Source organism: Ammospiza nelsoni, chromosome 4 (genome assembly GCF_027579445.1).
Source record: "Ammospiza nelsoni isolate bAmmNel1 chromosome 4, bAmmNel1.pri, whole genome shotgun sequence".
Lineage (NCBI taxonomy): Eukaryota > Metazoa > Chordata > Aves > Passeriformes > Passerellidae > Ammospiza > Ammospiza nelsoni.
Genome location: NC_080636.1, coordinates 47,619,853 through 47,763,223, shown reverse-complemented (window position 1 = coordinate 47,763,223; position 143,371 = coordinate 47,619,853). Strand labels below are relative to the sequence as shown.

The window sequence follows — 143,371 nt, the reverse complement described above, 5'->3', positions numbered from 1 at the left end:
GGCTAGAAAGGAGCAGAAGAACTATATAGCATCCTAATGACTGATCAAATCACATTACTGCAGCACTGGGGAAGCATTCCAACTTCAGAACTGAAACAGTGGGGCTTGTTTACATTCCTGCACCAGGTACAGGCTTTGTGCTTACAGTTGCAACAAAGGAAAGCATCGCTCCTCTGAAATATTGTTTGAGAGGAAAATATTGGAAACACAAGTAGAAGGAAAGTTCTAGAACAGATGAACTGAAAAAGGTTCCATTTTGGTGCATTCTTAAAGCACCATCAGTGACCTTCCCATAAAGATGGCCCAAAAAGGAAATATCCTGGATGCTATCATGAGGTTACTGCCCTAAGATGACCATTAAAGAGCCATAAATGTCATATCACTAATCCCTCAGTATGCTGGTAAAAAAAATAGTTGTTTGGAAGGGCTGTCACTTGACTCCAGAGCAACACTGTGATGTTCCAGTCAGCTTTTGAAATTACACCTAACTGAGCACTTGGTCAATTTAATTGGTGGAATAGTCACTCATCACTACCAGCAGAGCTTGCAAACACAAATCTTCCCAACAGACCCATTCAGTGTGTTTAAAAAAGGCCTCTAGCATCAGGGTTTTCACGTACCAGTACAATAAGCACAACCAATTTGGAAATAAGATCTGGCAACAAGTGTCCAAGGCTACAAATTTTAACTGTGGTCCTTGTTAGAGCAGCATAAACAATCTTCCCCAAGTGAGATGCCCAGCAGTCCCTGTAGGATGGCTTTGGGCTGCTGGCACCTCCTGGGGCTGTTTCCCAGGTGTTCTGGCAGCCTCAGAGTGGTCACTGCACATGGCTTTTCTGCTCCAGACATCTCTAAAAATGAAGTAATGGAGCAATGAAGGAATAAGGCTGAACCAATAAAGCATTCCTCATTTAGGCTACTGGAAAGCTCCTTCACTGGCCAAAGCAGGAAAAAGTCCTTGGAGCTACATAGAGCTACAACATCCCTCTCTCCTAACAAAGACTGGTTTTCTCTATTGGACCTTTCTCAGCTTTTCATCCCTACAGGCTCTAAAACAGTCCCAGCAACGAGGGTTCGCTGCTTCCCAGGAATCCACTTACAAAGCCAGTAGTTCTTACCCTTTCATCCTAAATGTTGTACCTGGCTTGATTTCACCCTGCTATTTTGGCTGTAGCCAAACCAATAAATTCTTCATCTATCTTTTGCTCAACGTTTGCAATACATCAGTTCTTTCAATCGGTGTTAAGACTCCACCTTGTTTGCCAAAAGTCTTTGCCTAGATGGGATCTAAAATCCAGTCTTCCGAATCAGCAAGTGTATTAGTAGAATAAGGGTTTGTTCCCTGCTTGGTAACAAGGTTCCTCAGACCAGCCAGAAAGGCTCCTGTTGCAGTTACACAACACAGCAGCTGCCATCTACTCACCCATCTCTAAGTTTCTCTTTGCATTACTTTATTTTCCAAGTATCTGCCTCAGATCTATCATCTCCTCACTTGGATTATTTTCTCCTTTTTATGTGCTAGTTTGCACTTTGCCTAGTTAACTGTAAAGTTTTCTGACCACATAGTGAGATCTCTCTACAAGAGATCTTCTTGCACATAAATTAGCTTTGCAAACTGGCAGTCCTCCTACAGCCAGAAGCATGTACACACTTCTTGTCAGTAAACAGTAAATTAAATAGCCAAAAGTGTTGCATTTTCAATATTAGAAATAAATATTTCTGTATGTCAATCAATCAACCAAATAGACACAATGATTTTTTCCTCATTATTAAAGTCCTTCTTGCTAAGACAAGGTCTTTCATTTCTAAGCTTCTCATGTTTCTCTAACACATTAAATGAGTGAGTCTCAACGTATAAGGAAATGCTGAGTATTTTACATCTCTCTGCAACTAAGCATATATGAATGAATACTAGAGGATTCCCTATCTGCTCCCCAAGTTGTTCCTCAAAACCAAGAGCACACTGACCGTGTGGCATGGCAGTAAACTACTCAGTGGTCTACAAGTACCCAAACAAAATCCCCCCCCATCTGAATACAGAAAACTGCAGGTCCTGAAGATCCTGTATTTATCCACTCTGAAAAACCAGAGATATTTTTCTGAAAATCAGAACAGCTACAGAAGATAAGCTTAATTCTCCCCTTAACTCTGCTATGAAGCTGAGAGCCTGAAGTAATTGCTGAACACCACGAAATTACTTTAGACATACAAAAAGGAAGAGAAAAAGCACCAACCTCCTGCAGTGTGGTAACAGCAGGGACATCAAGTTTCTTTGTACTGCTACCTTTCCTCTGTGTGTCACACAGTTTATTTGTTCTTGGGACACATGGGTTGCTATGCATGGATCCATCAGCCCTTTAACTGCATTCCATTTATTTGGTTTAAGTCACAGAACTAGGTTCCTTTTAAACATCACCCCTAAGCAGCAAAATAAATCATGCTTTGCCCAAGGCCTGGCTAAAGCTGTGGAAGGAACTTCACTCCATAAGGATTAGGCAGATCAGTTTTGGCAGCATCTCTGCAAACACCAGAGAAAGAAGTTTTCAAGACCAGAAAAAATAAAGGCTGGGAAAGAGACTGAAATCCAGTCAGCAGCACAAGCGGAGCCTGGGAAACAGCGGCACTCAGATTCAGGTGTCTGAAGGGCCTCAGTGGGGTTTATCAACTAAAAGTTCTCAGAACAAATGCTGAACCACCACTGTGGTAGGACATAGGGAAGACAGCGGTACAATTCCTCCTCTACTCTGTCTTGCCTGCCCTTGAACTCTTTTAAGCAGGAAAAAAGTCTTCAGTTCTCTGATTTTGAATCTATAAATTTCTTTTCAGTTTGCTTTCATGGAGCAGGTCTTAAGTTCACCTCAAAGGCTCAGGTCTCATCCCACACACAGAAATGCAGCCCTAGAGCATCTCTGGTGTGCCAGCACTGTATCCAGCACAAGAGCCAGCTCCAGGAGTTTTCCCAGTATGGCACAACACAGGCAGGGAGAAAAGCTGTTTGTTCTGCAGCAGCCTGGATCTCAAGGGCTGCACTTCCACTTGAGCCGGAGAGACCCCTCGGCTCTCCCCACAGAGCCTTTCCACCCACATGCTCATCACTGCATATCACTCTCCAAAGGCTGCAGAAAACACTTCCTGCATTTTCCTGTTGTTCTCTTTTGTCATCTTATTGCACAAGTCCCATACCGTCTCAGTGATTTCTCATGGTCAGCTCCTTGCAGCACTGACTCCTTCACAGCACAGCCAACAAACTCCATCTCTCCTCACAGCACAACCAGCAAACCCCAGCTCTCCCATCCTTTTGTAGCACTCGTCTTCTCATTGGGCACAGCTGTGGCCTGTTAAGGGCAGGGCTGTTCCTGACCTTTGGTGATCAGTACAGCTGCAACTCCTCAGGTGTGAGACTACCTTCTGCACTGTCTTCATTTTCTTACATTCTGTCCCTTCACAGTTCTTCACACAGATGGCAGCCCAAAGCTCAAGAGCCAGGATGAAAATCAAACCCCCACTTCAGGAAGCTACACAGGATAACATCTTGCAGCCCAGCTCTCATGTTTTATCAGTGCAGAGCTTTTCTGAAGCTCCCACATTACATCCCAAATGCTGCTGTGTTACACCAACCAGAGTGCCCAGGGTCACCTAATCCCCAGCCACCAGCAGCACTGATCCCTGAGCAGGCTGCCAGAGGAATGGCAAAAGACAGATTAAAGGATTTGTACATCACAACAAAGTAATACACACCACTTGGGCCAGACCAATCAATTCCAGAGCTGACAGCTGTTACAGATGGCATGGCAACAGGTAACCAAGGCCACAATAATGACAAGGTAGTTTAAAGCTGCACAAAAGAGAGAGATGCACATCACAAACCTGTAAAGGTATCTGCATCCCTATTCTGATTGCTTCTGTGCATGACAAAATGTGATGATCCTGTCTCCTGCTTTGTAGGCATGCCTTAAAATAAGATGTGACTGGATATGGCTTTAATGACACATTTGCACTCGGAAATCTCTCCTCTAAGATACACAGACAGGAACTGAGTTTTGGGGTGGGTTTTTGTTTGTTTAGGGTTTGGGTTTTTTTGATTAAGCCTGCATAAAATGGCAACACTGCTTTACACCAAAGGAGTTTTGTTCCTTTATGCAGCACAGCAGATAACTGGAGCCACAGGGCAAGAATAAAAAAATCTGTTTATTATGCAAAATGTCTGCAGCTTAAGAGACACCCAGGGGATGAGCGATTCACACAATCATGAAGATTTTCAATGTTACTGTGACAGATGTTTTGGGGACAATAGCTTTAAAAATCCTGGAAAGATGTTTAAGCAATAAAGTTGATGCCTCATTTTTTTTCCACCTTATAATTGTTTCTTGAAGGCATAAGGACTTACATCTATGAGACTCAAGTCAGGTCTCTAATTCCATGCTTCGCTGCCAGCATCTTTAAAGAGTAATAAACGCAAAATATTCCAGGTTTTCCATTACATTGATATCTCATGAGCCCAAGTTCCATCCTATTTCGCAGAGTTTTATGCTTGGAGTGTTCTCAAACAAGAAGTCTCTAAAGCAACCCTGTGACTTTTTCCTCTTTAGACTACCAATCTCCTAGAGACCTCAGCCAGGATGTGGTCCTCCAAAATGTGTATAATTATATTTTTTTCATCACTCCTGGTCTAAGGGACTTTCTATAAGAGGCTTTCTCTAAGACTTCTATATAACAGGCACACAGTAGCCTCTCAGTTTGCTGAAAACTCAAACTCAGTTCTCAGAGAACTGTTCTAAACCTCTGCAGCACAAAATTTCTGGTACAAATAATTCCTTCATTTTGACTGCTTTCATTCGAACCTTTACTTCTTCCTAATACCTTCAAATACCCTGTATCTCTACAAGAAGTCATTTCCCCAGGCCCCTCAATCCCTGCAAGAGTCAACAGAGCCCATGCAGGCTAACACTGTGATATAGTTACAGCCAGTGGCCCCAAGCACAGATTTGGAGCAAAAAGGCCTTTTTCCAGACATCAGGTATTTCCATGCAGGGAAGCTCACTTTCCTGAAGCCCACCTCAGAGAGCACAGCATGCTGGCAGCATTTATCTCTTCATAAACCAGCAGTCTCCACCTATGAATGTCTGTCTGTTTTCCTTTGCTCTCCTTTAGAGACAAGTATACTCTGAACACCACTGGAGGTAACTGAGCCATGTAAGTCATTTACTGAATTACAGAAAGAGCTCAGGAATGCTCTGATGCAAACTCCAAGGAGCTCTTTTCAAGTGTAGAGCCACTCTCTTTCTCTTCTGCAGTGCTGACAAACCAGTTACCTTGTAATGTTTAATCACAGCGTTCTAAAGGCTCAGAAAATACATCCCCTTTTTTATGTGGCTACTAAATTTATTGCAGTCTTATTTTGAGCCATGTGCAAAACAGAGACCTGCCAGAGATTCAAGAGTCTCTCCTTTCCACATTTGAAAGCAAGACTAGGATACAGAAATCATCTAAATTCGTAAGAAGCTGTTGACTCCACACTGGTCTCCCACTAGCAAGGATGACATTTCCACTAAGTCTGGAACAGAACATGCTCCCCAAAAAACTGCTTCACTTAACCATTTTCCAGATCAGCTTTCTTTCAAGTCATGCACCAGACTTGAAATTCCAGGGAAAACAAGTCCCTTGGCGTTTAAGATTTTGCTGATTAAGAATCAAAGAAACACATCCAGTCAGAGTGCAGGGCTTCAATGTTATCTTTGTGCAGAACTGAAACAGATTCTACACAAAGCCTGTGGCAAGGGAGAGGAGCACAAGGGAAAATCTGCACTTTACACAACAGACACAGGCAAACAGATAACTGGGCAGGCTGCTCATTGCTCTATGAAACACTGGGATTGTGTGACATGCTTTCAGACCAACACCATTAACTCCTGCAGACTCCCCAAGACATTTCTGTGTCCTCATCCCTTTAAGCCTGTTCTATGCCAAGCAGCAAATTCCAAAATGAATTCCCTATGGTGTCTTCCTGAAATGAAACACCAAACCAGCTGCCTTTACATAGAGCCCAAAAGAAACTGATTTCTTTGTCTGGAATTTAATTCTGGGTTATCCATTACAACCTGCCAGGAGTTGCCAGCAGCACAGCAACAAGAAGAGAATTGAGCATTGCATGACACAGAGCTGGGGGGGCACCTACAGAAAGGAAAACCAGTCAGTAACTCCTTGGCAGATATCCTAGGATGTTGCTTGATACAGTCACCTGACTGTTAAAAGGACAGCTCAAGAAATATACCAGATTTTTTTTACAAAAATAAATCCTGATGGTTTGCAATTTATTGTTAGGGTACAGTGTAACTTAGAGCCATATGTTGGTTACTTCCCTTTACCCTCCAAATCAGCAGCCTGCACTACCATCAGTAAGAACTGGCATCATTTGGGATCAGTTTCATTACAGCCATCTGCAGAAATCTGTGACAGTTTATTTAACAAAATTCAAGGGGGGGAATAAAATAAAACCAAATACTATTATTTGCAGTTTGCTTTGGATACACACCAAGCAGAAAGTCACATCTCTCTCTTCTTTAATAATGCTCATCAAAGCTTGGCTTATACCTGCTCAGTCAATATGAGGCAACAGAAACAACTTATTGACATTTTTGAATTTGACATCTTTGCTCACACAAAGAAAAAGAAAGATGCAGCCAGACCCTTTTGAAGACACCAGACACTGATGTGGAGGGAATAAAAGTCTTTTTCCCCTTCCTACAGTGAGACTTTTTCCAGAACATACATGAAACTTCTGACCACCATATTTCTCCCCACCTTCTCTTACTCGGCTGTCACTACAGTATTACTCATTCCTTCACGTGGCATCCATGACAGGCAAGAAGCCCAGGGGTAAACTATTCCATAAAAAGTATGGAGTACTTCGTCTTCCTCTAAGCAGTTGCAAACCCATATATAAAATGCTCACAGCAGCAGTGAGGACATAAGAGAAATTGGACTGATTCCCTTTTCTGTAATGCTTTGTTTTCCCTGTTTCAAGATCCAGAATTTCCTCATCTGACTATTTTGAACTTTTGCCAGAATCCATTCCCTTTCAAAAAGCTTCGAATCAACAAAGCCTTAAAGATAACACAAAGGTATCATTTCAAATGACTTGAAATGTAAATGATATAAAGTCTCTGTCTCATAACCCAACCCAAAGGGCCCAAGATGAGAGCAGGGGAGACAGAGTATGCAAAAACAAGCACAGGGTGATACCTCATGGGTGTCATCCCAGTTTTGCAGCTCCACTTCCTACTTGTGCTGCATGGATTTCTTTTTCCTTACTCAAACTTATGTGCCTACACATTTTCTAAGCAAAATACTTGGATTGCTTCTCTTCTCACAAGAAATAACCTCATTTTTTCATTACATTTGCTCACAGCCAAATGAAATGTCTTTTCATTTGTAACAGTGTAATAAGGAAGCCAAAGCTAGAGTTTGCTCTCCTGCTCCTCAGCTGTCTCTGTGTGCCTGTAATGCAGTCATTGATTTGGGAGTAAAAGAGATTAATACTAATTGGCCCACACTGCTGTGAGGAAAACTTTGACTAGCAATAAGAAAACAAATATTTACAGCAGCAGCAGCTAAGCACTGGAATAGAGTGCTCAGCAATGCTGGAGGGTATTCCTGGACATGTTCAAAACTTGGTTGAAAAAGCCCTGAACAACCAGACCTCACTTTAAAGCTAATCTTGGGTTGGACTACACAACCTCCAAAGCTCCCGTTCAATGTAAATTTAATGCCAGATCAAAGACCAGGTATTCATTGTCAGCTTGTGTGCCTACAAATCTTTGGAGATATATACCCCAAATCAATTTTTTATTGCCAGCCTTGTGGAAATGAGGCATAAGCCCTGCAATTCCATGCTGTTTGTTTGACCATTGTTCCTTGCCAGCTTCTCCCAAACCTGCAACAACTCTGGAAACAACTGAGCCAACATCACATAGATTTGATAGAGAGCTCAGAGCTATTCATATTTCCAAGTGTTTCAAAATAAATATAAACATTGACACACACTGAGCAGTCACACAGCTGGAGGCAACCAGAGCACACCATTAGAGTAGATGGCTTTGTCATTAAAATGGTTTACAACATTGCTCTTGCCTTGCCTAAGGCCTTCATCCTGAATGAAAATACAGCTACAAAGGGACTGGCAGAGCAGGTTGGCTGCATCTCTGAGGCAAGATCTAAAATAGACAGGATAAGAGCATTCCTGAATGCATCAAAGGAGTCCAAGGAAAAATACTGGGCAAGAGAAGACGCATTTAATCCATGTATATATATCCTGATTTATCTCTTCTCATGACAGCTCCCATACGACTTGCTATGTCTTAGTAAGTGCCTAAAATTTTCTAAAATAGGAAAAAAACCCAACAAACACCACTTTATAAAGAATCCTGCTCAGCAGAATAAGAAAAAAACATAGGCACTGCAATACACACAGGATCTGTCAGAAGGACAGGTCCCTCCTTGTCACCAGGAGGGTCACAGCAGCGCTACCTACAGTAGGCAGGTGTACAGCTTCTGCTGATTTTCTTGTGGCCCACACTGGAGACAGAAATGTTATTTTAAACAAGAACCCAAGAGGAAATCTTAGAGGTTTCTGCTCCTTCATGAGAAACTACTTCATTGACAAGGGGGCCACAAGGCAAATCACTGAAAAAGAAATTGAAAAGCTGATCAGAAGCACATTAGAAAAGCAAGAAGCACAGACATGAGGCACTTAGTGTGCCTTTCCTTTACAAGCTTCAAAATCTGAAGTGTTTCTTGTGTCCAAAAGACAATATTTGACACAATAGAGTGGCAAAACACAAAAGCTCTAAGAGCTGTCAGGCCCAGTGTGCCTGCAGGAAGGATCTTGCACTGCAAACAAAGTCTCCTAAATCAAATGGTGAGGATCCATTCCACCACTGTTGAGAAGAGAGGTGCTTTTACACTTCATGAACACAAATCCATCCACACAAACAAGAAACTGAATGAAGGTTTTCCTTCTGCTGCACACAATTTTTAAGCCCTTCAAGGTCATTTGAGTGTGATAGCTTCTTTCAAACGGGGATTTGTCTGGTTTTCAATAATGTAGTAACTGGAGTCCCCACTTGAAAGAGAGGGCTCCAATCCAGGTTTGGCACTTCAGTGCTAAGATGTGGCATAATAAATGTTAAATGCATTTTCTGATAGGTTTTCTGTTTGATTATTCAATTTTCAGCCTTTTGGACCCTTAAGTTGTAGTCTTGAGAACCATTTGGCACTGAATAACTCTGCTAAAAGTCATGAAGTAATTTTGCATTTATGCTGTTACTACAAGCAAGTTGTTACTGTGTCAAAATCATTGCTTCAAACTCTCTTAGATCCTGAGCTCACTCTTCAGTAAGTGTTGACAATTCATTCATTAATCTACATTGGCTTACCATATAGCCAGGTAAAAAAAAAATACCTATGAATTGTCTGTTCAGATATATGCAAGCCAACAAACTCATCTGCTCTGGTCTATTGAGTGCCGAATTTACCAGTGAGATTCTGGCTGAGACCAATTTGAGCCAGCAACAAATACCTCTCAGCATTCTAGTTTTATTTCCATTTTTTTCTCTCATCTAAATTGTGGAAAGAGAAAAACACCACTTGCCAATATACACTCCTCCCCCTCCAAAAAAACTACCACTTTTTTCAGATCTATAAATTAAAACAGATCCTAAAATAATCAACAACAACAAAAAAAGTAGTATATTCTCAAACTTCAGTAGATACAAGAAATTAAACAGCCCAAGGGTATCGTGTTCTGTCTTAACATTATGAAAAAATTTCAGTCCTTCATTTCCAAGGACTTTGTTAATATACACTGGTTCAAAACATATAAGTTTAATCACAGAAAGTCATTTAATCTTACTTCTTTTACCAGCATATTAGCATTTCATTTTCTGAGTATTTGTTTCAGCTGGTTTTATATAACCATCTAGAAAAACCAGCATCTCCTAACATTTTTCTAACACTTCTCATTGAAAACAACATCACATTTTCTATAGTCTGCACTCAAGTCTCCCCTCTCATTTTTCTCTGTACTTATTTATTGAGCCAGGCCTCACAGAGCAGGCTAAATATCTGTCACCCTTTAAATAATTTCTTTTTTCGGAGTTCCAGCAGGCTGTAAGCTAAAGAATATAAGTCCCTTGTGGTACCACCAGACTGCCTTGTGTATTTCATTGGAACTCACAGAGATTGCTCAAGTGGAAAACACATGACATACATCAAAACAAAAAAAAAAAAAAGAGACAATTCTGATTCATTATTCAACCACCATTTTTCAGACTTTGTGTAAATGCATGCATTTTTTTCTACCCTCTGCTCAAAAAACATTTTACCTCTCAAAATAAAGCAGCGGTTCAATGCTGGCATTGGAAAAAACATTTCAAAAGCAGAACAGGCATAAAATAATGTGGGATTGTCACGGCAAGTTCCCTTCTTCCTGCCTTGCTTTCTCAGCTCTCCTCTGGGAAGGCAGAGCTCTTCTCTCCCTGGCACTTCCCTTCCCCAGGCTCCTCACCAGTCTCCCAAGGGGGACACTTTTTTTTGCTTTTGTGACTGTTAACTCCATGGAAAACTGAAGGTGTTCCAGGTTTCCTGCTCCTTCACCACTCTCATGATTTCCCATCTCTTCCCTAATTCCCTTCCCTCTTTCCTTTCTGCAGGTCATGAAAGCAGTTATATATCTGAACAAGAACATTTTGTTACAGCCTCAAATCTCAAACTACAACTTGTGACTGCATATTAGGGGCCATAGGGAAGAGATTGAATTCAACCATCAGCCAGGAAAGGCTTTATTGATTATCTGCACTTACCTTTCACAGAAAGCCACCTCTGTATTTCATGTCATTCTTTAAGTGTGAATTCCCCATGACAGGGTGTTGGAATCCATAAGGTTAGAGGATTTTTAAGAAATGGTTAAAAGAAGTATGTAGGCCTCAGACTGAAGTTTTGTTAGCATTGCAAATACAAGCATAAAAGTTTCCCATGCAAGCAGAAAAGTTTCCCAAGCAGTAGACGTGACAAACTACAATAGGTCTCTGTGGAATTGGCTTTAGGATGGCAACAAGGTTATTTAATGTATATCTTTAGAGGTTAGCATGAATAGAACTCTGTTCTTTGTCTCTTATGAACTAGTCTTTGTTTTAGCTATGATTACGTATGTTTTATAAGATTGGATAGAATGCTTGTCAATATGTGTTTTCTGTGTCTGACTGGCTGAATTCTAGTCTGAGATGATTTTATGTATTGCTGTATGAGCCCTGTTGGGAGAGACATTTTTTGGTGTGGATCAGTGAGCTGTCATGTCTCCATTTTGTATTTTGAGACTGATGTGCTGGAAATAAAAGCAAAAATCTCTTCACTGGTCTGGTTACAATGTTATCCATATTTGGATATTTTGCCGCAGCCTAGTGGGTTCCTGACACAATTGGACTTATACCTGTCCCGTCCCCCGCAACAGGGGTCTCTCAGGCTAAATTTCTGCCATCAGTCACTGTGAGAAAGCCACTGTTCCAGACAGACAGCCACAGACTCAGAGATTTTGAAAGTCATCGTCATATTTGAGATCATTTTGTCTGTAATGACTCAGTAATTCTAAAACACCTTGCAAAAAGGCTTAACTGAAGTGGCCTATTCAAATATGTTAAAAACAACATATTTACCTTACATGATCCCAAGGTTTCAGTAATCTCCATGTCATTAAAAGGCTGCATAATCTTGCTAGATGTGATCTACCACAACCTACACCTGTGTAATACAGTGTTTATATGAGCCACCTGGTACTCTGTTAAGGTCAGATTTCCAGCTATTTAAATCCCCTATATAAGATATTCTGGCAGTTTCTGAAGCCTGAAGATGTTGTCATCCTATTGCAAAGCTCTCATACTTTCTTGGAGACTTCCCATGGGCAGCTATTTTCAGCACTGGCTCTTTCTCCTTCTCAACACAACTAACAAACTCTAACTCTGTTTTCACTTAACTAACCCACTCCTTTGTAGCACTCAGCTTCTTATTGGGCACAGCTGTGGCTTATTAAGGGCAGGGCTGTTCTTAATCTTTTGTGATTAGTACAACTGCAACTCCTCAGGGGTCAGATTATTTTCTTACATTCTATCCCTCCATATGAGGACATTAAGGTGCATGATTTCTTGATGGAGTACATCTGTCTTCATAGCTTCAGAGCTCACCATCAATACCAAGTGCAAGAGATTTTTAACCTCAGTGTAGTGAATCTGCAAAAGTGCAGGTCTCTGGCAGAGGTGGAAAATGAAAGCTCTTCTCTGCCTCTCCGCTATTTTTCCACATTAAGAACAGAGTGACTTCCACAAGGAATTTCCTAAGGAAATGTTATGCCAGGGCCCTGTTTTCAGTACCCCTCTCTGCTGGGAAAAACATGACAAAATGTGAGCATCTACTGAATTCTCTCTTGGAGAATTTATGAGTTTATTCAATACTTAACTAAAACCTTTCCAAATGTACTCAGAGATCCATAAAATAGAATATCCATTTAGCTTTATCAAGTTCTATCAAGTATGTTAGATGGAGGGAACTAAATTACATCTCTTCATAAAGCCAGATGAACTAATAACAAAAGTGAGTCAACAGCTGAAAAGTACCAGTTCAGTATATTTTCCAGCTCAGAAGATATTTTTCTCCTCATCTATGCATAATTCTGATGCCATTAAAATGATGGATTGGATAACAAAACTTTCAATCTCCTGTACATCCAATCAGAGCTCCTAAATGGCATGCCACCATTAGCGCCCCAGCAGTCATCAACTGCCATTACTGCAGCTTTCTAAGCATTTTGTTGATTTGAAAACAGTGATCCCAGCAAAGAGGGAACCGTCTCTGATTGCTGTGTTGAACCTGGACAAATACTTGTGCTTTTGCTTCCATTTCCACTACCCCAAAAAAAGGCAAAATTCAATCTTCATTTGTGAAAAGCTCTCATATGGGTTAAGCAGATGAATAAAGAACATCTTTGTTGCTTACTCCCTTTGGGCTTTGGTGGGAGATAGAGATTTCGGTTCAGAAATTATCCGTCATTCTTTGGCAGACACAGAAAAAACATAAGTACTGCAAACCTACACTGAAGCTGCTCAAACACAATGTCTGATTTGGGGCATGTCCACAAGCGCAACCAATTTTATGGGAGCTCAGTCAGCTCTTCCAAGTGGAATTTGCAGCAAAATCTTCAGTGACATGTTCTGAAGTGGGCAGTCCATCTCTAAAGCAGGTATGACTACAGGTATTAAGAATTCTGTTAACTAAGCACTGAGTTAGAAATAACGTGGTAACAGGCTCAGTGCAAAAGGCTCTGTTTGCTAGGTACTAGACCAAACCAGTACACTACTGAGTAACTGGTGACACAGGATGGATTCTGTTTCTCCTTGCTCTCTTCACGAGTTTCTATAATGTGCTTTGTTACTGTAGCACTTGCTAGAAAAAGGATGGGCTAAAAAATAAGCTTACACAGTCTGGCATCAGAAAGCAATTTTTTCAGGCCAGCCATGGTGTTCTGCAAGGTTTTCATTATGTGAGCATCAAATGAGACCAAAAGGCAATCAAAAGTTGTTCTGAAAGTACCATAAAACCTTGATTTCTTCCTGTTATTCTATTCTCTAGAAACTTGCCCACATTGCAGCTTTCAGTGGTGTGACTTGACACTACTTAACCCTAATCACAGCTCTCTCTCCCTGAAAGCCCTTTGCCACAGTGCTTTCTTTAGGACTGACAGCACATTTATGGAATTAAAACCACCCCGCTCATCTGTCCCATTTCTCTGTGCAAGCCAGCAACAAATGAATGCACTGCTCCTTGGAGCAAAGAGGTGTCAGGGAAGGAATGATATCACCAGGTCAGTGTTTTCCAGGCTAACTTCAGAGTGACATAATATCCCAAAGACCCTAACTGTGGTGATCCAAGGCCAAAATCAAATCATACTTCCAGAATTCAGGGAGGAATAATTCTTTGCTCTATATTGCTCTGTTCATTCCACTTCTCAGTAACAGCGGACTGAGCACTGACAGTATCAGAAATTACATTCTTTTTATAGACAAAACCCCATAATCTTGCAAGAAATTTTAGGGGAAAGAAGAATGCAGCAAAGCACATTCACAAGTCTTTTTATGGACAATGGCCAGTTTTGAACTTGCAGAAAAGGTTTAGACTTCACCAGAGAAGCAGCGAACAAAACTTCTGACCAGCAAAGCAGCAAGGTCACTTCTTTTCCAACTTGCCTCTAGGACCGCTGCTGTGAAAGCCTGTTACACCTGCACTCAGAGAATGCTGAGATTACAGCTCCCAGAGAAAAAATGTCCAGACCTGTCCAAATGGAAAAAATGTGACAATTACAGACTCTGTAGAAGTTGTCAATCCATCGAAAATGCACTCAGCCATGGAGTCCTCAGAGCCCCTCTGGCAGAGCTCTAACCAAAGGTCAAACTTTAATCCCATTTCTTTAATGCATGTGGCAGCCTGACTGCTATTTCCTACATGGGACCTTGTAAAAGCACCTTAAAGCCCAAGCTGCATCCAAGTCTTCCAATAGAGCTCTTGTGTGCTTCAATCCACAAGGACAAGACAGTGTAAGAACAGGTTTTGTTAAAGCTTCTGCACTGTTGCAATCGACACATGCAATATTCTCAGTAATTTTGGATAGCTGATACAAGCCCATGCACCCCCTCCCTGTGTCACCAACCCAAGACACTCAGGCTGGAAGCCCCTTCCTGCCTCTTGCTTGCCAGGGCCATAGGACTGCCAGGAAGTATCAGCCACTGTATTAGAATGGAATCTTTAAAAAGATGGGTTTCTCACCACCCACTGGGAACAGACATGACCTTCAGAACATCTACCAAGAGATATCAGGGCAGTCCCAGTCTGCAGAGCTTTGTTGGTGAAACAGATGTGTTCAAGTGATCATATACAGCAAAGCCCACTGCTCCAGGGAGCAGGTTTTGTACAGCAGCACAAAAGGTTATAGAGCAGAACACTGCAGCAGGAGGGCAATCACTGTCAGAAGCAACAGGGGACTTTCAGTCCAGCAGAGAAAAACTGGGCTCTACAACGTAATCATGCCTCCGTCCTGTCTAACCACTAACTATTTCAGACTGAAAACAGATTGTATGTTCAAAACTGGGGCTATAGAGTGAAAGAAATCAGACTTTGGTGTGGTCAAGTATCAATTTGACTGTATTACACCAATCTGCTTCAATGACAGCTTTTAAGTGTTGCCAATATCATGAAAGATACCCTAAAGCAAATCCAGCCAATGCTCAAATAAGACATTTTTGTCTACACAAGTCTCACATCTATGAGTTTCATGTTCTCATTTTAAAAATAACAAGTCCCTTGCCTCAGGATGCCTGGAAAGCTTTGTGCTATTGACTGTTTGACCTTTCCCTTGCAGTTACTGGGGAGGCTGAGCTGACCAGCTTGAGGAAGGGACTTCAAAACCCAACTGTTCAATTGTCAGGCCTTCAAAAGTAAATTTGTCCTGAGCAAGCAGTGTGTGCAGAAAGAAGGGAATGCAGCTGGAAAGGAGTAGTGGCACCTTTTAGCACGTGTGGACAAACATTAGTGTGGCTGTTCCCACTGGCAGTTATTCAAAGAATTTAGTCTGTTCATTTATAACTGGAGTGGTTGCTACAGGCCAGGTTCAGTGTCCTGCACTGAGAGCTGTGGGAACCCTAAAATATAAAACAAGAAAGACACAGACCTGCTTCTGTTGCCGTCAGATCCTTGCTGTCCATCATTTTGGCATTGCTGCAGGCATGCACAACACCTGGAAAGCAGCGAGGTGGGATACCTCTCCCCCTCCACTGTTTCCAAGACTAGGAAATGGCCAAAGTCTGCTTAAAACTAAACTTGGGCACACAGCCCTACAAACCACTGCAAATATTTACCAGAAAGGTCTCGTACACCTACACACACAACACATATCCTGTGCAAATGAATAAAATTAGAGGGAATTAGGGAGGGACAAATGCATATCCAAAGCTTCCTTTAATTTGTGTTGACTTCAGTTTTGTTTTTCCAGAATGTTTAGGTGAGTCTTCAACCAAAGCAGGTTGAAAAATACTGCCTCATCTTCTCTCCCTAAGGCAGGACCAGCCATCTACAACACTCTTGACAGACTGATCTCCACTGAAAGGTTTCAGCTCATCTTGGCTGAGGTCAAACTCATCAAGGTCAGTCCCAAGAGGCCATTAATTAACAACCTCCTGGTTAAGTTGGCATTTTCTTGTGTAGAGAAAGTCTTCCAGGAAGAGTTTGCAGTTTTAACCTGTGACTCAGTAGGCAGCCATGGGGAAGACAAACTACCTGCTAGCCGGGGAGGTAAGGAGGGGAAATAAACTGGCAACCGGTAGGGGATGGGCAATTTAATCCAATAACTGGCTGCCAGCAGTGAGAATCACGAATCCATCACCAACAGGGCTCCCAGCTGCCTCCCAGGAAAAGCAGCAGGGAACAGTGGGAGCTACACTCTGCATCTGGTTTAAAACTTACCCATGGACCTCTGCATGAACTTGTCTTGTTAGCTTCTAAGAGTAATTTAGAGCCATGGTCTCCTCAGTGCCACGAAACAGCAAATTCTGTAGCTTAATCACGACACAACGCTTTTTTCCTCTCATTTTGTTTCTAAACTGCCTATCTGGCCATATTGCTGGGGTCCCTGTGGTTCTTCTAGTCTGTGGACAGTAAATAATGACTCCTCCTAGTCACTCAGTTTGCAGTCTTCTCTCATCCTTGCTTCCTACCAGTCATTTTCAGACTCTAGGCAATGTATGCAGTCTATAGGTCACCATACCATCAAGGCTCTATGTGCACATGGACTGAAGCAAAGTGTGACAAGTGATCTTTTGTTTCAATTCAGTGTTCACTCAAGCCATGCCTGCTTGGACCTCATCTGCAACACAAGAGCCTGGTAAGGCAGATGAAACAAACAAGGAGGCTCTAAACAAATACACGTGATGATACATCACTGTGGAGTGAAGGTGACACAGTAGGTGCTGAGCCAAGGCAAAACACAACATAAACAGTTTAAATCATTAGGCAATCACTCTGACTTGGTTTTATTTCCTCTAGCCGGGGGATGCCTTTGACAGATCACAGAGTATTTTTACTCAATGTAAATGGCATTAAGAGGTGATTGCTCTGTTATGCCCTGAAGGTTAACAGATGCTTTATACCCAGCTGCATGGGAGAATCACTGTGTATGCTCCTCATGAAGCAGCAAGTCAGATTACCTGCAGATGACAGCCTCTATAAAACGTTTTAACATCTAAGCATAAAGCAGGAAGGAAAAGGGGAGAGGGTAAAGGGGAAAAACCCCCAAAAAACAAAAGTAAAAAACCCCAACCTCATTCTTCCCTTCACAGGTCATGTCAGCCATGCCTGTACCATTGCTAAGGCAAATTTTGGTTGTGTCCATTAGTGAATAACCTCACAGACCATTTCAAGTGAGGTCCACATGTGAGACCGCCCAGGCTGAAAGCAGAGCTGCTCAGACAGTGAATATTATCAAGTGCGAGAAGTGACAAAGCTTCTCAATTTCCTCCAGTTATCCTTATCACCACAAGATTCTTTTCTGAAAGTAAACATAAAATGGCAGAAGGGTGAGCAGAGATAAATAGGTAAAGTAGTTAATGAAGCTATAGAGGCATCCACAGAGTAACTTCCCTGATTTAATATTTCTGCATACAAAGACAAAGCAATCAGTGTCAAAGAACAGAACGTGTGATGAATACTTGGCAACTGATACAGAGCAAGACTTCTAATGACATCTTCACTGGATTTCAGAGATACTACCATGCCTCATTATATGCAACCTGTAGCTTTCTCTTATTGAAGGAGGCTTTGAGAACAGCAAAGGTAAGAGGAAAGCACATTTACTGCAAAGTGTGTGGAAATAATCACCTACACCATTTGGCTTTTCTCTCTATTTCCTTCCTTCTGGTTCTCTTAATGTCATGACACATTTCATAGGTGTGTGTAAGAATAACCAAGACTTTTGTTATACCATTCTGCTACCTATTGAAATAAAGGCTAGAATTAGCCAAAAAGCTAAAGCTACCAGATTATTCTGGGGCTGAAATTCTATTCCCATGTGCTCTAGATCCAGGAAGATTTATGAGCCCATTTCCCACAGATACCAGTGTACAATTACTTTGGCCATTTTCTCTTGTGGTAGCAGACCAGATTTGCGTCTTAAAACATTCTTCCCTTCTCTGCCTTAAGAGTTTGTCATGACATCCTACAAATGCCACATCTGTTACGACAACTGTTTGAAAGTAAAAACAAACCAAAAACCCAAAACGTCATCTTTCCTATCCTTTCCACCCCACACGTTTTTCCTGCTAATTACACTGTTACTTTCTAAAATATCAGATCCAGCACAGCCTTCCAATTTCTTTAGAGAGTGCAGGGCACTTATGTTGGTGCTTGAATGATACAAAGTAACACCCTGGGCTTACTAAAACCCAGCAGTAATTCAGGTAGTGCAGGTTAGAAATCTTTGTGAATCAAATAATACTGCACAGGAAAATCTGTTCCACTAGATTCCCAATTGCAAATGTGTGAGTTGAGCAAAAACATTTTCTCATTTCCCATAATTGGGGAGTTAGAGTGGATATTGTCTATGTTCAGACTGCAGCAGCTAAATGCTTAACTTTAATAATGTCATTTGTATAAACACAGTTTCTATTTCCAATCAAGTATTTGTTCACTGCTCTCTCTCATTTCATAGAGGACACAAGATTACATTCAAAGATGCTGAAAACATTATCAAAAATTCAATTTTCTGACTCATGCTTTAGGTAAAGGAAAACAGATAAAGCAACCTGAAAAAGGTACAACAGAAAAACAACAACAAAAAAAATCAGTAAGGGATTGAAGAGAGAATGAGAGAGCCTGAGCACCACCCCAGCCTGAATGAGATTAGCTGGAACAACAGCACCATCCCCTGCCCACATAGCAAATGGCACAGGCCTGGGGAAAATGACACTCCTGTCCCATTTGGGAAATGGGAATTCAACTTACTGCACCGACACCCAGAGCAACTGGAACTGTGACCAGAGGCACGAAGAGCTGAAACAAGGCTTTCCACTTAGCTCTGTTTGCTGATTATAGCAACACCTCTTGAAGGCACAGCTAGAAAAAGCCTTGTGTGGTTCATGTGCAGCCACTCCATGAAGCTTCAGTGTTTCTGCAGATGCTTTGTTGGGACAGGAAGAAAATAAGCACATGCCAAAAGCTTTGCTGGGACAAAGAGGTGAAGACTTTTCATTTCCATGTCAGAAGTGCCATGTCAGGACCAATTACAGACAGCGGGCAGGTGAGTTTCCCACCAAGTGCTGTTTAGCCACGTTCCATGTACCTATTCCAGATAAGCCATCAAGTGCCATTTCCAGAGGACACCAGAAATACCCCAACACCACCAAAGCTGTGATCCACCACACCTCATTGTAATGACTCACCAATTCTCTGACTTCCAGATGAATTCTACACTAAATCAAAAAGTTATTGCTCAGGCTTTTCATGCAGAACATTGCCTTGTTCGTGAATTACTGCTTTCAGCACATATTTGAGAAACTGGATGCCCACAGCAATTCCAGCTGTCAGGGAGCTGAAGTGAGATCAAGAAACAATATGAATAGCACTTATCAATCTAAACCAAGCAAAGTCATAATTTGATTATGCATGAATAAGAAAACTGAGGGAAAAGAAATCAAGTAAAGAAGCTCCTTTCCCCCCCTCACTGTGTTCAATAATGCAAGACAAACATACTGTGATGAAAGCAAATAAAGAATATCATACCTCTGGCAGTAAAATAGGAGCCTCTTAACACGATCCTGTGGGAGGAAGAGAAAGAAAGCAGGAAGGGACAGCAGCTCTCCAGGGAAAACCAACAATATTGTACTTACTGAAGTTTGACTTTGCAAAGAGATGGATAGGATTTCTCAACACTTCTGAATTGTGGCAAAACGGACACAACACAAATTTTCATTACTCAAAATCAGAAGACGGCGAGAAAAAGCCAAACACACCAATGATTAACTATTGCCACAGAGGTAGTAATTAATTCATTGGCAGCTGTAATTGAAAGCTCTCTTAGGAATGCAATGCACTGAAGATTCCAAATCTGGTATTCCTAGAGGGACTTTACACAGTAAATACTACCAATATTATGATTCAATTAACTTCTTTATATGTTAATTAGACTTCTTAGAGTAAGAAATGTTCTCAGATTTTGTTTTCTCTGTTTAATTTCTTCAAAAGGGAAATTCAAATGCTTTTGTCCATTTGCATCTTAAAACTTTCTGCAGATGACTGATACCACACTGACCCCTAACAACTCCAGGTCAGAGTCACTACTTAAAAATTCTGCAAGTAATTAAGACCACTCAATTTAAATGATAAGCATCAGGTTTTTGACAAGGGTCAGACTCCTCTGGAATAGCTTCACATGTGAACCAAAAATCTACTGAAGAACTAAAAACAGATCACTAAGATCAGATGATGCTTTCCTAAGAATTCTAAAGAAACTGAAGGAAGCTGAAAAATTACATAAAGTCTAATCTCTAAACAAGTAGAAAGCAGTGCCTTAAAGATTTTTGTACATGATTTTGCCTTAGGAAATTTTAAGTCATTTAAAAAAAAAATGAAACCCATAACTACCAAAACCCCCCAAAACCTCCTGCCATCCATCCCAAGGTATTTCCAGGCCAGTGGTCATGCCAAGCTGGCAGTGTGTGCAGCTGGCTACGTCATTCCAGGATGAGGAGCTGTAAATTAATCCTTGCTAACACATCGGTAAAGGTTGCACAAAAAGCAAAACTGACAAACACTGACAATTCATTTTAGCAAAAGGAAGTAAACAACATCTGAACATATATATATCTGAAGATAATTTTTTCTTCTGCATATTCTACACTGAAAACAAAGCACTTAGTAGCAAGAGATCATGACAGTACTAATTCAGAATTAGAATGCAGAAAATTTAAACTTCACATTTATTCAACATGAAAGTTTTAAAGCTCCTAATAACGTATAAAGACTAAGTTTTAGAAGAAGTATTAAAAAGTGCAGTTTCTGCAGCTGGTGTGACTGATTGATAAGCCAAGTTTAGAGCCATGGTGGTCAGGCCTTACCAAGGCACAAAAGAAGCCTCTTCATTCTCCTTCATACATGTCAATTTGATTTTCAGATCCAGTCATAAATGCTGAACCAAAGCAGAGAATTCAAGGCAGCCCACCAAACAGGCTGGTCCTTCGCTCACCCTGCACTCTGCTCCCTGATAACCCTGAGGGGAGGGATGCTGCAGCCATCCTTCTTTCTCACAAGACCCCTGCCATCTCCGCCCAGTGCAGAACCTTGTTATCCCAAACCGATAAATCACAAGTACAAACTCCTCTGCCAAAGCAATAATTGACAAAGAGCTTTTTTATCTGAAGAACAGATGCCATCTCTTCCTCACCTGCTTCCATTCCAGACCTCCTTGACTGGTCCTAGAGTGCAGCACATCTACTCTACGTTGGCCCCGCACAGCAACTCTCCTTCCTTCCCTGCCCCAGCTTTAGAGGAGAAGAAAAACACAAAGCAGCACAAAGTGAGAATGCCATGCCCAAGCAAGCACCAATATTTTGGTTTTCCAACTCTACTGAAAAATGGCATCACCACAGCACCCATATCCTAGGCTAGACATGAGGATGGAGAGCTGCAAAGCACCATAGGTACCACAAAACCTCAATAATGGGAGGAAATATATACCAACAGTCTGAGGCAGTGAAATCATATCAAAGGGAAAATGTATCAAAAACATTAGATTAAGAACCACATACAACTGTGATAAGAGGGGAAAAATTTATTGGTCCTTTAGATTTCCAATGATTGCTTGTAATATGTTCAGCAAATTCATTCCAATATTACATACAAAGGTTACATACAAAGGACTTCCTTGCTTGCCATGTTAGAATTAGCTTAACATCCAGTGGAAATGTAAGGAATAAAAAGCAAAAAGGATACTCTTGAATTTATTGTGAAATACATTATTATTTTTTCCTATTTCAGCAAAACACCTGTAAAGGACTGGGTTCTGTGCTCAGCACCCACCTTCCACAAAGGTGACTCTCGCAGATCACAGAAGGCACTTGAAATTCCTGGAAGTTGGGACGTGGGGAAGAGGAGGGATAGCAATGCGCTCCTTTTTACTAAGTGCAATCCTAGTATAAATTCAAGCAGCCACAAAGCATTTAGATACAAAACCTCAGGCAGACATGCTAATGAAGGGCTGCAAAGCTGGAGGGCAAGGAGAGCTGCGTGTCCCCGCCCGTCAGTCGTCGTCTCCGCCGCAGAGGAGCAGCAGCGCTTTCCTGTAGTCCCCGGACGTGTCTTTCTGTCAAGGCAGCACAGCAGCACCTTGAGTCACCAGGGCAGCTGCCAAGGAGGGCCCCAGCCTGTGACACTCATCCCACCCACAGGAAATCCACATGGATGACTCTCTGCTCAGGAACGACGCAAGGAAATTCTCTGCCTCTGACATGAGAGCTGTATTTACACAGACAGGCTGCCAGAAACAAAAAATCTCCAAAAGCTTTACTAGAAAACAGAGCTGCCTGCTGCACATTTGACACATTTGTCTGCAGGGGAAAGTCCAAAGGAGAAGCCCAAAGCAGCACCAAAAGTAACTCATGGGCAAAGTGCACCTGCCACTGCCTAGAAAGGCACCAGCTCTGCTCCCTGTAATCAATGGGAAGCTCTGATATGAAATCTGTATGGGGCTGGCAGGCATTGCCAAAAAAAACTCCACCCAGGCTAGTTAAGGGAGCATAATGTCAGGAATGACAACAAAAATCATAAAAAAGCAGGACTTTGAGTATAAAACCAGAGGAGAAAAATAAAAGTCTTTTGGTTTAACTTTGCAGCAACAGCTGGCTCCAGATTTCTTGCTGGCTCCTTCCCTTCCTGTTCCTTCCCATCCACTCAAAGGAAATTCTGACTCAGAGTAGTTCCACATTGAAATCCTTTTCATTTGGAAATGTTGCCAAGGGACCCACATCACAAACCCAAGATCTAAACTTCAACCTCATGGTAATTCAGACTCCCAACCCCAGAGTTATCTCTGGGGCCAGCACCCTCTCTGAAGCACTGCACAATAAGGAACCCAGACAAGAACAAGGAAATGATGCAGTAGCTAAATATGGTGTATGAGTAAGTGCAATTTCAGAAAACCACATCATCTGCCCTAGTGAACACTGGAAGGAAACATTTTCCATAGGAAGTGTCCCCCTCTTCAACAATGCCATGTCAAAACTGCAGAGGAAACTCCATCTCAGAGTCCAGGTCACCCAGCTCTACCCACACCCATCCTCTGCCAAGAAAAACAACAGTGAAAACAATGACATCTCAATCACCCCTGCATTCCCTGAGGACAAAACAGTAAATTTACCTGAATCATTTGATACAAGGACTTTGCAAAATTCTTTCTGAATTCTTGTCTAATATCCAGCAGATCAACTTCACTTCTTGAAACCATGACTCTGATCAGGGTGTCATCATCAGTGCCAGCCCCCTAAAGGGAAAAGACCAAATAATTCTCAAATATGAGTCTGCTCTGGACAGATGCTGCAACAAAACACGAAATACAATTAAGTATTGTACAACATGAAAGCAACAAGTGGCATCTCAAACCACTCCTGCATTACGGTTCAGCTCCAAAACAGAATATTTGGGACAGCATCATGAGACATTCACACTGAAATGTAGGGAACAGAGAAGCTCTGATCCCTGGACCTCTATCACGTGCCAGATTCTCAGGCCTCTTATTTCATGTTTCATCTCAGGCTTCAGCTGTGAATGCCCACATAAATGTAAAAGACCCCAGTTCCAAGCTCAGGCAGTAGCACAGCTGCTCACCACAATCAGAACCATGTGTAAACCCCCCTGCAGTGCTCCCTGAGGCTGCAGAACTGCATTCACTTCTGGAACTGGGCACCTCAGTCCCAACGGTGACCAGGACAAAGCAACATCCTACAGCAGGACACAAGCAGAGCAACTCACCCCACCAACTCTCCTGCTGCTCATTATGGGAGCACAGCTTCACAAACCTTTTCCAACCACACAAACATGCCCCACTCTGTCATGCTCAGTGCTTAAAACATTTCACCTTCCTGTGTGGACCAAGGCCCTGACCCCTCTGCTCAGACAAGGCAGACTCCACGCAAGCTGAAGCTGTACAAACTTTGATGTGCTGACCTGCAGATGCACCTCAGGGAAGGACTTGGCAGAGCCCCCACGGTCATCTTCAGCCTAACTTCCAGGGCCACTCAATCCTTCTGGGTGCAATATTCCTGGATTACACCTAAAAATGCCCTGAAGCTGCTCCGAAGTTATGCCATGAGTCCGGTGGTTTCTGAGGAATAAAAGCCAAGCTCTACCCTACCTAATCATGAAAGCCAGTTCTGCCCAGTGCAGAACCTTGTTATGCCAAACCAACAAATTAGAAGTAAAAACTTCCCTGTCAAAGTAATAATTGACAAAAAGCTTTCTTATCTGAAGTGTTGAACAATTTATATTCAAAAAAACCTCAGGGGATCTCACCAGCGCACATTGGTCAGGCTCCTCACAACAGAAGTGTATAAGAATCTAAAACCTACAGGAAAATTGCAGTCTTTAAAAAATAAAAATAAGAGCAAAGTAATCCTCCTCAGACAGCTCATCCTACTGATACAATACTTTCTATTTTTCACCTGAACCTAATTCTGCATTGGTATCCACAGAAGCAGTAAAGGACTTTTAAAAATTAAGCTATCATTTTGTGTCTCATCACTAACTCTCAAGCTGCCACCTCATCTTCTGACAAATGCACTTTCAGGGCTCTCCAGCAAGGGCAAGGGAGGAACTCCTCAAGGAAGCTGATAACTTGCCTGAAAACAATAGAGTACCTGCCTCTGGTTTAATTAATATTACCCACTGGGAGTTAAAAATTACAGCTTTCCTTGCTTATCTCTTCCCATCCAAGAGAAGGTGAAGCCAACAGAAACATGAATGCACTGCTAATATAATTCCCACATGTAATATTTTGCAGCTGTTTAAGCCTTTCCTTTTCTCTGCTGAGTTTCTTTTGCTTCTCCAAACAGGATGGATAGTAACCAAAATGTGTTCCAGAGCTACCCAATGCCCTCAGTCTGTAAACGCTCACATCCAAATCAAAGAGTACTAATTTGCACAATCTACAATTCTTTCCTTCCTCAGTACATCCACCACCTAAAGACACTGGCATTTAATCAGCTGGGAAGTGCCCAGTGGATATTGCCAGATGTTCTCCAGTGTAGCAACAGCAAACCAAAGAACAGCTGATGAGACTAAAAGGTCTGTGGTCTGACAAATCCATAATGAACTCCAAGGAAACCATGAATTATTTGTATCCTCTCCCAGCCCTGCACTCCCTGAACCTTTGGCAGATAGTTAGTGATACTGTCAGCATTTACAGCGGCCGAAGAAATTAAGAACAAGCTAAAGGGAGAGGAATTGTAGCTGGAGAAGATGCAAAGTGACACAGGGAAAACATTTACCTACCTTCATGGAATAATACAGGGTCTCAGCAAAATAGGCAGGCACGCTTCGGATGCATTTCACTGGAAAAGACACATTATTTAATTATTTACTGCTATCAAACACAGGGCAATCTCTTATTGCCAAGACAAGGTGTTTGTCACTGGGTCATTCTCTCCAGAGGTGTCACATGGTCTCTTCCTCTGTAACAACTCTTTGGGTTCTGAGATGTAGAACAAATTTATTTCTGATAGCAGAGTGACTTTATTAGTCAAACTCTCCAACACTGTCCTAGATAAGCTGCCAGGAATGCAGGTAAAGGCAGAGCTCTTCTCAGCTCTGGCAGAGGTGCACATGACCACACAGAAAGCAGTTCACCACCTCTTCTCCAGACATAAAAATAGATGCCAGGTGATTATGTTCCTAAAGGAACCCTGTTTTCCCACCAGCCTCTGTGACACCTGCAATTTCAGGCAGCCTAGGGCCAGACACGCCAGGACTCCATTACCCACTGCCAGGAGCAGCCTCTCCAGATCACCCGAGGTCTCACGGTCAATGGTCTCCTCAATCTGGAAGCCAGAAATGGTCATGTACTTGTCAAACACTGCAAAACAAAAGGTGCTCAGTCAGGGAGCAGCCAACATTGCTGCCAGTGCCCCTCAGGACAATGCCCCCTGTGTGTGAATCTATAGCTCAGGTACTATTGGCCACTCACTGTCTTGTTCTGAGCACCAATTTCCCATCAGATGCCCCCTGTACAACCCCTCCCTGCACCTGGAAAGAACAGCTCCATGTATTCTTCCCAATGACCTAAGCAGATTGGTAAAGGGGACTTCTGGATGGGCAAGGAGCAGGAAAAAAGCTATTGTCCCTCTCTTATCAGCTCAAAGTAGGCACCTCAATATGGGCTGAGGTTTGCCAGGCTGGATTTCAGGCAGAGGTTCTCAGCCCCTCATTAACCACACTACCTACCCCTCCTCAAGTGGGAAACACTGCGGGTTCCCAAGATAGTGATGAACTTTTCTTCATCTGTTCCCCACTTCAGCTCCCCAGCTCTGAACAAAACCTGTTACAAATTCAAAATATCAAAACATCAGCATTTGTTTTGTGTCCACACCTCCTGTTGAAAAGCTCTATTTGTCTCACTCTAAGGAGAATTAAATTTACTAACAAGCCATAGCTGGAAGGAAAAAATGAAATGAAATTGCCAAGTACTGAGTTGATCTTAGAAATAAATGAAAAATATCTGAAATTGACTGTGAAGGCATTTCCATGAGTAATGCAGCTTCAGGCCCTGAAACTGACTGTGCATAGTCCTCTTCATAAGGACTCAAGTTTGCTGAAGCTGTGATAATACAGATAAAATCTATTCCCAGTACTGCCTTTTCTGCCCTTTTAACCCTTTCCTTGTTCAAGTGGCATAAAATTTGTTACATGATTGGCTTCAACAGCAAAACCACACCAACTTGGCCCAGGAGGAAGTTCTCCAAGAAGGAGGGGAAGATGGATCTAGAAGCTCTCACAAAAAGAATTTTCAGGCTGATATATTCTTAGCTGTTTGAAACCAGATTTTAATCATGGTTTTAGCACATCTGTGGCTTTTCAGGCAAGTCTGTATTTGCTGCAAAGACCTGGGTGCATTTTCAGCACCAGGAAAGTAAAGCACTTCAAGAAGCTGGAATGAGCAAGAGCCAGGAGAGAACAAGAAAGAAAAAAGCAATTTGGAAAATGAAACAAGTTCTTTTTCCTGACAGCTGGAAAACTTTGCCCTTTTCCAAACTGTGCTAAGCTTCTCTGTAAGGAGAAAGGTTGTACATACTGTAGTATATATGATCTTTTTAATATTCATGGTACAAAGTGAAAAAAAGGTGGAGAGGAAAAATCTCTCAAGGCATTCACTGCCAGGATATTTATTACAAATAACATATGCTAAGCCCTGCAAATGAATCCAGCACTCTCCATCCAGTAAAAAATGAGAAGTCCCAGTACAGCATTTAGAAAAATAGCAGCAAAAGACAGATTTAGAGATACTACAATTTGCAAATAGAACTTTATGTCAGCTTTAAGTTGGTACCTGCCTTGCCATTGGGCAATACACAAAACATACCTCAACTGTGTAACTTGAAAGAAGTGATATTCACAAAAGCTTTTTCAACAAGACAGATTTTCTCCTTCAGGCATTCTCAGACAAGTCCCACAATTACTTTGAATTAATATTTAGCAATCATAAAAAATTTAAACATCACTACTGAGCAAAAAGTTTGCCTTCTAATGCATCAAGTCCTTTCCAGAATATATGACTCAAAAAAAAACATTGGGAAGCCAAAAATACTCCTACATCTGCAGTCATGTACCCCAGTTCTGACCATCTGTACCTGGCAATAGCAATTACGAAGTGACTGAATCTGTTCCCGCTGTGTGGTGGTGAATGGCAAAGTCCATTGACTCAAGGACCCAGCCCGATTTATATGCATGCAGCAAACCACAGAGACTGTTTGGAGAACCAGGACCTTCTCAAGAGCTGGGTTTTAGTGCCTCCTAAATTTAGCTGCTCATTTAAACCCAATTAAAGAGGCCAAAAGGAATCTACCTGCCTACCAGGGCCAGTGCTTCATACGTTTCCCTCAATTACATAAGCCCAGCTAAAAGCAAGACTGAAAATTTCATGGAACAGTCTAGTGCACGATTCAAACATTTGCCCCTCTAATTTTCCAGCTGTAATTGTCACAGGAAATTAACTTTGATAGCAAAACAACAATGCTTTCTGCATTTAAGTGACAAAGGATAGGCCTGTACCAGTAAAATATATTTTGCCAATCTGTCTCTCCATCTTGCTGTGCTTTCAGAAGAACATTTTATTGATCTAATATTCGGTGTTTACTCTTGTCACCTTGAAACAATCCAATTCCTTTCATCTCAGCAGACAATTTATGAGAGGAAAATGTCTCATGCAGAGTTGTCTGAAATAACTGAGAAGACCCATGTATTAACTGAATTGTAATCAAATCACTGAAATATCAACCATCACTCCAACAAAGCGAATGGCACCAGCTAGAGACAGGCAAGGACAGGGTTAACTGCGGGCATTCCTCTCCATCCAGACACAGGGGCAGGGAGCAGTCATGGACAGGGATTCAATTCAGAGAGAAGTCCAAGTCAGGTATGAAGGAATGAACTGTTAATATCTGAGTTTTCCAGCAGTGGGTGCCTCAGCATCACCAAGCCTCAGCCTCTTCCAATGATCTACTCACTGTTTTATTCAGGCTCTTCATTAAGTAATAAGCAAAACTGAAGTGTGAAAGCGCAACAAATTTTGATCCCAGTATTTCAGGTTTTGACACTTTTGTCCAGAACATACAAGAGCACATGAAAACATATAAGAAAACCAGAGAACCTTAACTGTCACTTTCACATTTGAATTCCAGCTGTTTGCCATCTTTGTGAAACAACTCAAAATACCCCAAGCCCTAAGTAAGTCACCCACCTGAGCATCCTGTTCAACAAGAGCCTCATCAACTCCAACATCAGGATCTCTGTTTCCCTAAACAGAAATTCAGAAGTTGTTAAACTGAAGAATTAGCAGATAAGTCAAAAAGCATTGATCTGTTACATTGATCCTGTAAGTTACTGTAACAAGTCACCCCTAAGGCATCTTGTCCAAAACCTCCTTGTTTTCCCTTTTACTTTCATGTGTCTGGATGAAATAAGGGTCCTCTTCTCCTTTTGCCCTCCAAACCCCACATAGCAGCACCTGCTACACCCATGGGCATCACAGAAGTGTTTTGCTTCAGTGATATGGAAATTACTCAGAAGAGAGCCCAAGGCTGACCCTGCATGTCAGAGCAAGTGCCTCAGCTCCAGAGCCAGCCCTGCCTAGCACAGGCCCATCCAGAACCCAGCTTAGTCAGCAGGAAGGGCTAAGTGCACCCAGCAGTGAAAGTCAGCCCACAACAGCACACCAACCTGCAGCAGCACCACCAGCAGCCTCTGGAAATGGCCTGAGGTTTCCCCTGTGATCTTATCCTCCAGGTCAGCTTCATACTCTGCAAAAGAGCAACATCCGCTCACCACCGTGCAGGGGCCCTCACTATTTAGAGGGCAGAGCAAGGAAAGGCACAAAGTCCCCTTGACAGACAATTTGTAGAATCATCTATCAGAAGCATCTTTCACACTCAGGACATTCTGTTTTCACCTACATAACACTACTCCAAAATGAAAAATAGAGCACCTCACAGCTCATGTCAGGAACAGATTACTCACAATATTTTGAAGTATGAGGTGACATGCATGGATACAGCTCCTTAAGGAACTAAAGAGGATACAGACATGGAGTCATGCTAAAATTCGGCAGTTTCACTGCACAAAAATCATGAGCCCAGACAAGTTTGCTACTAATAAATTTTTGCCCTAGAGACTCTGTGTTTGGGCTCAAAATTTGTTGAAACATGACAATTTCTTGTGTGGCAGGCATCTGCACAGAACTAAAACGAATCTGTTGAATTAAACATTGCCCTGAAAAACAAGCCCACAACCACAGGGTAAAAGCATCTACTCCTGCAGACAGCCAAAAGCTGCACCTGCTTTAGCATAAGTGCACTTGAACACAACACAGAGCAAAAGGCAAAAAAACCACCACATTTGTGGTTTTTTATGTGACTGTTCTCTTGTTTCCAATTACTGAAAATTGCCTTTCAGTGCAAGGGATGAAAATAATGGGTGGAGGAAATAAATGCTTTTGAAAGAATTCTAACTATAAAGCACGAAGCACCACAACCTGCAGTCACAACCCTGAAATAAACTATTTCAATTTACAATTCAAATTCTAGTTTCTTTCAATATGAAGCTTTGCAACACAGCAGAAAGAATTCCCTTGTATTGGACATATCCATCAGTTCAGAGATAGACCTTACTTCAAAGAAGACATAAAATCATATTAAAGAAACTGAACTGAGACCCTTATTTCATACAGAAAATTACCTTGCTGATAAACCTGTTTAATATTCTGCACTTCTGCAGGTGTTCTGGAGGCAAGAATTTCAGTCAACACTTTCTCATTGGTTCCTGCTCCCTGCAGGGGTGCAAGTATGAATCAGTTGATGGAATAACAAAACGAAAACAAGAAATCCCTTTGACAATCAAAACCAAGCATAAACTTATATATTTGAATCAAATAAACAAAAATATTTTCTTCTTTCTGAGACACTGTGGGGATTTTCAAGATAATTTCTCACAGTTTGTCTTGATTGTTTTCAAAGCCAACCCAACAATTTATAAAAGCCCAGCGCTGCAGGATTCAGAGGGGCCCTTCCACACCCAAGCACAGCCAGGTGTGCCTCATGTCACAGCTGAGATAGCCACAATAGAGTGTCACCATACCATTTCAGAAGCTTCAACCCACACAGTAACACCACACCACTCCAGAAGGCTGCAGGCATCTGCCCTTCCTGTCCCTCAGCCCAGCCTTTTATCCCCTCCTGTTGATGCCCTGCACCTGTGTGCCCTCTGCTCCCTTTGGTGGTTGGGCAGTGTCCCTGGGCTCTCGTTACCTTCAATGCTGCTCACCTGCTGCTCACAGCTGTAGCACATTGGGGATGAGGCTCAGCTGCAGCCCCAATCATCACAAACTGTGTGCCTACACCTCAGTTCCTTGCTATTACAATCAAGGACATCAGGAGAAGTGAATGGACTAAGTTTCCATCTTAGCTCTAATTATACAGTGTCTGTCACCAGCCAGGACACAGATAAGCACAGAGCCACCCAGCACAAATCTGCAGCCTGCTGTGAAACAAACTATGTACTGTTAAACAAAACTCTTCTTCCACTGGAAACACTGTACAAGAGAATTGCTAACCCAGATAGCCCCAGCAATTCTGCAGTTCTTAATGACAGCAGCAACAACCACTCTTTCATTTTTACGAGGATAGAACTTAGAAAAGCCAGGCCAATATCTTGTTTCCACAAGTCTAATCCTTTGTTTGCAAGAACAATCCACTGCTCTTTACACACACAAAGGAGTCATTTCACAAAAGCAACACTGAAATGCAATACTGACCATTTTTTGCTTCAACATATGATTTTCAACCTTTCCTCTAAGGAAAACACTGAATACTAAACACATGCAAACATATGCAACTGCACACAAAGCTATCCAGAACACAAACCTGCCAGGTTTCAGGCAATCATTTCCAAAATGCAGACGGTTTCATGAACATGCCTACTCAGCAAGGGAGGCAGGCACAGTTAAACTCACTCTAATCCAAGCAGCAGCAGTGAAAATGGATGGGACAGCCTTTGGCACAGAGCTAGTGCTCTTAGCTGAGTTACCTTGCAGTGAAGTCCCTGCCATCACATCTGCTTTACTGCTACCCCCCTTGGCTGAGCTGCAGCCAGTACTGACATCCTTTCCTGCAAGCAGTCTCTAAAATTCCATGGTGTTGGGTTTAATTTTTTTTCAGTAACAAGAACAAAACCACTCCTGTTTCACTACCTCTACTTTCCCACAGCCATCTCTTTGTCAGTTCCCTGTCAGTCTTTGACTCCTAAATCAATAAGAGGAGCTTGGGAATACAATTTTTTAATAATCAACAAGGCCTTTATCAGTTTCTCTGTCAGGTACCACCATCCCTTCCCCCAATACACACAAAGGCATTACAGAAAATCTCCAGGAATGAAGTTTCTGTTGCCTGAAGGACTATTTGCTGGGACACAGGTGCATGAGCACTTGCTTGCACAGTTGACTAAACCCTACATATTAACCAGCTGCTCATCCAGGATCTTGGGAGTTTGCATAGAAGTGTCATTCCACAAAGCACCACCTCACACTAGAGTCAAGTTCAGTGTCCTCTCTTTTGATCAATACTGTAAATAGTCCAGGGACATCCAATTCCTGCAATTCCATAGATGTGACAGAGACAGAAAAAAGAGCACACGGAAGAGACACTGAAATTTCTACACATCCACATTGTAAATTGGTTGTTTACCTAACCTGCCCAGAAAGGCACTAAATGCATTCACTAAAGAGAAAATTTAGAGGGGGATACTAACAGGCTCATCAATTATTCCCTCTGTGTTACCGAAGGCAGTCTTGTAGAGGTCATTCAATACTACAGACAATACCTGCTCATAATTTTTGTGGACACCAGTTTACACAAGCTCATCAATTTTGGACTTGCACTGCAATCCATCAGGGGTAGCACACTCTGTAGCTTAAATAACAGGAAGAAACAAAGAGCACCACATTTCTGTTAAATGATCTGAACTAATTTTCATACAGCTGCCTAGTTATAAAACCTCAGCTGCTCACAGCAGAAAAATCCAGAGCCCTCTGAACTTCAGCACTGCACTTGAACAGCAAAAAGATGATGAAAGCAACTGCACACCTAGTCATTGTCTTTAACCAGAAGGAACAATTGTTATGCTGTGTAAATTTCTAAATTGCCTCTGACTTATTAGGATGAAAAAATACCCAGGCAAAACCATGGCACTGGCATCAGTCAGCATTTTTTTTTTAAGCCTACTTCTATTAGCACTCCCTTTAGCAATCAAAGTTCATTAAAAAAATCAACCAAAAGCACCAATCCTTTCATGTAACACATGAATTCTCTCTCCTCTTACCTTGATGGCATGCTTCAGTGCATGAGCATCAAAAATATACGCTGGTCTCATCAGAGACACCATCAAGGTTTCAAACTTGCCAGTAAGTTCTGATTTCAGGTCATCCACAAGATCCTAGTGCAGAACAAACAGTGCTGTGATGAACAAGGACTAAGCATTTTAAAAGGATGCACATGAGTCTGCAAGATGAAAGGCTCTGGGGATACAACAAAAAAGACAAGAGAGGAGCACCTCTCTTTCTAAGTATAATTGGTACCTCAGCTGAAGCAAATAAGGCAGGAGAAAAGGATGAACAGACATTTGGAAAACCTGAAACACTTTGTGATTTTTTTAGGATAAGGCAGGGTGGGAGACAGGGGGAGGCAAAAGCAAAAGTAGATATTCTCGCAAGGAATGTTTTACAAGGAATATGGTGAATGTGCCTCATATTTTAAAGTAATCATTGTTAACCAGAACCAGCTCATTTCCAGAGGTATTTCTTCTTACCCTGCCAAATAAGGTTTTAAAGGCAGAAGCTATTTCTTGACGCTGAGCATTGTTTCTAGTGGTGAGGATCGTCAGCACAGTTTCTTCATCAGTCCCTGAAGGTAGAAAGTACAAGTTACAAACACACTTTGAAAAACAAACTGCAGTGGCACAAACTCAAAAGGCAGTGAAAGATTCTTGGACAACAAAAGCCTACTGGCCAACAGCAGAATCATTCAAATAACAAATGTCACTGTACCCCAAGCTGAGCCATCAAGTTTGGTGCAAAAACACGACTGGAGGACTAAACACATTTGTTCTCCATCAGTGCTCTGATCCAGACTCTGCTCCAAGCACCAGCTATAACACTTAGTCAGTCAGTGCTCCACAGAAAGTCTTGCCTTTGGGCTAACCAACAAACAGCCAACTCCCCGCAAAACTCAATCCAGCAAACCCAAACACCTCTGAGGGCAGCAGTGTATGGAAAACAGCAGAGCTATTATCCATTTTATACACAAAGCTTGCAAGGTAGGTCCTCCCAGCCCTACTGAGTTTGCCTCTGGGCTGAGGTGTATCACACATCCCTCCTGCTTCCTTCCAATTCAGAGCAAACAGCACATCAGGGTTTGTTCTCCCAGGAAATTTTGGGGCAGAAAGCTCCAGTGTGGGTTTACTGACCACTTCCTAGTCTGCATTCACGCTGTGTGCTCACATTCCTTGCCCCAGTAACTGCACTGTGCTCACACAATTCCAGGGCCAGGAGGCTGCTGTGGATTTTCCATGCAGAGCTCCTGCCATGCTGCTGTAAATTCTCCACAGCTGTCCCTGTAAATCCAGAGCTACTGCACTGTAAAACTTCAGTGTGCCCAGAACAGCATGCGGAACATCCATTTCCTAATGGGGAATGTGCAAACCCCTTCCCTTTTCCCTCATGCTAACCCAAAAATAAACACCCATGAGAGCTGCACAGCCACAACCAGGACATGCCCAGACCAGTGCAGTCCCAGGGCTGTCATTCCATAGCTTGTAAACACATGCCCTACCCTCATCTACTGAGACAAAAAAGATAAGAAAGGAGGTTTGCAAAGGAGGAAGAGCCTTTTCTTTGCTGTAAAATAAAAATTATCCTTACCCAATCCCTTCATGGCCTTACGAAGGGCTTCTGCATCAGCTCTGGCATCGAAAGGAGCAAAGGCTGTCACGGTGCCTCTCGTGTACTAGAGGGGAAAAAGGGGTCAGGGGGAGAGGGAAAAAGCCATGAAATAGAATTTTGCATCTTTCAGTTCATACATGAGCTTAGGTTAAATTTGAATTCACAATCCAAAAGCTGACTGTCTTTTTCTTGCAATTGTCTGGCTAAAGAGCAGTCTGTGGTGTTTAAACACAGCTCAGTCCAGAGGCACTACTATGGATTCCCTTAGCAGTGCAGCTAAACTTGGGTGTATTTACATACCAATTCTGTGAACTATTCTTATCTCCAACACTGGAACCTGAATGCAAGAAAATTATTATGAATTTATCATTTGCTAAAGTAATTTGAAAAATTAATTGCACAAACCATGTATGCTAGCCCAAATGGCACAAAGACACATATGGAAATAAGAACTTCTCAAGAAAAACCCTATTGGAACTCTCAAGCTGATTTTTTCCACCACCCTGCAACCCACTGAATTCTACAATGTCTTTCACTATTTCATTATAGTGCTTTTGACATGAGCAATTTCTTAAAAAGTGATTCAGCTACATTAGTTTATAACTAAAAAAAATTAAAAAAAAAAAAAAAAAACAACAAAAAACCACCAGTTCAAACATAAGGGTAAGAGATCAGTTTGTCCAAACACAAAAACAATTCTACTAGGTTTCCATGGAACATGGCTCTTGAGGGAATTTCTCTTTGGATTAAACACAACAGGACACTCATCATCTCTGTGGAAAAGTTTTGCCTTTATTTAAATAGGATAGCTCCAGAACCTATATGTTTAGCACAGTAGTTAACTAGGGAAGTGGCCAAGAAGGGAAACAGCTGGGTTTGGGGAACAGGAAGGGGTTTCCAGCAGCTGAAGAGGGGAAATTTCCTGTGAGCACAGCCATAAAAACACAGCAATCAAACAGGCAGGGCATTTTTCCACTCTCAAGAAAGAGCACAATAACAAGTGCCAAGACACCTACTGAGATTGGCACCGGATTACTCCAGAGGCAGCACAGCCTTCTGGCCTTCCCTGGAGTTAGGAATTTCAGCCACTCTGGTCTCCAGTCAATGCACTCAGAGACAGGTCAGCCAGAAGGGCAGGGAGAAAAGAGTAGTAACCAGAAACTGCCCCAGGGCTCCCTCCTGCTCCTGCCAGCAGAGACTCCTCAGGCTCCTACAGCAGCAGCAGCAGCCAGGAGTCAGGTTCACTTCTCACATTCTGACAGATCAGAACAAAAGCGTCACAGTGCTAAATGGCAAGAACAGATTTCTTTGTGGGACATGGTTTCCAATAGCCAGGAGAGCTCAGAGGTGTTACAATCCCACTGGAACACTCTGCTTGTCCCATTATAAGCCATTTTTTCAGGTAGTACTTGGAATGGATTTATCATCATCTTCCTAGCTAATTCCAAGGCTACCATGAAAACAATCTCAAGGATTTGGGACTTACTTTTATGCACTGAATTTAATTTGGTAAAACAGATAAAGACTGAAAAGTCTTTCCTTCCTCCTCCTTTACTACCACTCCAGCCAGAGTGGGGTTATTTATTTTATTTTTGTTCCATATCATCTCAACATAATGAATATTACACAAGTACCACAACTCTCCTTTGGAAATGACCAAAGTCAACAAATCTCAGAGGAAGCAGATACTGATCTTGTGCTTTTGCTTATCTTGTTATAAGCAAGTGGAATTCCCCTCCACAATCCTTAAGTCTTGTGACAACAGCCCAACATTCCCATGTGGCTGTTACAGACAAGGTATGTGTGAAAACTAAATGCCAGATGAAATCTCTCTGCATGGCCCTTCTCATTTTTGTTAACTGACAAAAGCGCTGCATAGAGAGCCTGAACACGCACTAAGCTTGATGAGCAGTTCCTGAAAATCTGGTGCAGCTGAAACCTAAAAGACTTGTCCTGATGTCTGAGCACCGTTTGCATTCCAGGCATTCCCCTGTGGCACACAGCACTCAGTGGATTTTGGCGCCCCATCTGCCACCACCACCCTCCACCAGAACCTGAGTCACCCCTGCCTTTAGGAGCCACATGTGGGCAGATGTGACACTGCCAATAGTTGGCCCAGTACTGGGAAAGGGTGAAGCTATCCCTAACTTCACATCAGAGCACAGCTCAACCTAGTGCTTTTTAGGGCACTGCAGTGTGGCCTGACAACTGGGGTACAGCAAGGATTACTCAGGCATGCTGTGTTCAACAACCACAAACCCATCTAAAACACTCCACTACTCACAAGTGCCCTTTTAGTTACTCCAGTTCAGATTTCTCATTTGTGAAATCAATGGACAAGAGCAGAAAGCTCTGCAGCAGTGAGAGCCTCAGTCCATGGAGGCAAGAGCTGCCTCCCCCTTCCCAAACATGGCACATTTTGGCCACATAAAGAGAGGGCAGCACCTCTTCTGAACCACCACCACAGCCTGACCCAAACCTGCTGTCACAGCAAATCTGAAAAGGAGCTATGAACCAGACAAACTTCATTATTTATTTACCTCTACAAAGAGATAGCTTTAGTACCACTAGAAACATTCCTTGTTTAAGTAAGCAGACACACAGTAACACTACAGCCCCATAGGTCCTTCTTTCTTTGGATAGTAAGCTCCCCATCCAGTAGTACCCAAAGCACATGAATGAAAAAGACAGAGTCTTTGGTATAAATCCTTTTGTAATCTGGAGTTATCATTTACTCAATCATCACACCTTACACCAGGCAGTAAAATAAAAAGATAAGCACAACACAAAAAACCTCAACACAATGTGTATCACAACATTAAAACACTCCAAACCTACGCACATTCTTCTCTGTCTACATTCCCCAATACAGTGATCGTTGTTAAGGAGTCATGTGTACTGCAAATGAAATTTGTGACTACACACTAGAAATAAACAGCACCTTTCATTTTCTCCAGACACTTTCCAATGAGACCAAGGAAGCTCCTAGAAACACAAAATTAGCATGAAAAGGCAGAGGGGAAAAAAATAAAAATACTACAAAGCAAGAGGTAATATTGCTTTAGAATTTATGGACCTCCAAATGAGTAAATTAACATTCTCTGGTTTTTTCTGTCCAATTCTATGCTAGCAAAGGTTTCCAGAAGATGAAACCTCAGGTGAAATGTTTCTAACCAGCACCTCCAAGTCAATGTCTCCCAAAAGACAATTTAGCATCACAAACTAACAGTGCCACATATCCTGGCAACAGTAACAAGAGCCACTTAATGAGGTTCCTTTTCATTTTCCTCACCAAGACACAAAATATTTCCCACCCACAAGCCCCTCTGTTTAGCCACTGCTGAATGCAGAGCATTGATAACAGCAAACAACAGACCATACTTGAACTGCCTGAGACTCCTTCCCCACTACCATGGCTCTGTACCACCTACAGCACCTTCTTCTCAGTCAGAGTTCCACAGATGAAGAGCCACCCCCTTTCTCCACAGCAACAGAAGCAGTGTCTCAAAATTTTGCTGCTGGAAAACCCAGTATTTAGTGTAAAGAAGGTGCTGTGAGACTTTTCTTTTTTTTTAAGCAGCCATTTGTTTACAAGATGGCACAGGAAAACTGTGGAGTGGTAAGATTGGAAATGGAGAATATTTAGCAGCAAAGAGAGAAGGTAAGCTATTTCCAGCAGACTGAGGACAGCCCAGGAGGTCACGTGCTTGAATAATAGACTGCTCTAAGATGTCTTACACAAGACCCATCTTGCAGATAAACACAACACAGTGTTCACTGTTGACCTGAAAGCCTTCAGAGCCATTGGAGTCCACACAGAGATGCCAGTTCGAACTGTGGTCTAAAACCAATGTGACACAAGAAATATGGCATTAATTCCTGACATTTCAAGGGCAGTACAGTGCAAATGGCATTGTGAGTGGATGGATACAGGCACAGAGTGATGCAAATGTAAAACTAAAAAGACCTGTCTACAAAACACCTCTCCAAGTTTAACAGTGCTTCAGACTGTCTCCTTAAACAGGAGGAGTAAGCTCAGGTCAGCAGACTACTCACATCTGCCCCACTAAATTTAAACTCTTGAGAAAAAACAATTACACAACGTCTGTGGTGAACTCTGAGTCAGTACACCACAGAGATATCAAAGATAGGGAGGAGGGATGGAAAAAAAAAGGAAGAGGGGGTGGGAGAGAAGGAGAAGAGCAACCAGCATCCGTGTACGAACCAACACAGAGACATTGAGAAATGTCAGGAGTAACCTCAACAGAGCCAGAGGGGGCTGCTCAGAGCCCAGTTCTGAAGGGCTGTTTGTACTTTGGAACATGAGACAGTTTTCTGGAGCACTATGGAGCTGGCAATACTATCCCTGTGCTCAGACTCACAGGTGCACATTGGCAGAACAGGAACTCCAGATATAGTGCAGAGCAGCCACACCTTCGGCAGCAGCAAGTGATCCTTTCCTGGCAGTTTACATGTGGTCACACCAAATCCTCCCAAAGTTTTATTCAGGAAAAAAATTAGGAGTAGCACACCAAAACAGACCAGTCCACAGCACCTGCTGCTTTCTTTCCAGATTTCTGAGCCAGCAAGCACAGGGCAGCAGCTCAGCCTGTTCACTGAGGAAGAGATGGTGCCCTGTGCATTGCTGCAGTAACAAAGACCACTGCACACACAGCTGGGAGAGAAAGGGCAGCTTGTCAGGGCAGCAGTGCTCCCTCAAAGAAAGCACAAACACAGGCAGACAGACACCAGCCTGTGCAGCACATGCTGTAGTTTTCCTACAAAATGAATGAACCTTTCTATTCTAGACAGTAAACACAAAGTTCCCCAGGCCTTCGAGCAAAGAAAAAAAAAAGCCTTTACAGAAGTGGGCAAGGACAGGTATTTCAGTGACCAAGACTCCAAATATAACTTACCTTATTCAAAGGTTTTATTCTGCAGTGATGCACCTAGGCTAAACTGAACTCCAGTACACTGTGCTGTGCAGCCTTTGTGAACCCTGCAGCTTTAGCTGTACACAAGGAATTTCTGTCAATTAAAAGTCAGCATTTCATGGGCATTTTCACTCTTACCGCCATTTCATAATACAACATATAGAACAGACAGCTGTCATGAGAAGTAGAGCTTCTTCAACTTTGCTTCTTTTATTTTCATAAAATGAGTTACAAGCTACAAGGCTTTAAGACTCCCGGTCTTTTGTGGCTGCCTAACTGCACAGGTAAAGAATACTGCTTACGTGGAAAGCAGCCCTCTGAATGTGGCAACTGGAGAACAAGGCCTCCCTAATAAAAACCCTCATTGTTCCAATGACTTCCATCTACCAACACCCACCACAGATAAAAAAGCCATCCCTCAAGGGTTACCTTAGGCAGTACAAAATTTACTACCTGGAGCCAAGAGTAACTGGCTTGCACTAGTGAAGAATGAAACATTCCTGTTAAGAGCGTGAATTAAAGTTTGTCTCTGTGGGACAGACAAGAGAATATTGTCAATTTCCATGCTTTTACTAAAAGCAAGTTACCCTTAAGCCTATAAGTAATGTGACACACACTGTAATAAAAGGCTTATTGTCCAAGTACATCCCTCTGGCCAGGTGTCCTGCATTGGCATGGGTAAGGGCTCCTGTTCTCCTAACATGCATCCTACAACCCAGGCCTGATGTATAGAGAAAGAAAAACTCCTTCTTTGTCACTCAAAAGAAAACTCCCAAAAAAAAAAAAATCACAATTTCAAGAATTTAGAAAAATACTATTAAAAACTTTTTTCTTTGAAAGAAGTTCTCTTTCTTTTATAACAAAATTCAGACATAATATAAGTAAATATTCACAAGGGTATTAAACCTAGTAATCACTCCACTCATTAAGTGCAATTATTCTGACCTTTGTGAAAGCCCTAACAGACCTTGATTGCTTTCACTTTCCACAGCAGTACAAACCCCATAAAGCCATTACGAACCCCTACAAAGAAGCCATTAAACTCCTATTTTACTTTTCAGAGTGTATGCATTTGGCACAATTATAGAAACAAAGGCTGAAGTCTGCCCCATTTTCCACACCTTCATCCAGGCTCAAACCACAGCAACCAACGGGCTGCAAAACAAAGTCCCCCCCAAACTAAGAACTGCACAATAGCTCCCAGAAAAACTCATGTTAGCTGTGGGAAAACTGGGAATAGAAATACCGAGTCCCCACTAGGCACTGCCACGGCGATATTTTTTTTTCTCCTTCCTTTCAGTGGAAGGAGCCTCCACCCATGCGCAACATAAACACAGGGTACCGAAAACTTGGCCAAATTAGTGGAAACTGGTGGAAAAAAAAGAAAAAAAGAAAACAAGTTGTGCCTGACGTGTCCCTCACATGACCCCCGTTCCCCTACCGTCCGCCTGGGCTTGTGGATGGGCTGGTTGAGGGGAGCCCGAAAAGAAATGGGTGAGGAGTGAAAGTAAGGAGAGGGATAATACGAGGACGTCCCCGGGAGCGGCCGGGCACGGGCTGTGAGGCCGTGTCCTCCCGGAGCCGCCGCCTTCCTCACCTTCGCCATCTCTGGGATCCTCCGGGTGGGGCCGAGTCCGAGTCTGCAAAGAGAGATGCGACAGTGAGGGACAGCGGGGAGCAGAAAGCGACAGCACCCGCCCGCCCGGGCTGCCCGCGCCCCTCACCTCCCGCCGCGCCGCCCTGAACCACCGGGAGCACCGAGCGAGGCAGCGAGCGAGGCAGGAGCGAAGAGGGAGGAGGTCCCGCTGCGGCCCCGCCGCTCTTGCCTCACCCGGGGGCCGGGCCAGCCCCACCCGGGGCGGGCAGCGAGCCCCGGCCGCCTCCCGGCGCTGCCTGCGGGCCGGGCCGCGTCCCAGCTTTCCCCTCCATCCCTGCCCTGCCCTGGGACGGTGGCATTAGTGCTTTGTTTCTTAGCGATCGTGAACCTTTTAAAAGTTACATTTGCCGATAGACAGCCCCCAGCAGGTGCTCAAGCGCCCTCCGGATGAAGTCTGTATAAAATCGGTTCCCGTTAAACTGAAGGGGATCCTATCCCAGCACTAAAGGGCAAGTCTGAACGGAATTCGGTAAAAAGCAGACATTTCATCAGCTGACCTAGCCTGGCTTCCAAGTAAGCCCGGTTAGCACAACAAGCACAGTGTTGAACAGAATGTTAGGGCTGTAGTTCAGAAACTGCAAGCATTTCAGGTGGCAACATTTATTTACTTCATGTTCTCCAGCAGGACCACTTCCCTAGCCCAGGAATAAGGAAAATATGTCCAGTTTAGGAGAGCAAAGAGGATGCAGTCTGCAGGGCTAGTCAAAGAGCTGCTCCATCGAAGCTGCAGACAGACTCACTGCCTCACCACACAGCCTTGAGTCAGAAGGAGGAAAAGTGACTGCAATGCAAATGGAATTCACTGTCTCTGCCAAAATAAAACATGAACATAATCCCGCTGTGTGAGCATTTAAACATGCAACAGTCACTTCTGTCTGAAAGTAAGTTGCATTTACCTCACAGGCAGCAAGAGAAACATAGATTATGATGTAAATTTAAATATTTTGTCCAGCATTTCTTGTTGCCCCAGCAGTGCACATACACTCCAGCAAAAACATGGGATCCACCCATCTGGCTTCCTCTGCAGGAACCAAGGAACAAACTGTTTGCTAAAATGCCCTGATTTACTCTGATTTCAATCTAATCCACTGAGGTGGCATTGCACACGTGCCCAAAGATGCACAAAGGGAATTGAGAGCTGCTCATAGCATGCATGTGGATTAGATGTAGAACCACAATATTAAAGATAACATTATCGATTATTGTTTTTTAAAAGTGCAGTTGATACTCAAATGGGTTACTTTTTATTTAAGCACAACCTTGCTTAGACATCCAGCCCTTTCTGCAAAATTAAGTCTTTTTCTCCTTACACATCATACCCAGAGGAGACACAGGCCACACTAGATCATGTTTCAAGCTGTACCATTTAGAGTGCAGACATACAGAAATGCAGTGGGAGCTAAAGCCACCACTCTGTTTAACACACTCCAAAATTCTGTCCATCAGAAAGAGGTACACGAGCACTGCAGCAAAGGCTCCTCAGGTGCCACACAGAAGCCAAACCTCATTAGTGAATCAGATGTGTGATAAAGAAAACATTGGGTGAGGCAGAAATTTGAAAAAAGCTGTATCAGTATCATGTGAACAATTAATGAGACTCTAGGAACTAAGAAATCTGTAATCATCATTACCGTGAAATATGTTAATAGAATCTCTACTATAGTAAATATCACAAAGGTAAGTTACTTTCCTTGACACAAAAATATCTACTAAACTTCACAAATAAAACACATCCTTGCATAACTTGGAAAAATGTGTCTGTTTATCTGAGAAATTATTTAGCATGGGAGCACCTGGAATGCATCTGCTCTACCTCCCTCTCCTTGCTGCAGCAAGTCTATCCCAGCTCCCAGCACTGCAACCCAAGGTTTGAATCCTTGGCTCCCTGAAATGCTGGGCATAGTTCAACAGTGACACACAGGCACCATTGCTGCTATCCTAAAACATCTGTTCCAAGTGTGTCATGTGTATAATAGCACATAAAGAGGCAAGGGGGAGAGAGCTTGGCTTTTTACCTTTCAATTTAGGAAAATGGATTTTTCTGGATTATAGGATTTTTGTTTCCTATGCCTTATTTGGTATACTTATTACTTTATGGCAACTCTCAGACTCAAAGAAATGATCCAACATATGTATTGAATTCCATTTTGCCCTTTAAACTTTGTGTTGGGGGCTGTGGATTTGGAATCAAATTAACATTTGCCTTTTATTCTGCAGTAAATGTCTTTGTGTACACTTGGCTTCTCATTTCCAGAGGCAAAAGTCTATTCCATTAAAAACCAAAATACTCCATTCAAAATCTCTTCCAATCAAAATCAAAATACCATCAACCAGCTCATTATTCTGTTCTTTGTGAACAAACATGAGGTAACATTCAGTCAATGGGAGGCTACCATTGGACTTCTAATCAGTGAATAACAAAGAAAAGAATCTTGGGAGTGAGAACACAGAATATTTTTCTGCTCTGGAAAGGGTCTGTAATGCATGATTCAAGATGAATTGCAGTGGTAGGAAAAGGTTAAACAGAAGAGAAAGATCTTCTTGCCAACAGACACTGGAAGTAAAACCTACTCCAGTCAATCTGAAATGTTATCAATGTGTGTTTAAGCAAAGGAATATTTACATAACTTCATTAAGCAAAGAGGCCTAGGGGAGCAGGGGGAAATGTTAGAGTAAAACCATGGGAAAGATTCATGAACACGTGCCTGGAGAGAAATGCATTTTGCACTGATTGCCTTCAGCAGAAACAATTCAAGTGAGGCTAAAACAGTTGGAGATGGTGACTCACAAGCACAAGCTGCAGGACCTTCATGGCCACCCTGGGCAGGTATTTCACCTGACAGCAGCTCTAGCAGTCAATAGTGCTCACCCACAAGTCACAAATAAACCTTCCAGACTTAGTATAATTCTTGTTCTCGTTTTTTTAAAAATTAAGACAAATTTTCACACAGGTTAAAAAAACCACATGAGATCATAGCAGTCCTTTCATCTCCCAAGCACCTCCCTGCTCTTTGCATCTCCAATCACTAGTAAAATCATACCAGGATGTAACAGTCTGCTTCCCAGGGCTGCTGCTGGCACAGTGCACTTCCAGTTCTTCCTTAACACAGAGTTGCAAACACCTGGAACAAAAACCAGCAGTAAAATATCAGAAAAAGAGTGGCATTGCCTTAATGGTATATTTAGCTCTGGCACACATTGAGACTTGGCAAGCAGGGCCCTGTCAGCTCCCAATCCATTTCAAGGCACAAGACTTGTCCACACAGAGAGAAATCCTGGGGTTGTAGCTGCACAGGAAAGCAAGAGGGAATGCAAGAATTATCAGATATGTGAAATAATTAATTTGATATGGGGTTTCTAATAAGGGGCTTGAAAGAGTTTTCAGAGTCTGGTTGCAGCACTAAAACACATCAGTGTGCTTTTCTGGAAACAATGGAAAAGTCCAGGGGGAAGAAAAGTTAGCACAAAAGCAGTTCAATTCAGAAGCACAGCCCCTTGAAGTTGCTTTTAGGAGTTTGTAAACAATAAATTAGTAGGAAGATGGATTGTTTGCTGTATCAAGGCAGTCTCCCAGCAGGTCCTCACCTCCTGCCCAAAAGCATTGTGCCTCATTTTGCTATTAATGCTATCCCTGAGCTGTTATGTGGTCCTATGTAACTACCTTTAAATGCACCACAGAAGAGAATAAAAGAGCAAGGCCCTCCTTAAAGCAGAGTTTGCTCTGCTATGTATCCAGAAGCTGCAGAAAATGGAAAGTTCCTTCAATTTATCAAACAGAGTTGGAGCACACAAATCACATTAAAGCACTTCTCACACAGGACAGAAAAGCCAAGGCCTGTTATTGTCCTAGTTAAAATATTTCCTCCTAAAAATAAAGTCCCATTGCAAAATATTTTAAAAGCCTACTGCAGAGGTATTGAGGGGGCAACAGGCTTACCAAGGGAGATTTTCAGGCTTTGGAAATTTGATGGAGCAGACCATTTCCTTATGGAATTATAAATTAAAATCAGCCCTTAATGCTTTTCCATACTTTAATGTCCCTATGGAAGTGAAAGAGTCCAAAATCCTTGATGAATCACTGTCAGAAGAAAGGTGAGGCTGGGAAAAAATAGGGCAGTTTCAAGTTCATGATTTGATTAAGACTGACAGAGAGCAATCTGTTTTGTTCCAGACTTGGTGCCAGAGGATAGAAATTTCCCAGTGCCTCCTTTCCCTGAGCTCCTACTCAAGGACAGCTCAGCACAATTGGAGAGAGCTTTGTGCTGCACTCCAGCACCTCGTGGGTGGAAGGTGTGAGGCAAACACTAAGCAGCAACACCATTAAAATAAGGGACAAGAGGAGAGTTTTACTGGTTTACAGGCAGGGGGAAACAACTTCAAAGTTGAACACTGACAGAAAGTTTATAAAATTTGTTCCCTGCTGCATTTGCTGGCATCAGGGGGCTGCTGAAGGACAGGCTAAGAGTACAAAGTACAAGACTTAGTCTCCAAAGCAACTTCAGTGCTTTAAAAAAAAACCAAAATGTTTTATATTCCAGCAAAGACAACTTCCTCTAAGTGATTCATTACTTCTAATGCACAACCCATTACAGAGCAGCACTCTGACAGATTCCTGATTTCTCTGGGGACACCAGTATAATGTGAAGAGATTAATGGGAGGTACAGGCATTCATACCAATTACAGCAGCAGCAGCTGAATTTCTCTTACTGGAACACAATGTCATTTTCATTTACTTAGAGGAGGTGCAGGTTTCTTTGAAATGGTCTTTAGAGTAAGACATTTTACAAGGTTGCCATCAATGCAATAATCTCAATTCAAGCAAAGACCCATCACTTAAACCAGATTCTATGTAACTGTTGGTTACTTGGACAGCTCTACTGCCCTGTACTAAGGCATTGATTTCCAGGCTAATTCTTCCTGAGGAACACAGTTTACATCCTTCATTACTCGTGATAAGGACTCCTCCTCTGGGCAAAGGAGGGAGAAAAGGAGCCAGGTGCTCAGGCTGTATTCCTGCATTTCCAGTTGTTCCAAGCTTCAGCTTATCATGAGCAGATCACTTGGGCTTTGTGCTCTGCACTTCCACACACAAATGGTGTATGAGGGCACAGCTCATCTATAATAGCAAACACTTGTCTCCCATGCAGGAACTTTGGGATAGCACTAACTATCCAGGGCAACTGATTCAAGTTCAGAAAGGAATTTCCCTTAGTCATTAAAGCCATTAGTTCTACTTAGGAGACAGGAGCAGAGAGAAAAAGAATTGAGTTCTGTTAGCTTAATGGAAATTCAAAAAATCTGAGGCACAAAAATAAAAACCACCCATGAGTGGTTGTTTTCTCTGTGGAGAAGATAAATAAGTTTAGCTGAAATGAACAGGCATAAGGTCACTAAACAAGTGTGGGCTCTGCATTTACTGTTCTCTAAAACACTTCTAAGTGAGGTCTTGTAACAAGACCTCTTTCTCACCATGGGGACTCCCATTAGAAGCCACACAAGAGTCCTGGGATACAGGAACAGTATTATCTTCATTTTCAAATGGACAAAGGCAAGCTGAGGCTCAGTAGTGTCCCCAAGGTCACTGCTGGGGACTGATAACTGAGCCCAGGTTTCAAGTCACAAGCTACTGACTTTGCTTTGTTCTCTCTTTACTTTGCCAAAGGCCCTCTGTGTCACTGAGAACTGCCTCCTTCATTCACCTATTGACTCATGAAGAAGAATCCATAAATTATTCTGAAGGTGCCAGGATAAGAAGCACCCTCCCATCTCCATGTGGCTGTTCTCACCAGACACAGCAAAAGCCTTGGCTCCCATAAGGAAGAGCAGAACCAGGCCCACAGATTTCTGCTTTGATTATGAGAAAGTAAGCCTGGAGACAAAACCAAAGCCTACATTAACTTCTTTTCAGCCTCTCATTAAGTTTCTAAAACAGGCTGATCTCAACCTTCCAAGTGGCTATTCACCAAAACCCTAACAGTCTGATTTCATTTCCAACTGCATGGAGTCTACATCAAACCCAAATAACCCAACAGTTTTATCAGGAGGCATTTGTGTCCCACAGAACTTTAATGATTCTTTGGAACTTAATTTCATTCTGTCTATAATTTTCCATATAATCCTCAACACTTTGTTTAGTACTCAAAGACACAAGAAATATTTTTAGCACTTAGCCTAAGACTTCTGAAGCCACTTTCCAGGTTTCTACAATACATTTTGATACCTGAACTAAGACAAACCTGCCTAAACTGCCAGCACATAAGTAAAGAGCACTTAAGAGCATTTTAGTTGTTGTGTGTGTTCCAACACACACCCAGACACAAACACTCTAGAGCAAAATGCTCCATTTCTTAATTTTTAAGCTTTAAAAGGCAAGTAGGCCACTCAAGGGTTTATGCATGAACAACACCATTTAAACATGGAGCTTTGGGCATAACCATGGATAGGACAAAATTCCATAAACCTTCTCTTGCTCACTGTCATACACAACAGAAACACAACATTCTGAGTTGGAAGGGACCCACCAAGATCAATGCCAAAGGGCCTGTCACTGTATAAACCCCAACCTTCACCTCAAGAAGAACATTCAAAGACAATTTATAATAGCATTTCTTAGCATTCTACTAATCCCATCCTGATAATTGCCAGGCACAAGGGTTGTTTTCTTCCTTCATGGATTACTGACCCTACTGTTAAAAAAGGTATGCTATCAGTAGTTTAAATTTCTCACCTCCATCATATTTTTAAAGAGTTGCCTGTATGACAATACTTTTATTATCCCTAAACTAGCTGTTTGCCTGGGAATCAACTATAAGTTCAGGAGACATGTTCACAGTATAATTCCTCTAAAAAACCTCAGTGACTCTGCAACTCCTTTTTTGGTGGAGTTTTTGTTATTTTAATTCATATTTTCAAGGTTAAAACAATTAATATTGGACGCCAACAACTTCCACTGTTAATGACAGCAGAGCTGTAGGTAAACCAGAGCCAGGTTAAGGTCCAGATTAGGAACAAATAACATCCTGATGCAAACTGCAGCTCTGTTTACTGAAAGGTGTTCCCCCTCCCACCCCAGCAATAACTTTTATGTAATTATTATTCAGGCATTCACAAAGGAAAACTTGGTTTTCTTGATTCTATTGGTAGTATTTCTAATGCAATTTTTTTCAGATTAAAGGATGAATTCAAAGTCAGGGTCTGCAAGTCTTCTCAAGATCCACTAGGCTCCTCTGAAACCTCAAACCTCTTTTTCCAGGAATGGTATGCTTAAAACTGTATTTATTCTTAATAAAAGTGCCTTGATGCAAATCTCTACCCAAGAATTAGTAGCAATCACTAAACCCTAAACTACAGATTGGAATTGGTTTTGATGTGTTCATGTCACTCCAGCCACATATCCTGACCCCTCACCAGACCAAGGACCAGAGTGGGTTTTTGGCATTCTGATGCTACAGGATAATCCCATTTGCAAGGGGAACCACAGATGCCTGATGTTAAATGTCATTCCCTGCCTCCTCCTCTGTCCTGAGCCCCTCATTTTGTTCTATTTTCAGTCAGTGGTTTAGCTGACTCCTCATGAGCTGCCTGCAACACCACCTGCTTGACCACACCCCAGGTAATCAAAACCCTGAAAAGGAAATTGCTAATCCATTCCATGCCTGGAAGCATTGCTCAAAAACACAAATGCCCAGATCCAAGAGTGGAGTTCAGAAGGAAAGATGTCATAACTGAGCCAGTCAAATCATCTTCCCAGACTGAGAAAAGAGAAGTATCCAGACCTTGTTATCCCCTGGCATGGGTAAAACTGAGGTTAGACAACATGAAAGTTTTGTCACACAAATTTTCCAAACACAGCAAATCTTGTTCCTCTCTAACTGCTCAAGTCCTAACTCTGGACTGCTAAGAGGGAAGAAAAGGGGAGAAATTCCTGCCCTGATCCCTCCAACACCTCTAAAGCCCTTAGACAGTGCAGGACTTGCAGCAATAGGCTGTGAGCTGCAGGAAAAGGTGGTGCAATCCCATCTGTGCCGTGGCACCTGGGAAACCAGCCTGTTTCACCTTTGCATCCAAACCACCAAGCAGGAGCAGATGCATTTTATTCCTTTAATGACTCACCTATTTCCTTCCTGGGGTGCTATTATTTGCTGAAGACAGCTGTGGACTTAAACTACCTTTTTGCCTTCAGCCAAAATAAATAAATATTTATGGCTAATTAGGACTTGCCTCTCAGGGTTGGGAGGTGCACCTGACTGAACAAGAGGCAGTGCCATAGGTCCTAGGAACAGGGAGCAGCTGCTGTGCCTCTAAGCAGAGGGAGAAACCAGGAAACACCAACTTCACAGCAGCCCCAGCCTCCATCTGCACCAGGATCTATATCACTGCTGTACAGCAGCTCAACACCAACTGACTACAAGTTACTCTGCTGAACACAGCAGCAGGCAAGGAGGGATGCCTGCTTTTTGTCAGGCTCCCCGTCTCAGTCACTGTAGGGACTTCAGTTAAACCACGCTCAGTAGCAATTTTTTCGAAAATAGGCATGGTAAAACTCAAAGAGGAAGTGAAGAGATGAATAATGCAAACGCTGACTTGCTGCAATCCCTTCCAAAACATCCAATAGTCCCAGGGATTTTGAAGGAGGGCTGAACCTCGCAGAAAGTGCGCCATCTCGTGGCACTGCTCGGGAATTGCGGCACTACAGGGGAAAAGAGGAAGGGATTTTTTACCGCACACCCTAATGTTCGATCCCTGAATATTTCTGCTTACTAAGCATTCCCAGCTGCTCTAGGCAGGTCCCCCACCAGCTCTGCTTTCTCTAGTATCAAACTGAGCAGGTTTCTGTAAGCCAAATTTCCATAGGAATAGATCATCTCATTCCAAGAGTTTGTCTTTAACACAGGAAAACGCTACTGAGCTCAAAATGAATCCAATACAGATGTAGTAGGATCAACAGGGGAAAAAATAAAACCCTGGTTTGTGCTTTTAAAATTTTTTGTCATCAAGCCTTTTAAGACTTGGCATTTCGGGTTATATGTTACACACTGAGGAAACAGTTAATGCCCAAAAGACTGCAAATTAACCCAACAGTTGTGATGAACAAAGGAGAAAACAGTAAAACCTGTCAATTAGTCAGCTTACTTCAGTGGAGACTGCAACCAAAATAATCACAATTCACAAAAGCATTTCATGCCTTCCTCTGTACTAGCACTGAATGGTATTTCAGTGCTTCCCAGTGTTCAAATAATTCCCCTCAAAGGAAAGCTGAAAGGGGAAAGATTTTACAACAGTGAGAAGTCTCTACACTCTAGGCAGATTTTGGCCAAGCAAACTATTTTTTTTGACACTCATAAATGACATCAAGCAAACAGCTTTCAAATAGTGACTAAGAAATCCAGCCATGCCTTGACTATGCTCAAAAGACCAGACTAAAGTAGAGGAACACGATTAAAAAAAAACAACACCACTTTTTCATTTAATTTCTGTTTACATTAATATTGCACAGTTCCATGACTACGCATTTCCTTTCCAAGTTACTACAGAAACTCCCAGGTGATACTTGGTTTTTCAGAGCTGCAGGCTAAGACAAGCAGACAAATGAGTTTGTTACAGGTCACACATCTCTGCCCTGTCACAAGCATTTGCTGATTCTTGAGGTCTTTTATTCCTAAAATGTTATCAAACCTTCACGTTTTCCATGGAGCCTGCTGTTACTTACAAGAACTGGTGGCAGAAACAGAAGGTTGAAAAGGAAATTTGTTTGGGGGCTTTGGGCCACAAGTAAAGGCCACCAAGCTGCTATCACAGGGTGGAGGGGACCTTTGTGGGTTCATTAAATAAGTTTGCTCACTGCACTCCCAGTAACCAGCCACCCACAGCACAAAACAAACTCTTTCCTAAAGCAGATTCACCTGGCCTTGATACCACAACCGACCAGAGGGAAATGCTCTTTTCCCTGAGCTGAAGGCCAAATTGCAAGCTTCCTTAGCTGGGATTGTAACACACTCTCCAGCAGTCTTCTGGCTTTCTGACCTGCATTAAAGTGGCAGGTAACAGAGACCATAGGAGCAGCTCTGAATCAATTGTATTCTGCTCCAGGAACCCAAACCTTTGGCTTCAGCCACCAGGGGCCTTGAGGCAGGAATGTCACTGCCCACACTCAGGTTTTGAGAGGCACACAAACTCAGGTGATTCCCACCAGAGCCTTGCACTGTGTCCCTGCTCAGAACCACTTCATGCCTCTGTTTCCCCCCCCAAGGAATCAGGGTAACCAGCAGCCAGGAGAGGACAAGCAGGGCACACATTTCCCTCCCAGTTTTTTTGAGCCATGGATAAAGTGATTGAATTCAGGCAGGTTTGAATGAGGTATGCGAATACAGGGCTGGGGCAGAGCAGCAATGAACCTCTTTTCCTCCATGCTTATTCTTTGCACAACAACATATTGCAGACCTCTAATTCCTCTGCCAAACATCCATAATTTTCTGACAGCTGATGAGTCTCCAGGCATTTATATGTGAATCAGGGCAACGGACAAAGACAAGTCCATTAAAGTAGACTTCAATAAAGCAGAAATATAAAATTTATAGACTTCTACTTCAACCAAACTGTGCATTTTAACAAAGGAAAAAGTTTATATCACTCCAATTACTGTCAGTCTTAACAAAATTATTTCATTAGGGGCTTATGAAAAGACCATGAAGATATACTGTCTAATTTCCATAATTTTAAAGCAAAGGAGAGCACATCGACCCAACACATGGTACCCCTCTGGCTAGGAAAAGGGTGCTAAGCTGTTTTCACAGGACAGACAGAAAAACCTCTATGCAGACACCAAAACTGCTATGGAACTGCTGGGGAGACTTGGCAAAGCAGGAGAGGCCTCATCATCACCGGCTTTGCAAGAGCTCACTGTTCTCCTGGAGAAGACAAAAAAGCCTCACATATACATTTCCCTTCACCTCTAAGGAGAGCCACGCCCTGCTCTTTCCTACACAATAACTCAAGCAAAGTGAAATACATAAACATGTCACCTGCTGTTCCTGGATCTCCTCTGCCCCAGGCCCCTCCATCCTCACTGGCTTCTCTAGACAGACAGACAGCCACCAAGCTGCTCCAGAAGGCATCACTACTGCCCAGGCAGCAGCCAAGGCCCGGGACAGCACTTCCCAGCCCTCCTCTCTCTCCAGAGGACAGACAGGCGCCTGTCCCAGCGCTTTTAACCTCTCTGTGCCCACCCTCAGCTGCAAGTGATCGAGCTGATCCCCCCTCTCTATTGGCCGCACCTGTGTTTTGTGCCGCTCCTCCTCCCCCTCCCGGCAATCCTCACTGGCCCACGGCTCCCGCGGCCATCAGAATCCCGCAGGGCTCATAGACACAGCCCTGGGCTGTCCCTGTCCCAAGGAGTCAGCGACGCTGTCGTGACCTCAAGTTCCGGGAATTTTTGGGAGGCTTTTCTCATTTTCAGGACGGGAATATCAAGGTTTCATGCCACGTCTGATGTTACCTGGCATTAACGCCCTGTAGAAATGACTGGCTTGAGTACATCAATCACCCCAAAGGAAGAGAAAACAACGCAGGGAAAGTATACACCAGTGATCCTTTCTCCAAGCAGCGCAGTTCAACTTGTCTGCAGCTATCAATCACAGCTCCTGCAAAACCTGTTCTACCAAAGACAGGTGATCTTTTGCGAAAGACCAGATTCCTCTGAAAACTTCATTACCACGCGTGAGCCTCTTGACAGGCTCCTTAATGCGGCATAAATTTTAATAAGCCAGCACACAGCACTTCCCAGGTGTTAAATAGGTGTGAGCGTGCCCTGGTGAGCACAGCAGACGTGCAGTGAACTCAGCTTTTAAAGATATTAAATCTCGAAAAAGCAGAAGAGCCATTTGCTAACAGAGAGATTAAGTAAAGCCTTGTGCACAAAGGCTAGAATGAAAATTAATTTGTTTTTCTCTACCAACTGCTTTCTTCAGCAAGCAGGGACTTGTCTTTTAACCATTTTTTCAGAGTGTCATTTCTGTCAACACAGATTCAGAAAAAGTACAAAATTAAATTTAAGAAAACCCCACCCATAAAGACAGAAATAATAAACTAAGCAGACTGAGGATGTACATTTTATCCATGATTATTTTAAAAAAATTATCCAGGAAATGCAAAATATTATTTGAATACCGTTGCTATTGACAAGATCTGTTCTGAAGAGGATAATTTTTCTGGAAAAAAAATTGGATATGCATTTTCAGAGAGAAGTCACCTGAAGCACATGCCGCTGAATTTCACTGACAGTCACACTGAAAACATGTAACATTTGGATTTGTCAGACTTTCCATAAAATTCCTCCAATAATTATACAGCTTTCTCACAGAACTGATTAATACTGCAATTTTTGTAACTACATGAAGCAATATATTCCCCATTCTCTAAAACTTGCAGTCATTACTATGTGGTAAAATATCAAAGTAGCAACAGTAGTAATAATAATAATAAATATATTCTGTAAGTCCAAATAAGATGGAACATCATATTCTGTATTGAAAGTTTTGTCAGCTCAGATGTGCCCATACACCTGAACAGAAAACCTGCTTTGGCTGAAGTCCCCCCAAGGCACTTTGAAACAGATCTTAAATGACTGTCAGAATTTTGACAGCCGTTCACAGAGGTGGACTTTCAAAGTAGAATTCGAGAGATGTAACAACGTTTGAAGCGAAGCAACACAGTAGAGAATTTCTCAGGAATGCAAAAAAATGAAAGATACTGAGCAGGCCTTGCACAGCTGTGGCTGTGAGTGGAGCTGTGCCACTACCTGTCACTGTGAAAATGCACCAGATCAATCATCAGAAAAAGAAACAGATTGCTGTGTTTGCTTTAGACTATTTGGAAATACCCAAATCAGGACATTTCTGACATAATTCTTCAGGCCTCACTGGGAACTGTTCTGGTCCAATGAGCCTTTGTGTCTTTAATCTACAGATGGGAAAAGAGGTGACAACATAATTAGTGCCTCTTCATAAGAGCACAGCATTATTCCCTCTAGTGACAGTCTAATTTTCAAGGGGCAAACATCGAGCTTTGTGTGTCTTCCCTGCGAGATCATTTATTGAGTTTACACACCTTGTTGTCAAGTACTTCCTCCTGCCTTTAGTGTTAGTAGTCCCCATCTGTACTCCCTTATGCCCTGTTACAGATCTTGTTAAATAAATTATCTTCTTCCTCAGAGTTTGTATATTTCAAATACTTGCAGATGATTTATTTGCCCTATAGCTGCCAGCTAACAAAAGCATACATATTTAACTGTTTTACTCTTTCCTTCTGGATTCCTCAAGGGCTTTTCACGGCTCTTATCTGCCTTCCCTCTGGTGTTGCCGGCAATGGCCCAGTAGAGAGGCGTCCCAAAACCTCGGTGCTGAACAGAAGGAAAACCGTGCCCCCTCCCAGGACAGGGTATCTGTGCCTGTGCACTTCAACCACACGCAGCGCTCGGGAGTAATTTCCTACTAACGATTCCATCTTGTATTTCTCTCACCCTGCAACTTGTTTACATCTTCCCTCGATGATTCATCGGGCTAATCTTTTAGAGCCTTTGGCTTACTTCTGCCTCTCATCACTGATTGAACAAAAGGGTGTACACCTTCTGTTGAGAGGTTGGACACTGGGAATTTAGAAACTTCCTAGAAGATCTCTGGATCTTTGCACAAGGGGCAGCCTGCCCTCCTTCCTGAGCAAAAGGGTCAATCAAAGGATTGGCAGCATCAATCTTTGGGAAAACAAATCACCCATAACACCAGCACTGAAGAGCTGTATAACCATCCACCTTCCACCAGCAGAGGGGAAAGTGTTGCCTCCACGGCTGTGCCCTAAAACACAAATCAAGAAATGGAAAATTGTTTGAATGGAGCAGATGTTTGATGCCACTTGGGTGTATGATGCCAAACAACTCCCTTGCTTGTCCTTCCAAATTACACTGCAGATGACAGCACTGGAACATGGAGCTTACTTAAAAGCAGCACTCATCTTGTGAATTGGAGGTATTTATTGCTGCACAGCAGGTGAACACATTTGTGAAATGACAGCATTTGAGATGCAGTACTAGTACCAAAACAAGACAAAGCAAAGAGATTATAATCCTCTGACCTGCAAGTGTTTCACTGAGTAGCCCCCATAAACTTTTCTCCTGCACTGTTGGTGTAAAATGCTTACATGTCAGAAAAATCATGTACTACTTTTCATTTTCCAGAGAAAGATAACTGTGCCCTGTCAGTCATGCTTGTATAGAGTCATTACAAAAATCAGAATCTCTCTGCTCCGTGCAATACAGTAAGTATGAAGGGCTTCTGCAACGCAAGTTATTAGAAGTGCCCCAACCATTGTCAAGATTTTAAACACTTCACTTATCTGTGAAGTCACATTCTGAAGGTAATCTCCTGGTGCTCATGCAGAATATGTGTTGCAGTTTTATGGCTACTCATATTAATTGAGCAAAACCACTAGTCACCTTCTTTTTAATCACTGATGTGAGGCCAAAAATCATTCCCACCATTTTCACAGAGGAAGGACAAGAAAACCATAGAGATACGAGGCTGATGAGTCACTGGCAGGGAAACCTACACTGGATTATTCTCTCATCACTTTCCCATGACTGAAAAAAACCAGCCAAGAGTGGAGAAGGGCAGCTGGGGCACCAGGCACTAGGAGGGGCTACAGACAGCAAATCCTCATGGCCCGAGGTGTGTGAGCAGCATGGCATCAGCTCCAGGACGAGTGCCCCAAAGAGCATGTCCTTGCAAAGCCCCTGCCAAGCAGAACTGCACGTTGGGACAGTCTGCATAAGAGATGATGGATCTGTAATGATGCAAATAAAAGATCTGTTCTAAATCCCAGAGTGTGCAACAATTTTAAAAGCTTGAAATACAAAGCCATAGTGAGCCAGCTGAAAGAAGGGCCAGAGCAATCCCTCTGGAGGAGGGCCTCTCCAACTTGATTGTAACTACCCCTGCACCATTAGCAGACTTCCCCCATGCCAAGTCACCCAGCAGCGAGCAGGAGGAGAGCTCAGATCACTGCAGCAAGGGCTGGAGAGCTGGAATATCCTGTGTTCCCTCCAACAGCGTCCTCGTGCTCGCAGCACGCTGCCTTGTAACAGAGCAATGCACAGCAGGAGTGGAGCAGGCACATCGTGCACTGAGAGGCACTTGTTGAATTAGCAGCAACCTGCCCTGTAAAAACACACCCCACAGCAACGCTGGACACCTGGCTGCCTGCAGCCACACCGCCACAACAGCTGCCTTCTAAATGTGGCTTAAAGAAGAACCCCTAAACCCCACACTTTTAAACAAGAACACCAGCTCTACAGCACTGAAATAATTTCTTTTTGCCAATCTCATTGCACACCTGATAGCACCTATTCTTAGCTTCTCCACAGGCCCTTCCTGTAGGGACAAACGGTGTCTGTCCATCTTTTGCCATGGTGCAGAAACTCACCAGAGTGAGCACAGGTTCACTTAAGCTCACACTCTGAAAAGCACCCTGGTTCCAGAGAGCTAAGAAAAAAACGTGCTGTGAAAGGTCTGCAGCCAAAGGTCTGCACAAATTTCCTAAAGGCCTCAAACACAAATTTCCTAAAGGCCCAGCAGCTGAGTTGCTTCGTGGTTGGTGCCACCCCTGATGCCTTGCACAGGATGGGGGCAGTCAGCAGGAGGTGGCTGCTCAGCCACACTGCATCGACACCAGCCCCAGGCATTACCTGGGGAGCAGCAGCTGCTGTGCTGGGGCCAGAGTGGTGCTTGAGGGACATCAGAGATGGGGTAGGGTCAGCCATGGGCTGTTGTCAGGTCTGCTCCCACTCGACAGGGAGTGAAGCTTGGCATTTTAGCTAAATGATGGAATACTTGGAATTTTAGCTACATGATGGAATAGCTCCTGTTGAGTAATAGGAGGAAAACTGAATTAGATGTGGTTGAAGCAGGGGGTGGGGGGGCAGAAGTTCTTTTAAAAGGTGTCTCCTGCACTGGAAAACTCACATTTAAAAATTCTGTAGTCAGGTCAAATTCGGATGTCTGTATGCCAAAGGAAAGCCAACATAACCTCCTCTGCAAAGAAAGCCGGAGGGGAGTTTTATAATACTTTCTTACAGAGTAAAAGCTGCAGGGTGGGCGCACCTTCAGATTTCCCCTGAATTTTCCATGGCAGACGTAGCTGCTCTAGAGAGAGCGCGGGCTCGTTGGGCGGCCGAGGACAGGGATGCTGCACCGGCGGAGGAGCGCTCAGCCCGTGTCTCCCCGGGGGACGCGGAGAGGCGGAGGCGCCCTCCCTGCGTGTCGCGGACTCACCTGGGGGCGGCCCGAGGCGGCGGCGGCGGGCGGCTCCCTGCTCCCGGCTGCCGGCGCTCAGCCCAGGGCTGCCGGGGCGGCGGGAGGCGGCGCGGGGCTGCTCCCGCCGAGCCCCGCAGCTGCCGGAGGAGCAGGCACAGCAGGAGCAGCAGCAGCAGCAGCAGCAGCAAGAACAGCGCCAGGTAGAGGAGCAGGTTGAGCTCCCACTCCATGCCGCCCGCGGCGCGGCGCGGCTCGGCTCGGCTCGGCTCCCCGCGGACCGCTCGGTGCCGGTGGCGGCGGAGCCTCCTCCCCTGCGGCAGGAGAGGGGCACCGGGCGGAGGGGCCGCGGAGCCCGTCCTGCCTTCACCCCCCGCCTCTGCGGCCCCTCCCGGCGGGGCAGCCCCGGCGGCAGGAGGGCACCGGGGCAGGGGCGGTCGGTGCGGGGGCACCGGGGCTCCACCGTGCTGGCGCTCCGAGCCTGGCGCGTGTTGTCCCCGTTCCCTGGGCACAGGTCCCCTGTCACACAAATGATGTCACACAAACGACCACCTGTCACCGGCAGGAGAAGCTCCTGGGATGGCACACTTCGAGTCGGAGCCTTCCGTCCAGACTGAAATGCCCACATGTGCACCCATCCTCGCTGCCTCCCCAGCCCGAGCCCCCTTACACCGCACAGGCCAAACAGCTCCGAACGCCAGCGGCACCAGGAAATGTCTCTCCCCTTGAAGATATTTGAGAACCCTGCCCGTGGCCCGAAGCAAAAACACTCGTCAGGTATTGCCGTGGCAGTAGGAAAGTTATTCCGAGTTTTGGCCACTCGACTCAGATTTTGGTGAACGATATGATTGTGATGGACCCACCATGAGTTCTGCCTTTCATGGTTTCATCTGTCCACTTCCCTGCATGATTTGTCTTGGCTCAAGTCATATTCCCAAAGCCTCCAAGGATTTATAAGCCAGGGAAGTGAAATTTCAGAGACGGAACATTAGCACGGCTGCCTATACTGCAAATTTTGTGAGGGCCTGAGAAAGTACTGTTTTCTGAAGAAATATGTATTTTAAAAAAGCTCATAAATTCTACTTCACCAAGCTTCCCAAATTCTTAACATAAGTATAGCATCACCCCAAGTCTGAGCTAAGGAGACAAATATGTATTGAGTGTATATGATTTTACACCAAATCTTCTATCCTTGTTGGACCTGTGAATAATATTTCACAATAGAGCTCAATATAAAAAATTGAGGCAATTTGGGAAAATGATCACTTACCTTTTCTTGAAGTAACAAAACATCATTCTGACAACTTTATCCATACTGTAGAAAACATCACCTGGTGGGAAAAGGCAAGACCTGCATCCATCATTCTCAAGTGCTCTCTGTGATCTCTGACACAATAATTGGACACTTTCCCATTTTGCTTGTATTACTATGAGCAATCCAACTACTCACAACAGTTTTCCTGTAAGCATTTCTGGGCAGGGAATGAAGAATTGGGATCTTTGGAAAATATGGAGAGATTAACATGTGGCACAGAGAATACTTCATGTGAGACAGTCTGCTCTTGTGCATGAGACCCTGCTGAGTGGATGTTCTACACAACAGGAGGCACTTCTCAACCACACTTCTATCTTTTAACAACCCCTGCATTCTAAGATACAACTGTAAATGTGAAATTTCATGTAAAATCAGACAAATCAACAAAAAGATGCATCTCCTGTTTTAAAAGGAGCATTTTAGTATCCAGATTTTAAGAGAGGCTGTCCATGCAGAACAACAAAATCACTTGATTGAGAAAGATTATGACTTCCAGCATTTCAAGGCAGTCAAAATTAATTTCTGGTCTGTAACAGATACTTGGAAGCTGAATAAGCAGGAGAAATAATTGGAAAAAAAAAAAGCCATTTTGATTTAATGGTTTAACTTGATTATCTGATAATCCCCAATGTTATTAAATGTGCTATCATCTCTCAGGGATCAGATGGGGCTCATAAGCTTGTCAGTACTCTGGATTTCCTCTGTATTGTAGGACTATCAATATATGTGGTACCAGCAAACATTTTCTGACACCTTTCCAACAGGAAAAAAAAACCAAACTAGATTCCAAATAGATATTCACTTAATTTTCACACTCCTGAGCTCTTGCATCAAGCCAGCATTTACCTTACCTCTCAAGTAATATTTGAGATTAGGATATGAGAAAGCACTTTTTTTCAGGAAACAATTTTGTTCTATTTTTGCCTGTTCCCCATGAAATGAAATTACAGTTTCTACTTTAACATAGACACCTGTTGGTTCTTAAGAGAATTTGAAGATGCTTCTAAAAGGTTTGAAAATCTTAAACCACACTAAAATCTGAACTCAGACATTGGTTTTGTATATTCAGAGCCTTCAACTCAAGCTGTAACAATTCTGGCTTAGCATGACACTTAACTCAGCAACTGGTTTCACTTAAATCCATAGAAATCATGGAAACAGTTCGCCTGGAGACAGGGAAATTGCAGGGTATGGAGACAAAAAAAGGAGAGGTGTAACTTATTTTCCTCTGACTTTGTTGCTTGCCTGGCATCCAGCCTTGGATACACTTCCCACTTTCCCCAAGGGATTGCTGAGGGCTGGGAACCAGAGTTCATTCCATGCAGCACTGTCTACAGAATCAGAATTTCTGGCACCACCCTTTGGAGCAAAAAAATTCTTAAATTCTTTCATGAGAGCAGTAAACCCCAAGAGGTGATGTGAAGGTTAAAGTACAGGTGGCAACAGCAAGAATATTTTGGGGTTTACCCTGAAATCTAGCCTATGGAAGATGATCAAGCTAGAAGCACCCAGCAAGTAGATGAAGATATTATTACCAATTTGCCTTAAGCTGGTGTTTGGATGATTTTCTGGCAGTTCTGGATCCCTTTCTTTTGTCTGTTTTGGTTTTGTTTTCTTTTTTTGGTTGTTTTTGGTTTTGTTTTTGTTTTGTTTTTGTTTTTTTTTTTGTTTTTTGCTTTGGTTTTTAGTTTTGGGGGGTTTTTTGTTTGCTTCTTTGGGGTTTCTTTGGGGTTTTTTGTGTGTTTTTTGGTTTGTTTTTTGGGGTTTTTTTGGTTTTGTTTTGTTTTGTTTTGTTTTGTTGTTGGTCTTGTTGTTGTTGTTTGGGGTTTTTTGTTTGTTTGTTTGTTGGTTTGGTTTTTTTTTTTTAAATAAAATTATTTGAGCATATACACCAGGCAACTCCTTTCCTAAATTTTCGCCTTGGAAGCTGTGACACATTCCTTCTAATATGTAAGGGACAAAGGTGCTTATCTGTGCTTCAGATAAAGAGCTTGTTTGAGTGCTTCCCTGGATTGAGATTCCCTCGTTTGAGAGCTTGTTTGATCCAGTGTTTCCCTGGATCCTGGCCAGAATGTTCCTCATCTCAGCAGGAGGCAAGGATTGCCCATCCTCCCACCCCCCACAGAACTGTTCACCATAAAAACAAATAATAAATTAAATTATTACATCTAGGCAGAGCCTTTCTTCCCAAATAACCTTATCAGCTGGAACAATGCATACATCGTGTCATGCATGGGTGTGGAAATGAGCAGGACTTGCAGCCAAGCAGCAGAGGCACATTGCAGTTAAGGCTGCCATGGAAAGAGAAGGTCAATTTCTTATTTATTTTGATTAGGCCATAAAAATTGCTGGCAGCTTGCTGTCAAGAAGCAAAGATTCTGATGCAGTTTGCTTTTCTTCTCCAGTCCTCAAATGAGATTTTCCCTCCAGGCTCGGTTCAGTAAAATAATCCAATTCAAGCATTTCAGCCCACAGAGCATTAAGCTCAAAAGAAGAAACGCTTCCATGTGGGCACAGTAGATCATCAGGATCTTCTTTCTAAAAGTTCCTGCTTTAGCCTAAGTACCTGTGATTTATTTGCTCATTTATTCACTCTGCAGGGTGCGACACTCACTCCCTCTGAACACCCAGAGTATTTCCATTATTTCGTTACCACTGTAGCCCTGCCCTCCACTGTTCAGAAACACAGAAATTTCTCAGCTTCTATTTCATTAACCATTTATACTGACCTTATTTTCTGTTTACCCTCCTCCTACAGATTTCCAATGCTGTGGTTTTACACTTCCTTAATTTGTCCATTAAATCCTACACCCTTCCTAGCACATGTGCAAGCACCAAAGCTGTAAAGTAACCTTTGTGTGAAGAAGACAGGCATGGATCAAAGGGGACACAGCTGATTTCCAGCCCCAATACCTGACTTATTTCCCCTGGAATTACATCCAGCTCCCCCTGAAGCTCACCATCATCACCACCTTCTCTGTTTTGAAAAGGGTGCTTTGCCACCAGCCTGTTGGATTGAGGCACCTAACAGTTCACTGAGAGAACAGGAAAAGGAATTTTTCCCACTCCACTTCAAGCAGAAATCTCAACATGTGGTGAAATTAACATCTTTTTGTAATTGATGAAGAGTAAGTAGTTTGGATGACTCCCACAAACAAAAAAATCGCTTCCAAATTTGCTGTTAGTAAACTTGAAGAGTAACAGAATTTAATCCCAAGCCTTCACTAATGAATATTGTCACCAAATTCACACAACAAAAACGTAAAATCAGACAGAATTTCCACATAAAGATTGCCAGTGAAACTCCAAGGGCTAATTGCTTATTTTTGGCCTTGGAGAAGGAGTGTCTTTCTATAATGTCATCGATATTGTCTTAATATTTGTGACGATATTTATCCTAAACTGAAAGTACAAAACCAGCATGGGAAAATCAGGCAGCACTTGTCCTCACCAACACAAACTTGTGAGTTTCAGAAACACAACTTACATTTTAGTTTGTACTAGAACTGTAGTGTGTTAACAGGGTTTGAAAAGACAGCCTAACTGAGATATTTCAACACTTTTGTGTGGAAAACTCCAGTGTCTGGGGCTTAATGTTGGTGGGAAGATAACATTTTCTCGTTATAGCTCAAACTAGGCATAAAGGCCGCTTGTAAAGGCCTTTTTACTTACGGGCAACATTTCAGAACAGCAGGGAGGGATGTTCCTCTGGCAGCCTGGATGTCTCGGCTGCATTTTTGCCTGCAGCACTGACCGCCGTGCTCCCGACACCGGCCCGGCTGCTTCCTGAGGGCTGCAGGGCATCCGCACCTTGCGGGCTGGGCACCACAATAGTGTGAACCACTCCAAATGTCTGGCATGCATGTTTTGTGGGTTTTTTTTTAAATTCCAGATGGCTTTCCCGACCCCGGCACTCCGGCATCAGCTCACGCTGCCTCTGTCCCTCATGCGCTGCCTCACGGCTGAGGCGCACACCCTGCGCTGCTGCGGCTTCTCCTCGGGGGCTGTATGCAATTTTAGGCGCCAAAATGGAAGCAATATGGAAAAGACATGGAGCTGTTGGGCAGCACGAGGATGCTGAAGGGCCTGGAGGGGAAGCCGTGTGAAGGGCGGTTGAGGGCACTTGGTTTGTCCAGCTGGCGGAGACTGAGGGGAGACCTCAGCATCCTCGGGACGGGGAGCGGAGGGGCAGATGCCGATCTCCGCACCCTGATGACCAGGGACAGGACTCGAGGAAACAGCATGAAGCCGAGCCGGGGCAGGTTTAGCTTGGAGAGCAGGGGAAGTTTTTCCACGCTCTTCGCGCCCCATAAGGGATTTCTCAGGGCCGTGCCCTCCCTGAGGGGACGCGCGCAGGGGCGGGAGCGCGGCGCGTGCGGGCTGGGCACGCGCGGCGCGCGGCGATGACGCGCGCGCGCGCTCCCCCTCCTTCGCCCGTCTGTCCGCCCGTCACCCTCACGGCGCAGCCATGAAGGCGACGCCGCTCTCCAACTGCGAGCGGCGCTTCCTCCTGAGAGCCATCCAGGAGAAGAAGGTGCGGCGCCGGCATCCCCCTCCCTGCCCCTTTCCCCATCCCTTCCCCGCTGCCCGGCTGTCCCCGGGATCCGCGCCCGCGCGGTGCCGTCGCATGCCGGGCATGGCGCGCTGACCCTCCGTGTATTCCCGCAGCGCCTGGACGGGCGGCAGTGCTACGACTACCGGAACATCCGCATCTCCTTCGGCGCCGACCGCGGCTGCTGCATCGTGGAGCTGGGCAGGACCAGGTGGGAGCGGGAGCTCGGCTGCGGGCCCCGGCTTAGCTGGAACCTGAGGTTCCCAGAGAGCTCTGTAAACAGATTTTAACCTTTCAAGCCTTAATGTCGTAGTATTTCAAGGGTAGGAGCAAAGAGGAGAAGATGGAAATTAAGTAAGCGGGAAAGGAATGGTGTTTCCGTGATTATTGTAGTTACAGCTAATTTATAAAATGCAAAATTGTTCCCTAGTTTCCCTATATCTCGCATTTTGCATTCTTCCCCAAACCAAACGACCCTTTTTTGCATGTGTAAAAATGAAATATAAGCACTTTATGCATATGAATATGCACAATATGAGTTATCTCATTATGAATATATGCACAATATTTCATTACATTTTCTCATGTGTTCGAGTCAATTTTTAGTCTTAAAAGACAGGAGTATATTCTGGTTCTTAACGTTTGGTTCATTCAGTTGTCGACCAAAGTTTAAATCTGTATGATAGGCGTTGAACAAGAAACTGTCAGGAGTGAAAATTACAAACTAAAACCCTAACCACGTGCTTTTTCCCCAAGTATGTGTTTTGTTTTTCCTGGTACGCTCTGTGACTTGGTGCTTTCTTTGCCTTGGCAGGGTTCTTGCCCAGGTCTCGTGTGAACTCGTTGCCCCCAAGTCCAGTCGGCCCACGGAAGGTGTGCTCTTCTTTAACCTGGAGCTGTCACCCATGGCTGCACCTGGGCTAGAGCCTGGCAGGTAATGAATGTCTAAAGAGGACTAAACAAGGATGGCATAAAAGCCACTGTAATCGTGTTGAGTTTGGGTTAATTTTGTTCCAACAGACAATCCGAGTTACTGGTGTCACTGAACAGACTGCTGGAGCGATGCCTCAGAGACTCCAAGTGCATTGAGACTGAATCTCTCTGTGTTGTTGCTGGTGAAAAGGTAGGAAAACTTCACTTCTGATGGGTTTAAACTAAAAGATACATGTAGTCCAATTTTAAGTTGGCCTCTGTCTTGTGTTGGATAGTAGAAGTACTGATTTTAAGTTAGTGTAAAGATTCACTCATCTGATTTGAGAGGATTTTTACTTTGCCTGTCTGCATAGGCTTTCTGAAGTACTGGGACCCTACAGAATGATGTTTAAATTGTGCTGAAGTGCTGTGTACTTCGTCATAACTAAATCTGGCTATCTTCAAATATACCAAGATCTTTCATCTTCTTAATCAAAGACCTAAGGAAAATATACTGTTTTTTTTCTGGTTCAAAAAAATGAACTAGTTTTAAAAAAAAACAAACTTCTGTGAAATCCAGCAGTTTTGTTATTTTTTTGTTTTTGTGAGGTTTGGCAAATTCGGCTGGACATGCACCTGTTAAACCATGATGGCAACATCACTGATGCTGCCAGCATAGCAGGGATTGTAGCTCTGTGCCATTTTCGCAGGCCAGATGTGTCTGTGCAAGGAGAGGAAGTAACTGTGGTAAGTTGTTTTTGTTTTTTGGTGTTTTTTTTTAATTTCCTGAAATTTCTTTGTCACTTTAAAATCAAACAAGTCTCATAAATAACTGTGTTCTGGGCCAATTCCTTTCAAAGTACACTCCTGAGGAACGTGATCCTGTCCCCTTGAGTATCCACCACATGCCCATTTGTGTCAGTTTTGCCTTCTTCCATCAAGGGTAAGATTTTGAGGTCTTATATACCCATATAAGGGGTATAAACCTTGTATACTCATAGTTATTAATATGCAAACCAACTCCTTTGTTTAATTGTGTTTGAGGGTAGTAAGATACCTCAAATTTCTACCATTGCCTCATATTTCAAACCTTGATTCTAGGACCTATTTGTTGGTGGATCCCACTGAACGTGAGGAGCGGGTGATGGATGGGCTGCTGGTAATTGCCATGAATAAACACCATGAAATTTGTACCATCCAGTCCAGTGGAGTGGTCATGCTGCTGCCAGATCAGGTAAACCTTTGCTCTGACCAGTCCTTCTGTGGTGTACTGACTGCTTCCTGTGCTGCAGTATTGATGTGGAAATATCCGTGACATTTGGAAACTGAGAAGTCAATTAACTGTCTGATTTTATTGGAAAAGATTATGTATTTTTTGTCTTAGTGGAAGAGCATAGTACTCTGTACCATGCTGCAGAAGGGATGTAGAAAATGCATTGGTTTTGGTCAGATATGCATATTTTTATTTTCCCTGAGATTTGGCTGAAAAAAACCCCTGCAAATTATTTCCAGTTGCACTATGGAAGCTGTTAACTTTTTGCATAAAGTCTCAGTGAATCCAGACCCTCATGCTAAGGTGCCATATTGTGTTTGTAATTCCTGTGATTGAAATGTATGTGATTCTTAGGATGCTCTGTAGTTTCAGTTAAAAACCTCTTGATTTCCTGGTTGTAAGCTGCTTTTTGTATGTGTAACAGATTCTGAGGTGCAGTAAAATAACAGCTGTTAAGGTTGCAGAAATAACAGAACTGATTCAGAAAGCCTTGGAAAATGACCAGAAAGCCAGGTGAGTGTTTTGGGAAGGGCTGGAAATGAGATTTTTTTAGGGAATAATGTCATATTGTGGTTTCAGCAGCAAATTGTCTTCACTTCTATTTGTTTTAAATAGCAAGCATTTGTATATTTGAACTTGAAAAGAGCAGCAGTTTTTGGTTATCCTGAAATAATGTCTGTTGCTGAATGGCCAGGAAAGAAGGCGGCAAGTTCGGCTTCGCAGAATCCATCCCCAACCAAAGGATCACTGCCTTCAAAATGGAGAGTGCTGCTGTGGACACCAACGACGTGGAAGAACAGGCTGGAGAAATCATTGCTAAAGCTGACCCTCCCTCAGAAGTGTATCTTTTCCAGGGTATTACCCAAGGGAAAACCAGACTAACACACATCTAAGATTCCTCTTGGGTTAGGTAGCCATATAACCTTGAGAGGAAACATCATCATCCTCGTCATCATCATCCTCGTCTTGGTTCGGTCTGATTTTAATTCCTTGCCTAAAGTGCAGAGCTGAGGTCAGAGCTGTGATTATTACATTGACTGGAGAAGTGGCACTCTGAACTCCCCTTTAGGGCTGTTGTCCCCAGCTTTGCTCTCAGAATATAAAGAAATGTACCAGCAAACACCAAGGTTTTTCTTAACTCCTGCAGTTTTGCCAGTCCAGTAGTGCACACTCCTGGCACAGCCCAAATTGGGGAAGGAATAGAGAGCTCCTGGGGAGACCTTGAAGAATCTGAGAAGGAAGAAGCAGCAGAAGAGGAAGGTGAAAGTGAGGCAGCTGCTTTTGAATGTGTGAAGGTGGAGACTGAGGATACAAGTACACTGAAGGAAACTAAGAGTGGTAAGTATTTGTTTTCTTAATATCAGATCTTATTATATCACTTTATTAACAGTTCATAGTTAAAATGTGAAAGGTCTGTAGGAAGAACCATTGTAGCCACATTTGCTAATTCCACTTGACCCAGTCAGTTCTTTTCAAAAGTTGATTTCTGTAGTATGGGGAGGGCTCCAAATGAATCAGTAACCCCTCTGGATGTTTGCTTAAAAATGCTGTGGTTATTATTTACAGGAGTTGTTTGTACAAAGCTGACCAGCAGTTTGGGGTTGGTGGGGTTTGTGTGTTTTTTTAGATGAACCCATTGTTGTGTCTGACAGCGAGGAGGAAGAAGTTGTCATTCTGGAACCACAGGAACTACCAAGGAAAACAAGGTAAGCAGCAAGTGGAATTAGGAGGGGAAAAGTTTGTAAGGAGTATTACCAGGAAGGGCAGGATTTTGGCAAGGCCAAGAAAGGTTTCAATGGATAAAAGGGAATACAGATATAGCTGAGAGCAAGGAAGTTTAAATCTAGCTAAATCTCTTCTGTCCTGGGAGGCCAGAACCTATCTGGCCTGCAGCTCATTTGACTCATTTTAGTCCTTCCAGAGGGAGTGAGAGCATACAAGTGGATCTCAGTCAGAGGCTCCTGAGAGCTGCTGCAGACATTCTGTGTGCTGCACTAGAGCTGATGTTGAGTTTTACCTCCAATAAGTGAGATTTGCTGCTGTATCCATGGAAACCCTTGTTGTTGGTGCACTTTCAAAAGATTAACTTACACCTTGGCCCAGGCATGGGGGGGAGTTGCCAAGTTATGGACAATCAGCCTGTGTTATTTTGAAAAACTATTCAATACGTTTCTCTGATACAACTGTTGTTCGCTGACAGAACACAGGCCAGCTCCAAACAAGAAAATCCAAGTAAGAAAGCATTTAACAAAAGGAGAAGAAAGAAGAGAACTTCTCGTTAAAGCCACCATCCCTCCTGCAGGAATGCTGTATCATATGGATTTTGGTGTATTATTACTGAGTTTATTTTTGTAGATAATTTTATTTCCTCCCCTCCCAATATCTGGTTTTGCTTTTACATATATGTTAAACCATTGTACACAGATTTAAATAAAAAAATGGTGCCTGAAATGGTAAATGAAATCCTAGGTTTGGCATCCAGCTGCAGCAAAAACTCACCTAGTTCAGCTTTCTTCACAGGGGAAAATCAATGTGCTGTTATTAAAGCCTTCTTGCCCCCATTACTCCACATCTTACCTTGTACTCAGACCACTTTGTATGAAAATCAGCAGAAATGCATGGACTTAACAAACTAGCACAGAACTTCAGCAGTGGAGTTTCTTTAAAAGTTTAATTAAATATTACATGCAACAGACAGGAATGCTTCTTGAACTATAGGCAAAGAGTTATGCTCTCAATTTAGGATCAGGCAAAACAAAGAGACAGGGAGAATTGCAAAATACCTGATCTGGGCACTTTGTTTGCAAACAAGTGACCCTGGAAACACACACATATTTACAGAGTGAAGCAGGGCTATTTTACAGGTGACCTCAGTGTTACATGAGCTGTGAACAGGAGCGGAGTTACTGCTGCAGATTTTACATTCCCCAAATCAGGTTAAGAACTTAATGTAAAAAAAACACCCAAAACCATACGTATATAACATTGCTCCCAGCCAGGCAAAGTTTGAATCAAGTTGTGCTCTTTCAGGAGAAGGGACCAACACACAAACCCTCTTATCTCCAGGAGCTAAACCAGTGCATTTTCTTAGTGTCAGTTCTTGCAACCCAAAGTCACTGTCCTGAGTACAAAAATGGGTGAAGATGCAGTTCCTTCTTAGTTCTGTAGTACCACAAGACTGTAAACTTCTTCAGAAAAAAGAACAGTACCTTTTGCACTGCTGTTTCTCCCTTCTTCACATGTAACATCCCTATATTCCTTAGAGCCTTGAGTTGGAAAGGATTAGAAGTTAACCTGGATAGGCTTAACAGTAGTACAGTACAACCTGGGATATTTTGTTCAAGGCTTAGAAGCAAAAGCTGGAATTGTCCCATATTAACTTTGGAAAATGAGAAGGTGGAAGAAGATAGCACTTAACAGCAGAAGCAAGAGCTGCCCTGAGGAAGGAGGACCATGGTCATGTTGGGCAGAGATGCCAGCCCCTGACTGGGGATTTTTTGTTAGGCTGCAGAGGAGGCCGGGTTGATAATGGTGAAAATAAAACTCAGGGAGCATGGAAGAATTTTTCTCCATGCTATGGGAACAAATTCCATCGAAACTTGAGCACAGCTCTTTGATTAAGCACTAAATTAATACTAAAACCCACTGAAGTCTTTTCACCTAAAGTACTGCTACTTGCTCCTTTTCTGGAGAAAATACTTCATAAGCTTCCTTTAAATTACCCCTCCAATGTTGCTATTTCTCAGTGGTCCTGGAATACGCCACAGAAAGGAAGGGGAAGGCAGAACCCAGTTTCCCCAGAAGAGCATTGTGGCCTGGAACCTTCAAGTAATTGCTACCAGTCAGCGTTGCCAGTTGCCTTTCCAAGGTCACAAACAGGGAAAAACACATTCCTCCCTATGCAAACTCCCTCTCCTGCAAGGTTAAAGTGTTTCCAACCCCAAGCACCAGACATGATATACTGCACAGGCTGTCCCAAATTAATTTTAGCATTTCAGTAGCAGCCCACTGAAATTAATCTAAATAAAGGCTGCTGGCCAATGAAATATGGTTTTTCATTAACCATTAGAACATGCATAGAAGTCCAAGTGCATCCTAAGAAGAACAGATTGGCCAAAAAGGCCAATAAGCCTGCTGCTTATTTCGACCAGAATTTTGATCACCATTGCTTTTGTGTTGAGGTGGTTCAGGGAAGGCTCAGGAACCCTCAGGTGGGGGCAGAGTAGTAACTTTGTAGCTGCTGAGGTGACACAAGGAGTTCTTTCTCATGAACTGCTGCTGCTCAGCCTGACAGAGATGACGATTTGAAAAAAAATATTTCCAATAGCCCACACCCAAACAGCTGTTGGACATCTGTGGGGAGGAGTTTATACTGCTGGGTGCCCAGATAACCAGAGACAGCACCGACTCCAAGCTGAAGAGGCACAGGTTTCACAGGGCAGCCCTTGCCAAAAGGCTTTAGGAATGAATGCCAGTCTAAGATGACAGCACTACCCCTCAGTGATTTTAAGCTATTGGCAAGACCACTAACATCAGATACAAAAACTGTTTATTAGCCAACCTGGAAATGGCTCAATTCAGCCCACTTCCATGCACTCGCTGCTTTACATGCCAACAGCAGCGGTACAGGGCAGCATCACTCCATTTACACAGGCTGAAGGTAAACATCCACTTGATCTAATGCTGATTGAATGCCAGTTTGCTTATGTAACAGTTGCAGAACTAAGGAAAAACATGGCACCTTTTTGCTGCGTGCCAGAGAGGAGCTCCTCCCAAGCATGAGGGGCGTATGGAATTCCTGCTGCTCTGCTCTGCACGCAGCCCATCCATGTCAGAAGACATTCCCTGCTCTTGAGGCCACAGAGCAGCAGCTCACCCACTGCAGTTTAACCCCTCCACCACCCCTAAAGAGGTACAAGGCAAGTAGACTGAGGACTAATGTTCTCAGTAGGCATCAATGGACTTTTGGGACAGCCAACAAATCAGTGGGAACTCCATGGGTTTGCATTAGTATCAGTTTTACACTTGGACAAGAAGATATTGACAGCAAGGCCATTTTCTGTGTAGTGGAAGCACAAGGTATGAACTGGTGCAGGGGTTTTAACTGTGCAGTCCCTGCAGCAGAGCACTCAGCCTTTCCCCTGATGAAATCTGGCACTACATTATACAGCAACTGGGGCAGGTCCTAAAGAGCTTCCTGAGTCGGTTCCAGCAAGGAGCTCTCCTCGTGGCCGGAGAGTTTCTTCCAGTTTTGTAGCCATTAAGGCAATGTTTTGGATCTATGCTAAGTCTCAGTTTAAACTAGACAGAATAAAAATGCTACTGATACTCTGTGGAAACCAAATCTTTCTTACTCAGAAGGAGAAAAAGCCCTACTATAATAATGCACTGCTAGTATTAACATTTAGTCTATAATTAGATAAGCAGTCTCAGACTTCACGTGGCCTGCATGGTTAATTCTGTGCCTGAAGAGAACATTTTGATAAAAACACAGCTAAAACTCTTAACAAGATTGCATGTACAAAAGATTTACATTAAAACCATATGAAACTAAACTTCATAATTGAAGTCATCAAGGCCTGTATTCATATTCTGATTGATCATATCTAGAATCCTGAACCATGTTTAAAACTGTACATCATTTTCTGGTAATATACATCTCTTAAAAAGATCAGTCTCTTGATTACTACAATAAGTTTAGTGTGTCTGGTGGGTCAATGAGAGATACTCCATGGTACCTAGAGAGGGAACAAAAGAGGCAGGATGTCATCTTGCTCAACCAGGCAGGCAGGAAAAATTCTGGGGCTTGTTGGCTGCCATGCCCCACACAGATTTTTAGGAGCATTAGGTATCACCAACTGTAGGAATGTCAAGAAAAATTCCTCCAGTTTCTACCTGACAGTTCAGGCAGCAACAGAACACCAAGTATTGCCTGACAAATCACCATGTAAAAACCCCAAGGAGTCTTGTCATCCTCTCACTGAAGAGGTGAATTTGGTTAATTGAGTGTGCCTGAAGACTCAAAAGATACATCCCACACCCACACCCTGCCAGGCAGTTACATGCTTGGACAAATCAGCCATTAACACCTCCACAGATACTCACTTGGTACTCTTGTACTTTTCCCTTATGGACTGTTGTGTGTGCTGGGCTGCTTTGAGGTAGGTGTTGTGTAGGTCTATGAGGCAAGGCTTGATGTCTTCAAGGGTGTAGCCCGTTACTTTGCACAGGGATTCAGGCTGAGGGGAAAAAAGGAACGGGTGAGGGACATTTGAATGTTGCTGTTCACTTATGGTGGTCACCAGTAGTGGAGTCTTTATCTTTCTGTTGAACTATATTTACCTCACCCCCCTACCCCATTTTTCAAACGCCACAGGGAGCAATCCTTAATTACCAGCCCAGGAGCACAGAGGGGCTGCAATTCCTGGAGCCCAGACCCAGCACTCAGAACTGTGTACAAATACACTGAGCATACACAGAGGCCTGTGAGGGCTCACACCAGAGTGCTACGTACCCAGCTTTGTCCAGTGAGTGTGTAATCTGCCAGATGAAATGCTGCAGCAGCAATAACTGATGGCAAGTATTTCAGGTAAGGATCAGCATCAATTAGACTCAGCTCTCCCAGGTACTGCAAGGGAAATGAAAAAGGGAATCATCTGCTTCCAAAAGTTAACAGTTGCTCTGGAACCCTAACTTAATCTTCCAATCCTGCCATCAGCTGGAAGGACATCTTTTATCAGTTTCCACTTACTTTCTCTTTAAGCATCTCCTGCTAGCTACTGCCAAACAGCATTCCCAGCACTTGCTTTCCCAGCACATTTTATATTTACAAACATACAAGAACTAGAGGGAAGAGTGTAGTCAGGTCTGACCTTTGCACAGTGAGACAAAGACTTGTGTTTAGGGCCTCTGGTACCTACCACAGAGCTAGGATTTACTATAACTTCAGCTGAAAGGTTATCTGTGCTTTGTTCTAGAAATTAGTCTCTGGATTTAGAGCTTGCTGCTGGTTGAGGAAAAAACAAACCAAAAGTCTTTTTTTGCCAAAGTGTGTTAGTGGTCTTGCCAAAGTGTGTGGGTAGGTGTGGCAGATGTAGATAAGAGAGAGGGAAAGATCTGGCAGTGCAACAAGCCCCAATTTCAAGTTCATTAATCTCTGCCTGCTCTGAATAAGGGTGCGTGCTTGAGCCAGGCCAAGTGCCAGCCTCTGATAAGAATGGAGTATCCCACACAGAAAGTGGCAATAGGAGTGTTAGTTCCCAGCAGTGGGGCATGACTTCTGCAGGAGCACAATTCAGAAGGTGTATATATGTCATACATATACACAAATATATGTGCAATAAGTATCTGCAATAAAACTCTCTAATTACATGAGCTGAGCTAGTAATTCCTACTTACCATTGACAGGCTCTCCACTTTAGCATCTGTCTGCTGGTGTAGAAAGTACTGGGTGAGGAACTGGTTGATTGTTGGAGCTGCCAAGTCAAATGACAAAACCTTCAGAATTAAGTGCTCCATCCTTAGGACCTGCTTCTTGGTGTAGGTGTCATCTGTGATGTAGACAAACTCGGCTACTTCAGGAGGGTAGATCTCTTCAAACTTTCTGCCAGGAGAAACATTTATGAGTAAATAATTGACTACTAGAAAACCACCAACATTCAATGAAATGCTCATTTAAATTCTGACTTGGGAAGGAGCTGGGCACTGGTGCCAAACCAGTTTGCTGCAGTTGGTTCCATAGCTCTTGAATCACCAGGATTTGAAATTAGAGAGCTACAACAGCATGATAATTCAGGACTAAGGAATTTAGTACTTGGAGTCACTGAAACTCCAGAATAACCCACTGAATTAGCAACTGGGGCAAGCACAACTTGCTTTTCACATGCCTTAAGCATATTCCCTCAAATACTATTTTAGATGCTGGCTGCTGCAGCTGGAAATAACAGATTCTCACTTTAGGGGCAAACTTCAAAGATAACTGCCAAGCTTTTAGGTGGATAACTCTTGAGTTTTCTCCTACTGTGAAGCCTTCCCAAGTCAGTCCTGCTCTAGGCAACAGAACAGCCCCAAGATTTTCATTGGCATGAAACCAGCAGGTGGAACATGAAATGAAGCAATTTCACTTACGATGCGAGCAGCATAGCTGCAGTACCCACAAGCTGAAGTTTTCCTCTCAAAACAGACATGGATGAAAGAAACCTATCAATGTAATTTACAGCTAAGTGCAGGGTTTCGTTCTGTAATTTGTATTCTTCTCCAACTTCCACCAGCCAGTCCACAAGAATAGCCCGCATGTTGTTTGTGATATCAGGTTGCTTCTTCATGTAGCCTATTTTGGGCTTGCACTTCACCTGTAGGTTTAGATGACAGATAGAGTTGAGGCTGGAGCACGTGCTGGTAGGGAAGCAACTGTTTAAACTCCATTTATCACAGTTTAACAAATCAGAAGTAAACACTGGTGAGTTTAGGATCAGTAAGTTCTATTTCTGTAATCTCGCTTTCCAGCTTGTGTGTGGCACAATAAACTTTATCACAAGAAACCAGTCCCGTGCTCTTATTTCTCCCTTTCTAGCAAGCTCTAATTTAGTCACTGTCTTGGTAACTCATGTTCTGATACATTTCTCCACCCCAAACTCTTCCCCCGTGGGCTGTATGCAAATAAGAAAAGGGACAGCAGCTCACCTCCATTTCCCTCAGGTATGAATGGATTTCACTGATATAGTCTGGCACGTTATTAGCGTTTGGTGCTTTCTCTTCTGTTTCTGAGGTTATTGAAATATCCATAATACTTGGAGAATCTAAGCAGAGGATAACAACCATGTTAAAATGGGCACCATCACATCATTTCCTCACAGCACAGGGAACCTTGTGCAGGTTCACTCAGCTGGACTGAGAGTTGGGGAGGGTCTATGGAAGTGAAATGTTAGTGCAACAGGAAAGTTTTCCCCTTCCCCTTTCTCCACTTCCCGCTAAGAATAAAGAGATGGAAAACTCTCTTGCAATTATGTAGTGCTCAGTGCACCCTGTGATACCTTGTAACATAGACGTGGATCCTGCAAGCTTAGATCGTGACTTAAAACAGGGCAGGGGTGCCGGAGCTTTCAGTAGCCTGCCGAAGTGGATCAAAGAAAAACCAGCCCCCAGATATTCAGACATATGCTACAGAATACGGATCTGGCAGTTCCCATTTTTCACATACTGGCAAGAGCTCAAAACACTTGCACCACTAACTGGCAGAAAAACCTTTAACGTTTTGGGATCTGCCTGGGTCAAGTCCCCTTCTAACTCTGTAATGGTAGCAAAGGGTGAGGCTTTATGGGTTGATCTTGTCTGTAATCTGGTTTCTCTCATGAAGTACTGATAGTCAAAGTTGAAAATTATAAAACGGCCTAAAACAGGAGGGGATAAGAACGCATAGGCTCAGCTGCATGGCAGAGCTGTTGCACTCAGGTAAGCAGGCTCAAAGGAACCAAACCAGCCCTCGTCCCAGGCCACAGCTCTGCAGCTGGCTCTAGGAACCCTTCCCTGGGCGAGCTCCTCCTCGCTGCCCGGGGGCAGGCAGGGCCCTGAGGGGAGCAGGTGGGACGCGGCCTGCACGGCGCCCAGGGCCGGGCTCTCACGTACCGAAGCTCAGCTCCATGGCGTTGCCCAGGGGAGCCAGGGGCCGCCGCTCTCCCAGGGCACACACGGCCGCACGCAGCCCCAGCGCCGCCTCCTCCTTCTGCCCCGCCGGGACGCCCCGCTGCCGCCGCGGCTCCCGCTCCCCGTCGGGCTCGTCCACATGGATGGAGAAGGGCTGGTGGTGGTGCTGCTGCAGCCCCGCCGCCGCTCCATGGCCCTCGCAGCCGCCCCGCGCCGCCTGTGGGGAGAGCGGCCGTCAGCGCCGGGCCCTGACAGCTCCCGCCGCCGCCCCTTCCACACCGCCCCGCTCCCGCCGCTCCCCCTCACCTGCAGCGGGATCCCGGCGCGCTGCTGCGCCCCCCGCAGCAGCCCCAGCGCCACGCGGGTGCCGGCGGCGGGCGGCGGCGCCGCGGCTTTGCCGGCCGCCGGCGGGGGCACGTTCTCCTGGTTCTCCTGCTCCAGCATGGCCGCAGCAGGAGCCGGGGGCAGCGCGGCGGAGGGGACAGCGGGGCCGGAGCGGCGGGGCCGGGGACGGGCGCGCCTGGAGCCGCCCGCGCCGTTCAAGTAGCCCGCGACTCTTGAACCGCCCAATGGGCGAGCGCGGCGTCACGGCCGCGCCGGATGGGGCGGACAGAGGGACGGACAGACAGACACGGGCGGACGCGGGGGGCGGGCAGCGCATGGGGAGGGACCGCGGCTGCCGGGGACAGCAGGCCCCGCGCCCGCCCAGGGCAGGGAGGGAAGAGCCTCGGGCGTTCCCGCCGGGGAACGTTTGTGGGAAGCGAGCTGGAGCTCGTCCAGCCGGGCTCCTGAACGTGGCCCGGAAGATGGGGGCGTTTGGCCAGGAGAAAGGGAGGCTCAGGGGGAGACCTCATCGCTCTCTCCAGCTCTCTGAAACGAGGGGATAGGGAGGTGCCCGCAGCGAGGGGATAAGAGGAAATGGCCTCAGTATGAGGCCATAATAATCCTTCGATTGTCAAAGAATCGCAGACCACGAAGGTACTCGTGTTCCAACCATCCTGCTCTGGGCAGGGACACCTTTCATTACACCAGGCTGGTCAGAGCCCCATCCAACCTGGCCTTGAACACTTCCAGGGATGGGGTATCCATAGCTGCCCCAGGCAATATGCGCCAGGGCCTCCCCATCCTCAGATGAGACCATTAGGAAAAAAATTACCACTGTTAGAGTGAGTCACCATCGCCGGAGGTGTTTAAGAGGTGTCTAGATATGGGGTTGGGGGATATGGTTTAGGGGTTACAGTGATAATGACAAGTTAATGGTTGGACGTGATAATCTCAAAGGTCTCTTCCACCCTTGGTGATTCTATGTCACTTCAATGAAGTTCATCTTTTTTACTGGCAAACATTTCTGTCTCCACTGGCTGCTTCATCTCTTGTAATTTTAAATAAAACCAAGTGAGAAAGTAGGTGGAGCTTTGAAATGAAGCACAGGGAGGCTGGAGAAGCACTGAGGAAGTTTAATGCCATCCATTCCTAAACAAATGTGGCTTTAAATGGAGCTGCTATCAGTCTAAAATTCAGACTTCTCCCCCCTCTGTACACACCAGCTACATCAGGGTCTGGTGAGATTGTCACACCACATTCTCAACACAACAGGAAAAACTAAGTTCGGTACAGCTTAAACACACAGATTTTTCCCAAATCCATCCAAGTTTCTGGAAACAGTTTCTTCATCCATTCTTGCAGCTGGGGGACAGGCCACTCCATGTCATCCTAAACAGCAGTGAAAACATTTTTGCCAAAAGGATATTCGGTATTTACATCTGGTCTTTCTTGAGCTCTTCACACTGTACATAAAACCTCTGCACACAGTTAACATACACAACAGTTTATAGGAAATTTTCTACTGTATCCAATATGGTAATAAATATGAATAAAACCTAAGAACTGACAGTACAACAAAAGAGTAAAAGTGTTTTTGACTTGATACTGAAATGCCTTGGTTAAAACCAGAAAAATTACTCTGCTTTTTCCTTGTCAGGCAGCATCAAAAAAAGCAATCAATCCATCTTGATCACAGCCATCCAGAATTTCCAGAAGGAGAGGAACTTTGGTTTTCACATTGGTGCCTTTGAATTTAAATTTATCTATGAAGAGATCTGTGATCATACCTGTAAAGGTAAAATTCCAGGAATTACTACTTATTTTCAGTAGGAGGTATCTCTACTTTTAATTCATGATAATATACCAAGTATTCCAGTTGTTAAAAGAGTTTTTAAAGTTCGCGTTCGACTGTAAACAAATCCAAGCCACTTAACTTTGATACATTCTTAAGTGCCATCCTGAATTTGAACACAATCTTTAACCATGTCCATAAAGACAAGAATCATCTAAATATAGGCAGCTGTCTATTTCAGCCATGTCTCTGGATGTTAAGCTCCATTTCAATAAAGCTGAATTGTCAACAAACCATAAAGTCTCTCGAGATGCGCAGGTTGTCTCTTGTACTCCTCCAGCAACTGATCTGCCTCTTCCAAAATGCTGCGGTATTTTGGGAGCAGGAAGTCCAGGTTGCCTTCATGAACTTGTAATTCCTCAAAGACAGTTGAAAATGGTAAGAGCTAACAGCAGGTTAAGTGTTGTAAGAGCAGGTAAGTCAGAAGAAATGAAGCTTAGATATGTCAGAAGGAAGTACTTCAAAGGGAAGACAATCCCCTCCTAAACTAGCAAGTGTTATTTCAGAGTGCCTCATTTTCTAGTCTCCTAATGAAATGCCAGATGTCACTTCATAGACTGGATTCTCAAAATCCTGCTTATTTCAGCTTCCAGCTCTGAGCCAGAACAGGATCACACCACACAGACTCAAGCCTTGACCATACCTTCATTTTTAGAATAAATGAATTCCTAAAAATGTGTAGCATTCCATAAAGTCTGAAGGGGAAAGTAAACTCTGAAAGTATCACTCAATTTGTGACAGCAGAAAGTTTTGAATGCCTCTTCTAAAAAGCCTCAGTCTATCAGCAGACCAATCTGGGATGGTTGATAGTACAGATCTTCTTATCCTCCAGAGAAAGGCACACTTCTGTTCTAGACAAGAGGTAATGGTGTTGTGCACTGAGAGTCTGCTGGGGTAACAGCTTTTATCAATCATTAGATTATTTTACTGCCTGTCAATAAGTTACCATCCAAAAAATGGGTGACTAAAAAATTTGTCAAAGATTTGCTGTCTAAAACAAGCAAGATGTACAACACCATTATTATTGCACAATGACAATGTGCAATAAGAATTAATTCTCTATTATTGTTTAAATCCCTACTTTGCCCAAAAAATAGTTTCAATCCCAAACCAAACCCAGGTAAAACCCTTTCAGTGATAATAAAGATGCACACTGTTCTCACTGGTAGCCAGCTTTTCTGCTATCTGAAGAGCTCTGACAAGTATTTGAATCCCCTAAAAGGACAAAAGAGAACTGGCTGAACATTTTCACCTCCCCTTGCATTAAATAATAAATACCAACTCCACGATGGTGAGCTTTAGACAGGAAAATCCTGGCTCTTGGGAAAAAAGTCTAAGAACTGAGATGAGCTGCCCAACTGGTACCTCCCAAAGGCTACTGAGGAAGGTATTAAGCAAAAGATTCAAAAGCAGATGATTTAGAAATTATGAGACACTGGGATGAAGTTCCCAAGCAAAGAAATTGCATCTGGCCTGAATGACCTAAAAAACTATAAATGGTAGTGGGAAGGGAGAAGGAGCTGGAAACTAACAGCAGGCTAGGAGAGAACATCAGACAATAAAGCTGGCTGCCCTCCTACCATCCAATTTAAGCATCTTCAGTAATCCTACATGTTATTCACTAGTTATAGAGCAAAAAAGAGAATTTTCATTGGAGAAATTTCACTCCTAGACACTTCAAATACCTAGACACTTCAAATACATGCTTTAATTTAAGGGAACAGACCCCACATGACACGCACCTGACTTGAGCCATGGTTTAGTATCTGACAGCATAACCCCCCCATATAGATCAAACCCCAAGAATTCAGATACTTACTCTCAAAGCATCTATTAAGTGCACCTTCTTGGCCAGCAGCTGCTGATACTCTAATTTAGGGTGGATAAGCTTTAAGGTGTGCCTCACAGATTCTTCATTTACATCTAGCAGGGAGTAAAAAAGAACCCCAACAAGCAAATGAGTACTACATATTCCATTTATGGGAATAACAAATGAACTGAAGTACAACAAAATAGAGAAGAATTTTTACCATATGATATGTTGAGATTAATCTTCCTTTTAGTAGCCTCTTTGGAAAGCACATCTTTGAGGATGGATATTGTAGAGATGTTGTCAGATTTAAAATATCCCTCACCTTTTCTATAAAAGAAGAACAGTTTAAAATACAAACTTGAACACACACGCATGCATTAGGTTTAGTAATTGTATTTTACCTGTAAGTACTTTCAAGCTGTGTTCCCAGGAAAGTGTTCTGAAAATAAAAGGTGATGCACTCTCCAGCAGGAGTCTTTTCAGGCATCTCAGGCAAGCAAAACACAACCCAGGAGTGAATTTCAGCAAAACTGAACTGGCCTTTGAGCATAAGTGTATTCATGGGCCTGTGGCATTGTAAAATTAAAAGAGAAAAAGGACAGTTAATATCTAAGAAGGATGGACTCTGTTCATGTAAAAAAAGCTCAGTTCCATGTGGTGGTTTCCTTTTAATCAGCACCCAGTAATAAAACAGGTCTCTCCCTAAGTACAGATACATATTGTAGATTACAGCTATTTTTCTGTACTTCAAATGCAAAGCTACATGCATATTCAAGTTCTACCGCCCACTAGGCATGTCAGATCTAGGAAAAAAAAACAAGTTGGAAGTTTTTGATGTCCCACTGCAAGTTGTTAAACCTGAAATTTAGGACAAAGGTAAACAACTGACAAGAGCAAATATGACTAAGACAGAGCCTCAAGAGCTTCCCATGCTGTAAACCTCAGATGTAGCATTTTTATCAAGAACAAGGCATGGTGGAACTCATTTGCACACTGAAGCCTTTGGTATCCTCCCTTCAGTTCTTCAGTTTTGGTTTGAACAAGCAGGTCCTTGGAGGCAATACGAGATGTTAGTGAAGTGGGCAAAAATCCATCAGAAACTGTGTAAAATACAAAACTCCTATAATAGAGAGATAAAGTCTTGGCTCAATTTTGGGGCCAAGTTAGCTGTGAGAAAAAAATTAGAGGAAAAGAGTGGAGCAGAGAATGAGGCTGAAACTGAAAACACAGTTACCTACAGAGGAAAGCTTCCTTTCTACCACACCCTCAGCTCAACTAACACATGGGGCTGAACTACAACCCATGGCAGTAAAAGGAAAAATAGCCCCAAAACAAGAGTGGCAAGGAATCCATTTAATCCATTATTCAATTAGGAAATCCATGAAATGGAACTACAGGCTCAAAAATGTAGGTTAGGGCTTACAAATTCCATACTTAAGTTTACCGAGCAAACATTTCAGCTGCCTTGTGTCATTTTTTCCAAGTGAAAAAAGGCATTGATTTTCCTTTGCACATACCTGTCCTGGTCAATAGAATGAGTTCTCTGGTGAAGTGAAAGTGGCTTAATTTGATATTGAAGAACTTGACAGGTTTTTGGTTGGATTCTTGGAGTTACATATGCTTGAAGTGTCCCGTACTGTCCTTCAATTGAGCGAACCTGCAGAGAGGAAAGAAGAACCCCACAGAGAAGAAGGAAAGGAAAAAGATGTTTGGAAATTTTACCACTGTTTGGAAATTTAGTGAATATTCAAAGTATGTTAAAGAAAGCCTCTAGTATTTCAGGAATATTTATAGTACTATATTTACTTGATAGTGCCACTATAAACAAAGCAGATGAGTTTTAAAACTAAATGGAGCATAGTCCAGTGAAGTGCTGCTGTATTAGATGAATATTAATAACACCCTCTAACTCATTTTCTGATCAGTTAAAATGAAAAGACTCAAAAATTGAAAGTTTTGCGTAAACATGTATCAGATTAGAAGACTGCAGTAAAAAAGAGAAAACCTCATGCCTGTGGGCATGCTGAGGATTTTCCTAATCAGGATTTCCTTCATTATTTCCTGTGGTGGCTGCCATAAAATGTATGGATTTGGTGGATCCTTAAAAATAAATTCCAAAACACCCACATGCCTTTAAGTATAATAAGCATGGGATGATAGGATTTGCTTCCTCTTCAAAATACAAATTGAGCCTATATTCCCTTGTTAGTTCCCAATGCCATTTCCTTCAAACACTTCAGAGAATAAACAATGCCAGAGCTTTCTTTCCCACACCTCCCTCAGCTTTAAGTTCCACACATTGCCTTCAGAATCCTGTGTTTTCCCAATCTGTGGTGTCCCCATTGCTTTCATCTTAGGGACACTCAAAAAGATCCCAGGCTCTCCTCTGACATATTTTTAGAAGCCCTTAGAAATCCTAAAGACAAATAGAAAGGAACACAAGCCCCAGGTTAGAAGGTCTTAGGAAAAAAACAGCAGTAGAAATTGGACTGATCCACATGGAGAGCTCTTCATTCCAAAGCAGGACTACCCATGAATTTTATGAAACATATTTTTGAGCATTTTACCTTAAGTTCAAGTCTTGTAGTATTTGCTTGGCATCTGTAAGTTGCAAGAAGAAAGTTGCTATTTGGCTGAAAAAAGGAAAAAAAAAAGAATTAAACAGGAAAATAACACAAAATAGGCCTGTGGATTCACAAAATCTCTACTGGTCTTTTTTAACTGTAGCTACGTTACAGTGAAGTTTTGGCTATGCATGCAAAACTGTTTACAAGAGTTAAATACAAAAAAGCATTGGTTCCCCTGAATGTTCCAATTAGTTTTAATTATGATGGAGTTAAAAAAATAAAATCTCTCTGTAAGGAGAAGTCAACCAAAGCCTCTTACACTCTTTAATAATCTCTACAAAGATTACACAGATACCTACTTTTCATCTGAAAAATGCATGTCAGCCCACTCCACTCATCTGCAAAATTAGTTCAACTTTCAAAAGCTAAAGCAGGATCAGTAAGAAAATACACCCCAAAAAGCACTAAGTTAATCACCACAAATGGCACAAAACCTAAAATAAAAAGCTGATTTCTGGGAGCTCCAGGGCAGAACAATGATGTGCAAATTCAGTTCTTAAAACTAAAAAGACTGTTAAAAGGGAGAAGATTTTACAGAAGATTTTAATAAATCCTAAGGTGGTTTCAGGATTTTCTCCCCAGCCCTTAGTGTCAATAGTAATTCTGTAACTATTTAAGTCTGTAGTTATAACATATAAAAAAAGGCATGCAAACATTTGACTCCGCACACAGCAGAACTGTCACATTCTAAAGATAATTTTTAGGAATTAACTAAGAAATGTAACACTTTCCACCTAAATTACTTGGAAGTAAACGTACATGAGTCTATGAAATCCAGAGAAGAGAGCAATACTCAATGTCTCTCACAATCCTCCTCAGGAACAAAAAAAAGGAAGAGAGGAGATATTTTTGCATATTTAGGTTTGCCTTACATCAAGACCTGCCTCTATCTCCCCATTCTGCAGTATCTCTAAAGAAGCTGTGCTCTCCACAATTACCAGATGAGCAGTTTAACTGAATGTATTTTCAATCAGAGATATATACATCCAAGTTCTATTTTTGCTACAATATTAAGGGTTTCCATCATGCCATCTCTCCAGACATCCCCTCTTCAGTTTCACTCACCTCAGAATCACAGCTGCTAAAACTAACAACAGCAGAATTTTTATCCACATCCAGCAAGTCCAGTGGGACATCACTCTGCAGAACACAGGAGGAAGGAAAAAGCAAGAGCTTACATTCCTGAGTAGATCCAAGTGCATTTATCCTCTGACTGTCATCAAGCTTTGTAAGGAGAGAGAGGCAAGGAGATTGCTTCATCTCAGAGGCAAAAGCCTAACAGACATGCAGCTTACTCCTTAATCCTGGAGTAGCATGATGATCTTGCTCTTATTCCCTTTACAGAGTCCTGAGCTCCTGGGGGGCTGCTTTACCACAACCTCAGTGTAAAATCTGTAACTGTCTTTCAGACATGAAAGGTTGATTAAACAATTTCTTTATTTCTCATTTAGCTATGGAAACATCTGATATTATACTGTGACAAATTAGCTGTAGCTTAGCATTGCTCTGTAACATCCTTAATAAAAACAGGATTTTTATTAAGAAGTGAAAAATAAATTCCTACAACACTACTTTCCCATTTGTTAAAGAAAAATCACCTCATAAATTCCTCCTTGTCACATTTTTCTCCTCATGCATTTCCCAAAACAGGTAATTCAGTACTGCTACTCTTTGTGACTACCAAAGATGGCATTAATTTCAGCTGATACAGTAGGAGGAATAATTAATTAAGGTGGCTGTAATGGGCAGGACTGTTTCTCCCCACCTGCACACAAATCAGACACTGTTCCACACTGGAAGTGAACAGGTGGCCCATAACATTCTGAAATTAATTTTCCACTACAGAGGGCACTTAACTGGCGAGTGAAGATGTGTACCCCATTTAACTGGCGTTTAAATAAGGACATGCAAAAGCAAACACAAAGTTACAAAGAAATCTTCTGTTACAGCAGCCACTTTGGTCTATTTTGGCAATGTAAAGCTGCTCTGCTCAATATGAATTTGTTGTATTTTCTCTCTAACAAGCATGTCCTTAAGATGCTGCAACTTGGCTTTCTGAACTAGAAAGTCTCTGAGTGTTTTATTTATGCATCAAGAAATCCAGCAAGAACAAGCCCCACCGACCTGCACCAGGACATTATCTATGGCTGTCTGCACCTCCAAGATGAGGCTGTAGCTGGCATCATCCCTGTTCAGTGTGAACTTGTCATTGACACTGAAGGCAGGTACTGAGGAAACTGCAGTGCTGGAGTGAGAGGACTGCTGGTATTTCTCCCGTTCCTGGAGCACTTTTATCTGCAATTGTTCCAACTCATTCCTAGAAAAGGAAAACCACTCATAATGTCTTCAAAAAAAGGCTAGACTAGTCTATAGAGCTAGACTAGAAATTAAATAGTTTAAACTTGCAAGGCAATCATGTTTATCTCCTGTCCTCCATATTTCCGCCAGAAGTGACTGATGGCTCCCCTTAGATGCACTTAACAAAGATAAAATATAAACTCTATCACATGGACACGTGGATTTTACATGTTCCTTGCCAAAAGAGAGCTTTGAGACACAGGAAAGGACAAACTTTTTCCTTGAAGAGTACAATTAATTTTGAATAATATGGTAGTGACTTATTTCCTGCCATCATTTAGAAGCTATAGAGCAGCAAGGAAGAAAGGAATCTTATCTTACTGGTACTGAGGCAGAATGCATTAAGACATCATCATGTGAAGGCAAGATAGAAAAAGGCTGTGAAATGAGGCTGCTATTCATTTCTACTTTGAAAAGGTTTGATTCTACTTCTAGATATATTAGTGATAAAGAAAATCCAGTGAGATAAGAAAGAAAGATGACATTTCAGCTTTTAACATTTCCATTCTTCCATTTAAATTTCTTTCTAGCACAATTACCTTAAGGATGAAATCTTGTTCTGCATTTCTTGACTTAATTTAAGTTCTTCACCTGATCCACCTTCTCTATAGACAGGTTCTGTAGTCAGTCCTGTCAGCCAGCCTAAACCAATATATGAAGTTTATATTCCTTATAAGCTAAAAAGAAAATTCTACACTCAGCTATTTTATGTGTGAAGTGATGTTTGTTCCACACACTGGCTAGAGAGAATTGAGCCCAATTTAATCCTTTTTTGTAGGATTAATCCTAGACACAGAGCAGCACTTTTTATGGGTTTCATGCTTAAATTGGAAAACATTACTTTGTCTTCATTAAGTACTTTGAGCAATAAATTCCTTTTTAGCAGTTTTTAACTGAGCAGTTGGATTTTTTCTCACAAACTGAATTACTGGCAGTACTGAAAACAAAATAAAAACGGTTCAATGTGTTTATAGCAAACTAGATGCTGCTCAGTGGGCTTAGAGGTTGGATGTTGATGCTTGAAAAAAGTTATATTTTTGCTTACTAAGTTACATTTATTTCTAAAAGCAAATACTAATTGATTATATTCTGATACCTCAGGTATGATATGCAGAGAAGAATGGGTGCTTACAGCTCCAGTTCTCTGCCAAAATCAGTCTAGCGCACATCCAACCAGAATTCACCTTTGAAAGCCCACAGGGAAACACGGGCTTTCACTTTTTCCCTTCCTTCTATCATCCAGGATCTTGACAACATTCCCACTAAAAGAAGCCACAAAGGACTTAGGGTGCAACAGTACCAAGTACTGCCAATCATACCAACACAATTCATGTGAGGTCAGGTGCAAGGGACTTTTGATCACTCAAAAATGTTTACAAGAAGTACTTAGAACAGCATTATTTCTCAGTAACTGACTGAGGATTGCATCTTGCCAAATGGCATGATTTTCATCACAAGAAGTTTCAATAGGTTAACTTTTAGCACTGAAGGTAATTAAAGGCAGAGAATTAGCAATATTTTAGCTCCCAGCAGCTGACAAATGCAGCATGTTTATCATGGTCCCTGTCACAGACAGGCCAATAGCTCAAGGCTTACAGAGGAGCTGCTGGGATGCCTCACACAGGAGAGCTTTATTCCCAACTAAAATCAAAATCAACCCCATTTAAAGCACTCTGAAGCTGCAAACGAATGAAATTACATAAAACACAGAAAAATAAAATAAAAACATGCTTGTATACCAACACTTTTCGTACATATTAAAAAAATCATAAATAATTTGTATAGACATACTCATTAATTCATCACATTAAGGCAGCAATCGACACCAAAATATAGTCAGCCACTGTGTTACACACGAGGAATATCTTCAGATCTAAAATCCTCACAGTTTAAATGCAGTAAACTTTTTTAAAGTGTAAATATTAAATCAGAAGAAATCTTCTCAACACAAAATTTTAAGAGATGTGAGTTGCACTAACAACATAACCTGCTTCATTTTATCACCTCACCACACATGGCATTTATTGTGTCAATGACATGAAGCTTACCTGAGTACGTTGCTGCTAAAATTTCATCATAGCCATCTTTTCCCACACAGCCACCCTGGATTGATGAAATGCTCTCTGACAAAGCCTTCAAATAAACACATTCAAGCAGAGGGAAATATCACTGCACTCATTTTAGAAGCTTTTGGATGATTCTATTCCACATAGCAAACATATTGAAAAGTTGAATGCAAAACACTGAAAGACAGTGTTGTTCCAGCAGAAATTAGCAATCTGACTGAAGTGAAATGATCCCTCTGGATCCAATTACTATTTTAAACAATTGATACCAAAGTAATTATGCTCAGTGAAGCCCTGGCAGCTTCCATTTATTAACCTGTAAATCACAGACTATGCACAACACTCTTGGGTTTTTCACTAGAAAGCACCTCTGGATTAGGTTTCACCTAGCAGTCAACTAAGCCAAAACTTTAACACTCTCTACATTATTTTGATTTTTGCTCTCTACATTGTTTTGATTTTTGCTCAAATCACAACTACTTCACTTTCTGATTCTTACATGTTGCCATACTGATTTCAAGTTCATATTGTCAATGTTACAAACCTCTTAAATTAAAACCAAACCACATATTTTAGCAGTAACGATCCTGTAAATTTTGAAATACTGATTTTTATTTTTAATTAATGAGTTGGGTTTTTTTCAGCAGAGTATGAAGAATGAGGACTTACATAATCATGTCGAAGGACAGGATCATCAGCACTCTCAAAGTTATAAATCTCTATCATTCCATCATCTCGTCCAACAAGTAATTCCTTAACTCCATCTCCCAGAATGTCAAAACTATCAATGCACAGAATACCTAATGAAGAAGAAAACAAAGCCATTTGCTTCATCTTTATCGGTTTCTGATACAATAATACACACGCCACACTCAGTTACACAGAAACAGAGTCCTGGCCAGCTTTTAGTGAGATCTCTGGATAAGTCCTCAAAGTTGAAGTCCCTCCCCTGTGCTTCAGACTCAAGGTAAACTTTTTTGGCTCCATACTTCACAGAAAGACTAAGGACATACTAAGAAGCATTTTAAGAAAATAATGTGGTGATAACTCTTATAATTAAATAAAAACGTATTTATACATTCCATTCCTGATCTTGTCCTTTACAAAGCAGTAGGGGCTAACAGATGCTCCAGAAGCAGCACACCAAGGCTAAAACTGGGAAAGTTTTGATCAGTTATTGTGGAGACACATTCTACCTTCAGACAAAATCCTTTACTATGACTCTTAGAGACCTTAAAACCACTGAACATCTGATAAGTTTGGCAGGTGTGTTTGCCAAATATACATGCACTTAGAAAAATTACAAATATCTCAACTGAATTTGAATCAACACTGTTTTACAAACACCACTTGAAAAATAGTGTAAAAACAAAAGTTTGCTACAATACTGGGAATGATATGAACACAAAATCCAAAGCAAGACAAACTGATTCAAATTATTTGTCAGAAAATCAGAAGATTTAAAGATACCTTAGTCGTGTTAGTATCACATACTGATATAACCACAATGACAAAATCACACTATTCCTCAAGAGTTATCTATGAATAAGATTTCCTGATTACCCTACTCTTAACAAAGCCTCAGGTATGCTGGAAAGCTAAAGAGTGAGAAATTGAGACACATGACATACCTCCTCTCTTCTTTTCATTTCCAATTTCCCACCTTGGCATTGCCTTGGTACCAGTAATCTGGGTGACACCCAATTTCCCATCAGAAGTCCCATACACAATTTCTTCCCCAGAATCACCTGAACACAGAAACTGAATTTAGAATTGATAAAATCAAGCACACCAACTTCAAAATGCTGTGTAGTTACACTCTGCAGCCCATGGGAAAAGAAAACACTGAATTAGCGACGTGTAATGGAACTGTCAGGCTTCAAAGCTGAAAACAAATCCATGAAAACTGCACCCATCCTGGTCATTTCCTTGTGGCTATCACTATTCTGTGTTTGGCTGCACCCTGCACTTGAGTTCTGCCTAAAAACCAGTCAGTATTTATTACTATGTATTTCATCAAAGTTAGGCTGAAGTATAAAGGCTATTCAATGGACTTGACAGAAGAAAACCAGAGAAATCCTTTCCAAACACACAGTGAATGTTGTGCCACAATCTCAGCAATTAAGAACTACTATTCCAAACCAGCTCTGGATGTTTGTCACACAATCTAACTGAAACTAAATTAAGCACCAGATTAACACCCTAAAGAGATTTCTATGAGGTTAGAGCAGATTAGCAGGAAGGATGATCTATTCAAAACTATTTCAAGTTTGAACCTTCCAGGCTCAGTTTATGTCAGCTCTACTCAATATTCTCATCCATCCATGTATTCCAGTTATGGAAATCCATGTGTAAGGGAAACACAAACCCAAAATCTGAACATGGCCCCCAAAAGTCCAGTTTGTTTTTACACAATGAGACCTCAGACCTCACTAGTGTTGTAAGAGGCCTTCAATTAAATGTGAATATAATTTAGAACTGTCTAAAACAGTCACATCTCTATGTCTATTTATATGTAAAAGAATTACCTTGCATAGTCACTTTTCTGCTGCATTTTTAGCATCAGCTTGAAAATCAAGACAAAATAACTAAGACAAGCTACATAATCTTAAAAATACAGTAAAACAGTATTATTAATTATGTGTATATTCAAAGTCTTATTACCCCCATTTCCATTGCTCAGAGCAAGAACAGCAGGTGGTCCAGGAAGTTCTACTTCATACAGCAAATTGGATCCCTGAAGATAAAGAAAACAATCTTCAATTAATTTGTTAAAAAAATCCCCCAAAACAAGAAAAAAAAGGAACTCCAAAATACCAGCCACATACCAAACCAATGTCCCACAATGACAAAATTATTACAGATCATACTAAAAGGTAACATTTACTTATTCAAACTCCTATGAGAAAACCATTTCTAAGCCTAAAACAGGGTGAAGTCTGTAGAAATAAAACATAGGACTATTGAAATGTTTCCTGGATCATTTTAAATGATAATACTCATCTAACAATTTAATTTGTTAAATAGCTTAGTATCACTCGAGACTCGTCGCAACAGTAATTGATGAGAGCAAGAATTCCCAAAGTGATAAAAACTTCAGGAAATTGAGTATGTGAGCACTTTTACTTACAAGGGACCAATTTGTCATCAACTTCCACCTATGAATCCCAAAGCCTGTTTACAGTGGTTTCATTAATCCTCATTTTTTACAAGTTTATGATAATGATTTTCCTTTAAAAAAACAGCAGAAAGGGAATGCACTAGCAGCAACATTCCCAAGTAAGGCACAATACACTAATCCTTATGATGTTTAAGCCCTGTTCCCTTAATAATCAGTCCAATTCCATAGCATCCATACATAAAACAAAGAAGGAGACATTTGAACCTGTAACACTCTGAGCACTCTGTCCTGACAAGCAAGCACCGGTGTGATGCAGCTCACTTTGTCTACAGGAAGGCAGAGAACATCATTGATTTTATCTCCTGAGAGGAAGTAGTGCTGGTCCTTGCAGTCACAGTAATGGTTATAGATGTAGCTTGCACAGAGAAAGAGATCTGCTCCTGAAATGTGCCTGAGGAGAAGAAAACACTTCCTGTAGCATCTTGCTGCAGCAAGAGTCCTTTATGCTTTTATGCCCTACTATGCTCACAGCTCCAAGGTATTATGGGCCCCTGCAAGCTGTTCCAGCTTTTAGAGGTCCTTATAAATACTAAAACCATGTGGTTTCTACAGCTCTCACATTTCCACTCCTATCTTCAGGTAAATCCCTAAGAATATCTTTATAGAAATTTCATTATTATATTTTTTATGCTGATTTGTCCATGGCAGCATCTTACAACACAATCCAAAAGAGATTTTGCTCCAGGAGCTCTGTGGACAGGACACACTGTGGCAATAACCCCAGCTCTGCTCACACAGTGTGTGAGCCTCCAGACCACTCCCAATTCCCCCCACATTTCCAAGATATTCCAAATTCCTCCTACAGGTCGCAGCACAAGCTGAAGCTGGACTAGCACTTAGTGTCACCTACACAATATGCTTAAAATTATTGCATAAAATCATAAACTAACAATCTGCTAGAGCTCTCAAAAATGCAAATTATCATACATACATAGCTTTGATGCTTTCAGTAAGGTTAGTTTCAAAGGAAAGAAACTGCTTCCCTCTTTTTGTGAAACCTCTGACTTCAGATCCTATAGCCACAAAAATTTTCTCTTGTGGTGTATTAAGAGCTCCTCCCAGCTCCAGTCTGGAGATCTTTTGTCCTGGCAGTGTCTTGAACACTGGCTGTCAACAAAAAAGCAATTTTAATCAATCACAATATTATATTTCTGCTAATCTTTTAACATAAAGGATAACAAATTGACTTTCCAATTTCTGGCAAAACTAAGATGCAATGGGTTGTACACAGACAAAAATAATCTGTGTATTTATTTCAGAATCACAGAGTAACCAAGCATTTTATGAGTAAATAAATACAAAAAAAGCTTTAAAACACAGTAAATTATGACTTCATTACTTCATTGTTATTAATTCATCCATAGGAAAAATTCAGCACTGCTGTCAACTGTGTTATTTGTGGTTTGTTTTTTATTTTAAAGAACAACACATATACACACTCTCTCTCATGTTACATTCTTATTCCAAAAGTCTACATTGATTTATTTGTATTGCTATAGAATACTTATGAGCTAACCATCAACTTGGAGAAGAAAACCTGTGAAATAAAGTTATTTTTTATTGAGCTGGGCATGAAAAGCAATCAGTTTGTCCAAATCCCTAAGGTGATTTAATGAATCTCTGCAGGTTTTCGTCCCATTGTAATAACTGTCTATGTGCCCAGGCTTAAGCCCAACTTGGCTAAAGTGCAAAATGTGTGGATATTACTTTTCTTTCACATTACTTTTTGACTATAACTGTGGAGAATCCTGTGCTTGGACAGGCACGAGATCAGCGTTCCCTCACCAAGTTAGGCATCAGTCCACAGCTCTACCAAGACACCTTCCACTGGCATCTTATTTGCCACATGAATAAATAATGGACTTCCAAAGTTCACTGGGAAGAACATTCCAAAAACAAAATTTTAAATGGAACATTTCCACTTACCACAGCTTCGCCCTTTTTTATGCCAAAGCACGTAACGACCCCATCCTGATCTCCAACAACCACCTTCAAAAGTATAATACATTGTTATTTTTTATTACACACACAGCTGTGGTTTTAAATAATGCTTTACCTGTATTCATAGAATCACAGAATGGTTTGGCTTGGAAGGGACCTTAAAGATCTCTCAGCTTCAGCCCCCTGCCAGTGATAGGGACACTTTCCACTACCCCAGGTTCCTCAAGTTCCATCTAACCTGACTTTGAACTCTTCCAGGGATGGGGCAGTCACAGCTTCTCTGGGCAACCTGTGCCAGTACCTCATCACCCTTACAGGGAATAACTTTTTCCTAATATTTAATCTAAACCTACTCTCTTGTCAGTTTGAAGCCATTCCCCCTTGCCTGGTCACTATATGCTACTCTAAATAGCCCCTCTGTTATAAAATCAATTATATTTTCCAGACTATTTAATTACATACTTTAAAGTATACTTTAAAGATCTATATAAAATGCTAGAAATATGATGTTGAACAGTAGCTCAAGTACAGGCATTTACAATCCTTTTCCTGCTTCTACTTGTAAACGTCAGCAACCATGAGGTGAAGACGTATTTGGGAAAAGTTGTGTTTTCACACTAAGACTTTATTACCGAGGGAAAAAAAATGCAGCTCCTTTTATTGTGTTTCCCTAACAAGGTTGCCTTAATTAAATTAAGAAATACTTAAAAATAAATGTTTTATAGACTCATCAAGGTTGGAAAAGATCTTTAAGGTCATGAAATTCAACTATCAAGCTGTCATTATTACTCTAACTCCTAAACTGGCACTCCACCCAGTGCCAGATCCAGACACCTCTTAAACACCTCCAGGGATGGTGACTCCACCAGCTCCCTGGGCAGCCTGTTCCAATGCTTGACCATCCTAACAGTAATGGTACTACTTCAGGTAACATATCAGGTATAACAGTAACATTACTACTTCAGGTAATATACCAGGTATAACAGTAATATTATTGCATCTCAGCTTCAGGCCATTTCCTCTAGGCTTAAACGTTAGTATAACCAAAATAGAGAACTGTGGAAGAACTCCATTGTGGTTTCAGCAATGCTGGGAACTACAAAAATTCCTTCCTGGTTCTGAAGTTTTCCAATCACAAAGTCAGATTTTTTTTTCTCTTTTTCTCCAAAATAAGGTTTTCCAAACCCCCCAAATGGGGTTGCACAGTCTTTCCCTATAATGTCCTGTATCTAAGGAAATCTGGAGTTGATTAACGCTAGGATGAGGCAGAGGACCGGAGAGGCAGCGAAGCACCAGGCGCTCGGTACCTTCTGCGTGGCCTTCTTGCCGGAGGCGGGCAGCAGCCTCATCGTCTTCTGCGCCGTCACTCCCACCTGTGGATGCAAGAGACGCTGCACAGCGGGGCCCGGAGCGCCGGGACGCGCCTCGGGCAGCGCGCAGGCCCGGCCGCACGGCGGCCCCTCGGGCCCGGGCGGGCCGTGCCGCCTGGTTCCCTTGCCGGGGCGCTGCCGGCGCTGCCGTGCCCACCTGCAGGTAATCCACGCGTGCCAGGCTCGGCTCCATCGCTCCGCCGGACGCGCGTCCCTCCCGCGGGCACGGCGCGCCCGCCGCCCGTCACCGCGGCAACCTCCGCGCGGGGCCCGCCTCTCATTGGCTGGGCGGGCGGACGGTGGGCGGGGACTCGGCCAGACGGGCGCAGCGATTGGCTGGAAGGCGCCGGGGCGGGGTGAGGGGCGGGCAGAGCCGGGAGCGCCCCGGAGCGGCTCCCGCGGGAACGACCCCGAGGGGGATCCCGGGCTCGGTGCCGAACGTGCGGGAGGAATGGTTTGTTTAACAACGAAGCCAAAAGTATCTGCCCTGCACGGGGTCCGAGTTAAAAAAATAAATCCTTTCTCTCCGAAGGGTAAATACACTGAATTAAGAAATGGTCGGCGCGAGTACGTGAATACACAGACATGTTAAATAACGCTGCTGCCATCACATTGCCACTTACCTGGTTCTCAGCAATTCCGTGAGTTCTGGGCTTATACGCGTTACTAGCACCACTAATAAAGAAGAAAGATTTCAAGTAATTCCCCACTCATCTCTAGTTGGTTTATTGTAGTATGAAAAATCCTATTTTGTACCTGGACACTGCAAGGAACAGAGTATTACGCTGTGTCTGTTAATTTTTTGTCTTGCAAATTTAGTGCAAAGAATTCTCCATATGTAATCATAAACCTGTTAAAATATCAGCAATCGATACCATTATACCTTTTTAATGCATAAATGCAAAAAAAAATGTTATGATAGTTCTTGCTTTTAGACAATTAAAATGAAGAGAGCAATCTTTTTGTGGTGAGTTAAAAGTTCCTAAGACTAAATTCCAGAGAAGCTGTACATAAAGTTATTTAGTGCTAAAAATCTACAATACATTTTTTCAAGTATAAGATACTGAAATATTATTGCCAATAAATAGTTGTGCTGTCATCGAAGCCACAGTTCCTTTGTTGAATCATTCACATCTCAGCATATTGGGATTTAGTTTCTCACTGAGTTTATGTATTAAAATTGCCAACTCTTCTGTTGCTTGGGACTTATCCTCCAACAGTTCATAGCGAAGACTGGAGATGTCCTGTTTGATTTCCTTTAATTCACCTGCATTAACAACAGAAAGAAACACTCAGTAGCAAAGTTTCACATTCAGTGAATACTCTCCTGTTAAGCCACATCAGTGCCTCTTTCAGATTATCATCCCAAAATGTTCATGAGAGCAGGTACAGGATGGGTCAGGAGGATTTACCTCATCTTCATTCTCAGTGAGATGTGTCTCCAGCCCTAAATAGCACCTAAGGCATTTTAACAGTCCATTGGGGTCTTGCACTGTGCTCCATGTATATATACAACACCAAAGATTCCCAAAGGGCTGTACAAAGGTTAATGAATTAATCACACCAACTCTGATGAACAGCTGGTAAATATTAGTATCCCCTTTTTAGAGAGAAAAGGAAAAGAGGTTTTTTTTCTGAAGAGGTGTGCCAAAATCACAAGGAGAAGTGTGGCAGAGCTGGAAGTAAAACTCACAGCTTCTGAGTCTCTCTCCTCTTCCTTACCAACATCCTTGGAATTAGAAAAAGTCAACCAATTTAACATGATGTTATATTTTGACACAAATACAAAAAACACATTTAAACAAAGACAGCTGTCAAAGCCAGGCTTATAATAATCAGCAGCATGTATTGCTTTGTAGGATATTCAGTTCAAGAGCAAAGGCCTTTAAAAATGTTCAAATCTGTTCTTCCAGCAAGTGTGAGGGACGTGAATTCCTACACAGCACCTGCCTCGGGAAATGATTTGTCATGTACAAAATACAAGAGTATGAAGAGGCACCTAAATTCTCTAGTGATGGAGAGCAGGGAAAATCTCTAGACTTTTGTTCAAGTAGTTCTAGTACAGAAATGCCAATGTTTTCTCTTTAGGCTACAGCAGACTCCAAGAATGCTGTCTTCAGAGGCTGGGTCTGTGCTTTGGGTACAATGAGATGCTCAAGACACAGAGCACTTGGCTAGCAGCTGAAGAGTGATACTCAAGAACTCAAGGGTTACTTGCCCTCTACAAAACCTGGTGCCAAAGCCAGAACCATGATGTCAGTAAACCCTGATTCTTCTGTGCTGTCTTTCTAATTTAAACACATCTCTCTCAACACCAAAGTGGCATCAGGGACCTGGAAAGGGCTGTCTCTGCTGGTGACAGAACAGTTTTTTCATCAGTCACTAGGTAGATGATTTCCTACATCACAGAGCAGGAACAGGAGCAAAGCAGTGGGAATTCAGGAGAGCAGCACACTGAGAGGATTCACTTTTAGGAGCCTGTCTGCTTTTGTCACTGACAATCACAGCTCTGTACAGCCACACAGGATGGGGAAGTGTCAGGATAACAGTCAGTGCACAATGCTTGCCTTTGGAAGGCACTGACGGGGATTTAATTTAATCTTTTTTGCTCCCTGCTTCTTGCTGAAGAGAGTTATAGGTAAGCAGAGAGCAACTAAGGAGCCAAACAGAAGCTTTGCTGCCTTAGCTGAGAGCTGAGCAGCCCTTTCAGGCCCCTCACACCACACATGCACACAGCTGCCTGACGCTGCCGTGCCAGTAAAACATCTTCTGACCCCAGCCTGTCCATCACTGCATCACTCTATTGCTTGATAGCATTCCAGCTAGAGTTTTTGTTTGGGGATCTGCCCAGAGCACAGGGGTTTCCTTGTTGGACTGCAGGCCTGTGTTTCATTCCTAGAGGATTGGAGGGAAGAGGACAACCTTTGCCATAATCTCATCCCAGTGGTGAGTTAGGGTGTGCAACTGGAGCAAGCACCTCTCACATCTGCCAGAGAGCTCACATCCACTGTTTCTCAAAAGGTCTCCCACTAAAATAGAGGCTACATTTGTCATTTTTTGTCACCATGCAGCTGACTGTAGAGCTTTGTTTAATGATGGGCAGCTTCAGAGGTGATTATTCCTCACAGGTTTATGAAGGGAGGACAAATAGTTCATGGTGTAAAGTGGTAAATTGTGTGCAATTGTGTATTCAGTTGAATGAAACAGAGAGGAAGATCCTGCAGCTTTGATTAGGACTCTGGAAGTGTGAATACAGTTAATGGCTCCTTCACAGATATCCTCTGTGCATTGTCTGTGCTCTCATTTTATATCTGTAAAATAGGAGCCATAATATTTCTCAGTTCTACTTCTTTAGTCCTAGTTTTCCATTTTTTGATGACATAGGCATTACTTTCCATTACTTCCTGAGCCTCGGTGCATGTGAAATACAAACAATCCCTCTTTTCACTCAAAACCCCCATGAATCAGTGTAATACTGGCTCCTAATACAACATGAAAAAAGCTGCCTCTGAATATTGCAGTCTCTTTCTTACCTTCATTGACTTCATCATTTTCTTTGTCCACTTGTGCTTTCAGAACGTAGCGTTTTATCAGTCTCTTCATTATTTGCTGCCAGATTAAAACAGTTCTATAATCAGCTGAGATTATATAATTAAACATTGTTCATTTTTCTTTCTTAGCTCTCTCTGTCACACCAGCCTAAGAGAAAGAATGAGCAGCCCCAGATGAAGTACTTGCCTCAAATGGAGGCATGCTGAGCAAGGAAGGGAACAGCCAACCTACTCAGCTTTCACATCCCTTACCCAAAAACCCATTTCAGATATTCCTTCACCAGTTTCAGATGTTTGCTCCTCACATGTTCCCAAGGGGGACATCAAAGACCAATTTCAAGTACTGCATGAGCTAGTTTTGAAATGCTTCAAATAATGGGCTTGGACAATAACTATGTTTTTTTTCAAGGAGCATCCTAGAGTTTGATTTCTACAGGTGGTTTTCTTTCTCTGGTGAAGGCAAACTGTACTTGAAGCACAAAATTCTGCAAGAACCTTCTCACAGTTCTATTATTCAGGACAGTGGTCACTGTATGTGCTTACCTGATAGCGTGTTGGCTGATTGAGAATGCTGTTAAAACTGTGGGATTCAAAAACTCTGGAATTTGACTGAGTGAAAAGGTTTAACTAGGAAGAAATAAGACAAAATTAAAACAAATTATGGAACACAAAGTTAGGATTCAGGTCCATTATTATATTTTAAAGACATGTTTTAAAGACATGTTGTTCCATCTTTTAATATATCAGACTATTATTTTTTAAAAAATGAGATTGCCTTGAATTCTATGTTGGTTTTGTTTTGTTTTTTTCATGCTGATAATTTTGGCCATCCTGTTCTGAGGAAATAGGCTTAAAGTATTTTAATCAATATTCAAGTAACTCCTTGTAGGAATTATTTGCATCTTTGAATACTCAAATTTTTCTTTTAATTGTGTTTCCCCAGATTTGGTTCTTCTAATAAAATTTAAGTCTATTTCTTATTTTATGCAGTCTGAAATAGAGATTTATTGCTATAAATGATTAATTACTCTACTAACATCAGAAGCATGGATTACAGGCTAAAACTAAAAAGAAAAGAAGACTGGTGGAACAGACACACAATTCTTTCCTGCAATGAAAGGATCTCAGAACCTACCCTTGATTTGGAGTTTCCCATTCCCATTTCAATGTCCTTCTGTAGCCGTCTCCTCCTGCACTTGGAAAAGTTAATGATCCTCATGATGAAATAGAAAAAAGATTTGGGGCTTGGTACAAGACTGAAGGGTGGAGGTAATGTTTTTCCATCATCAAAATATGACAGCCAAAGTTTAGAACGAGCAAACTTCCACTCCACATCACTGTCATCCTGTGTTGGGAAATAAAACAGATGATGCTCTTGGTTTTTGAGAAGTGCAAACGTTCTTTCAAAGAAGCTGCTTTGAAAGATCTTTGTGGTTTGAGATAAAATATTATACTCTTGCTAATAAGACTTGCAGCAGTTCTGCAGAAATGCAACCACTTCACGTAGTCTATTTTAACCAAATTTCAGTTCTCTTTATGGCAACATTTGATTGAGAATACTTAGTTCAAGAACATGAAGCATTGAAGCAAGCATAATTTTTGCATCAAATGAAAGCCAACATATAAACTCCCTGCTATTCAAAGTGGAGCTTTCAGGGGTTTTTCAAGCCTTGTTTTTCTTATTAAAGTAGTCACATGGGCTTGGTACTTGCACAAGTGTTGAAGTATCAGGCTCAAGGCAAAAAATTGCTTAAAATGGTAGTGCTCACAGCTTTTTACATAACCAGGACAAGTAACTCCAATTTATAATGGAGTATAGAAAATGCAAACTTTGTGGTCCTGAAGAAATTGTGTTAAACACTGACAAACCTATTTTGTCCTCACAGATTCTTACTGAAGTATTCCAAGGCTGGATTTTAACTAGTTTTCTCTCCTGAATTCCCTAATATTTCCCAGAACTCATTGAAAAGACTGGGAATGACATATCCATTTGTACACCATGTCTTAGATAATTGTTCTTCCTGTTTGTGTGGGCATGTGCCTGCATCTGTGTGAATGTAGTACTCTTTGAACTCAGGGTCTGGAAAACTGGCACTATAAATACACTTTTACTTTCATTTCAGCAGCCTGAGATTTATTTTTGAAACCCAACTATCTTCAATACTATACATTTTCTGATTTGTTTTTTAACTGCAGTTGGATGCCAAGTACAATGTGTACACAACATGAGATAAACATGTTTAGATCCTGTGAGGTTCTGCAGCTTGGCTGAGTTGTTAGATAAAGTCAACCTTCTTCATTTTGTGATATCTTTTCCTGTGGTAATCTCTTTGTACTTTTTGCATACCACTGAAATAATTCCTATTAATTCTGTCCTTTTTACAGCATATCAGACGAGAACAACTTGAAAAGAGAACCCACCTCAATTTCTTGATATGAACTGTTGATCATGGCAATCAGCATGTTGAGCAGAACCACCACCATTGTGACATTGTATATGCCATAAAGAACATAACCAATGTTCTCAATGAACTTGTGATCGTATTTGAGGACAACAGAGGTTACTTCAGATAAGCCAAATATTGACCAAAATAAGGTCTTGAAACTTTCTTCCACTCTGTAGGAAAAAAAAGAGGAAGGCATTATTACTAACTACACAAAGAAATAGAAAAGTTATGTTTACAGTGACTGATAAACAACCTCAATTAATTTGTTTGTGAATCAGAGCACTTATCAAAACAACAAACATGCAAGGAAGCATTTTCCACAGCACTTTTCATTTGTCCTCTGTGCTCCACCTATCCATCACAGCTAATAGAGCTGTAACAATACATGCAGAACAACAGGAACTAGAAAGGTATTTTATATCAAGTAATATTTTCTTTCAATTGGTAACCCACAAGTCTATGTGACTGAAATATATACAGGTGAAATTATTTCAGGCTGAAATGAAAGTTTCCATTATACAAACAGGGAACAATTGGTCTTTTGTGTTCTGCTTTCTGAGGTCTTCAGTTTTATTTTAATGCTAACAGAGAGCACACAACGTCTCACAGACTTTGTTATCTTAATGAAAAACCTGAAAGTTTTGATTGGCTTTTTACTTACAATGGAACCTCATACTTACGTCGTAAAGGCTGGGTTCAGTTTAGCTCCAAGGTAGTAGGAGTACAGTATGAACATTCCAATCATAAATGCAAGAAATACCATAATAAAAAGGACCATAAACTTGAAGATGTCCTTAACAGTCCTTCCAAGGGAGATCTGCAAGGGCCCAAAACTCTCATTTGCAGGCAGGATGTAGGCAATCCGAGAAAAGCTGAGAACAACAGCAATTGCATAAAGGCCTTCAGATATTATCTGAGGATCAGATGGGAGCCATTTATCTCTAGCTGGAAGATATGAAACACAGGGGTTACTCATTCATCACAATCTTGAGGAACAAACCTTGATAGGATTTTCCCATTAACATGTCTGAATTTAGTTGAGACAAATATTTGAAGAGTCTAACAGTTGCTGCTCTATTCCTTTTTCATTTAAGTCACAAATTATGAGTTACATTACCTTCTGTTAGAAGAAAAGTGACTTGAAGAAACATGACATTTTCTTCTGCAGTTTACATTTTAACCTGAACTAGACAGTAACTAACTTTTATTGCATTTTTGCCTCTATTAGCTATCTTAACAAGCACTATGCTAAAGCTGGGAAATTTATTCCTATTTGGTCTTTTATTGATGGGCAGTTAAGTGCTGCCTGATTAACAATTTCATTTACTAGTCACAACAAGCTTATTCTTTTTGCAGGATATAACCTAGCTCCCATAGTGACCATAAAGATTTTTGCCAATTACCTCAAAAGAAATAGGATTGTGGGTTTTACACACAATGTGCACAGAAACAATTGAGTTACACAGAAATTCATAAATTACTATGTGAATTCACACACCATTTCAGCAGAACAACACTGAATTAAAATGTGTTTCATATCAAAATACCCTGTGTTTCTAAATGTATATTTACATATGCACAATGGTTATATTCACATATTACATTCAGTACACAATATTCAGATTGGTTATACTGCAATTAAGGTAAGGAACAAAACCAAGTCTGCTGTTACAATATATTGAAGCCCATCCTAAAATACTCTGTCAGCAGCATTTTCCTGTGTTGTAAACACAGATGAATCACACCTTTATGGACAATTTCTGCACTGCAATAAGTATTTTGCAGTTTTATTCTATTTAAACAGACAGGAGGAAATGCTGATAGATGTTTATGAACATAAATAACTATCAAACAACTGAATCAAAAAATAGAGAAAGGAATCACATCAATATTTTCATCTGTTGTGCAATTAGCTAAGAATAAAATATAACTTCCAAATGTTTAAAATCAAAGCAGTCAAATTTAGCTCTAGGGTAAAGAGAGGCTTCTAAATGCATCCTTCAAGCTTTTTCCATGTTTGGAAGAAAAACTAAGCTCACCATAAGTAAAGTATTCAATTTCTGGAGGAAGTGTGACCTCAGAGAGGTCATTCTCCTCAATGTAGTTGTCCACATACTGTTGTGCTTTTGTGGCCTGAAGGAATGCCAGGAGCCTGGCTGTGAAAGCAGCAATAAAAATGGACAGCATCCCAAAATCCAGAACATTCCATAACTGCAAGATGTATTCCCTGGGTCCTTCCAGCCACAGCTCTTTGCATTCTGACCACATCATACCTGCAACAAGAAATGAAAAAGCACAGCAATGTTTGCCCAACTGTGGTCATTTAAATTCCCTGCATTCTCCCATTTCATGGAAGTGGATGATACCAGTGGAGCAGGGATTCACTTATTTGCAGTATCACAGCCTCATCACTAAGGTTATTCTCTCTTGGTTTCAACAGGGCTGATCAAATTATTAACTGAGCAAAGTAATAATTGAGATTAATTAATGGAAACATAGTTCAGACATCACCCCACAGAGGGTAGAGTAGAATCCTAACTTTTCAGTGAAAGTATTGCGCCTAAACAACAAAACCTCTGTAATTCCAAAGTAGAAAAAATAATGTGTGGGGGAAATACATCCTCTTACTCTCTTATCATTTACATTCCTAAGCCACTTCGGAATCAGAGGGTTTAATTTTTCCACAAGAACACAACTACCCAATAACACAGATGACCAAATATAAGGGGCACAATTATACTACTGTTTTTCCACTTTACAGAAAGAGATTCTTTTCAGCATAGAAAGTGGAATTTGGCTATGTGTAATTCAGTTTTCTCAGTTAAACTTCTTCTCAGAAAATTTGTGTGGATTTAATCCAGATCACAGCCTCACCATAACCATGAGATGCATTTGTTGTGAATCAAGACTTTTTCTTGATTCAAAGAGGCTTCTTAGGGAAAATAAAAACCCAAGAAAAAGCAAAATCACAACCCCACAAACTTTTTCTTGTTTCCCTGGCTGTGTAATTCAAAGGGGCTGCTGCTGCCATCCCAACTACACTCGGAGCAGCCACACATTGGACTGGAAAATCCCAGTCCTTGCCTTCGGTCACATAAAGAGAATAAGCCGGAACTCCCAAAAGGCAGCATGCAAGTGATACTCACCTCCCTCCCCTGACACAGTTTAGGATGAAATTATTCAAAATCTGTTCTAATGTCATCTTATCTGCCCTAAAGATTTATAGTTGCTGCACACAGCAGCTGGATCAAAGCTTTGGGACTTGGGCTTCTCTCCTCCCTTTCAGAATTATTATTTGCAGGAAAACAGGAAGATGAAGGGGCAATATACCTACCAAGAACCCACACCATGATCAGCATTTCTGTCCAGGTGAACTGGGTGGTCTTCACCCTAAAGATCTGCTTGGGGTAATCAGTGACAGTGACATTGGGCAGTGTGGTTATGCCCTCAAATCTGTCTGAAGCATTGAACACCAGCAGGCCTAGGAAAATAATGAAGGATGCTGCATGTGCCACAAATTTCATAAATGGGCTTCGAAGAATTCTTCCAAGCTGCAAAGGCAGAATGAAAGCAGTCACTCAGTTTTCTCAAAGAAATACCAGGCATTCCAGAAGCATAAATGGGCACTCAGAGCTCAGGACAGCCAGAAACGTCATTCTTAAAAGATATTCTTCCAAGAGCACTCAGCTGTGGTGCTTTGCCATTTCAGACAAAAGGCTCCCACAGGGAGCCTCCCAGAGTGTGTTGTTCTGTTAGTGAGTGCTCATGATACTCCACAAGCTCTAGATGGCAATGTTTGAGGGGAAACACTGCAAGGAGCTGCAAATGTACCGTGGCCGTGACCAGGAAGAATTTGTAAAGCAAGCTCAGGGAAAGATAAATTTTTCAAATCTCCAACTCCAGCAAAACATTTTCCCTAACAACAAGAGAGTATTATTAACTTTTCTATAACTACAGCTATAGGAAGAATTAGCTGTTTTCTTATGTCTGGTTACTATATTTCATTCACAGAACACATGTTCAGAGCTCTAAGTGCCAAAATAAGTTCCTGTGTCTATCAAAACTAACGACTGTTCCACAAAATGGACTAAAGAAGATAAGAACAGAAATATTAGTGGTTTTATAAATAAATTCAGCAGGTTTAATTCACATCTGCACCTACTAAAAGAACAAAACAGCAGCAGCAGGGGAAGTCTGTCTGCACCAGAAGAGGGGACCAGCATCTTACAGAAGATCACATGACCTTTCTTATTTCAAGGAATTGTTTACCTTGAAATTTGGGTCAGCTACTATGAACTAAGCAAACCAGCACACATTAAACTGCACTTACTACCTGGGCAAACAATCTTAGGTTCCCTTCCTGCTCCTGACCTTTAGAAGGCATTTTGTAATTGCAATATCCAACCACTGACCTGAATGTATAGCACTTTTATTTGACATGAGCACTGAGGAAAAACATCAGATGTTTCTGCTACTAGGAATTAGAGCTCAAGGACAAATGTCACTTTTGCATATTAGACACCAGCTCTAAATACATTAAGATGTTCCTATTATATGGAGCTGTGAGGAATATATTTACTAAAGATATTAATAGAAAGTGACATTTCAGAGAATAATGAGAGTAACAATTACACTATTTTCATAAAGGTTTATCTTCAAAGTAAATAAATATTTAACCCAGAGAAAAGATCAGGTTCCCTTCAAATATGTAGATGAGAAAAACCTTATCCTCTTTGAGATGAACTAAAAGAATGAAATATAAAATAAACTCACAATTCTTTGCTTTACACTTGCTAGGGAAATAAAACTGAAAGACCACATTCAGCACAGGAGTAAACGTACTTAAAATTTTTAAAAATGTTAATTCAACAGAGAAATCTTCCTTCATCTGATATACCAAAGATCTATGAATACACCTGATTTGCAAACAATTCATGTGCTAGAGACCATGAGGATTTCAAAGAAACTGCAGTTCCTTTCCTTGTGAGACCAGCAGCAAAGGTGGGAGCACCCTTACGTGTTCACAAATTTTTTATAAGGTAAGAGTTTACAGCTATGCTCTTTTACAAATACACTCCACTACACAGTCAGAATGATGCATTTAATTTGATTTCTGCTCTATGGTTCAGCTGGCAAACAGACCTCCTAGGGCTGGGATAACAAATATTTTACTTAAGATTAAGTTCTGCATCAGTAAAGTCAACAGATGTTCTGCTAATGGTTTATATGGGAACAGCATGAGACCTTAGGATGCCACCAGAGGAGACTTCATAAAGAATCTGAGTGGTGACTTTCAAAAAATCCATATTACTAATATAATAAATTACACAGCACATGTGAGGTGAGCATAACCTAGGGAAATTTAAAAAAGAAAAAAAGCTCTTAAAAAAGGTTATTTTTCTCTCCTTCAGTTTAATGTTAATTTACATTCATACTTCATCACTGTGGTCCCCTCTTTACAGTGCAAGTAACAAAACCCCCCTTAGCGCCTTTTGGCGCAAGGTTAGGGATTGCTAAAAATATCATTAATTAGTTCCAATTTGGAAGCAGCAGAAATTGCATGTTGACTGCCAGGAAAGGAAAAGCAGCTCCAAGAACAGCACAAGACACATAATTTATAAAATTCAATACCCTGCTACATGGTGCAATCCAATAACCAATGGCTAGAAAGGGAAGGCCCAGTGCCACAACCAGCACCACCAGACACTTGATAGCTATGGTCTGCTCCCGTAATCCTGAGAGGTTTTCATACCAGATGGTCAGGAGCTGTTGCTGACAGTTTGGATGGGCCACAAACTGCAAAGAAAAGGAAAAAGAAAGAAAAACCAAGACATGCTGTCAGTAATAAGAAGAGTTACATAACTGCCACATGCACAATTGCAATCACCTAAGGTCTAAATTAACACCAGATGTTTAAGAACCATGGCTTTTTTCTCATTCCCTTATAAACAAAGGTTAATAAACGAAGAAACTGCCACATCACAAGAGCATGTGGGACACCAGTTAAGCACAAGGGCAAGCAGCCTGGTTTTCACAGCAGTTTGAAGAACTCTGGTAGTACACTTACCAATAACTAGTGAATGAGAATAAAGAAGGCTAGGTGTTTCACAAAAAGGGGTTTGAAAATAAATCTGATAACTGATAATTTGTGTTGGATTAAGAGTGAGATTTGTTGTCAGTTGGTTATACTCTGGAAAAAAAATGAAATACTGTCAACCTTGGATACCCGTTTTATTATCCCTTGTACTCTGCAGAGATCATTATGTACTACATACACTGTTGTTTGCCAGGTCTTGCTTGCAAAACTCTATTAATATTCCAAATCTCATTAAAAGTGCATAGAGGAGTACAACAGGACAGACTTCTTAAAGAAAATCAAATTAAATCATTGGCAATGAAAACAGGGAGCCTTAAACCTCTCAAGAAGAGCAATCTGAAACTGCTGCATGAACTTTAAAAAGGAAGGCAATCTTCATACTTTAATCTACTTTGCTGTAAAATTAAAGTCCCTAAGCATTTTGCTATGTGATGCATTAAGCAGTTACTTCACATATTAATGCAGTTTGTACATAAAGTGGAGTGGCCAAGAGAAATAAATAAAGAGATTGTAAAAAAGTTCTTTAAGAAATTAATGTCGACTCCAACTGCTTCTGTTCTTTTTATTAGGCTGTCACCTTTGAAGCTTATGCACCATAAAAACTGCCAGCTTGGCCCATTTGAGGAGAAGAGATTGGGTTTTTGTGTGTTTGTGCATTCTGACATTTGCCCCTAGCCTCTTCTTTTGCTAAGATAAATTTCATTGTCAACTCAGGATATCAAAGGGACAAATCCCTCAGCAGATTAACTGTGGACAAAGACAGGAAAGTAAATAGTTATTTCAAATTACAAAGACATTTTAAAAATCAGGCTTACAACTGTAGGGAAGAGGAGGGAAGAAACACCCACATCATTTTTTCTGTTACCACAGGGAATGGGAAGAAACACTAAAGGAGCTTTAAGGAAGTTTACCCAGGGCTGGGAATCAGCCCATGGGCCCTGTGGCACCTTATCCAGAGCTCTGTGCTGGTTTATTCTCCTGATCTATCAACATTTTGATCTGACACTGAGAGGAGATCTGCTATAATTTCCAAAAAAAAAAAAAAAAAAAAAAAGGAAGACTTAGTGAATAAGATGCCAAGAGTTAAGGGCAAGATCTTCTCTGGCAGTGAGTCTAAAGGCTCTAGAGAGGATCTTAGTGACTTATTTAACTGCTGGCAACTGCACAACATGCACCACTTCCAAGCCCTCGGAGCGAGTTGTGTCACTTCTCATCCATAAAAGCTCTGAAATTCATCCCTCCTCTCTCAGTCTTTACTGAAATACTTCAACTTATGATTATGTTTGTTTTAGTTTCAGCAACTTTAAACTATGCCCACTCCTGTTGCGTGTGTGTCTGTATTACCTGTATTTGCCTGCAGCTTCATCTCCTCCAAGGACAATAGGTTCACATCACATTTTACCTACTGCTCATAGCATCCTACAACCTTGTTCTTCCTGCATTTCTCCTCTCACTCTATTTTCCATGCAGTTTCTCACTTTTCATTACATATCTTGAGCTTATTATCACATGTATCTAATACGTTCAGCTCCAAGCAGAACCTCAGTGAACAAAAATTATGCATGAGAACAGTATCTGGTCACTAAAAGAAAAAATATCCCAATTTTAATGTAGCTGCTTTTCCAAGCATAATTGACAGTAACACTTTTGATGTTTTCAGTTTCATGACCATGAATCAAGTCATCAGTATGTAAATATTTTCCTGTATGACTCAGAGTGATTATATTCTTTATTTCTGTCATCATAATGGCTGGGTTTAGATGGAGCAAGAACAAACCCTGGCACACTCCAATATACTAACACACAAAATAAAGAGATTTTTGCATCTTCTTTCTTATCTATCAGCTGAACACTTCAGGGTTGGAAAATTAACTCTTGTGATTTTATTCCAGCTCTTATTGATTGCCCTGGAAATTCCATCCTGATTTTTGTCTCAGCAAGAACTGTAGATTACTTGGGCCAGTATCAGCTCTTCTCTGGAATTTCGTTGGCAATCTAGAGACAGAGTTGAGACACAAAACTAAAAGCACTACTACAGCAGTAATTCAGCATACAGAGCAAGACCAACTTGCTTTTTTTTTTTTTTTTATTTTCCTCCTGCTATTCCCTTAGTCCTCTATTGGGGCTGCAGTTTCAGTCTGAACCTTAGCTTCAAAATCACATTATGTTTAAAAGATGGGCTCCACTTTGGTGCAGTACCCAGGGCATTAAGTGCAAGATTTTCATTACTAATAGAATTTAAAAGTCCCTTCCCCTAGCAGTGAGGTTCTGAGCACATTTGCTGCTTGTCATATGTTTTTTTCTGCCTCTGCACAGGGCATAGGTTCATTACCCATTTCATGGACCTGCTGCTCTGTTTGGCTGCACTGCTGGAAACAGGGAACTGACCTTGATGGACCTGACCTGGAAGCACAGCTAGAAATACAGAAAATTAAGGAAATCCACCACATCCTCATCTGCTCCCTATGGTGAGAGGGTTAAACCAGTCCCATGTGGAGCTCCCACATCTGAATCTGTTCCAGTCAGGATATCACTAGAATCCATCACAGCTCTGACAGAACAAATCCCAGCATGAAAGGACCACCATGGCAGAGACATTTCCATCCTTGCCATGCCCTCTGTAATGGCCACTTACAGGGAACTGCACATGTATGGTAACAACTCTGCACCATTTCCTCCCAACAAGATCATTCCTCTTGTAGGTTCTGAACAGTGTTGGTCATGAACTGCAGCCAGCACTCTGAGCTTCTCTCTTGCAAGAGAAGAGAACAAGTTTGCTATGAGGAATTATCTTTCTTTTTGGTATTATTTAGACTTCTGCTATTCTTAACAGATCCGTGTGGCCCTTTGCTCAGCAGTGAATTTCATCAGTGACAACAAACTCATAAAAGAAAACCACAGCCTTTAGTGTGAAAGCTGACAAATGAGCATCAACAAAGTTTTGGTACACATTACACTGCAATAGCATAAAGAAGTATATATTTAGACACTAAAGCATGCTTATGCGCTTTGGTTTTTTTTCTCCCCAGTTCCAGTCTTTTAAACTAATTTAATTCTTGTATATATTTACCTTGATTTTTGGCAATTAATATGCATTTATCTGCTGAAGACCAATCCTTTACTGGAAATGATGATTTGCTGCTTGGGATATGTGTTTACAATTTTTATTATCAATCTTTTGGGGCCGTCATAAACACCAGCAATCCCCAGTTGCTCTGGCAGGGTCCTTACAATTTGTTTTATATGGCAGATTGGCTCAAGAGGTGGCCACAGCACACAGGGTTATTTATTCTGAGAGACACAAGGCTTCTTGTGGAGATGATGAAACTATAATGGCTGTAAGGAATGGAAGTGATGCTAATCACACAAATAGGTAGCTGTAAATAATACATAGGCCCTGCTGTACTTCCTGCCTCCTCTCACAACAGGACACAGTATTAACTATTTTCTGTGCTAGTCTAATGTGGGATCTTGAGGAGAACAACATAGTAATACAATAAAAACTACAATGAAAGGATATGTATTTATGTCAAATATGTGATGCATAGTTCCATTGTTTAACCCATAACATTCATTCACCAAATACAAACTACTTTGAGAGAGGCATCTACTGAAAACACTTGGCAAAACACCAATAAACACAAAGGTGAAGAACTGAAATGAATTGACCAAGCAGCCACAGACATATTCCATGCATTTCCAGAGCTCATTTTTAAAATATTTTTAAAGGAACAAGCATGGTAAATCACATGGCATTTCTCACTACAACACACAGTTGCAGATGAGTTACTTATGGGTTGAAACCAACACAGACTTCTCTTTGGAGTAGCTATTATTTCATTGACTGACAGAAGACACAGCCTGAGTGTCACTGAGTGAAAATCTGGCTCTACTGAAACACCTTTTGGGTTAATCAGGAGAAGGATCTGATTAACCTGGCTGTGCAAAGCCTGGCTAGCACACCTCATTTATGTCATTACAATCTCCTGCCACTTCTCAGCAGTGGGAAGTAGATTAAACTAAACTCCTTCATTACAGTCCCCTTCTGCCTTGTGAGAGCCTTGATTACTCACCCCACGTCTCAGTTGTGCATCTGACCACCTGCAGAAGGAGGAGGTGGCAGTGCCCTGCTGCCACAGTGCCTGAGAGCTGTGAGCAGTTACCTTTTTGACTTCGTACTTGATGGCCAGCTTGACGCGGCTCAGGGACGCGCGGTGCCTCTGCGCCTCCAGCGGCTCCGCGTTCAGGTCCCCGTTCAGAATGGCCTCCACCTCCTCCGAGTCCCGGCACAGGTCCAGGACGCCAACCACGAAGTCCTTGCACTGCATGGACAGCTTGCGGTAGTCGTTCTGGAACGGGAGGGGGACACGACATGGCCTGTCACACGTGTGCTTAAGAGTCAGTGGGGAGGAGAAAAGGACCCGTACAACTTGATAAAAATGAAGTGTTGGATTTTTACCGTGTCACGTTTGGAGTGTATCACATATTACAGAATTCTCGTACAGCAGAATGTTCTGTGGGAACACAGAACATCCCTCTGACACTCCAGGACAGCCAGGACCCCTGCCATGGGGCTCAGAAGCTCTGGCACTGAGCCCAAAACACCTGTGGTTTTGATTATGACCCGTGGAGTAAATTACCAACATTATATGAAGATCTGCAAGCCAAAACAGTTTAGGTAGCACAACAGTGAAGTTATCACAGGGTGGAAGAGTAGATTTTGGGGTTTCTAGAATAGGGATTCAGGAGCCAAGATGAAGGGATCTGGGTGTGTCCAGCCTTTCTCCTTCTTCTTCTTGGCCTCCATCTTCTGCTGTGATGTTGGAACTTACAGATTGGTTTAGAGTAGAAGCTCATTGTGTAACGTAGGTGACAGGTATTGGGAAGTAATTGTAAACATTGTATATATAGTTTTTAGTATAAAGACATAACACCGCCCCAGGGGCGGGCAGAGTGCCTGGAACTGTCCTGCTGGATGGACCTTGGCAGGGCAGGAGAAATTTTTTATAGATAAGGAACAATAAACAACCTTGAGACCAAGAAATAAAGAGCTCTGACTCCTTCTTCAAGCACTGGGCTGGGAAAAGAGACTTTTAACATCTGTTGGGGTCACAGCAACCACCAAAAGATCCCAAGACAGAATCATTCATTCTCTGATACAAGGTGAACACCTAACAGCAGATGTTTAACAGAGCATGGGAACATGTACCATTATATATCAATAACCTGGGTGGGCAACAAGGGGCAGCTGAAAATATAACAATTTCACAAACAAAGCAGGACCAGGACTATTAAAAAAGGAACCTCATTCCTGCAAAAACTTTGCTGACAACTAATGAAGTAATTGCCTGTGAGGCTACCAATACCTTTTATCTCTTTCTACACTGCTCAAGTGGCTGATTGCTCATTACTCTGATGTACACCAGGTACATTTCCCCCTTTTTCCTTTCCTACCGTCAGGCACAGTGGGTTACGGAGTAACTGCATTGAGTAACTGCAGGACAAAAGCTTGGACACCAACATTACAGGCAAAACACCCCAAATTTCCTGTAAGTGTGCTCTGGAAAGAACAGGAGAATTCATCTCCCATACATGTTCAGTCTTTCCAAGGACTAGCCCATCAACATCAAATATTTGCTTCTCTCTAATCTTCCTCCTCCTCTGACAAAACATTTGTGGCTGCATTTCAGAATTTTTAGCTAACTCTGTAAAACATGCACATCTGAAATTTTGCATGTACTTTTGTTTATACTTGTAAATGTCTCCCATCACCTCTGTGACATTACCTATGAAGCCTTATCTTGATCTTCGCTTCAGCACAAACCTAGGTCTTCATTTTCGTGTCCATGTCCTCTCAGACAGGTTCCTAGAAATTCCTATCTGAAATGTGGCCTCTGATTTACTCACATGAGGCTACAGCTGAAGGAGGAAACTTAACTGAATCTGCCAATTTTACCTGCAGCACACAAGTGAAAATAGCACAACTATCTTTTTCAATTACTCCATAGTTTTTCTTCAGGTTTTTTTCCTCTGCCAGACCACCAAAACACTCATTTGAGCCCTCTGCCTCTCCATTTTTTGTGTTTTACTGTTCATTTCCAGATATTGCCTTTTCAAAATTACTTTTTGAGGGTGTAGATTTTCCCTTAGAGGTGCCTGTCTTCTCAAAAATGTTTCCTTACTGCTTCTGCCCTCCTAATTTTCTCACTTAAATTATTTTTTCCTGAAACCCTCACTTCATCCTCCTTTCCTAAGTATTTTTACCTCCTCCAAAACTACCTACCAGTAGTTTTGCTAAATTTTCAACTTAGCATCTACACAATGAGGCAGAGAAACTAATGTGCTTTCAGTAGTTTCAAATTATTTTGGGAAATGATGGGAAAAGAGGCTGCATAGGCTAAGTGCAAGAATCAGCCATCAATCCCATAGGTCACATTCAGATATGGACCAAAATGAAATACTACTGGAGACAAACAAATACTCCTAGAAGTTGTGTTATTACACAAGACTAACATCCCTGATACAAACTTGGAAACAACCTGCCTGAATCATAGACCTTAAACAGCATCCTGTTATTTTCTTTGGTCATAGAGGACAAATTAATTCAGTCGTCAGTGAAGCAACAGGATGTAAGGTTATTTTAGATTTGTTTCTGGTAACCAAGGGGAACAGGACAAATGAGCCAATTATAAAAATAATACTGGGATGTGTGATTAAATTCAGTGAAGGGATAAGCAAGCTAATATATGACCAAGATTTAGGACTCAGAAAAAGGCAAAGTGCTGTCTTATACATCAAGAGTTCTATTATTGTTATAGTGCAAAGATTCCATATCACCAGAGTTCCATACCTCCTCAATGTTTCTCACAGGCATCTCCTCTGAGCACTGACTGCTCAGGTCCTTGCAGCAGCCATCTGACTCCAGTTCCCACCAACCCACTCTTTTATACCACTGCTCTTATTGGCCACAGGTGTGGCCTGTTAACATCAGGCCGGCTCCTCATCTTTAGTAATTGCTCCAGCTGCAACTCATTGGGGATAAGATTACATTCTGTACCACCTTCATTTACCCATGCTGTATCCCCCTACAGCAAAGCCTCGTAAAAAAGTTAATCAAGGGAGTGAAATATACTTGCCTGCATGGAGGTCTGAATGCAGATAGAGCTTTTACATGAAATGTGATTAGATCTCACACACTACAAAGATAAAAACCCTGCAAAAGAAGACTCCAGGATGGTGGCTAGAAAATAGCAGCAGTCAAAAAAAAAAAAAAAAATGGAAAAAACAAAGAGGAACAGTCTTTCATGACAGCCTAGTCAAGAAACAGCTTCATCACAGAGGCCAAAACTCTGAGTACAAACTGCTAGAATACAGATTTTGTATTAGTCAAGTGCTTCATGACATAACACAACCCAAATTTTGTCCTTGTATGAATAAACATGTGCTGTCCATTTGCAGGGAGAGGCTTCAATTACAAAGTGTTTTCTCATTATTTTGCTAATTGTGAAGAAACAGAAGAAGAAATAGTGGATTTCTAATAGTTAGGAAATAATAAGAGTTATTTCCACGCTTTGCATGTTTGCCTACCACAAGAGTTACCCAGATTTCTTCTAATAGCAGTAGAAGAACAGTAAAAACATGAATGACATGTTTCTTCATTGGTAGATACACCACTTGCTTACAAGAATGACGCTTATTGCCAGATAAGATTAACGATATCATGGATGAGGTTTAATTCTGTCAAATTTAAGGAATAAATACAGCCTACATTATTCACAAATGCTGTTATGAGAACTGCAAGCCAGTATGTGCATTCTTAATATCCCACTCTGGCTTTGAATCTTACAGCAAGAAAACTTGTCAGACTTCCCTCTCCAGGTCTTTATTTACCTATGTATTAGCAAATCAAATTTATCCCAGTCTATCTGATTGCTTTACAGAATTAAACAGACAAACAGTACCTGATTCTCAAACAACCTTCTACCTCTAGGGTGTTGTGTGAATATAAGGAATTTTAATCTATGGCCCCAGTCATCCAAATCACCTCTGCTCACTCCTGAGAACATACAAATTAAGACACCAGATCAACAGTTGCACAAACATCTTGGTAACATCAAAAAATATCAGCCTGCACCCTGTGTTTCCAGGTTCCCAGGTGACTCTGGGACATTCAGGCCAACTGACGACGACTGGAATTTCAAAGCTGTGTTTCAGAGGACTCTGACACACATCAAAAGCCTGCCCAAATTTGTGTGTTCTGTTCTCCCTCCTAACATCAAGCACTGCCCTGTGAATTCATCTGGAGTCTTGACAAAGAAGGTATCAGTCTGTGTGCAAAGAACAAAGCGCACGAACGGAAGACCTTCAGCTGATTGCGCTCAAGATTTGTAACCACTGCAAAGGAAATTTATTCTGAGCCATCACATGCAGTCAAACAAAATGTAGGGATCTGTGTTTTGGTACACTCCTGCAAGCACCAAAGCTCACGAGCAATGCACAACTAATTCACAGCCATTACACTGAATCATAAATGCATGTTATTATCTGCTAAAGGGCCACTTTGATATCACATATATGGTGAGTTTGCACATGTAACTGTATATGCAAAGAAAACACAATTGCACTAATGGTTATGGATCTGTCCTTTCAAAAGCCTAAACCTAGATCAAGCTTGCACACTCTTTGTTAGTTCAGCTGAGATAACACTATGTAAATTTACTTGGAACACTGACAGATTCTGCTTTTAGATGCACGTCCACATCTTCTGTTGGTTCAGTAGGAGCTTTTAGCAAAACTGGGAACAGGGATTTTTTTTATCCTATAGAAAGCAGGACTAGCACCTTTTTGATCGTTGCCAGAGCAATTTCAGCTGGGACAATTGAGCTTGCTTACACAGGACAGTATTTAGCTGAAAGCTGGTATAAAGAGATAACCACGGGGCTTTTAGCCACCTTGTCCTCTCTCTTCCTATGGTGACTCCAAAGGAAAGTTCCATCAGCTGTTCTGACTGCCAGAAATCCTCCCTTCCCTGGGCAATAACAGCTTTAAAGTTCTCAGGGAGAAGGGTGAATATCAATTAACTTCAGTAACCCAACCCAGACACTCCCCAAGCCACGCTGCAGTGGCCATGGTCTGCTAAAAATAGAACAGGAAAACATTGAAATCGGGAATATTTGTGTTGCAAACTACTTTGTGGTGCTACTGGAAAGGAAAAGATAATCCTCCAGCTATGGCAATGGTCACTTTTTTACATTAAGACAAGATACAGTTCCAGTTTTTACAATTTGGTTGCATTCCTGACTGAGATCAAACTGAAATTCCTGATGTCATCTGAAATCCTGCAGGCAATCCCTGGAATTAGGAGACCAGGGGGACTAGGAACACCAAGTAAAGTCAGAGAAATACTGCACTCCCTGCCCCGGCCATGAGAGAATTGAATAGAGGAATACATGGGAAGAAGACAAGTGGATGCAAAGATCAGAAAGGATCAAAAGTGTCAAGAAGAAATAAATATAATAGATGAAGAGCAAAAGGACAAACAGCAGGTTGAGACAAGGATTTCACAATTGGAAGTAAGAAAGCTTGGAGATGAAGGGAGTAGAATCAAAGGGTCTTTAAGGCTCTGGTCTCCTCACTATTTTTTTTAATTTTCAGCACTTTTTTTTTGCTAAATATCATGCATCTTCCAAGAAAAATCAGGGCTCTGTAGTTTCTTTGAATTCTTTCCCTTAAAAGGAAAATGAAACAAAACCTAAAAATCAATGTGATCAATCAGGTTTTCTTGAGGAACTGACTGTCATGAAAGAAGGTCCTAAATCACCTTCCCACATTTCTAAATCACTTGTGCAAACACTGGTTTGTGCATTAGAATTTCTTAGTGTAAATGATAAGCAAGAGGGGCAGACTGGGATTTGCATATGCAATGGATGTTAGGTTCAATTTCACAAGCATTCACCAGGAAACTTGGCCCTCAGGTATTCTTAAACAGGTTCAACCTATGCTCTTTCTCTGAGGGCAAATCACCCAGAACAGTATTTTCTGTAGGAGTGCTCTGAATCCTGGAAGGAGAGCACACACAGGAAACACTGTGGGCCTTAATGTTCCATAGATACTGAGAATAAATTGTGATTTAAACAGATTTGTCCATTTTTTGTTGTGAGACAGATGAAGTATTTTGCCCATTTTTCTCCACCCTGAAACAGTTCTGCTCAGTGCTGTGCTACAGATTGAATTTGAATAGAATACTGGAGAATTTCCAGTGATGATCCTAGAGGAGAGTGCAGCAGAAGTCTGCAGGAATGCAAATGCTGGATTAGAAGCCTTCTCCTCTGGGATGTGACAAAGCACACAAGTTATCAGCCAAACACCTTCAGATGACAGATCTGTAGGGAAGAAAGCACTGAAAAGGGAGTTACAGACGGGAGGAACTCCAGGGAAACACTCAGCTCTCCCATCAGGCTTGATAGAAACAGAAGGGAAAAAAAGAGAAGTGACACCAATGGGGAGAGTAATTACTTCACTGGAATGTTTTGACACTGATGAGAAGCTGGAACTTCCACCCCAGCAAGGAGTCTGGGACAATTTTTACTGTAGGTGCCAAAACGGAATCATCTGATACACCTGGCAAGGTTAGTAGCCATGAAAGTGCTATCCAGAAATACTGAAATCTGTGAAAACAGTGAATTCTTGGGGTTTTAGGCATCCCAAAATAGCAGGGAATTACCATTTTAAAAACGGAAATAATTTTTTCAAGCTCTGGTTTGAAATTAAAGCTCAATCAAAAATCTTTACCTTTTCTTCTTCAAAATTTCAAGTTACTTGTTTTTCTGATGAAATTTGTATGCATGGTGTTAGTACCTGTGAGATGGGAGTCTCCTATTAATTTCTTTCCACTGTAATTTTTCTATGCAATTCTAATCACCTACATCCTTGCCTAACAAAAACACAATGCAGCTTGCCCTAATTTAGCTTTTGGGGGCAGGGTACTTTTTCACTTGAGGAAAAAGAAAAATCTGACATATTTTCCTGAATAAATACATTGAAGAAGTATTCAATTAATTTGCCAGGTTACACAATACACAGCATGGTAAGAGTGAGTTCCTTTAGCAAAGAAAGGAGAGGAAGGGTTAAAGCTGAATTTTACATTTCATCAGTCTATGTTATAATACATTAATCCTTCTCACCACTGAAAATTTATTTTTTAAATTCTCTTTTAACTCACTCAGCTGAATATGGACCTATTCTTTCTCAGGAATTTTCTTCCTCTTCTGTTAAATTTCACTTGGTTAATTTCTGCTTCTTTCTCCGGGTTGTTGTATATTCCTTCTGAGTACTCCACAGGGTAAGCAGTGTCTGCGGCTGTTTGGAGAGGTTAATGCATCCTTTGTCTCTCTCAGATCATCTTTCAAGATATTAAATGAGCAAGTGGTACCCAACACTGGCCTTGCAGAGCCCCAATAAAGTTGCTGTTACACCCAGAGACAACACTGTGAATATCTCTACCCACTGAGAGCAGTCTGTCATTCCCCAAGCCAAGCTTTTCTCATTACAAGCAGATTACTGGAGTTTGATTTTTGGTGGGGTTTGGCTGCAGGGGGAGAATGGAGAACAAGAGGAAAGGTCCTTTTCAAGGAATCCAACTGAACAGGAAAAGCATTTAAAAAACCACTGGGCAACAGTTAACTAAGCCAATAATTGAAATATATAAAGAAGGCAGGGCACTGACATACGAAACCAGATACAGCTGAAAACCAGCTAAGAGGACCAACATCTGTAAGCAGTCTAACAGCTGGTTTTGAACACATGACATTCCTAAAAGGTGCATCCAAAAAAAAAAAAAAAAAAAATCCACTCTGGGTATTTTTAACAATTTGGAGACATCAGTCAAAATCAGTACAAATTAAGGTCAGTGCTGCAGTGCCCGCAAGAAAAGCCAAATATTTCTGCTTTTTGCGCTTATATTACTCAGCATTTGTAACTAAGAACAGTCCTTGTGTGCTGCAGCAACCAGAATTGTTTTCTGTCTGCTGCAAGGTTATCAGAACACACACTTTTTCCAGTGTCCAATTTTACCAAATTTCTCCAAACACAGCAGGTGCAAAAGCAATTTTATTCCATTAAAAATTCCTTCTAAAGGCTTATGTATCAGGAATAAAAGAGACAATAAGATGAGAGTATTTGTAATTGGAAAAGTAAAACACGGGGAATCATTTCAGCATCTAAGGACAACATGAAGTAGCAGCAACTTTAAAACAATAACAAAGACAGAGAAACACAAAAACATTACCTTGAATTCTTTTTCAATGTTGGCCAACTTGGCAAGTTCATTGCTGAGTTCGAGAGCAGTGAGCACTGGATCTTCGCTGGAGAGGGACAGATAAGCCGGACTGGCCAGTCCTTTGTAGGCATTTATTCTTGACCTAGAGTGACTGAAAGAATCATGTTTTTGCTTCTCTGTACAGTCATTACATTTGCAGAAATAATCATGAGGTCTTTCTATCCTCGCTCCTTTCATCAACAGCATGTGCACAACTTCGTATTTTTGGCAGTGGGCAGCTAAAATGATGGGAGTGATGTCTGGAGAAAAGCGGGTACCGTCTTCGTCATAGGAATAAAAATCATCATCCTGGAGCTCCTGCTCACAAGGGCTCAGAGTCAGTCGCTTGTTTACCGAAAACCCAGGATGATTCAAAATCGCTTCCACTATCCTAATGTAACCCTTGCTGATTGCGAGCAGCAGGGCATCTCCAATCCGTGCCAAGTTCTCTTTTTTTAACAGAAGTTCTGTCACTTCCAAATGTTCATTCCCCACAGCGAGCTGCAAGGCGTTCTGGCCCATGTAGTCAACGCAGTTGACATTGAGCGTCTTTGACTCCTCGAGCATTTTGCGCACCACGGGGATGTTGCCGTACTCGGCAGCGTCCAGGAAGCGCTCCTCCTCGGCCGTCAGGCTCGTGCCCCTGTTGTTGAACATGAAGGCCGGGCCCCGGATGGCCTGTCGCCTTCCCTTCTCCCTCATCATGGTCATCCGCCTCAGGGACGGGCTCTCTTCGATGTACCTAAGGAAATAACGAGCAAGAGGTAACAAATTTTCACTCTGGTGGTAATTTGTAACTTCCAATCCTGTGGCTGCAACAACTTATTTTGTGCCTTGTCCTTTGCCCATTCTCTGACAAGCAGTATCCTGAATTGGGATTGCTCTTACTTGTCTGCAATCTAAAGGCACTCACAGGCTCAATGCCTCAGGCCACTGCTGTTCTCTTAGCACGGTCAAGATTTATTAACATTTTTCATTCCTTTTAAGACATTGCTCCTCTTCAGAAATCCCTCCCATATATAAAATGAAAACCCATCTACTGCTTTCAGTAGTAATTAATATTATCCATCACAGGCATTCAAGCTGATGGTATAAGTAAGGCAATACTTAATACTTACCATGTTGTAGATCACATAAAAGTGAGGTGAAAACACATTTTCTTCAGGGTGTCTTGCCAAGCAACACGTGATGAAGCTGATAACACCTGATAACAGCTTCTCGTGTCACTACTAGAAACGTTAAACCTGGAAGCTTCTACTCACAAATCACTTTGGTCCAATTACAGATTTTTGGATGACAACACTAAATACACATTGAGCAGACTTTCTACAAGTAAACTGTTCACAGGTTCCAGGCACCAGGAGTCATCAAGTATAGACTGGGATCAGCTCTCACTCCAGTGGACTCCTGCAATGCTGTGGATTGTATTGGGCCTGTTTCTACATCACCCATTTCAGGAGCTGAGAGGGGCTGTGTGCACATTCTTGTACCATGATCAAAAAAAAAAAGGCAAGTCAAAGAGTAAATGAATGAAAACTGGGATAACTGCTGCACTAGAAAGAGGAAACCTGGGTGTAAGAAAGAAATGTTTTAAAGGAAAATGAGAACCAGTGAACCCGTGAATTCTCCACAGAAACCAGTTGCAAAAGAAGAAAGAGGGAGGAAAGAGAAGGGTAACAGATGAAAAGAATGGCTGAGCAAGCTAATTTGGCAAACACAGAAACTGGAATTATGAACCAGTGAATGTGCTCAGAGAACAGACAGATGGGATGCTGAGCTGGATCTAGCAAGGCAAGGAAACAAGAGAGGGGCAGAGAGGTTCACAGCAGTGAGACTGGACAGAAATTGCTAAGAGAAGGGACCCAGGATGAGAGGCTGAGGAGCAGACACTGCCTAGCTGGAGAAAACAGCAGCAGGAGACAACTGCTGGCAAGGTCAGCAATCTCCCTTGCCTTTTCTAGTCCAGCTGAACAGTGAGGAAGGCAGCCTCCAGCTGCTATCAGTTAATCCAGTAGCTCAAGAGACAGAGATCACTTTGGATGATTTCATGGGCATGGAGACACCAAGTGCTGCTGATAAACAATATGACTTAATGGAGGTGTGCTTTGAATATATACAATGCTCTACATATATATATATACACACAATACATAGAGATAAAGAAATCTTTCAAGTTCCAAATTTGTTTCTTAGGTCCTACGTGCCTCTGTTCCTCATCTTTAGAAAAAAGAACAGTTGGCTCCCATCTTACAGGAGCATTGTGAAAATTAATATATTTTTCACTTTGCTGAAAAACTCAGACACGGGAGTAACTAAGGCCAGACAGAACAACTGAAAAGGAAATTAATCCTTCTACCCTCAGTGCATTAGAAGAGATGTGAGTCCATGTAATGAATGCCAAGGGCAAACCAAAATATTAAACAACCCTTTTTAAGCAAACCCTGTCAGTCTGCAAAAAAGACAGAACCAAGGGAAAAATGCCACACACACCTTTGGGCACACAAGGGCTCTGCATTAAAGTGGACACAGTAGCATCTGCATGGGCAGCTTTGGAAGGTAAACATCCAAACTAATGCAGGTTCAAATCCACAGACAGAGAAACAGCCTCCTAAGTGCTGCTGGGGGTTGATTTTTGAGGGTGTGGTCTCTCAACGAGGAGCTCTGTTGCCACTGCACAAAATATGCCCGTTGCCATCTCTGGATGCAGCACGGCCGGCCCCAGGATTTCTCATTGGGCAGAACTAATTGCATCCAGGTTCTAAGGACAGGCCTGCCCTTGCAGCTATCTACATCAAAATGTACAATCTTAAGCACTTTATCACAGACACAAACATCCTAAAACCCAGTCCAAGCCCTGGGCATTTCAGTGAACACAAATGGGCAGCTCAGTTGCTCATCAAGCAGAGAGACTGTGAAACTCATTAGCAAGGGCAGGTCTCTCCTGGGATGAAGCATTTGATCTTTTTACCTTGTTATCTGTGGCTGCCATTTCTGAACTACCTGAAATAGCCTGAGTGGCACCACAGAATAAGCAATGTTAACTGCTATTTACTCTTTGAAAGATGTGATAGAACTGCTCTGGCAAACATGACATGATCCATTCTTTCTTTTTTTTCCCCACTTCCATACCACTTTCTTTAAATCTATAAAAAAGGCTGCATAACACAGCGTACTTGTAACTCTGTTAAACACAGAATTGATTTAATGTCTTAAACCTCAGGCATATTTCCCACTTAGGAGTACTCAGAAATAAAGACTTGAGCCCAGAGTGCACATTTTGAACAGCCACAGTTCGCTGCTGTCTTATTCCCCAGCAAAATCAGAAGTAAAACCAGATACATTGTCTTCTCATAGTTTCTTTCTAAACAAGATCTTATTGTCTTTGCTGTTACACTTCCACTCATCCTCCACATCCAAAATCACACAGATACAGAAATGTAGTGTTTAGTGTTATGAAGAAAAAAAAATTATAGCTATTAAAAATGCAACAAAGACAAAACAAATTGACTCTTGCTGACTTCTTGTTTTAAGAAGACTCTAAGCTGCCACTTTGAATCTCATTTATCTTTTATGAAATACACAATACATTTTTTCTTATATATTCAGTTTAATTTTTCAGCATAATTTGAAATATGACATTTATTTTCATTTTATCTACCTTCCTTTCAAACCCCACTATCTGGGTGATCACTGAGGTTATTCATCTGACTTCTGCAGAGACACACACATCTTTCAAAAGTGTCCTCTCAAGAGTGGCTTCCTAGGAAGGAAGATATCCTTAACTGTAAACCTTTTGACAGAAATGATGGATCTGAAGTGACTGCAATACCTTCTCAAAATAAAGATGGACGATGCTTGGTATTTTAATGACTAAAATATTGTCAAGGCATCTCCAAAAAAAAAAACCAAAAAGCAAAAACTCTTGTGCAGCACCACAGGGCCACGAGGCTGCTGTGTTCGTCTACACTTCTCCCCTCTTTTTTTCCACTTTTCCCTCAGCAAATTCAAGGACCTTGAAGCCAGCATAGCTCTGGTCAGAGTAATGCATGCAACAATCGGGTACAAAGTCTCCTTTCCTTTTTCTGCTTTCCTTTTCTTACATCTAATATTTTAGCTATCCCAAACTATGAATAAAAGAGTTAGTTTTTAGTTTTAAGTGTTTGACCACTTCCAGCATATTTTATATGTATTATTTGCCATCTGATATAATCAAGCCAGCAAAATCTCAAGTTGCATCTCTCAACATCATTAGACTGGCTTAAAAATATGATGAAAATAGAACTAAGTGTGCATTAATTACTTGTGTTCTATTTGCAAAGCCTTGAAAGTTCAAATACTCAGCCTTGTCTCTGTAAGGTACTGACAACCTAATTTAATAAAGGGGGAAGGAGATATGGGAATCATGATGCTCCTCCTCCCAATTGTTCCAAATAGTTGAAAAACACATACACAAAAACATCAAGATATCTGTAGAATGCATGGCAATAAAACCACAAAAGAACCAAGTAAGAAAAATGCCCAATTATTCTGTATTAATTGGCCAGTAGAGATAAAGAAGGATGGAATTGGAGATCAGCCATGCTAACTGAATGAAGCACACCTGTCCCACCACATCTGGACACGTTTCACTCGGCCCTGAGCCTGCAGCTATCTTGAGGAACTCCAAAACTGCACTGGAAAGAAGGAAGAACGTCAGGAACTGTGCAACAGCCTTCAGGATCAGTCACTCCTCAGCTCTGCTTTGCAGCAGAACTCCCACGTGAGTGAGGCCAAGGCTCCTAAAGGAGCACAACACCTTTCAAGGCCTTTCCCTAATGATAAGCATCACAAGCTCTCAGACACAGCAATGTTGTTTGCACTCTGAACATTTCATTGGTTCATTACAGACCTGGTAAATAAGACATACAAAAACCTCTCCTACATTACAACATGTTTTTGCTTACCTCAAGTATTTTCATTTAAAATGTATGACCTTCATATGGGAAATAAAAAATTATTTTAAAAAAGATTTTCCATGGAGCAATCAATGCCCACTCGTCTCCTGTTTTACTATGACCTTACATTGCATCATATCCTTGCCTGGCCAGAGTTATTCCTACAAGGAATGTACAAAGCAAGACATTTGAGCAGCACAGCAACTACAAAGGACTGGAAAAAAGCACAACAATCTCTCTGCTTCTGCCATGGGCTGTTTCAATTACAGATTTCTGCTCTTACTCTACCTATCCCTTTTCATGTTCAATCTAGAACTGCAGCAGAAAAGAAATGTGGGATGGAGAGTTGACCTGAGAATTCCTTTTTCCTTATCCCGCTCTTTATCTACAGCAATCCAAAGGATTTATAGTCTTGTTTCTAAGTCTACTTTTTAACAGTGCACACAGCATAAGCAATTTTAAAGGAAAGGAGAGTAGCTGAAGAAACAGAGATTTTATCCTGGGTCTTCCCCGATCCATAGAGAAATTCATGCTGAAAAACAGGCTGTTACTCTCCCTGAACTATCACATGCAATAAAAGATGGCATCAACAATTTACAAGCAGTTTACCCCCCTGCTAAACTACAGCACACGAGTGATCCTGATTCCATTCTAGCCCTCAAAAGGAAATGCAGCCCAGTGGTAACAGACAGATCTGATAAGCACACAATGCCAACAGCTCTTAAAAGAAACAACACCGGAGTCAGCCGAGCAGGAGATGCAGATCGTGCCTCTTGTTCTGCCAAAAGTCACCTCTGAGGCCCCAGTTTGAAAATTAAAGACCCATAATTGCCTTACAGAAGTGCTCAGACACACACACACACACAAGAGCAGTTGTAGCTAATGTCTCCTGAGATTTCTCAAAGTAAGCCATCTCAAGTGTTTTATTTGCTACTGCAGCAGAAAAAACCAGCTCTTCCATGGGAGGAAGCAGCTCCTAGCTCTGAGCAGGACCACAAGCAGCGCTGGAGGGGTAATCCCCCATCCTCACTGCCTTTCCCAAAGGAAGGCTTTCCCCTCTCTCCAGTCTCTGCTTCCCCTGTGTCAGAATGGGCCAAATGGGAGAAATTTGTTTCTTCACCACTAAAACTGGCGTCTCCTTCATGCATGCTGGCTCATGTTCCAAAAAATTTGGGAGTACCTGCACCAAAATCCAAGATGCATTAAATGACAGCTTCCTTTTCCTTTCTGTCAGCTACTGCCTGGGCTTTCCAGAAGAGGGAGGCTAATTCAGCTGAACAGCAGAACATAAATCAGGCCAGCTGCAAGATCTGACTGAGGTCTATACTCTCCCACTGGTCTGAAACGACACAATCCATCATCCAGAATGCCCTCATGACATCTCACACAAGTGCTGGCTCCAAACTGGAAAGATTTAGTCCAAAAAAAAATGGAAAAAAAATTACAGTGAAATATCAGGAGGAGGTGTACATGCACTTAGGGGACGGAACAAACTCCTGCCCCATGAAATTATGCAGAGCTTTTTCTGACCATTACCCTTCAATAACTCCTCAAAGGAAAATACCAACCCTCAGAATTCCTGTGGGAAAAAAGGACCATGTATTGATGGCAGGAGGGCATCTATGCACACACAGAACAAGGCAAACATTTCACCAGGAAAGAGCCAAGTTAACAGGGCTGTACCAACAAAGAACTGTAAAGCTCCTTTGAAACTTAGTCCTTTCTTTGTGTTCTGTCTCTCTAGCCAGAAAACTAGACTGTGATTTTCAGAGAGACTCGGGAAGTCAGGAATCTGATGCTTACATTTAATTTACAGGTCTTGTCCACCTTTTCCCCACTGGGGCATAGAGTACCCTGTGAAACAAGTACTACCTCCAGTCTGCAATCTTAGTGGGAATCTGAGGTTAATTACTTTTTTTTCCCAGCCATATTTGGCACAGGAGGGAGCCAGCTGTACACTGACAGGCACTTTGCACAGGCTGCTGCTTTCAGAGATTTCAAACCCAGCAATGTCTGCCTTCATGGGCACACTCCTTCACATCTTCCTGCCTCTTTCCCTCACACCTTGTGCTGAGTATTCACAGTACAAATCCTTCCAGCCAAGGACTCTCACTCTGTGCCTGCTGAAGCCTGACATGTGTCAATCTGAGCACATCAGGAGCAAGCTGATGCTCATCTTTATCTCATCAACATGCACAATGATTTTAGGCACTTGCACCAAACACACAATGTTACTCCAGGAGAAAAATCCCACTGCTACACCAAGGATAACCACAGTCACATAACAGGGAAAAGCTAATTCTGTGTCTTTTGCCTCTATACCCAACAGTTCAATATACTCTTACTACATTAATCCATGTCAGTTCTTTTGTCAGTCCATTGGGCTCACAGATTCCCAGGATATCAAGAATTATCTACCAGAAAAATTCCATGAGACAGAGCTCACTCCAGGCTCAAACACCTACAGCTGTGTAAACTGCACTCCAGTTTGATCCCCCCCGTGGTGTAGTACCCATTTCTTCAACACAGGAGCATGTCAATCTCTCTAGAAGGACACTTGGGACCCAGAAGTTGAGGACTCACAGCTTACAATTCATCTGAGCCAGCTTCAACTGCTTAAAAATAATGTGTCCAAGTCTCTTTTTATGGCAGATAAAGACAGGCACCTCCAAAAAAGAAGATAAATTGCTATACTACTTTTCCTGCTGCTATTTCTGCTCCCATTCCATCATCTACATGGGAGTCTAGACAAGTAACTCAAGCACAACTAACTTTCTGACAGCTGAAGACATGTGAAAGACCAATTCACTCCAAGTGCAAATTGCTGGGCACAGGGTATTTGTGAAGAATTTATGCACAGGGATGGCAAACCCCACCACTTGTGGTTATCCCATTCTAAACACTACCCTAATTATTTCTGTATTTTACAGTTTTCTCTGGGGTGATTTTAATTAAGGCTTCTACAGATGCTGAATATCTTATCTTAAAACTCAGTGTTTGCTATCTCATAATTAAAATATTTAATTAAGAACTAAACGTTGTCAGGAAAACATAAAATAGTCAAGCAATCCTCTGAGGTTAAGTCTACCTAAACTGCAGCATGATATAAAAATTAGTGAATTATTCATGGACAACCTACATTTTGGAAGTCAGGGAAAAGAAAGTTATCATCCCTACTAGTAACATTGAATGCATTTATTTTGCAGTAAGTGTATTTGCATGGGCAGCATCTCTTCATGTATCTACATAGATAGATGTTTAGGATTGTACCTTTAAAAATAAATGGATATTTTGGAAAAGCACATCCAAGCAGGATAAGGTGCATCTCCAGAACTAAGGCTTTTCTGTACAGGTGTCCTAGATTTCTGTGGGGAATTCATTTTTATCTCAGCATAGCTTTTAAAAATATATAAGAATAAAGCGGCAGCATTAGCAACGGGTTCTCTGAACCTTAGCCGAGCCTACAATTGGTCAATTTCCCGGCAGCTGCACTTCCATCCAGAGAGAAAATAAGAAACAAGGAAGGGATGGACTCTTCTCTGCCCCGGCACACACCTGTGCCCGCCTGACGCCGAGGAAGCAGAGCCGGGGCTGGGGAGGGGGCCGAGGGCAGGCCGGGGCACTCGGAGCCCCTCGGGGCGCTGGGAGCCGAGCGGCCGCTCCCGGGATCGGCCGGGACGGGGCCGCACCCCCGGGCCCAAAACTCGCCGGGAGCCGCGTCCCTGCTAGGGAAAGTTGCCCCTCCGAACATCCCCCCGGGCCCCACTTACATGGTGCTGGCAAAAGGGGGGGGCGGGTAGTATCCGTAGGGCTCCCGGAGGGTTTTGACAGCTCTTTGCGGCGGCGGAGGGGGCTCCGGCCCCCCATTGACGCCTCTCCAGCCGCGGCGCCGGCGCTGCTGCTCTTCTTCCTCTGCCCCTTCCTCCTCCTCCTCCTGCTGCGGGGGGAAGGTCACTCTCCCCTGCTCCTTGCTCTTCCTGCCCTTGCTCGACATGGTCAGGGTCCCCTTAGGCGGCGGCGAGCGCCGCTGCTCCCGCTCCCGGCCGGCCTCGTCCGGCAGCGTGTGCGGTGGGGAAGGAAGCAGGAGGAGGAGAAAGGAGACACAAGCTCAGCTCGGTGGGGGACAGAGCACCTAGAGAGGACAAACCTCTCACCACAAACCCACGGCCACCCCGCCGCCCGTCGGCAAGGCGGCGCGATGCGCAGCCTGGCAGCGAGAGCCAGGAACTACCGGCAAGGCGAGCAAGACACAGGGCTGCCAATAACAGCGGCGACTCTGCTCCCCTTCTCCTCCTCTTCTGCCTGTCATCATCCCTCACTAGGACGGCATCATCACGGAGGCAGCGGGGCCACGGAGAGCGCACCCGCCTCCCACAGCGAGCGCTCCGGAGAGGAGGAGGCGCGCCCGTCCCACCTCCGCCCCTCAAGGCCTGGAGCGGGGGGGGAGTGAGGGGGCGGTGCTCTGCCCCAGGAGCGCTACAAATGCCCCCCAGCCGCCCGTTGTTGCTGGCTTGGGGTGAATCCTGCTCCCGCCAGGTCGGGTGTGAGGGGAAGTCCTCGGGAGGTGCCCGCCGAGTCGGGCATGAGGGGACCCCTGAGTAGGTGCCCGCCGAGCTGGGCATGAGGGGAAGCCCCTCGGGAGGTTCCCGCCGAGCTGGGCATGAGGGGATATTCTCGGGAGGTGCCCACCGAGCCGAGCTGGGTGTGAGGGGAGATCCTCGGGAAGTACCCGCCGAGCTGAGCTGGTTGTGAGGGGAAGTCCTCGGGAGGTGCCCGCTCAGCCGGCGCCGAGCCCTGAGGGAGCCCGGAGCCGTGAGGCGGGGGTCTGTCAGCAGCAAGGTAATTCTGGCCAAAGCGGCCAACAGCCCGGTCAAAGCTGTACAAAGTTTGGCAGGTGCTTAGAGAAATATCCAGCCCCACATTGGAAACAGGTGAAGTTGAAATTTGCAGGTAAAAAAAAAAGGTACTTTTGATTGACTTACCGAGCAAGCCGATGTTCCCCAAAACGTTCCAGATGTCTCTGCCTTAGGCTTGACTGTTGTATTTCTGTGGTGCTAAGCTGAAAAACAGTGGGAGGATGCTGAGACGCCCATGGCATGTAATCAGAACAAATTATGCTCTATAGAGCTCAGTCACAAAGATTTCTCCTGTAGAGACATATTGCCTCTTCCCTTATTAAGAGATATTTTTTTTTGGTGTGTTATTTCACAGGGAAAATTATTTTGTGAGGGCAACGCCTTTACAATCAAGGCAGAGCCTGTAAGCATTTTTTTTTTTTGCAGAATGGTAGGTACATATAGCGTGCATGTGTTAATTTATATATAATAAAGCCTTTACTTTGTCTGCATCGTGCTGAGATGCCATTTTTCTCTTGCTTTAAACTTTTTTGAGCAGTATGGGTATAAATTTCCATGAAACCACATTCCAAATCTGTATTCAGGTGCTGCTGAAGTTGAAATTTATTTAAGCTTTCCTATTACTTCAGAGAAAGTGGACTTTTTATCCACATATCACCACTAGGAAGAAATTCTTGTTTGTGAGTCTCATCAAGAAGTCTTAGTGTAACATACTTATTAGCTCACACTGTTTGCAGTACTGTCCCTGGTTTTGCCTTTGTTGTTTTCTGTATGTACAAAGTTTGTCCTCATGAAGCACAGGAAAAGCCAGCCAAGGGTTTCACAGAGATAATTTTCTCAGCTGTAGCCGTGAAGGAAGAAGAAGGCTTTGTTTTCATCAATTTAATTAACTTGCATCTTGAACTGTTTAGGGAAGTGGGTTTTTATGTTTTTCATCACATGCAGAAGCCCTTTGACTTTCAGTGGAATTATGTGCATAACAGAGCAGATTTTGCTCTCCCAGAAACTAATATATAGTGTAGCTACTGTAGCTCCAAAGTGCTTGGGGTTATTAATTTCAGTCTAGGTGCCTAACCTAATCATACATCTGTATTAGTGTTATACATTTTAAAGCACAGCCATGCAGCAATCTGTCTGCATCAAACCTGGTCTTCTTGCAGGGATCCTTTGACTCAACAAATGGTACTGCCCATATTGTGTTCCTTTTTTTAATAAAAGTCCTCTGTTATTACAGGGGAGCTACAGGAATGCACTTTCAATTGCCTTGAGTATTTCCCTTGAGAACAAAACATAAAAGTACAGCTGAAAGTCAATGAGAAATGCTCTTGCCTCACAAATGTATGCTCAGAGCAAGGCATTCACATATCAAGGTATGTTTGGTTTTTTGTTTTCTTTTCAGAAATAGATAGAAAATTGTTTTAATATTAGTTCTTAGTTTTAAGGAAGTTTTATTCTTGCTTTCTCCATTACATCTCCCATGACTAACTTGAATTGTGTTCTGTGGGCTGTGTTTTTTTTTTCATGATTTGAGTATTGTGTAATAGAGATTGGTTTGCTGGTCCTACACTGAAAGGTAATGTTCTATCTGTTATCCAGGTATTATCACTAATAATGCCCTGGAATTCATCCTTGGAAAGATGACTTGGAAGTCGTCCTTGCAGAAACCTTCATGATACATCTCTCCATTTCAAGGGGTAAGATGATAACTCCCTGAGTAATCTTAGTACTGAAGGACAAAGGTAGTGTAAAAACAATTTACCAAATCCTTGTTTCTTTCTCCCCATACTGTCACAGAGCCACCAAGCTGAAATAGGTGGTTCCTTAGATGTGTTTAGATTGTGTCATATTCCCCTTTGTTTCTTTCCATGAGATCCAGCCTAAAACCAGCCAGCATGGCAACAAGAGAATCCACTGCAAATCTCCAAAGTACTTTGCATGGTTACTGTGTTAGAAATAATGCATATTTCCAAATGGAATGTGTAGGGTAGTTCCCTTGGTCACAGTTAAGGGGTTTATAGGGAATTTACCACAGTTTGAAGTGTTAGGCTGTTACCATTGGATCAGGGATGTGAGAATCCTGTTATCATTTAACTTCAGCCACCACTGCCTTACCTGACAGTAAGAAATTAATAATCATTGCTGTGCCTTGGTGCTATGGTGGAGGATCTGAAGTGCCAAATTCAGACAAATGAAATGCATGAAGCTGCACTTCTGAAACAGCAAAACAAGTGAAATCTAAGAGTACTGAAATTATACCTACACAATCCTGGTCAGGGCTGAATGTCCCAGAAAACTGATTTTTCTTAATGGCTCATGTTTTTGAAAGCATTTATATTTTCATTAATCCCAGTGTTCCGAATATTTATTTTTAAAAATATTTCATGTTATCACAGTACCAAATAGATGTCAACATAGCCAAGTTGAAGGAAGTGAGGGAGAAAAGATGAGTAAATTTGAAATTCCAGGCGAAGCAAGGCAGGCAAGCTTGTGCTGGCTGTAGATTCAGCTGGGCAAAGACTTTACAGTTAAAGGCTGCCAATCCAGTACATTTTGTGAATGCTGAGTTGAATTTACAGGCTTTGAAAGTGATGTCATTTTAATCTAGAAAAATGCTTTCTGGAAGTTGCTTAGACTGGAGTGAAGTAATGGAAGGAACACTACCCTGAAGACAGAGCAGGAGCAGAACAGCCCCAAAGACTTACAGCTAACAGGGAAATAGAACAGGGGTGGTATTTTATTACTAGGTGCTAGGTTATTCATCATTTTCTTGTAGAACATGGGTTTAATGCCATAACTATTTCATGTTGGATTTGGAGTGGCAGTCAAAATACAATCCCTCATTCTTTTCACCAGACTGACTTGATGAAGCCAAGGTGGAATTGGAGTGGGACAAAGCTTTGTTTATATGGATAGATTACTCTCTGGCAGAATTTTTGTGTCCTCCTCAAAATTGAGATAGATACAACTCAGATCTCAAAGTTTCCCTTGGCAGTGTTCTTCATGTGGAAGGGAATGATCAAGAAAGAGCTTTTCTAAATTGAAGCAAAGTGTCTCCTAAGAATGCTCAGCAGCACCTTTCCTTGAAAGATTGTCTGAAACATGAGTTCTGTATGTCTCCCATTCTTTTTCAGCTTCTTTAAACTCAATGAATGAAGTAAACACCTGAAATATGAAAACAGATAGCACAGCTTGAATTTATTATAATAAAATAGCAGGAAATATATTCAGCTTCTTAGACTAAGCTACCATAGCAATAAGACCTTGCAGGTCTATGAAGCACCTAAATCAGCAGATAATCACTTAAGTAAGATTGGGAAATGTGATGAGGAAAAAGATCATAATGCCTTGGGGTTATCCCTTACCAGAACTTCTCTGACAGGTACATTGACACTGTTAATTTGAAAATAAATCTGACCTGTTTGTTGAAAATGGTGTTGTAGGCACTAAGATCTCCTTGTTGGAACCAAGTGATTTACTTAAGAACCAGCAACATGCAAGAAACTTCTAGTAACTGTTTCCCTCGTGGAACAACTTGTATGTTACATGCCAAATTATTATTTTTCTGTTTATTAGAAAAAAAAGGAAGAGTAGCTTCCCTCAAGAGACAAAACTGTTTTTTATTTGCTTGAAGTGACAGGTGAAGAGAAGCAAAAAGACACTCATGGTAATGCTAGAAATAGAATCCAGGTCATGCAGTACATTGAACCCTTCTCCAACGTGTGTGTACTACTTTTACAAAAATTGGGAAGTTGGTGGGAATAGCAACAGTGTAATGAAAGCAAAATTGGCCTTCTTTGCCTCATACTGGGAATTTGCCTACTTGCCAAGAACCCAGTGTTTTCAAGGACGTTTAGCTCCTACATCAAGGACTTCTATGAAAGTCTAAACAGGTTCAATCAGCGTGAAGGGAAAAGGAGTGATGTGATGTCACTGATCTGTAAGCAGATCTCAGCCTCAGAACTAATATTATGGTTTAAGGCTTTTTACATGAGATGAAAAGACACATTCCAGAGACTTGAGCCTGTAATTTCAGGCACCCTGTGCAGCCATTCAGGCCCATGTGAAGTGAGTGGGTATAAAATGCTGTCAAATCACCTACTGCAAACCAGGCCCTCAGAGCTGTGCATTGCAATGGTATTATATGGTCTACTTAATAATAGTAGAAGACTACTGAAGTGCCAGTGGTACCATGAGGTAGACACTGGCTACATTTTCAAAGAAAAAATGGACAAATACTTTCTTTTTTTGGCATTAAGTGGCAACTATATGTACATTTACATGTTTGCACCTATTAGTTCCTTTTTTCCTAAGGCAAGCCAGGTATGTCTTTAGACAAATCCAATCCACTTTGGAACAAATCCACAGGATTCTGAGCCTGTGCCAATGAAGTTTCATTCTTCTCTTTTCAGTCCTACTAGTAGAAATTAGAAGCTAGCAAGCTTGACACTTGGAAAGGGACTGCAGAATCAATTTCCCTTATCTCTGCGTTGCCCTGGGGACTGAATGTAGCTTATAACCTCTATAAATTTTACTTTCTTAAGATTTCCTTATCGTTTCTATATAAAGGCTGGATTTTTTCCCTAGAATGGTTTCCCTGTCCCTGTGTCAGCCAATACTCCTTGAAAATGTAAACATGAACCTTAGCCCACAGCTGAGTGCTGGGAACCACATGATAAGTAGATTTATTGTCACAGGCCAACATCTTTAACAAATCATTTTTCTTTTTGACAGGGATGTAAATATGGATGGGTGAGTGCAATGTGCCCTCCTGTCACTTGGCTGGTTGATAACAGAAGTTACTGCAGGGATATTTCCAGTGTTTCAACTAATGAGGCTGAGGGTTGCAATGGATGCATGGAGTGCAGAGTAGCTCTTATTTTAGCAAGTTATCAATGATTTCCATCCTGTGCAAGTAATTAAGTCTGAGTATTTTTGGACAGTTTGATCTTTGTCTGATTGGGGGATTTGAGTCACTGTGGGGATCAGAACAGGGGAAGCAGGACATAATAAAAATAATAGCAAAAGGCAGAAAGGTCAAGTGATGAATTCACACAGTTCACAGTGATTTTTAAACCCAGAAACAAGTGGCTTTTTCACACTGCTTTGTGTTGTAATGTATTTTAATCTGTAGACACGTTCTCACTTGTGACTCCTTAGCAGAAAGAACTTCAAGCAGCAGCTCACCGGTATGAATGACAAATCTGAGTGAGCTGCATGGCTCCCTGAGGAGAAAACCCTTTATCCAGGTTTGCACTCTTCCAAGCCCCTTGACCAGGGTGTCTGGCAGCTCTGACTGAAAGATTGCCTGATTCTGTCATAGTTCAGAGCCTACTTTCCTTAAACCTCATCATTGGATAAATACCATCTGGTCCTAACTACTTGCTGTGCCTCAGAGCATTAAACTCCTCTGGTTGGAAGAGGAGTAAATACCACAGTGCACAGTGTTGATTGAAAATGTAACCTCTCCTTCTGTGGGCTGCTGTGGAGTAGGTGATAACATTCCAGCAGAGGTGCTCTCTGTTTGAGTGACAGCAACTCAGGGGGTCATCCCAAACCCCTGCTGTCCATCCTGTGGCAGAGGGATGGACAGCTACCAGGGGGAGGAGATCAAAGGAAGAGCCTGCCAAGCACTGTGGCTGTGCTGTGAGTGGGAGCACCTCCTCCTGTGCGGCGCCAGAGTCATTTGGGGCCAAGGGAAATAAAAGCCTCATTATCTGGTACAGCAGAAAGTGTGTTTCCAGCTCTACCAAATAATTCTTACCCTTGAAATGCTGTTCAGTGCTGAGTGAAGGGCTGAGCTCTCTGAGTGTCATCATTCCCAGGGGAGCAGGAGATGATATTGGCAACTGGTGGGTTAGTCTTAAGCCTCCAGGTAATAAACCTCTTATAAAGAGGCCACAGCTCACCTCTGAACTAAGAAAGAAACAGAAACATTCATTAGGAATTAATCAGAATTGATATCAGAGGCATGGTGAAGCCTCAAAGTCTGATTCAAGCAGCCACAGGTGCCAACACCCTGCTTTTCCATAGCATAGAACATGTTTAACTCACCTCACCATGGCAAGTGGAGGTGTTCTATAAAAGGTTGGGGATCCCATATACTGTGTTATGAAATGAAAAAAAAAATCCTGTATGTACTTCTGTCACACTTGTCCTGCCTTATATGTAAGAGAAGCCACTGTTCATAAAAAGGAGTGAGGAAAGGCCAGCATTTCTAGCAACTGAGAGGTGCTCAATAACAAAAAGAAGAAAACCCCAAGCAAACAGGATATTTGGAAAAAGACTATTCCTGTTACACTGCTGGTAACAATCTTTGAAGCAACTAACAGAGAAGATGAGAAAGTGTGGGAAAAGGGAGATATGACATTATTATCCATTATTCCCTGCAGGCAATTTAGAATATATTGAAGATACAAAATTTTCTTTTTGCCAAGAAAATTAGAATAACTCTTCTGTTGTCAATAACAGGTTATGTCCCACTGAATTAATATGTGTTTTGGGAAGGAAGAAGTTTGTAGAGGTAAAAATAAGGAAAAAGAACCTCAGCACTTCTGTCTTTCAGTGGTCCCTGTGGTACCCAGCGTGTGTGACCAGGTGCTGACACACAGGTATGGACATCACGTTTCCCACTTTAGTTTCCAAATTAAGCAAAGCAAAAAAACCGTTAGGGATCTTGTCTTGGTTTTTTTGTTTGTCTTTTTTGGTTTTGCTTTGGTTTGTTTGTTTGTTTTGTTTTTGTGGGGTTTTTTGTTTTTTTTTTTTTTGTGAGTTCAGGTCAATTCCGTCAATCCCATTGCAACCACAATCAGTGAAGTTTGAGATTGATATTTGGCTTTCAGTAGGAACAGTAACCCATGAAAAGCTGGGAGAAATTTTCCTAGGGTTTCAGAGCAGAGCCAAGTCCAACTGGACTGGTACCTCAGACAAATTAAGGCAAAAAGGTAAAACTCAGGAGACCCTCAGATGCTGCATTAATTTTTCAAATATCCCTGTCCTGGTTTTTAGGAGTAAACTGCAACTACAGCTCCCATTAAAACTCAGAGGATGAGAGCTGAGCTGCTTATTCAGCAGAAGAGCTTGAGTAGAAGGCCAAGTATTTTGTGATAACATGACAGACAGACACTAGGAAGTATCTTTCATGCAGAAAGCATTTACATGCCTATAATAGAGGTATTTCCATCTCCTTCAGTATTTTTCATTACATTACCAGAGCTGCTGTGTGGAAACTGCCTGCAACAGTGAGGGCTTTGTCGAGGAATCCCACCCCTTAAGCTTCCAGGCTCAGCTAACAGGGATTTCTTACCAATAGAGAGCTCAAAGGAAATTCATCTGAATAGCCAGAGGTAGAGTAAGCCCTGAAACATTGAAATTCTAAGCATCAACATTAGCCCATAAGGGGAAAGTGATACAAACTGTTTCCTTACCAGATGGAAAAACTGTTGACAGAAATATGTGCTTGCAAGCCAGATTTTGGAAAACTGGGAATTTGCACATTGTGGACTTGGATGTGGGCATAGAATTCATTTGAAGAGATCCAAAGGTTATTCAGGGGCTTGTTAAAATCAGGTGAGTAAATATACATTAGGTGTTCATCCTGTGTGTAAAACCAGTATGTTGAAAGACTTACAGAAGCATTTTAAAAATTTGCATTATGGCCAAAATTGGATTCTCAAATTAATAAATCCCTTTTACACATGTAATCAACAGAAAATAACTGAACTGCAGTATTACATTAAAAAAAGAAAACTTCAGGAGCCTCACATACCTAAACTTTGTAGCATCTGCATTTGCAGTGTAAAAAGGGGAGTGTGAAAATTATTGTGAACATGAGCAGTGTTCTGGAAAAGGCCAAGAATGGTACACTGACTTGTCCCCAGACCAGTGAGATACATAGGAAATTATTGAAGTATTTTGAGGAGGAGGCAAGAGCTTGCTTCAGCCATCTTACCACAGAAAGAAGGTAGGTATTCAGAGGGAAGGAAGCTTCAGTATATCAGTATTTGCCCTTTTTTCCCTGTGACATTCCCACAATTAACACAACACAGCTCATTAGATCCTGAAAGGACTGCTAGACACTGTCCTGAGCAGTGTCTCCCTGCAGCCCTATTAGATTAGATATGCTCAGCAAATTAAATAATCAGCAAGCATCCAGTTTTGTGGAAACCACAAATAAAATCCAGATACAAGGCACAAGGATGCCCTTGACTTGCAGGAGCTGAAAGATCCCTGTCACATACTGAGATGTTAAACCTGACTGTACATCCCATGAAGAAAAATAAGCAGGAAATTTTATGTTCCAAGGCACATAAAGCTTGCTTGTTCCCATGTAAGTTCCCTACTTATATTCCTTTACTTTGCCCATCTTTCCTCTTTTCCCTCTGCTGCCATCCCCACGCAATGCAGCAATAATTATCAGTAGTTCTTACTGAGGCATCTGGACCCAGTTCAGCAGCAGCAGAATATGATTCAAATGATGGGAATTGTATGGAGCACTCCTGCAAGGCTCTGACCAGTGCATCCTGTTTGTAGCTGTTTAATAGAAATATCCTCTAATGTCTATTTAAAATCAGAAGTGATTTTTTAATACTGGCCCAAAATTGTGGAGATTTGTGAATGCTATTGATTTATTCAGCTGCTGAATTGAAATAGAAATGGGAGAGGTAATGAGAATGAATGTGAGCAGCATTGTGCACAAAAACAATTGACAGTTCAAGAGAAACAGACCCAACCAGAGCATAAACACAGCCTTAAATGTTATTAAAATATTAAAGCGGTACATTGGGTCATTCATGCCATTTGATTACTTTAACATTTGCAACCACATGGGACAAGGACTCGACATGAAGGATGGCGTGGCTTTTGCACAATGGACTATTCAAATTGAAAAATTGGCCAAGTGCACAATGGACAATTTGCCTTCCTTTGAAGCATCTTGCATTTGCCAGGCAGAGGGGACAGTATTGGACTTGATGGATCATGGGCATAATGGAGCATGGCAGATCCTATGTTTCTATTAAAACTGACTGGCAGAGGACGTTGTTCCAGACACAAATTTGGGATTGAAAGTAAATGTATATATTCTTCTGAGCCTTACCTATATAAAAAAATTACAAGCTGCATGATTTTTGTGAAAACTCGTTATTTTATGTAGCTTGATTTTTTTTGGTGCATTGCTCTGATTTACAGATTTATTTATGAGACACATGATTTAATATTTATTATTCACTATATTACTATATTATAACAATGTAAGCTGTTAAAATTTGTGTGGCTAAGAAGTATGGTGGTCTTGTGACAGAAGTTCTTCTAGGTAAAATGAAGGGAATAGTCTTGGGAAACCAGAGATGTAACTCCCAGTGATGGCTGTCTTTATAACCTTTCAGCCAGTGTAATGCAACAAACCTACCTAGCCCACGGCCATAAAACCTCTTATCAGAATTAAGCCAGAATTAAGAAATAAAAAAATCCCATTTAAACCTTTTTACAGCAGAGGCAGGGCTGGAATGGATAAGTATCTCAGAATGACATAATCTTCCACTCTGTCCTATTTGTGGCAGGTCTACACCCTTAGAAAAAGGGCAAGGCAGGGCATCTGCTGCCTGGGCACCCATTAGTGCTACGAAATGCTCTCCCTAAATCTAAAGGGACTTGTCTTGAAAGTAATTAGGTGTTTACCTGCTTCTGTCTTGTCCTTTGTTAGAAAGCTACTCTAGAATCCTTCATCTTTGTCCAAGTAAATAATTTTCCATGGCTGAACGCCATTGTTGTTGTCTAGGGACTGCATGCAGCAACACAGTGGATTTGTGCATGTGTTTTTTTCAAGCTAGATAACTATTGCAGTATTAAAGGCAAAGAGCCTTTAAAATCCATCTCCCTCCAATTTACATCCTAATTATTAAATTGCCTCAGAGCTCAGGTGGACATCCTGCAGTGAGCCATAGCAGGAGCAGAGAAGACTATCACACTGTCTAACTTCTAATTTAAGTAATGGATTAAGAGCCTTCCTACCTCCCTTATGTATCAGTGCAGAAAAGGAGCAGCTCTTCCAAACAATCACTCTAAATGCCTGCATTAGGGAATGTAACAAGGGAATCTAAGTGGCTTTCCAGTTTAGCCACCTACATTTGGTCCCTGAGGTCAGCTGGTACATTGTGGTCAGAAAGGGAAAGCTCTGAGAGGGATTGCTTTACTGGCTTCCTCTAAGTTTTTCTGTATTATCACAGGCATATTAGAGGCATGGTAAGAACTTGGAGATAGCAGCTCTACCAGAATCCACTGCTGGAAGTGGGGGTTTAAATGCCAAAAGGGTAACTGCAAGGTTTTGATTTCTATCAGACTTGCACACTTCCTCAGGGAAAACACAGGTAGAGGACATCAGGGAGAAGGTGAAAAGGTCCCAAGAACAAAAGCCACCTTGGATTTCTATTCAAGGCTTGGGGTGTTCAGCTTCCTTCTTCCTGATAATCCCAACTCATCCAGGGAGCTTCACTTGTCAGAGTGATGTGAATGTGACAAGTGGGCACTGCTGAGCAGGGCCTGTGGGCAAAGTGCCTGAGACAGGAGACCTGAGTCCACCTGAATTTGGTGCTTCTAAAAATTGTTTGCATTTTAGACCTTTCACGTTGTGCAAGCACTCCTCTGGGAATGCTCGTGTTGCCATATGAACAGATGTTTAATGCTTACAGAGTGCTTCATTTTTTTTCCAAAGAGCTTAAAGAACATAAATAATTGCTGTGGTGTAGCCACTACTCCAAATGTTAAGTTCATAACAAGTTTAGGGCCAGATGATCTGCCTGTACCTCTTTTCACTAGAAAAGGTTTGCAAGTGCTTTCAAAAGCAGTCATAGCTGGCAGCTGTAAAGAGATTATGATAATTTCTTCCCTTTGCAGAAACCAGAGAAGACACTGGAAAGGCACAAGCTGTCACAAATAACCACTTCCCTGTCACAGGACAGGCAGGATTCTGTGAGAGCTGGAAAAGTAGTAGTTTTTCATACTGATGACTGCTTGGGCCCAAACTGAAGTCATCTCTGAGAACCCTGAAAGTGGAGGTAGCAAAGAAAAAAGTGGATAATAAACCAAGACAGTTACATGACGAGGTTTCTTCTCAAGTTTCCAGGGTTGATGATTCCTGCTGCTTTCTGAACATGTTTCTTTGGAGCATGGAGGTAAACAGGTACGTCCCTTGATGCTGCAGATGCCTGCAAATGCCTCCTGGCTTCCAAAACACAGTAAAGCCTAAGTTTTACTACATCTTTCAGCTTGAAGGGATTTATGAGAAGCTTGCCCTCATCTGTGCAGCTCTGTGCAGCCAGGGAATATGAGGTCTCAAGGGCTTTCCTTTTTATTAGAACAAACCCATTAGTTTTATGAGCTTTTAAGTAAAGCATTGGCAAAAAGCAAAAAATAGTAGCTGATATAAAAGATGCATACCTCTTTATCAGTGCATGAGAAATTAAATAATTTTCATTAATTTTCAGGGATAAAAAAGGACTTTGACATACATCTACAATCAGGCCAGGCTGGGCATAAGGCAAATAAAACATTCTGTGCGAGAGCTGCTCTTAACCAACAAAAATGTTCATTTCTCATTCACCAAGTCACAGCTCAGGCAAATATATTTGGGTCATTGCCCAGCTCCTTTGCTCTGAATTTGGATTGGCCATCTTGCTGCTGTATTAGCAGTCACTGTGCTCTACTCCAGAGAATGCTTCTGGGAATACATTTTTGTGTTGGGATTGCAGTAACAGTAAATACAACTGGTCTTTCAGATTATGAAATACAGAACATGTACAGGTCACTCCATTTAGCCTGGCTGCTTTTTGAGTGCATTTCCTCTCCTGCCTTTTGAGACAGCAAGGTCAATAAGTTGGCCAAATGTGGTGAGAGTCTCTTACCTAGGTTGTGGAAAATGTGTTTTCATATACATCCATTACTAGTGTACAGAACAACTTATAAATTATGCATCAAGCTTTCTTACCTACAAAACCATTAAGGTAAATAATATAATATGGCAGGGGTTGATTAGGGGATACCACATTTAAATAAAAATCTGCTTTGCTGCAATAGAGGTCTATGAAATCACAGATATGTAGGGCTGTGTAAAATCCCAGCCATAAATTCTGTTCTCTGGATCAAGTGTAGTAACTCACACAGATATTTGTATAGCCTGTTCTAACACATGCCCAGAAATTGAGATTCCACAAATTCTGTAAATTACCTCCATATTGCTAAAATGTAGCAATGTTGGAAAGTTGAATTTTTAAAATTATTTTTCCATTGCCATGAAAAAGTAGATTTAATTTACAAAATGGCAACTGTGTAATTTGTTCTCTTGGTGCACTCAGGGCCCTGAAACTGCTAAGTAAGCTCTTGCTCTTCCTCTTATTATTTTCATTTTTAATTTCATTGTGCAATGTGTCGATCATAAATGGATTTTTTGACTGAAACCATTCTAACCTAATTTGACCTATTCTGAGTGCAACCATGGCACCTCATTATCACAATCTTTTGAAATCATAAGCTTCAAGGCCAGTTTCCCTACAGAGACCTCACAATGAGAGTGCTTTATCCACTTATTTTCATAGACTGGTATATAAATAATTATTTTCACACTGGATGGATTATGTATCTATTTTCCAGGTAGAGTGGTACAGTTTTGACATGTAGAAAAAGGTATTTTGCAGAGAATCATGGAATAGTTTGGTTTGGAAGGGACCTTAAAATCACCTGGTTCCAACCCCCTGCCTTAGGCAGGAACAGCTTCCAGCAGATCAGGTTGCTCCAAGCCCTGTCCAACCTGGCCTTGAACCCTTCCAGGGGTAGCACATCCATTTATAAGCCTCCCTTTTTTCTCCTCAGTTACCCCTTGGCTGCTGCTCATACATAAGGGAAGTATCAGGCTGCTTCAGTATCTTTAGACAGATAAAACAGAGAGGTTGTGTTCTTAAGAATAATAAAATAATTTCTGTTGCCATTAATAACAAGTAAATAATGTTGAATTGATAAAAATAGAAGAACTAGCCTACTCAAGCATTATTTTTAAGGCATCATAGTTCTAGCAGCATGGTATTGGACTGCTTTGCTTTTGTGTATGGATTTATCAACATTTCTGGAGGTAATATCACTGTTTTAGCAAGAAAAATATTGTATGTTTTCACTGGCAGGCATGCAACATTTTTTCACTAAAGCAAGGACCACATCACCAGGCATGGGGTTGAATGTACAAACTAAATTAATAGCATAACTTCACCATCTGATAAGGCCTGCAAGTCTTCATCTCCTGACCACCCAGCTGAGGGAGATGCAAAATACTCGGCCAGACAGAATGTGTGCACAGCCTGTATAGGAAGACATGAAAGAAATTTTTATGAAAACAGCATTTCTGGTGTGGAAGAGGAGCCTGCCTGCTGTTCCTGCTCTACCTGTCCATGAAGGGGTGGATTGGGCCTGCTTCCACAACTGTCAGTGAGCATTTTCAGAATTAGGGTATCCTCTTCTCCCCTTTTCTGAGAAAGGTGCTTGCTGGGGAATTGCAGTTTTGCCTCACTCTTTTTCCCTGATCTGCCACAAGTCTTGGTGACAGGCTGGAATAATGTCAGTTGTCCTGATAATAAGAAACGCTGATTTCCTCACCACTGTGAAGTAAAACAATAAGTTGCTTTATGATAATATTTGCCTCAAACCACACTTAGACAAAGCTCTGAATTCCCCCTGAGAGGCTAAACTGAGCTCCATGGGTTATTTATAGATCCTCTGCTGGCTGGTGATAATGATCCTCCTCAGGCTTAAGTCACAGGCAGAATAATCCCCTGAATTGGAGACCTTTTATTAATTGTTCCTGTAATTTTGCTTTGTGGGAGGAGAGCTACGTCCTACCTGCGTGCTGGGATGCTATTAACAAAACACCTCAAAGAGCATATTGTACTGTTCCAAAGGAGCCTTACCTCAGAGAACAGGGCCCTGCAGTACCTTGGCTCAGCCTCCCAAGAAATTGCACAAGCTTTATCCTGAGAAGGGTAAAATTCTCGGGCTTTATCCTGAGAACTTGATTACTCAAACCACCATGGCTGAGGCCTCCTTCACATGCCCACAGCATCAAAAGCCAAGAGCAGTCATCCCACACCACACAACTCTGCAGCTGTGTTGTCCAAGGTATTCGACCCTGTAGATGCTAAAATTTTCCTCCTTTTCTTTTTTTCTCTTTAATTTTTAATTAATTTGGAATGTAGCAAGCCCTAATCATATAACACAAATGATCGCTCATTATTCAGAAAGAAACACACAGAGAACAAATGCTCCCTCTTCTTTAATGTGCCTTTGGGAATGAAGAAGCAGGAAAAGTGGAAAATTGAAATTGGAGCAGAGAGCCTTAGAGCTTCTGTAAGGGAGGAATAATGTAGCTTTTGCTGCAGTTCTTCTGACCTCCTTCACTCAAGCCTCTTCCATGATGTCCTCACTAATGGTGCAGGTCCTGCAGAGGTACTTGGAAGCAGAAGGTGTTAATAAAACAATTCTCTTCTTTTATTAATTTCCCATGTGTAAGTTTGGGTGGGGGAAATAATATTCTTTATGCTGGTGTATGGAAAGAGAATGCATTCTTTGTCACATGTTTAGCAAGGTGTTGTTTTCATGTGAATCTAACTCTGGCAAACAGGTATTTTCCAAAGTGATAAGATTCCTTTCATCACAATTTTGTTACCTTCACGAGTTTTTACCTAGTTTTCTGCATATGTATGTGTTGAAAAAGAGACCACACTCCATGGAAATCTTGAAAAAGATGGGAGGACTTGAAAAATCATTGGCATTACAGGTTTCCTAACAGCAATTCCACTGAAGAGTGCAACGAGAAAGGAAATGGCAGATTATTTCCCCTCACTTTCCATGCTTCCAAAAGAGTTTCAGGTGAGAAGTAATATCATAATGAAGTCAGTAAAGACAAGCTTTACACTGCCCCACAAATTAAGAAGGGTCAAAACTTTGTTAGAGGGTCAGGTTCTACACTAAAGGAAAAATAATTGTATAATCACGCAGTTCATTGGTGACACAATGGAGCATTACTTGCACCACCAATAGCTGCTAGAATGCAGCTCCATTCTGGAAAATGGTTTAAATTAATTTCTAATAGACCATGCCTGCTGTACAAGAGCAGGCAACAAGTTCTCATGAGATTCCTTCAGAGAAACATCTTACTGAGGGACCTGAGGAGAAATCTCTTTGGGAAAACACTTTAAAGTTGCTTTTGAAATTAGAATGTTGTACTACCAGATAAAAAGACAAAAGTGCTGCAGATTTGCTGATAGGAAGAGTACCTACAGAAATTTCTTTGTAGTCTCCATAAAAGTTGAAAATACACATATATCTAATGTTGAGGAACTGGTCTCTGTTAATCTGCTTCAGTATTTCAAGCTATGGGAACCCAGAAAGAATAAATTGCCTAAGTCAGGGTTATGTGTAATATGTGGATTAATTCTCAGAAAGAGAAATGCAGACACTGCAGTGTTAGGAACTGCCCAGTGAATGGGAGGAATATTCAGAGTAATTCAACAAAGAATACTGATAATGTCTGAGTAGGTGATCCTTCATAGGCATTTTGTATAAACCACACAGTTTTACAGCCCTGCACAGACATGTGCAGCAGTTTAACCAGATGCTTATGCTTAGAAATTAATATTATAAATGAGAATTTAAAAAATCATCTTTTTAACCAAATTTGCTGTATCTGTGTTAGCTTCCTGAGGCTCCACTGGTAATTAAAGAAAGGAGCCTCATAACAGCCATCCCATTTGATTTCAAAGAACTAAGCTAGTAGCAATAGAGTGAACACAAAATTTATTATTTAGTCACAGTTTTGCACAGTATCTGCAAAATAAGTAAATAAACAAAACCCCAGAGATTTTTTTCAAAAAAATCTTCAAATGAGCCTACAAAACAGCACTTACCACAGAACTTCATTAAAGAGACTTAATGACATAATCTCTCTGTGTGTTTACTTCTTCAGAACAATTACTTGAGGCAGGAAATCTTTAGATAAAAACCTTTAATGATGCTAAGTCTCCTATCTAACCTCCTTCCCGAAAACATTACAGTTAATGATGACAAATTCTTTCCTTTTGTATCATAATAAAATTCAGTCTTTCTATGTGGTTCAATAAGAACAAAATAAAATTTGCCCTTCTTCTTTCTGATTATAGATTGACAGTGGTAATTAACTTGTGAGA

At 42.0% G+C, this 143,371-nt stretch overlaps 5 protein-coding genes across 9 annotated transcripts; 1 reads left to right on the top strand and 4 right to left on the bottom strand.

Moving 5' to 3' along the window:
* Nucleotides 1-21,898: 21,898 nt before the first annotated feature.
* Nucleotides 21,899-52,583, bottom strand: ANXA5 (annexin A5). 2 transcript variants are annotated; one of them, XM_059470004.1, is made up of 14 exons: nt 52,448-52,583; nt 44,467-44,547; nt 41,366-41,408; nt 34,814-34,898; nt 33,703-33,797; nt 33,217-33,330; nt 30,580-30,670; nt 29,566-29,645; nt 29,087-29,143; nt 26,575-26,668; nt 26,111-26,206; nt 25,627-25,685; nt 23,498-23,620; nt 21,899-22,444 (listed from the first exon to the last, which is right to left on the bottom strand). In XM_059470004.1, the coding sequence occupies exons 3-14, from the start codon at nt 41,372-41,374 to the stop codon at nt 22,382-22,384; spliced, it is 966 nt and encodes a 321-aa protein (XP_059325987.1). In that variant the 5' UTR covers nt 41,375-41,408; nt 44,467-44,547; nt 52,448-52,583; the 3' UTR covers nt 21,899-22,381. The 2 variants fall into 2 exon arrangements, with proteins under 2 accessions (XP_059325987.1, XP_059325985.1); XM_059470002.1 differs by lacking the exons at nt 44,467-44,547; nt 52,448-52,583 and adding an exon at nt 41,493-41,611.
* A 10,881-nt stretch (nt 52,584-63,464) lies between these two features.
* EXOSC9 (exosome component 9) lies at nt 63,465-68,239 on the top strand. Of its 2 annotated transcripts, none has more exons than XM_059470652.1 (12): nt 63,465-63,573; nt 63,708-63,802; nt 64,406-64,525; nt 64,612-64,714; nt 65,113-65,250; nt 65,364-65,446; nt 65,605-65,737; nt 66,201-66,289; nt 66,471-66,617; nt 66,924-67,114; nt 67,404-67,482; nt 67,977-68,239. In XM_059470652.1, exons 1-12 carry the CDS (start codon nt 63,508-63,510, stop codon nt 68,056-68,058), a joined length of 1,326 nt encoding a protein of 441 aa, XP_059326635.1. In that variant the 5' UTR covers nt 63,465-63,507; the 3' UTR covers nt 68,059-68,239. The 2 variants fall into 2 exon arrangements, with proteins under 2 accessions (XP_059326635.1, XP_059326637.1); XM_059470654.1 differs by having other exon boundaries at nt 63,488-63,573; nt 66,933-67,114.
* Nucleotides 68,240-68,428: 189 nt separating this feature from the next.
* On the bottom strand, nt 68,429-75,903 carry CCNA2 (cyclin A2). Its single transcript, XM_059471032.1, has 8 exons — nt 75,725-75,903; nt 75,401-75,635; nt 74,459-74,574; nt 73,904-74,127; nt 73,175-73,379; nt 72,291-72,404; nt 71,882-72,015; nt 68,429-71,514 (listed from the first exon to the last, which is right to left on the bottom strand). The coding sequence occupies exons 1-8, from the start codon at nt 75,860-75,862 to the stop codon at nt 71,463-71,465; spliced, it is 1,218 nt and encodes a 405-aa protein (XP_059327015.1). The 5' UTR covers nt 75,863-75,903; the 3' UTR covers nt 68,429-71,462.
* A 957-nt stretch (nt 75,904-76,860) lies between these two features.
* BBS7 (Bardet-Biedl syndrome 7) lies at nt 76,861-93,144 on the bottom strand. The gene is made up of 19 exons (XM_059470458.1): nt 93,108-93,144; nt 92,888-92,953; nt 91,566-91,628; nt 90,571-90,746; nt 89,844-90,030; nt 89,123-89,195; nt 88,090-88,206; nt 87,128-87,258; nt 86,441-86,525; nt 84,932-85,034; nt 84,159-84,351; nt 83,100-83,174; nt 81,975-82,040; nt 80,925-81,064; nt 79,809-79,973; nt 79,625-79,734; nt 79,414-79,517; nt 77,829-77,952; nt 76,861-77,529 (listed from the first exon to the last, which is right to left on the bottom strand). Exons 1-19 carry the CDS (start codon nt 93,141-93,143, stop codon nt 77,396-77,398), a joined length of 2,148 nt encoding a protein of 715 aa, XP_059326441.1. The 5' UTR covers nt 93,144; the 3' UTR covers nt 76,861-77,395.
* Nucleotides 93,145-93,642: 498 nt separating this feature from the next.
* On the bottom strand, nt 93,643-126,289 carry TRPC3 (transient receptor potential cation channel subfamily C member 3). 3 transcript variants are annotated; one of them, XM_059470285.1, is made up of 12 exons: nt 126,066-126,289; nt 117,332-118,103; nt 109,209-109,394; nt 104,580-104,744; nt 102,283-102,499; nt 100,988-101,221; nt 99,629-99,893; nt 98,923-99,118; nt 97,637-97,846; nt 97,045-97,128; nt 96,484-96,559; nt 93,643-94,217 (listed from the first exon to the last, which is right to left on the bottom strand). In XM_059470285.1, exons 1-12 carry the CDS (start codon nt 126,287-126,289, stop codon nt 94,075-94,077), a joined length of 2,772 nt encoding a protein of 923 aa, XP_059326268.1. In that variant the 3' UTR covers nt 93,643-94,074. The 3 variants fall into 3 exon arrangements, with proteins under 3 accessions (XP_059326268.1, XP_059326269.1, XP_059326270.1); XM_059470286.1 differs by lacking the exon at nt 104,580-104,744; XM_059470287.1 differs by lacking the exon at nt 93,643-94,217 and having other exon boundaries at nt 96,484-96,649.
* Between the last annotated feature and the right edge of the window lie 17,082 nt (nt 126,290-143,371).

What these genes read in the sequence shown, in the direction of transcription:
- CCNA2 (XM_059471032.1), bottom strand. Translation starts at nt 75,862, where the DNA reads ATGCTGGAGCAGGAGAACCAGGAGAACGTGCCCCCGCCGGCGGCCGGC. An exon ending in CGCCATGGAGCTGAGCTTCG is followed by an intron (nt 74,575 to 75,400) that starts GTACGTGAGAGC and finishes TCCTCTGCTTAG; the next exon opens with ATTCTCCAAGTATTATGGAT. An exon ending in CATACCTGAGGGAAATGGAG is followed by an intron (nt 74,128 to 74,458) that starts GTGAGCTGCTGT and finishes CTAAACCTACAG; the next exon opens with GTGAAGTGCAAGCCCAAAAT.
- EXOSC9 (XM_059470652.1), top strand. Translation starts at nt 63,508, where the DNA reads ATGAAGGCGACGCCGCTCTCCAACTGCGAGCGGCGCTTCCTCCTGAGA. An exon ending in TCATGCTGCTGCCAGATCAG is followed by an intron (nt 65,738 to 66,200) that starts GTAAACCTTTGC and finishes TATGTGTAACAG; the next exon opens with ATTCTGAGGTGCAGTAAAAT. An exon ending in GCTGACCCTCCCTCAGAAGT is followed by an intron (nt 66,618 to 66,923) that starts GTATCTTTTCCA and finishes TAACTCCTGCAG; the next exon opens with TTTTGCCAGTCCAGTAGTGC.
- ANXA5 (XM_059470004.1), bottom strand. An exon ending in TTAAAACCTTATTTGGCAGG is followed by an intron (nt 33,331 to 33,702) that starts GTAAGAAGAAAT and finishes GTTCTGCACTAG; the next exon opens with GATCTTGTGGATGACCTGAA. An exon ending in GAGGCTGCTCCTGGCAGTGG is followed by an intron (nt 25,686 to 26,110) that starts GTAATGGAGTCC and finishes TGTCTTTTCCAG; the next exon opens with TGAAATGCATCCGAAGCGTG.
- TRPC3 (XM_059470285.1), bottom strand. Translation starts at nt 126,289, where the DNA reads ATGTCGAGCAAGGGCAGGAAGAGCAAGGAGCAGGGGAGAGTGACCTTC. An exon ending in ACATTGAAAAAGAATTCAAG is followed by an intron (nt 109,395 to 117,331) that starts GTAATGTTTTTG and finishes CTCCCGTTCCAG; the next exon opens with AACGACTACCGCAAGCTGTC. An exon ending in AAATGATGAAGTCAATGAAG is followed by an intron (nt 94,218 to 96,483) that starts GTAAGAAAGAGA and finishes TTGTTAATGCAG; the next exon opens with GTGAATTAAAGGAAATCAAA.
- BBS7 (XM_059470458.1), bottom strand. Translation starts at nt 93,143, where the DNA reads ATGGAGCCGAGCCTGGCACGCGTGGATTACCTGCAG. An exon ending in CATTCTATTGACCAGGACAG is followed by an intron (nt 79,974 to 80,924) that starts GTATGTGCAAAG and finishes ACAATGCCACAG; the next exon opens with GCCCATGAATACACTTATGC. An exon ending in ACTTAATAGATGCTTTGAGA is followed by an intron (nt 77,953 to 79,413) that starts GTAAGTATCTGA and finishes ACTGTCTTTGAG; the next exon opens with GAATTACAAGTTCATGAAGG.